The 124,272-nt window shown below is 45.2% G+C and overlaps 3 protein-coding genes across 4 annotated transcripts; all 3 read left to right on the top strand.

The window, feature by feature from the left end:
* Nucleotides 1-4,607: 4,607 nt before the first annotated feature.
* Nucleotides 4,608-61,453, top strand: Anxa4 (annexin A4). 2 transcript variants are annotated; one of them, XM_036181469.1, is made up of 13 exons: nucleotides 4,608-4,663; nucleotides 30,041-30,087; nucleotides 36,474-36,561; nucleotides 39,919-40,013; nucleotides 42,287-42,400; nucleotides 43,335-43,425; nucleotides 45,607-45,686; nucleotides 46,626-46,682; nucleotides 48,901-48,994; nucleotides 52,385-52,480; nucleotides 53,974-54,032; nucleotides 55,328-55,450; nucleotides 60,482-61,453. In XM_036181469.1, exons 2-13 carry the CDS (start codon nucleotides 30,085-30,087, stop codon nucleotides 60,539-60,541), a joined length of 960 nt encoding a protein of 319 aa, XP_036037362.1. In that variant the 5' UTR covers nucleotides 4,608-4,663; nucleotides 30,041-30,084; the 3' UTR covers nucleotides 60,542-61,453. The 2 variants fall into 2 exon arrangements, with proteins under 2 accessions (XP_036037362.1, XP_036037363.1); XM_036181470.1 differs by lacking the exon at nucleotides 4,608-4,663 and adding an exon at nucleotides 26,362-26,385.
* A 3,330-nt stretch (nucleotides 61,454-64,783) lies between these two features.
* Gmcl1 (germ cell-less 1, spermatogenesis associated) lies at nucleotides 64,784-103,554 on the top strand. Its single transcript, XM_036182115.1, has 14 exons — nucleotides 64,784-65,258; nucleotides 73,556-73,679; nucleotides 77,082-77,178; nucleotides 78,337-78,434; nucleotides 80,935-81,047; nucleotides 81,568-81,633; nucleotides 83,586-83,670; nucleotides 85,907-85,997; nucleotides 86,988-87,125; nucleotides 89,903-89,972; nucleotides 92,254-92,329; nucleotides 95,499-95,644; nucleotides 96,746-96,833; nucleotides 102,248-103,554. Exons 1-14 carry the CDS (start codon nucleotides 65,005-65,007, stop codon nucleotides 102,374-102,376), a joined length of 1,575 nt encoding a protein of 524 aa, XP_036038008.1. The 5' UTR covers nucleotides 64,784-65,004; the 3' UTR covers nucleotides 102,377-103,554.
* A 7,478-nt stretch (nucleotides 103,555-111,032) lies between these two features.
* On the top strand, nucleotides 111,033-121,027 carry Snrnp27 (small nuclear ribonucleoprotein U4/U6.U5 subunit 27). The gene is made up of 6 exons (XM_036182640.1): nucleotides 111,033-111,109; nucleotides 112,652-112,772; nucleotides 114,171-114,283; nucleotides 114,998-115,077; nucleotides 119,810-119,874; nucleotides 120,652-121,027. Exons 1-6 carry the CDS (start codon nucleotides 111,076-111,078, stop codon nucleotides 120,704-120,706), a joined length of 468 nt encoding a protein of 155 aa, XP_036038533.1. The 5' UTR covers nucleotides 111,033-111,075; the 3' UTR covers nucleotides 120,707-121,027.
* The last annotated feature ends 3,245 nt before the right edge of the window (nucleotides 121,028-124,272 follow it).

Raw genomic sequence — 124,272 nt, 5'->3', positions numbered from 1 at the left:
GAAACCCTGTCTTGAAAAACAAAAAAAATTAAATTAAATTAAAAAAAAAAAGAAAGAAAGAGAAAACCAACTCCTGCAATCGTCCTCTGACCTCCACATGTATGTCATGGCTCCCGTGTGCACACATGCAAACACACACACACACACACACACACACACAAATACACAAATACATAAATACATAAATGTGATAAAATAAGGAGGCTGAGTGTGGTGGCACATGTCTTTAGTTCCAGCACTCAGGAGGGCAGAGGCAAGCCAATCTCTGAGAGTTCAAGGCCTTCTTGGCTTATATAGTGAGTTTCAGGACAGTCAGAGATACAAAGTGAAACCTTATCTCAAAAACAATAAATAAATAAATAAATAAATAAATAAATAAATAAATAAATAGGTAAAATAAAGGACTGAGAAATCCAGAGATGTTAGTGTTGACCTAGGTTCTGGGGGAAATCCTCTGAGGACACTAGGGGATGGCTACATTTCTCTTTTTTTTTTTTTTTTGAGCAGAGGATCGAACCCAGGGCCTTGTGCTTGCTAGGCAAGCACTCTACCACTGAGCTAAATCCCCAACCCCCTGAGGGTATTTCTTAATGCTCCCTTCTCCCACTCCTACTGAGTTTTTCCTTTAAATTTTAATTATTTATTTATTTAAATCAGGCATTTATCTATGTGTGTGTGCTCACACCATGGCATGCATTGCACATGGAGGTCAGAGGACAACTCCCAGGGGTCATTTCTCTTCACCGGAGTCAAACTCAGGTCATCAGGCTTGGTGGCAGGTGCCTTCAGCCGAGTCCCTCACTGGCCTCAGTTTTTCCTGTTGTTTCCATATTTTTAATTTAAAAGCTCTTGGACTTTAAAACATTAAAGATCCAGCTTAGTTCCCTGACTATCTTCTTAAAGGATGTCTATTCTACTTTTATTCAACTTTATTTCCCAGGGATTAATAATTTAATTAATTTCCTCTCTTCCCAGCTCCTTCCTTTCCTGTTTGTATGTTTGGGGGTGTCTCTTTCGTGTTAGACCCTTTCATTAAATTCTGATGGCCTTAATCTGCTCCTAAGGGTGCCAAATTTAGCAGAACAAAACAGGATACCTACTTAAGTTGGGATTTTTGATGAACAGCCAACAATGTTTAACATAAGGTGCCCTATGCAGTGTTTAAGACATTTTTATGATATACAGCTGTGTTATACTTTGTAAAATAATGTTTGTCATTCATCTGAAATCCATTTTTTTCTTTTTTGAAATAAAATTTCATGTAGCCCAGGCTGGCCTTGAACTTCTGATCCTCCTGCCTCTGCCTCACAAGTGCTGGGATTACTGGCAAGTACCACCATGTCTAGCTGAAATTACAGTTTCACTAAGGGTCCTGAATTTTGTCCAGCATCCCACAAACAAGATTGGCAGGCTGCCTGCACTTGTGAGTGGATGGGGCTTGACAGTGTGCCTTTATTAACCTTAGCATTGCTCCCTGTTGCCCTGAGCAACTGATGACAGTCTCTATGTTTTTGTTCTTAGATACCCAAGAGTCTCCAGTTTCCCAACTCAGTGGGTATAATCCCTGCACCAGCATTCTAGGCACTGAACAGGAGTAGCTCCATATTTACCACCTCAATGTCAATGGAGTAGCCCTAGGCTTGTGTAAGTCTCCTACCCTAGATTAAATGTGGCCGTGGATCCCCCTTACATACGCTCACACCAGGAAGACACACTCAGCAATAGAGCCTCAATCAGAGTCCTGAAGTCAGGTGGGCCTTAGTGACTCTGAATGGATGGAGCCCAACAGGCGTGTTTGATCTCTTTGAAGCCTAGACTGTGAGTTGCTGGATCTCATACAGTGTTCTTTCTGGAGACCCTGAACTTCCACAGGAAATCTGACTTCAAGTGGAGATGGTATATGCAGGTTCTCTGGAGGATGGTGTCACTGGAGAGCAGTCTTCCATACTTTGTTACAGTTCCACATTGCCCAGCACTTGAATAACTCTCCACGTTGGTGAATCCACCTAGCCTGCTATCCCAATCAGCCTTCATTGATGCCACAATGATAGAAAGTGTTGGGCATGCTAAGCCCAGCACTGTCCAGATTCAGACCCATGAAATCATGAATTATAATAAGACAGAAATAAAGTGGTCATTGTTTTAAGTCACCAAATAGCACCAACCAGACACCTCTACTCCCAAAATACCCTTCTTGGCCCCTTTTGGAGGAGGCCCGTCCTATCTTCCAGCCTTCTACCTGGGTGAAAGAGGAGACAGAGAACACCAGCTGCTGCCTGAAAAGATTTCCTAGGAGCCGCTTGACTTCAGTCCTACCTGAAGATCTGTTTTCAGAGGCACCTGGTACGGCCGAGCCCTCCAGATCTTGAAAAATGAGCTCACATTTCACGCTGCTTCTTGGCTTTCTCCTGGCGCCGGGCTCTGCTTTCTCAGGCCGGCCACATTTGTCACCTGGCTTTCTGCTTCTCAGTGGCCAGAGGAGTTATGTTGTTGTTTTCCTTCTCTGGTTCCCTTGACCTTGAGAGATGTTCGTGTTTATGTAGTGCTGGGGGATTGAATCCAGGGCCTTGTGCATGCTAGCATATGTTTTACCACTGGGTACATCCATAGAACTATTATTGTTGTTTTCTCCTTCTTCTTTGAGACAGGGCTTCATGTGTCCCAGGCTGGCCTTGAATTTGTGAAGTAGCTGAGGATGGCCTTGAACTCCTGATCCTTCTGCTCTACCTCCTAAGTGCTGGGTTTACAGGCGTGTACAAGGAAGTCCAGATGTGTTGTAAAATGAAAAAATCCACTCTTGTTTTCATTCAACTTCAGAAGAAACCTGAAGTAAATATATGTATCTATTTGGTGTTTTAAAAAAGTATGTGTGGGAATTTTGTCTATAGGCATGTCTGTGCACCACTAGCATGCCTGGTGCCTTTGGAGGCCAGAGGAGATTACAGAATCACTTAGAACTGGAGCTACAGACAGTTGTGAGCCACCAAGTGGGTGCTGGGAATCGAACCTGGGGTCCTTTGGAAGAGCAGTCAGTGCTTTTATATATGACGCTTTACTATTTTAATTCCTGCATATGGGTGTTTTGTCTGCAAGTATGTATGTGCGTCACGTGTGCCTGGTGCCTGTGGAGGTCAGAAGAGGGCATTTTATAGAAGGTTGTAAACCACCTTGTGGGTTCTGGGAACTGAACCCAGGTCCTGTATAAGAGCAGCCAGTGCTCTTAACCACTGAGCCATCTCTCCAGTCCCTCATTCTGAGAAGGTGCAGCAGGGACTGTGGTGCACTTGCTGTAAAGGTCAGCTTAGCTGGATGCTAACAGCAGTTGCTATGTACTAAGAGTCTAACTGTTCCCCTTCCCTGCACCTAATTTTGTTTTGTTTTGCTGTTGTTGGTTTTTGGGGTTTTTGTTTGTTTTGTTTTGTTTTGTTCTGTTTTGTTTTTTGAGACAAGGTTACTCTGTGTAGCTTTGGTACCTGTCCTGGATCTCTCTGTGTAGACCAGGCTGGTCTCGAACTCACAAAGATCCGCCTGCCTCTGCCTCCCGAGTGCTGGGATGAATTAAAAATTAGTGCCTGGCCCTAATTATTTTTAAAAGGATGCAACAGCCTCGAATCTTCCAGAAGTGAAGTATCTTTATTTTGTTTTTCCTATTATAACCTTGGTTAATTTCGTCTCCTTCCCCTGTGGAAGCTTAGAAACATTTAGGCCTTCAAACATGAAAGGACAGGCCCAAGTCTAGATCAGTCGTCTCCTCCTGAACCCGCCAGCTGTTAACCACACAATAAGCCATCTCCTCTAGCCACACGTTGCTGATATGATTTAATGTAATGACCCCTTGGGTTTTGGTTGGCTGGATAGCAAACGTTGCCCAAAGCAACCCATTCTTTTTCAAGTGAAATTGGAGGTTGCCTGTAGAGTCACAGGCTTGGTTCTTCAAGCATGTGCCCCGACTGGGTACACAAGCAAGGAGCAAGAACCAGACTGGCGTCCAAGCCACGCAGCAGTAGGGGCTTTAGCGGGAAACCAGTAGCTGCTCCGAACCACAAGTCCCCAAAGGTGCCCTGTACCCGCCTTCCTGCACCCTTCTCCTGACTCTTGAGACTGCAACTATCTTCTTAAGGAAGGCGTGAAACTGCTAGAAATTTTCTGGAACATAAGTTCTAGTGTGGAAGACGGGCAGGAATTGTGCCCTCGGATGTCATTTTCTACTTTTCCAGCCCATTGGGAAAGGTCTGGGCGTAGGAACCCTGGGCGCGCCCGGCTGGAGAGCTGAGACCCAGGTGTGATGTGTGACCCCCTCCAGGACCCGAGGCTGAGATCCTGGGATTGAGGACGTGGGTGGGGTCAGGCTGTGCAGGGTAGGGGTTCCGAGTGGGTTTTGGCGGTGCAGGCTCAGGGTCCTTTGTTGGGTGAGGGTCCTGAGTGGGGTAGGGAAGCGGTGTGCGGGATCCGTGGCGGGAGCAGCCTCTGGCGCCTCCTGGTGCAAGGGGCGCGACTGGTGCGGCTCTAGCTGTGCTCCGCCTGGGAGGGACTTCTCATCCCGTGGGCAAAGGGACAACCAGGAACTCGTGCTCAGTCTCCACCCCAAGACTGGGCGGGTCCTGTCCGTCGGGACGAGGGTGTGGCAGCCGCAGTAGACTCACAGCCGGTCTCCGTACGGGAGGTAAGGGGCTTGGGCCGGGGTCCCGACCTCGGCTGCGGGCTCTGGGTTCTGGGTGTGGGTCCTAGGCTCCGGGCCGGTGTCCTAGGTTCGGACCTGGAGATCTAGACTTGATTTGGGGGACTCTGGTTCGGCCGCAGGTCCTAGACTGGGCCCTGGAGACCTGAACTTAGTCCCGGGATCCTGGGCTCGGTCGCAGGTCTTGGGCTTGGGCATGGGGGTCTTGAGCTCCAGCCGGCTGTCCTAGGCTGTGTCTGGGGGTCCTGAGCTCAGGGACGGGGTGTTGCGACCAAGCACGGTTCTTTGGGCCACCTGGCACCGCGCCCAGGACGCGTGCGTGCGGTTCCTAGCCGGAGCAGCCACCTGGGAAGCGGTAGAAAGGAGCAGGCGGCGCTGTACACAGCACTACCCAGCCCAGCCCACCACTCCCAGACCCCTGTAGTCCTTTGCTGAGTTGAAGTTCACGCCAGCACCACCTGCGTTACCTTTTCTTTTTTACAAGTAAGTTTACTTTCTCTTATTCTTATGGAGCACCTCGTCCACCTTGCCCAACGGCCTCTGCACAGTGCCTGGCACCCAGCAGTCATCTTATTCTGAGCCGCGTGTCCCGGTGTCCTCCTGTGGCTACAGTCCCCCTAGTCTCCCTGGTCCTCCGAGCCTTGACCAGCCGGGGTCTTTGGTATCTAAGAGGATGGCGGCTTAATACTCTGCTTGCTTGATGTGTGAAAGTGTGTGAAAGCCTCTGGTTACTGGAGGAGCAGTGTGGGAGCTGAGTAAGCGTGTCTTTCATTAAAACGGCTCCTGGCTCTCCAGCTGATGGTGAAAGGGTGGATGGGATGGCCTGCTAGTTATCCGTCCCGCTGCCCATCATTTCCAGACGCCCACTTTCTTAGATGGGAAGCAACTCTACGGATGCCAGTGAATCCGTACAGAACCGAGAGTAGAGCGAGGAGGAGGACCAGAGACAGACTTGACAGAGTGCCTGCCTAGCATACCAGAAGCCCTAAGTTTCATCCTTGGCTCTGAGTAAACCAGGTGTACTCTTGCCTGAAATCCCAGCGCCTCAGGACAGTCGGTAGTTCAGAGTAATGGAAGCTAACCTGGACTGCATGAGAGAAAAATCCAAATAACCAAAACCAAAACACAAACACAAGAGCAGGTAGGGGCTGGAGAGATGGCTCAGTGGTTAGGAGCACTTGCTGCTCTTCCAGAGGACTACAGTTGGATTCCCAGCATCTGCTTCAGATGACTTGGGAGTCCAGCTCCAGGGGATCTGGCACCTTGTGGTCTTGGAGAACACACGCGCGCGCGCGTGCGCGCGCACACACACACACACACACACACACACTCACACACACACACACACACACAATGTTTTTGCAAAAAAGCAGGAGAAGTCGGGAGTTAGATTGGGAAGCGGTAACCACAGCCACCACGAACCACAGCCACGAACACCTGAGAGCCCACAGACTTCTGTGATGGCCATCTTGCCAAAGTCAGAACAGGCTCCTGATTTTGGGGCGCACACAGGGACACTCACTCACGGGTACTAGAGACAACTATTAGGCCAAGGGCAATGATTTCCTCCTAGCCAGAGTCCTTGCTTGTGTTAGGGATGATGTTTTCTCTGCACGCAGCCTGGAGATGAACATTCAGGATCAGGCTGCACCTGCCAGCCATCAGTACCCACAGGGTGAGCCTCTTGGCCCTGCAGCCCCATGTCCCAGGGCACATCGCTTTGCGACCAGCCATTTGTTTCTTTTCCTGGTCTTCCTTACCCACTAGTAGGCTACCCTGCTCCTCACGGAGGGAGATCAAGGTGAGGGTCTTCATTGGGGATGGTGAGTCCCGTGCCAGGGAAAGAGGGAAGCTTACAGGGTGAAGGAACAGAGATTTTTCCTTAAGTGCCAATTTCACCTGATTATTTGATTAAAATCACGTTTTATATTTAAACAGTCATAATAAATTTTAGAGGCGAACCCTCAGAGGTTATATTCTGTATTTATCTTTTATTTTGAGACTGCCTCTACTGTAGCCCAGGCTGGCCTCAAGCTTTCTGTGTAGCTGAGGATGTACTTAAACTTCTGGTCCTATTGCCTCTAGACCTGAATGCTGGGATGACAGATGTCACCATGCCTAGTTTTTGGTGCTGGGGTCCAACCCAGGGCTTTGTGCATGCCAGGCAAACACTACCAAGTGAGCCACATCTCCAGCCACTGAAAGTATACGCCTTTAAAGGCTAAAACAGGAAGCTTTCAAAAAGGAGCTGCTTGAGTTTGAGGGTGTCACCCCCAAACCAAGCCCTTCACATGCAGTTAGAGTATGGAGGGAGTTTAACAGGCACCATGATGGCCTTCTCAGAGTGTTTGAGTAATGGTCAGCCTACGCGCTTTAGTTCTCTCCAGCCGGAGATGGGCTCTTAACCCGGTTTCACAGGTGAAGTAACAGGGCCTCAAGTCCTGGTCCTGATCCTCCCCAAACCTCAGGGGCATCGGAATCCCCTAGGAAGTCTAAACGATATTCAGATTCCTGCGCAATTCTTGTTTGTTTGTTTGTTCCCAAGGCAGGATCCCACTGTGTAGCTCTGGCTGTCCTGGAACTCACTCTGTAGCCCAGGCTGGCCTCCAACTCAGAGATCCACCTGTCTCTGCCTCTCAAGTGCTGGGATTAAAGGTGTGTACCACAACACCTGGCTCTTGCCCCATCCTTAAAAAAATTTTTTTTTTGAAATGTTCTTACGGTGTAACTCAGGCCAGCCTAGACTTTGCCATCCTTTTGTCTCAGCCTTCTGAATTCTGGTTTTACTTACAAGTGTGCACCATCACACCTTGGCGGGTCACTGCTCCAGATTCTGATCCAGTGTGATGAACTAGGATCCCAGGAGCTGTATGTTTAGATGTTCCCAGGAGCTCACTGTGAGAAGTAGGCCTTACAAACTCACGAATGAGTATGCTTGCTAAGCTGAGTGAGGTGTGAGAGTGTGACCTTCCATCGGACTGATCTGTCATTACACTGCGTGCTCTAGGTGATATGACGGCTGATGTTCCATGTGAGGAGGAACATTCTAAACTTCCCCACTCCAAAGGACAGTCCTCTGCTATACAGTCAGTATAGTAGAGTTCTGATTAACAACAGGCGTTTCTCCCTCCAAACTCAATTCTATGTGTGTGCTTGCGGGGGTGGGGTACATACATACGAACTCATGTGCTTGTGGAAGCCGGGGGACAACTTCAGCTGTTGTTTTTCATCTTTTATTGCCTTGGAGCTCTCCACCTAAGCCAGGCTGACTGGCCAGTGAGCCTCAAGGATCTGTTTCTGCCTTCCCAGCAGTGGGATCATAAGCACACCTAGCAACATACCACACCTCACAGTTTAAAAATACAGTTTCTGGGGGTCCAGCTGTCCTGCTTACCCGGCAGCAGTTTACCAACTGCATGGTGACCCTCGTCCCTCAATGCAGTCTTACAGTGCTCAGCACTTCTCGGCTTAGCTCCAGCTGGAAGTTTTCTGTTTGTTGTTGTTTAACCTGATTGAAACTGAGTTGGATGAACACACTCCACTAACCACCTTAAAAACCACGGGTCTCGCCGGGTGGTGGTGGCGGCGCATACCTTTAATCCCAGCACTTGAGAGGCAGTGGCAGGAGGATCTGTGTGAGTTAGAGGCCAGCCTGGGCTACAGAGTGAGTTCCAGGAAAGGCTCCAAAGCTACACAGAAATCCTGTCTCGAAAAAACAAAAAACAAAAAACAAAAACAAACAAACAAACAAAACCCCCACAGGTCTCTGAGGCCCACTGTGGGTTATGTGGGGTATAATTCCTTGGTGTCTGGTTGTGTTTGGATTGAGCTGTGATTTTCCTGGGGGACTCTGAAACACCATTTCTGAAGAACATTTTCTAAACTTAAAGGTTCCCGTTGCTTGAGGTCAGTAAATTATCATAGCACCTCCATCACCATCAGCACAGGCATAAATGGTGACTAAAAGCCAGGAATGAAGGAATCCATTCATGTAGGAGTCCCGTGGGTTCCTCTCCATCCCTCCCCTAACCCGCTGGCCTAGATGCCACACGGAGTCTGAACAATGAGATGCCAGAGAGCAGACACTTTCTGGCCCACATGGATGTGATCCTCCATGTGAAGGGACCTTCCCCCTGGAAAGGGACCATGTGGCATTGCTATCAGAGGCCAATATGAGTCCTCAGTCTCCTAATTCACTTGTGCCTGAGCTCTCTCCCCTAGAAAAGGGTGCAGGGGGGGGGGGAGCTTTACAGAAATTGGGCCCCAACATCTACCTGTCAGGGAGCAAAGGAACAAACACTTTTTTTTTTTTTTTTTTTTTTTTTTGGCATTTTTAATGCCATTGTCTGCAGGTGCGTCTTCCTGATGCTCATGAGGATCTTTTGACTCAGTAGTTCTCATCCTTCGTAGAGATACCTGCCCCATAAGATGTAATTGAAGCCACCGGTTCCTTGAGAAAAATGAACACATACTTAACATTCTTCACAGAGTTTCAAGAGGTTTCCAAACACCCTTCTGAACCAAGGCAAGGGTGTGTGGAAAGTACCTGAGGCTCATGTGAAGAACTGCTTGGAAATTCGGTAGCATTTGTTGCATTTTTGTAAGAAGACGTTCTAGCAACTTCAATTCTAGAAGTTTCCCCTAGATTTACCCTTGGGATGTGTGTGGAGCTGTGTGCAAGGGTGCAAGTGATGCAGGCTTGCTTCAGGAACAGAAAACTGGAGCTGCTACTGTGCCTGTCTGTAAAGTGAGTCACAGAGCGTCTGCAGCACACACAGCCCTGAGCTACATGACAGACAGTGTGATGGAAGAGCGTAAATTCTGGAAAATGATGGATTTTGTGATTGCATGAATATGGGAAATCAAGGGACTGGAGAGGCACTCAGCAGAAAAGAGAGGGTGCTGCTCTTACAGAGGACCAGCACGCACACCAGGAGGCTTCCAACAGCTTGTAACGCCAGCTCCAGATCTGCCACTTTCTGTCCCCACACAGCTTGCTCTCTCTCTCTCTCTCTCTCTCTCTCTCTCTCTCTCTCTCTCTCTCTCTCACACACACACACACACACACACACACAATTAAAAATAAAATCTAGCCGGTCAGTGGTGGCACATGCCTGTAATCCCAGCACTCAGGAGGCAGAGGCAGGTAGATCTCTGTGAATTCGAGGCCAGCCTGGTCTACAAGAGCTAGTCCAGGACAGACTCCAAAGCTACAGAGAAACCCTGTCTCGAAAAACCAACCAAACAAACAAACAGACAAATAAATAAATAAAATCTAAAAACAATAAAAGAGAAAAGAATAGGACACAAAATTAGTATTAGTATTATTCAATCTGACCAAGGAAAGAAAAAAAGAAAAAACAAAACCTCTAAATCCCCAAACTGGAATGAACAGTGGTAGGTTTGCATTGTTTTAACATGCCCTCTTCAGTGTTTACAGCTAATTTGATAAGTTATGAAATCAGGTAAAAGGAAAATAGATTGTAATGTCTCCGAGCTCTACAATTCTCTGCGAGTTAATCTTTCTGTTTGAAGGGGTGGACAGATCCACTCTTCAGCACTGCGGTGGAACATTCTTCCCAGGCCCACAAGTGCGGGTATGGGAAACAACTTTATCAGTTCTCACAGGCATCTGAAGTAATGACGGATGACGGGAACCACAGGTGAGAGGGGCGCAGTGACAACAGAGCCCTGCTTGCCAGGATCCGTCCTGCTGCGAAGTCCCGAGGTGGGCTAGACAGGAGTAAAGTGAAACAATGCTATTTCTGCCAATAGACATATATTATCTTTAAAATAAAAAATAAACCAAGGGCCTGAAGCTGAGCCTGTTGCTCAGTTGGAGTCTTGCCTAGTATGTGTGAAACCCCGGGTCTCCAGCGCAGCATAGAGCAGGTAAAGGCATAAGGATCAGAAGTTCAAGGTCATGCAAGTTCAAAGGCTACATGAGACTCTGCCTCAAAATAAGTAAATAGTAAATAAATGTTATCTGTTTATTAGTATTTGTGTTCTCTTTCCTGTGATTCCTTGATATGTTAGTGTCAAAATATTCTATGACCCCTAAAAAGAATCGTAATGTCTTCTAGAAAAATTCCAGGTTTTTTCCTCCTCCTCCTCCTCCTCCTCCTCCTCCTCCTCCTCCTCCTACTACTACTACTACTACTACTACTTGAGACAGAGTCTCACTCTGTAGCCATGGCTGGTTTGGAACTCACTACATAAACCAATCTGGCTTGAACTCACAGATACCCACATGCCTCACTCTCCTGAGTGCTGGGATTAAAAGTCTATACTGCCATGCCTGGGGAATTTCCCCATCTATGAAAAAATATTTTAGTTGATACCAAACTAGATGAAAGGATACATTTTGGGAAGCCCTTTGGAATTCCATGTTTTTGAAAATCTAAAGAGTCTTTATCACTTGGCTAACTCAAGGGGTTAGAAAAAAATGACCACAGAAAATCAATCCATCGATCCTGGCTATGTCGAATATAGGAAATTCAAGCAGGCAGTTAGTCTCAGAGGATTTTATTGATAATATTCAAGTCACCTTCCAGCACCCTTTTCAAATGTTGAGTTGTACCAAGGCCTTAGTTCTCCTGGGCAAAGAGGAAATTTTAAAGTATGTATGTGAAGATTTTTATGCTCTGGGTGACTCTTCCACTCAGTCTTGAATTTTTCTTTTGAGCGGGGTCTCACGTAGACCAGGCGGGCTTGAACTACATAGCCAAGGATGGCCTGGGACTACTGATCTTCCTGCGTCCCTCCCTAGTGTTGGGTTAGGTCAGGTGCTACCACATCTGGTTTTATTAGCAAGCAGTGCTGGGCATCGAACCCAGGACTGTGTGCATGCCCAGCAAGCACTCTACCAACCGAGCTGCACACCTACTGTCTCTAGCTTTAGGAAATGTTCCATGTATTATGAATATCTGTGGTCACCCTGTTGCACAATCCACACCAGATCTCCTTGTTCTAACCACAACCCAGCACCCACTGATCAATCTCTCCACACCCCCTCTCCCTTGCCCCCGGTAATCACCTTTCTACTCTGGACTTCTATGGCTGCACGTGATTCATATTCCACATGAGTGAGGTAGTGTGGTGCTTGTCTTTCTGTGTTTGTCTTAGTTCATTGACCTCCAGTTCCATCCAAGTAGCTGTGAATGGAGGGTTTTCATTCTCTTTGTGACTCAGCACACACACACTGTTATGTGTTCATTGGGTTTTTGCTTTGTTTGTTTTGCCCATTCATCGGTTGATATATGTTTAAGTTGGTCCCATTTTTTTGACTGTTGTGAATCAGGCTGCCATGGACATGGGAGAGTCGGTGTCTCTTCTACACACCGATTTCACTTCCTCTGAGTTATACGCAGTAGTGGGAGTGTTGGGTCATATGAAGGAGTTCTGTTTGCATTTCCTGAGGAACTTCCATACGCCTTTCCATAGCGGTAGTAACAATTTGCATTCCCATCAACACTGTGCAAGGATCCTGATGCCACACTTGTTTGCACTGGCTGTCCTTAGTCATTTGGACGGCAGCAACCTGTTCTGGGGACATCTCCGTGGTTTTTGCCTGGTCTTCTCTGGTGAGGGGTGTTGCTGGGCCTTTCCCCCATTAGGGCTGGCCATTCGAATGTCTTGTTTTCAGAGGCAGCTATTTCAATTGATCGCCTATGTTTATTTAAGGTTTTTTGTTATTTTGTTTAGTTTCTATGGTACTGGAGCTTGGACCAGGGCCTCTTAAATGTACTCCACCGTGGAGTCTCAGCTCTGGAGTCCTAAGATGTCCAGTCAAATGTTCTAATGTCGTCTGAACTCAGTGTATCTAAGGACGAATGGGCAGGAAGCCACATTCAGCTATCCAGACAAGAAATGTTCCATGCCTGACTCCCTTTACCCTCTCTGCCACACCAGGATGGCATGCTGTCTGGCCTGTCTCTTTGCTGTTTCTCAGAACTGCTCCCCACTGTTATGGCCTCCCTTTAGGCCCTTATTACCTCTCACCAAAGCCACCTCTGCTCTTTCCTGACCTGGCCAGAGTGGAGTGGCCGTGATCCGGAAGCTGTTTGGTTTGTCCTGCTGCTCTCAGCCTACCGAGAACTTCCTGCAGATACCCCACTGCCCTGAGATAAACCGCAGCTTCTCAGCAGGAACCAGCTTCTGCCTTCCCCTCCCTCCTCCTCCTAACACTCACAAGTCGGCAGTGGCTCAGGGAGCCTCTCTGCCTCTGCCCACCTAGCAGACAGACAGACCCCTGATTTTCAAACTCATCTCCTCCAAGGAGGGCAACCAACCTGCTCCAAAGGCAGATTCAGATCAGCATCTTTTTAGTATCCTGCACTTAAGGGCTCAATGCGAGTTTAAATGAGTAAGCCAACTGGTGTAAGACAAGAAAGTGTAAAGGGGTGTGCTCTGCCGCATCCTGAGGGTGTCCAAGTACCCAAGTGTTTCTTTGAAGCAGATTGTTTCCAAGGACAATCTGTCCTACTGTTCCAGTATATTGTCTTCCCTCGTCCTCCCCTCCCCCCCCTTTCCCGTCTGTCTGATCTGAGCGGCAGAATGCAGGTACTAGGAACACACACGTCTTTTGGTGAGGATTGAAAGGACAGTAACCATGCATATGCAGCCTGGAGAACAAGGTCTGACTGTGATGACCATTTTGTCAGCATTAGTCATGTCACAGTTACAGAAAACAGTGAGCCATGTCTAGAGCTGAGCCATGCAGTGGCCTAGCATGAGCTACATTTGGAAGCTCGAGTTTCTCGTAGCGAAGTATGGAACTGTAAAGAGGGGCCGGAGATGCGGCTCAGTGGGTAAAAGGCTGGCTGTGTAAACGTAAGGACCTGAGTTTGGATCCAGGGCACCCATGTAAGAGGCAGGCCTGGGCATGTGTACTTAGAACACTGGCTCTAAGGAGCCGAGCCGGGTGGGTCCTGGGGTCTTGCTGGCCAGCCAAGTCGAAACAGCAAGTTCTAGGGGCAGTGAGAGATGCTGGCTCAAAAAATAAGGTGGAGAAGTGATTGAGGATGGCATGCTGGTGTCATCCCATGGCCTGTGCATGTGCTAACACACACACACTACACACACCCCCACACACACCACTACACACCACACACCACTACACACCACACACACACACCACTACACACCACACACCACTACACACCACACACACACACACACACACACACACACACCACTACACACCACACACATACCACTATACATACCATACACATACCTCCCCCCCACAGACACCACACACACACACACACACCACTACACACCACACACATACCACTATACATACCATACACATACCTCCCCCCCACAGACACCACACACACACACACACACACACACACACACACACACACACACCACTATACACCACACACATACCACTATACATACCATACACATACCTCCCCCCCACAGACACCACACACACACCATACTACACACACACACACACACACACACACACATACCACACTACACACCACACAAACACACACACACCACTACATCACATATACACACACACACACCACTACACATACCATACACATACCTCCCCCCAGACACCACACACACACACACACACACACACACACACACACACACCATACTACACACATACCTCACACATACCTCCCCCCAGACACCACACACACACACACACACACACCATACTACACACATATCCCCCCACACAGACACCACACACACACCATTCTACATACACACACACATACACACCACACACACACACCATACTACACTACATACCACACATACACACACAACCACTACACATACCATACACATACCTCCCCCCACAGACACCACACATACACACACACACACACACACACACACACACACACACACAGAAAAGAGGACAGAGTACAGTCACTACTCTGGTTACTTACTACTCAGATGCTGCCCTGACTTTCGGCCACTCCAGAAATATTAAACAAGATGTAAGTAAAAGGAGATGAAAACAAATGATCGCCAGTAATAAAGATGGAAGCTGGGAGGTACCACAGTTGTTGAGTGTGGGCATAGGCTTTGCAAAGGCCTGGATTCAATCCCCAGCATTGTGTGGAAAACAAAATAAAAAACAAAACTGGGTTATTTTACCAGCATATCCAAAGTGTGATCATATGTAATCAATATAAAATTGTTAATGACTGCCTTTCAGTTTATGCTATTTTACAGTGATGGCATATTTGAATTTCAATGTTTACTTGTCACCAGAAAAATTTGGTTCATATTTGGATTTCATAGTATTTATAATTTTACCATCAATTCAAATTCTTAGAATATTTTAAACATACTTAAGGTTTTTGTAGTAGCTAAATTAAGTATAAAAAATTATTTCATGAGCTTGGCATGTGGCTCAGTTGATAGAGTCTGGCACTCACTAAGCCTGGGCTCCATCCCTAAACCACACAAAATGTCTGTAGTCAGGTGTACCTATGGCACAGCAGGGCAGGGGAGGGGGGTAGAGGTGGAGGGTCAGGGTCATCCCAGGCTATGTAGTGAGTTAGGTACCAGCCTGGGAGCACAATACTCTGGCCCAAATGTTTTACAATTTCCATTAAATATTTAAAACCTCATTTTAAAAACTGGTTCGTCTCCAGAAGAATTTGATTTGAACCAAAAGGCCTATGGCTTTTAGAACTGCGTGTGTCCAGGTGAACTGGTGAGCTCCCGGGTCGACTCCTCCACTTCCTCTCCCCAGTGAGAGCACTGAAGCTCCTGACATCTGACATGTCCACTTGGGGAGCAAGTTTCCGTTTAAAATTCGTAAATATCAGTGGGCATTGTAGTGTATGCCTCTAATCCCAGCACTTGGGAGGTAAAAGCAGGTGGATCTCTGTGAGTTCGAGGCCAGCCCGGTTAATATAGAAAGCTCCAGACCAGTCAGAGTTACAGAATTATACCCTGTCTCAAAAATAAATAAATAAATAAATATATATATATATATATATATATATATATATATATATATATATATCTCCACGTTTACCTTTTTAAGCTAGAAAACAATGTAATTAAGATAATTAGCAAATTCAAATTGCAAATGAGTACATTGTACTGTCTGTGAACCATATTCAAATGAGCACATTAAAATATTGCTTAGTGCCTGGAAAAATATTCAAAGTGAACAAAGCTGCTGGTACCAGTTAGTAGTTACGTGTAACCCTAGACAGGACACACACTGCCTGCAGGTGCGTTGTGCACAGTGGTCGGAGTAAACTTCAGTCCTGCAGGAAGTTAATGCATTTTAAAACGTAAAGTTAATGCATGCGGGGGAATCAATACCTCCCGAAGAGTGAGTGTAATCGAATGATACAGACTTTAAAACAGAGTTAGGCTGCAGCTGTGGCTGCAGCATCAGCTGGTCGGCAGTCACATGGTTCATGGCTTCGAGTAGCCCAGTGCGCAGGTCAGCAGCTCGCCCAGTGTCTCCCTGTGTGCTGACACCCACTCTCCAGCATGGGAGAGCTGTTTTCAAGGAATTTGCTCTAATTCTCAGTTTCTATCAGTTTTTTTTTTTTTTTTAAAACAAAACAAAACAAAACAAAACAAAAACAAACGACTTAATTATTGACAAGCTCATGCAAAATAGTCCAAGCAATGATCCTCAAACTTACAAACCCCTGTGCTGGGAATGATTTGATATTCTCTCTCTCTCTCTCTCTCTCTCTCTCTCTCTCTCTCTCTCTCTCTCTCTCGTGTGTGTGTGTGTGTGTGTGTGTGTGTGTGTGTGTGTGTGCGCGCGTGTGTTACATTTTTCTTTAGGGTATGTGAGCATCTTATGGCATGCATGTAGACCTCAGAGGACAACCTGCTGGAGTCAGTTCTCTCCTTCCACCATGTGGGTCCTGGGAATGAGCTTAGGTCTTGGAGAAAAGGGCTTTGATCCACTGAGCCAGCCCTCCTCTGTTTCTTTTTTCTATTTCAATGGCTGGTTCTCTGAGCAAAGAAACATATTCTCATCTATATACGTCTCCCGAGTCTGTTATGACTTCATGGCTTCCTTCCCAACATCTCCTGTCAGGTTTGGGAGAGAGCAGGGCCAGACGCTGATGTCACCCTCCTCCCCCACTTTTTCCAATCCCATCCTGGTAAGCTACTTTCAGTTCCTCTCAGCCTGATGCCGCCACCTCAGGTCAGCCCTGCTCTCTCCAATTTTGTCAGGAAGTCTCTCTTCTCTTACTCCCGCCTTGAAGAGGATTCACCTACAAAACTGGGGGAGGCTTCCCCATAAATAGCAACGCTCCTTCCGTGATTCAGAAAGCCACAGAGGAAGCTTGAACACTTCTGCTTTGTGTCTTTTTGCCAGACTCAGCTTGAATTCTGGAAAGGTTTGGGAGCAGAACCCCATCCTGGCCCAGGGAGGGTGTGGCTGACGGAGATGGGGCCCACACAGCTGGCTGCCTCAGAGGGCACTGGCAGAGCTGAGGCCTCAGGGCCAGTCTGCTCTGGGTTTGATTTCTGACTCACTCTGTGGAGGAAAAACATGCCACTTTCCCTGTTCATCTGGAAAAAGTGCGCTCTTCCCTCCTGGATGAATGGGGTGGCCAGGTGGCCGACTCTACAGCAGGACAGGGTCACATAAAACCTATATCCCACTCTGGGGCAAAAGGAACCCAGCAGGACATCTGGAAGCCTGGCCACATGCTAGCCTACTGCAGCCCCTTTCCTCCTGCGCTGTGTGCGTGAGTGTGCGGGGACCAGAGATGAAAGCTAGCTGTCTTGTCTTTGCCCCGTACCTTGTTTTTATTAACAGTGTGTCTCACTGAACCTGGACCTCACTGATTTATCTAGGCAGACTGGCCAGTGAGCCCCAGGGATCCTCCTGTCTCCATCCGCCAAGAGCTGGGGTTACAGGCTTCCTGCCACACGCCCTTTTCTTCTTCTTCTTCTTCTTCTTCTTCTTCTTCTTATTATTATTCTTATTCTTATTCTTATTCTTCTTATTATTATTAACTATTGGTGCTTGGGGATCTGATCACAGGTCCTCATGCTTGGGCAGCAAATACTTTGCCCACTGATCCATCTCTCCAGGCACCACTCCTGTACTTTTTAAGACTTTTTTTTTAATTTGGGACAGGGCCTCATGCAGCTCAGGTTGGCATCATTAGGCAGCTAAGGATGACCGTGAGCTTCTGATCCTCCTGCCTCTACCTCTGTACTGGAATTATAGGCTTGAGCCACCATGCCTGGCTTCAAAAAGCAACTTTAAAAATTGTATATGGATAAATGGTGACTGTGTGTATCTGGGTCACAAAGTGACACTGTGGTTTATGGATATGTAGCAAATAATTAAATCAAGCCACTTGGCATATCCATCACCCCATTACTTACTTTTCTTTGTGTTGAGAATATTTAAAATTAATTCTCCAGGTGGATCTTTGTGAGCTCGAGTCCAGCCTGGTCTACAGAGCGAGTTCCAGGAAAGGCGCAAAGCTACACAGAGAAACCCTGTCTCAAAAAAACAAACAACAACAACAAAAAAGATTAATTCTCAGTGAATTTGAAGTATGTGGTGTTATTTGTCACAGTCACCGTACTGTACAGTGACTCCAATAAAGAAAAATCCCATCCTGCCTTCACTGATGTATTGGAGCCTTTGGGGACCATCCTCTCTCCATTCCCAGACTTCCAGCCCTAGTGATTATTGTCGTCTACCCTCAAACTCTCCAACCTCCTGCTGTCACTTCCTGAATGCTGGGATGACAGCAGGTGCAAGCCACCACCAGACCCTGCACTCTCCCTGTGATTAGAGTTCTGCTGGTTTGGAGTCCCTATGCTCTGTCTGTCAGTCTGTCTGTCTGTGCCTGGCTTATTTCACTTAGCACGATGTTCTTTTCTTTGATAAAGGTAAAAAGCATCCCAGATATGTGTTTACCGCCTTTTCTTTGTCCATTCACCTGCTGATGGACACTTAGGTTGGTTCTGTCATCCGCTGAGGTGAGTGGTCTGCTGGTAACTCAGGCGCAGACTTCTGTTCAACATACTCATTTCCAATCTTTCGGGTCAATACCCAGAAAGATATAATTCTGCTTTTTTGTTGTTACTGTTTTGACTTTTCGAGACAGGGTGTCTCTGTGTAGCCCTGGCTGTCCTGGAACTGACTCTGTAGACCAGGCTGGTCTTGAATTTACATTTCCTTTGGGGTGTATTTGGGTGGGGGGTACATGCCACACTGCATATGAAGGTCAGAGGACAACCTTTGCATGCCAGTTCTCTCCGTCCACTCTGTGGATTCTAAGGCTTGAGCTCGGTCATAGGGCTTTGGAGCAAGTGCATTTACCAGCCCTAGTTTTAGCAGTTTTAAGGACCTTCCATGCCACTTCCCATGACTGCTGAACCAACCGACATCTGTACCCCCATTGCACAGGGTTCCCTTTTCTTCAAACCCCTGCATCCCACTCTCTTATCTGGATTCAAACCGTTCTATTATCCTATGTCTCCAGGATTTTGTAAAGAATGGTGGAATGATTTTAATCTCCTAGGTAAAGAGCACTTAAGAGTCAGGTATCTGAGTTGGGCATGGTGATACATGCCTTTAGTCTTAGTACTCAGGAAGCAAAGACAGGTGGATTTCTGTGAGCCTGAGGCTAGCCTGGTCTACATAGTGAATTCTAGGATAGCCAGGGTATATAGAGAGACTCTGTCAAAAAAAAAAAAAAATTTTTTTTTTTAAAGAAGACCCACCTTTCTCTGTTGAGGTGCCCTTGTGTTGAGCCTAAGACTGCAGATCTCTAGAATGAAAGGAGACACCCACCAAGCAGCTTTGGAATCTTGGTCTTGGCATATGATGGCTTGTGGTCTCTGATCCACCAGGAACGCCCAGGGTGGTGCACGTGTAGATAGTATCTGAGAGTCTCTGGTGACAGTCTCTGGTGGGTTCCAACCAGCCAGCTGAGGTTCCTGCATGAGATTCCCATATGCCCAGAATAGTTTGCCTACAGTGTTCCTGAAGGAGGGACATGGAACCAACGGACCGTCCACATTTCCTTAAGGGCTTTTGATTACAAATTCATCCTGGATTGGTCAAGAAACATGGAACCCTATGGAAGAGCCTAGTTGTGGACAGTCTTTCTTTAAGTGGTTGCTACCCTGAGGAGACACGATTTTACCCATGATGCTGTGGGAAGACCATATGGGCTTTTGGATTTCATTTGTGTTAGAGTGGGTGTTGGTAAGTGAAAGGAAGAACGTGTTCCCCAGAGGCGATTGCCGTGTCTTGGGCTGTAAAATTATATGTTACTTTATTGAGGCATAATATTCCTGATTTTAAGTGACTAGAGATTTTTTTATAAAGGATTTTTAAAGAGGATCTTTAAAAGGATACATTCTTAAGGGAATGGAGAGATGGCTCAGTTGGCACCCAAGCAAGAGAACCCGAGTTTGAGCCTTTGAATCCAGGCAAATCAGCTGGGCGTAGTGGTGTGTACTTGGTAGTAACACAACAGCCTACTTGGCAAGCTCCAGGCCAGTGAGAGACCCTGTCTCAGAAGATAAGGTGCTTAAGGGAAAATGACACCTAAAGTTGACCTTTGACCTCCACACTCACATGCACATACATGCACACATGCCTACATACGTGGATGCACCCAAAAAGATATGTATGTGCACATACACATACACAAAGATATTGAGGTAAAATACACATAAGATAAATTAGTTACCACACTGAAGTGCATACTCACATTGTTTTTGCAGCCTTCTTCACTACTATTCATTCACAGAACTCATTTCATCTTGTAAGACTACACTCTCTGTGCCTGGTAAGCCTGAGTGGATAATGCTAGACTTTAGAGATGTGGTGGGGAAAGGTTATTCCGAGAGAATCACCTGCAGATTTACCTTGGCCTGTCAGCAGCCATCTTGCATCAAATCACCATGATTGCCCCTGCTCTGGTTGGTCTCTCACCCCTCCTTCCCACATGGCTTCCAAGCTCACTCCAAACAAACAAAAACACTAAAGAGATGGTGGGGCCCACTGCGAGACTCTGGTGCTGGGACAATCCTGTCTCTTGGAGTTTCACTGGAGGTGATGATGTAGGTGCCTTCTGGCTTGGATGAAGTCACTTTTATCCTAATGTCTTTCTGACACAAGATCAACCTGGCCTTGCTACTGGGGGGCGGGGGCCGGGCAGTCGGGGACGGGAGGACATCTCTTCTATCGCTAAGTCCCCAGTAAGTTTCACTCTGAACAATCTTCGGCTATTTTCATTTGGTCTCATTGTAATGTAGAGCTGGCTCTCATGTGTGGAACCTGATTGTTCTGGGACAAATAGTAATAAAAGGAATAGATAAATGTTATCAGGTTCATCATGTGTTTACCATTCTAAGAATTGGGAGTAATAACTTGATTATTCTTTGTATCACTAGATCTTGCTATTGATTCTGTGTTGCCCACAAGGAAATTGAGAGCCGAGAAATTGTACCTTGGCCCAAACTTCATAGCTAGGAAGTATGTGTATAAAGATTATTAGAATGAATGGTCCACAGGACTCCACCCACTTCATTTTAGAGCGAGGATAGCATGAGATTTTAAGAGACATCTCTGTTCTGAGTGGCTATGATGGGAAATTTTCAACTAAGCTGGGAAGCTGGCTTCACTGCCCTTGGATCTGGACTTCCCCCGGCTACTTCTCATCAAAAGGATGACACAGATTCTCTTGTTGAAGGGTATACCCAGCCGCCCACGATGAGACAGCCCAGAGAACCTTTAAGCGGCTACCAGGTTGTCAGCAGTTACTGTGGATGAGACTGTTGACTATCCACAACTCAGGGTGTGCCGGATGCTCCCTAAAGAGCATCAATAATCCACCCTGGCAGGAATACATTTTCTCTGGAACCCTCCCCCCACACCCCCCATTTCGATTCCTGTTTCCTTTTTTAAAAGATTTACTGGCTGGATATGGTAGTATATGCCTTTGATCTCAGCACTCAGGAAGTAGAGGCAGGAGGATTTCTGTGAGTTGGAGGCCAGCCTGGTCTACACACAGAGTTCCAGGATAGCCAGAGTTACACAGTGAGATTACGTCTTAAAAAAGATGAACAAACAAAAGATTTGTTTGTTTTTATTTTATCTGTGTAGATGTTTTTATTGACATGTACATATGTGCACCACATTCATGCAGTGCCCACAGAGAAAAGAAGAGGGTGCTGGATCCCCTAGAGCTAGAGTTACAAGTGGTTGTAGCCACCATGTGTGTGCTGGGAACAGAACCCAGGTCCTCTGCAAAAGGAAGTGCTCTTAAAGTGCTGAGCATCCCTCCAGCCCTGATTCCTGTCTCCTTTGTGTACTCTCATCATTTTCTCAGCTGTGGTGTGCTTGATCTGAAATAAAAAATAACCAGTTCTAACCCAGCAACAAAAGAGTCATGTTGTAAGCCTGGAGGGCACTGCCATGATAACATAAAGCGACCGCTATCTGGGCTGGAAAAATTGTATCATTACTTTGTCTGCCTCGTCAGAGGCTTTGCATGAATGCCCCTAGTACTTTCCGTTCATAGCAAAACCCAGAAGAGCTATTTCTGGTGCTTCTCACTCTCCTGCTGGTGCCTGCTGGGCGCTCTGCAAACTGCAGGGTAAACAAACGGTGAGCTCGCTATGTCTAACCCCCCAGACTCTGGATTCAGACTAATCAATCGTATCATTCCCCAGTGAGTTGCTGGAGCCAACAGCACTGTGTGTGTGTGTGACATACTAAGGTCGTGTTATGTAACTCAGCTGCCTCAAACTTTCCCTTCTCCTGCATCAGCCTCCTGAGTACTATGGGCATTCCTGTGACTGCGGATGTGGCTATGTGTCCAGCATTTTCGTATTATGGTTGGCCCAGCCATGGCCTCTCCACTTGCATTCACAGGATGCCAGGCCCTGTTCTGTTCTAAGGTGGCCACAGACTGTGCCTGTTGGAATCCTGTGGCCTCATCTGGAGAGGGCATGCTGCTGACCACGTGTCAGCTCCAAGGGACGTTGTCCCAAAGGCTGGATGGCTGAGCCTAGACAGGGCTGCAACAGCTAGAACTGTGTTTCTGGATTTGCACGGCACCAAGTTTTGCTTTTGGCTAGCAGCCAGCCCTCTGCCAGTTAAAGTATGCTCCTGTCTCAGCCAGCTCATCTGGGAAGAGTATTCTCTACTTATTTCAGCTTTTGTATCCAGTCTGTTAAAGAGGAAAACCAAGAAAGCAGCTGATTGAGCAAGAAACACGTCAATTTAAAATTTTAGGTGTTTTTAGGATTTAAAAAAAAAATTTTAATTATGTGTATGTATTTTGCTGGGTGGGTGTGGGGTGTGTGTGCATATGATTGCAGATGCCTGTGGAGGCCAGGGGTGTTACATTCCCTGGAGCTGGAGTTACAGGCAGTTGTAAACTTTCTAACATGGGCGCTGGGAACCAAATTTGGGTCCTCTGTAAGAGCAATACAAGCTCCTAGCTGCTGAGCCATCTCTCTAGCCCTAACAACTTAAAAGTTTGCATTTCATTATTGTTTTGAAAGCTTCTGGAATTGTCATCTGCCTTTAGACTTAATTTACATGTGTGCGCACTCATGTATTGACATGGTGTGACACGGAGAGCATGAGATCTGAACGAACAACCCATCACTCTCACGCAAGTGACCTGGGACCCCACGCTTAATTTCTCTACAGTGTACAGGATAACACCCACTTCTCTAGATGAGAGGGACAAATGAGATAGTCTTGATAAAATATCTGTTATTTAATGCAACTCAAGGGTCGATATTTATTTAAAATTTAACTCCCTCTTGCTGCAGAGAGCAGGGTATGGACTGTAAATCCAGCTTTCCTTTCCTCATGCTTTGAGCCTCTCAGCAGTAAGGAAGCTGCTATGGAGGAGCAAGCCTGCTATCTGGGATTGGTGGCAGCTAGAAGCTGGTGGTGACCCTGGGGATGGCTGCCGAGGCCTCACCAGCAAGTGTAGTGAGGTAGCTCTCAATGACCTTCAGGATTTTTCATGATAGATTATTCTTGAACAGATAGGCATGGGTGAAAATCCTCCATTCTGAAGGGTGTAGTAGTAGAATGAAAGTATGCACAGAGCAGGTGTTCATCTAGCTACTGTTGACAGAGTGACCCGGTGCTCAGGACACCTCATTGAGACTCTGGTCAGTCTCGGAAAGTCCACTCCATGTTCCTCTTGCCCCCGGCTGGAGAGGGAGTGAATCAGCTTTCTCTGCAAGTAAAAAGGTAGAACAATTTCTGTGTGTTTGTTTTTTAAGACAGGGTTTCTCTGTGTAGCCAGGCCTGTCCTGGAACTCCCTCTCTAGACCAGGCTGACACTGAACTGTACCAGGCCTTTTCGTTTGGGCCACTAACCAGCTCCCAAATCATGAAATGGAGACTTTTTATTAATTATGAATGCTCAGTCTAACTTAGGCTCATTTCTGGCTAGCTTTTTAACTTAACCTGTTTCTCTTCATCGACATTCGCCTCAGGACTTTTTACCTTTCTTTCTTTTATATATCTGACTTTCACCGCTTCCCCTGTGTGTCTAGTGGCTGCCTGGCTTCTGGCCCCGGGCGTGTCCCTCTCTTTCTCTCTCTTTCTCTCCTCTATTCTTCGTTCTTCTCAAGCCTAGATTTCTCCTCCTGTTTATTCTCTCTGCCTGCAATCCCTGCCTATCCCTCTCCTGCCTAGCTACTGGCTGTTCAGCTTTTTATTAGACCAATCAGGTGCCTTAGGCAGGCCAGGTGAAACATAATTAAACATACATCCTTATATCATTAAACAAATGCAACATAAAAGAGAAACATCCCTTTACACAGTTAAAGTAATATTCTGTAGCATACTATAACACATCTTTACATAGTTAAATGTTTCACAACACCAAACTCACGTAGATCCGCCTGCCTCTGCCTCCCGAGTGCTGGGATTAAAGGCACGTGCCACCACACCCAACTAGAACATTTTTCTTTTTTTTATTTCACAATCATCAACAGCAAAACGATGCAGCCAGTCAGAACCCCAAAGGTCTCCAGTCCTTAAGCACTGTTGAGGGCTGTTGAGAAAGGGGTGGGGAGAGAGGGAGAAGACTCCACAGTGCTGGTGACCGCCGGCCTAAGAGTCGGTGTCACCAGCTATGTTTATAAAGCTTGAAGCTTATGCTGGGGAAACTGAGGCAAGACATTTAACAAGGTAAGGATTGAACTAAACAAGCAAGCCCAACCAGTTTCCCTGCCAACCACCTAGGCCATGTTGGCTCTTTTATTTTAGTAAAATGTAGATTTTTAAACTTTGCTTCTTAATACAACACAGAACTTACCTCAGTCAGTTTTTGCTCTTGTGGCATTCCAATCAATTTGAAATATTTCAAACAGGACAGAGGAAGCTGGGCTCGACTGCTCATGCCTGAGACCCCAGAACTTAGAAGGTTGAAGCAGGATTGTGGCGAGTTTTAGATCAGTCTGGATTACATAGTGAATTCTGTGTTAGCTTAAGCTATAAAATGAGGAACCCCCTCCCACTCCTTACAAACAAATAAAAACACCAAGGAAACTAAGAACTCAAACCAAACAGGACGAAGTGAGGCTTTTATCGTAGACTGGTCATGAGCTGACTTTTGACTTAAAGCCTCAGTTTTGTCTGAGAAGATGAAGGTGATGACGAAGACTCCCCAGGCAACCAGGAACATTAGTTCAGGGACTGTAGAGGCCTGTGTGATCAGTGTCCCCAACTCCTCCCTCTGCTGTTTAGATTAAGGAACCATTGGAATAGAGTCAAAACTTTGATAAAAAACGAGAGGAGGGTGGAGAAAGGGTGGGGATGGGTTAAGTCATATATGAAATAATTGCTTCTCAATCTGTTAGCTAAGGTAGTGTAAACTGTATGTGAAATATGTGCCCTGGAGGTTATGGATTGATACTGTCATTTCCCATGCTGTACAAATATTAGACAGAGCATGTGCAGAGATGTGAAGCATTTACTCAGTTGCTCTCCACTTTATTTATTAAGGATCTCTCTCTGTCTCTAAATCCGTCCCTCCCTCCAGAGAGCTAGGATTACAGACAGACTGCCATGATTACAGGACTTTTGTCTGGGTTCTGGGTCTAAACTCCAGTCTTCAGGTTTGCATGGCAAACCCTTTGTCCATGGAGCCGTCTCCTCATCCCCCAGTTTTCCTGTTTGTTAAAGTTTCAATCCGCTTGAGTGACATTAGCACCGGGTGGGGACTCTGTCTGAGCCTGTGGGCACCCAATACTGGAACTCTCAGTCTGGAACAGTGATCTCCTGTAGATTTTACTCAATGCAGGTTTGTTTCTAAATTCACTTCCACATAACTTATATATCCTGTCTTTGAGTAAAGGTTTGGAAATGCCTGCATCCCCATCTCCAAACCCATCACTCTAGGGAAACTTGTCTCATGAAGGAAGTAAGTTCCAAGAAAGAGTAGACAGTCTCTGTTGCCACGTCGTTGGCAGTTTTGAGAGCCTTCCTATTTGGGTGGTGCCTGCTCACACCCTTCACTAACCCTGAAGACTGGAAGTTAAATCTGTCCTTGTGGGATGTAAAATGAAACTGTGTTCCAACGGAGTGAGTGGGTGAGTCACTCACATGTGACTTCCCCAGGGAAGCGAGAATGTGCTGGAGTTAGAACACAGTGCAGACAAGTCCATTCCGGAAGAAGGCTCAGGTCACCTGTCCCGGGGTGTGGGTCAGTGTCGGGTCCACCTTTCCTCGGGACAGGTCATAGTGAATCTCTTCGGACTGTGAGAGAGCTTGTGTGTTGACAGGCAGTGTCTCCTCAGATTTGCCTGTCTTCCAGCTGGCCTGCTCAGACTGGCTATTCTTGCTGGAATGACTTTGCATATCTGTGTTTTGACGTTTGCTGATTTTACTGTCTAATTCTCCGGAGGCGGGGGGGGGGGGGGGGGGGGCATCTAGTTTGCCTGTTTTCCAGGAGGAGGGAGTTTTGTTATGGGGGGGGGGCAGGTCCTCCCTGTGTAGACCAGGCTGGCTTTGAACTCGCCAAAATAGTTTTCCAGTAGCAGGCCTTGTTTCACATATGTGCAGAACGGACATGAGAAGTGTGGTGCCTGAGTCAGCATTCAGCTCAGGGCGGTGACACTGTCTGTTGACGGGACACAGGATAGCCGCTAGTGGAGCTGTGCACATGAACCCTTCCGGATGTGAGTCTGGGAAATAAGAGAGATGTGCTCTTGACAACCCAGTGTTTCCTTATGACTCTGCTGTGAATTAGTTCTGTGAGTGTATGTAATCTTCAACGAAGCAGGTGACTCACTGGCAGCTGAGTTTCCCTTCTGTGATTGCTATTGTTGTAGGTCTCATGTTCGATTCCCAGTTTCCCCTCAGTTGCTTTAAAGCAGTTTATTTTCTTTTTAAGACATGGTCTCAATATGTAGTCCAGTCTAGCTTCAGAGATCCTCTTGAGTGCTGGGATCACGGGTGTGCACTACCACATCTGGCTTAAACTATACCTTCAAAGCTCCCCTATCCCGAACCCTTTCTGCACGTGACATTTGGACATGGTTAGGGAGTGGCAGTCACTCCACGCACTGCTCTGTATGTCCCTGAGGGGTTTCAGACAATTCTAAAAAGATGTGTCACTTCCAGCTGTCACTCTGCATCTGGACCAGTCCTGATGCCTTTGGGGTCATTTGACTGTCCCAGAAGTGTGTTTGCATTTTTCCAGAGTAAAAGCTGAGGCCTGGCTGCTCATTACTTTACCTTCTTTGTGAGAGCAAAGTTATTAAAACCCCAACATGATTCCGAGTCATTGAAAAGATGAACCTATAGTTCAGTTTAGGGAATTCTAGGCAGGCCCTCGGAAAGAAAGGTCCAAGATGTCCCGGAAGCTGAGAAAGCAAGAGTCTACGCCACACACAGGGAGTCACCAGGCAAGGACATGTAGTGAAGCTTCAGGAGGCAGGACCCTCTGGGAGGAGGAGATAACATTATCTTGTGTAGCTAGGAAGAAATACAATAATTCTGGCTCAGAACTTGAGAGGAATCCCTCATGGATCGGAAGGCAGCTGGAGTGTGGGGCAGCGGGTCACTCAGAATCCATAGTCAGGAAGCAGAGAGATAATTGATGTTCAGTTCGCTTTCTCCTTTATATTCAATCCAGGACCCCAGCCCACGGCATGGTGCTGCCCACAGATAGAATGAGTCCTCCCCTCTCATTTAATCAAACAGTCTGGAAACTCCCTGACAGACATGTCCAGAGGTTTGTGCCCTAGGTGATTCCACATCCCTTAAATTGACAGTCAATATTAAGCCCCAGACTCTACTTTCTGCTGTTCTTCCCCCTTGCCACGAGTCTGTGGCCTTGCTAGGAGCCTGACACCACTCAAGCGCACTTTATCCACAGCCCGGCAAGAGTCAAAGGCACCACTTTCCACACGCTGTCATCTGCGTAGACACACACTTGGCACTGGTAAGGAGGCCCAAGAATCACAAATGCTTTACAAAAGATGAATCTCAGAAGCAGGCACAGAGGGCAGGTGTAGCAGAAGGGACAGGGAGTTCCCATGCTCCCCTCCATTTTATGGGCATCTTATCCTGATCCATAGAATCGCTGGCTACACTAGCTCGTTTCTGCCTCAGGATCTTTGCATAACTGTTCCCTCCACCTGGAAGAGACCTCCTGGAACCTGGTGAGGCTGCCTCTGCCCTTCAGTAGAGCCTCATTCAGTTGAGCTGGGGCTGTAGTTCAGTGGGCAGGATGCCTGCCCAGCATGCACTAAGCCCTAGGTTCAATCCTCAGTACCAGATGAATGGGGACATGGTGTTGTAGGCCTGTAATCCCAGCACTCAGGAAGTGGGGTCAGGAGGGTATATTCAATCCTACAGCTTAGACGGCATTTCCTGAGGTGTTTCTGGGCCACACTATCAGGCCCGCTCCTTCCTGGTACCCTGATTGGAATAGCTTCCATGTTAAAGACAAAATAGCAATGCACTTAACTCTGCAGATCTTTTTTTTTTTTTTGCCAGAGCTGGGAACCGAACCCAGGGCCTTGTGCTTGCTAGGCAAGTGCTCTACCACTGAGCTAAATCCTCAACTCTGCAGATCTTAATGGGCTTTGTTTATGATCCTGGAACCAGGCCAGAGCCCAGATCAAAGATGGTCAGAATGTCCATTCTGTGGCACCAGGTATTAATTAAAACCAGAAGAGGAAAGGAAGTGATGTTCAGAAAAGGGAAGTGAGGTGTAAGAGACAACCTGATTGGTTACAGTTCTCATCTGTGTTTTCAGAAGCCAGGTAGATTGGCTTGTGATTGGCTGAGACTCAGCTGCTTGTTATAAGAGTAGGTTCCATGCTGGAGCTCTGGCCCAGAGGTTCCTGCATGCTAGATGAGCATTCTACCAACTGAACTACATTTTCAGACATGCTGTGTGGTTTTTAGACAGTTTTACTGTGTAGACCAGGCTGGCCTTCAGCTCACAATTCTCCTGCCTCAGCCTCCCAAGTTCTGTGATTACAAGCTTGTTCCACCCGGCTGATTTTGCATTTTTCACAAGCTCTCAGATGTCCTAATCATTGGTTCCAGGATGACCATTTGAGTGTTGAGGTACCAGGTCCACATGACTTAGAAGTGGGAACTGGAGGTAGTAGGCCTTCTCACAAGGGAACCCCACAAAAGAGTGGGAGCACACAGGGAAATTTTTGCACACAAGCTTTCCTGATGAAGGAGGGAGCACTGGAAACTGAGAACAAATGGAGATATGTGAGGTATCAACGAGGGAAAATCCTTCTGATCCTGACATGGTGCCGTAGAAATAGCATCTGGGAAGTGAACAGAGTCTGATGCTGGGAGCGCTGCCAAGACACACACAGACGTTTACACATATGTATGCAGACACACGCATGTACACAGATGCAGGTACACACATGCATGAGCACACACACAGGACAGGGTACACACACACATTCATACACACACAGGCACATGTGCACACATACTGGGCAGTCTTGAGTCCTGTAGTTTCCTGATTCAGATAGCTTGTCCCTTCTCGCCCCTGAGCTGACCTGCAGTGGTATACAAGTCAGAATCTCTGTCCTGAGGGTCAGTTACAGCACTTCCCCCCAACAAAACAGTAGCACAGGTGTAGTGTGCACCTCCAAACCAAAGAGCAATTAGGAAGCTGCTGTTGGCATAATAAACTCAACTGCTCAAATCTTCTCTGTAATGATTAGCCTGGTCCGGGAGCTCTGGCTCCACCACAGGTGACCTTTTGATGAATTCATGTATCATTTCCTCTTGGCCCAACTTCATGCAAACATGGTACCCTGACGATTAATGCCACATCCCTGGTTGCAGTAATTTCTCTTCTGCTTTCTTCACAGGAGCTTCTGCTGGGGTGACTGAACTCTCAACGTGACCTACAGCCATGGTAAGTGCCTCGCCCCACCTGGTGCCAGCCACAGGCAGGCACAGGATGTGTACTTAGGGACCTGTGGCTTAAACAAAGCTGTTTGTTCAGCAGAGGACAGGGAAGATATGAGGCAGGCAGTCTCTCTCTCTCTCTTCGTCTCTCTCTCTCTCTGTCTCTCTCTCTCTGTCTCTCTGTCTCTCTCTCTGTCTCTCTCTCTTTCTCTCTCTGTCTCTCTGTCTCTGTCTCTCTCTCTCTCTCTCTCTCTCTCTCTCTCTCTCTCTCTCTCTCTGTGTGTGTGTGTGTGTGTGTGTGTGTGTGTGTCTGTCTGTCTGTCTGTCTGTCTGGCTCTCTCTCTGACAGGGTCTCGATACATACTCCTGGCTGTCCTAGAACTCATTATGTAGACTAGGCTGACCTCAAACTCACAGAGTCCTGCCTGCCTCTGCCTCCCAGGTGCTAGGATTAAAGGCTTGCACTGCCTAGTCTGGCTTTCTTTCTTTCTTTCTCTCTCTCTCTCTCTCTCTCTCTCTCTCTCTCTTTCTCTCTTTCTTTCTCTCTTTCTTTCTTCTTTCTTTCTTTCTTTCTTTCTTTCTTTCTTTCTTTCTTTCTTATCATTTAAATTTATTTCAAAGTGGTAACTTGACCCTGAAAATCAATTCGCAGACACCCTCACATGTTTAACAGCCTGAGAATATAGAAACAAGTGATGTTTTTCTCTGCAAAACAGAACTGTCTATTTTAGAACAACTAGGCCAACTCAGAGGAAAGTCATTTTCTACCCCCAGCAGGGGATCACTCGGAACAGCTCCATCATTTTAGCCTCACCGAGAAGGATGTTTCCTTTGTATTTGGGGGCAGGGAGCACATGCCATTTGTGTGGAGGTTAGAAGACAATTTTGTGGAGTTAGTTCTCTCTTGTCTTTACATGGGTCTCAGGGCTTGAACTCTGGTCAACATGTAGATGTCAAGAGCCCCATACTTGCTGAGCATCTTGAGTCAGCCCTAGAGGGGTGCTTCTTAGCAATTCCCGCTTGCCATCTGCCCCTGCTGACAGCTGTGGTCGGATTTCTTGGGACATAGTGATCTGGTCTTTGGCACAGGCCTGGGCTTGGATCCCTTTGGGAGTTCTGTGAAGTTCAGCATGGAGGTAGAAGTTGAGCCTCTGGGCTACCTCAGGCTGGCCCATCTGCTCTCCCAACTCAGAGAGGTTTCTGAGTCTGGCTGAGTCAGAATGTGGACCCTGTGTCCAACCTCTCTCTCTTCTGTGCACCTATTTGGCTATACCCGCCATCATTTTCAGTGCTCAGCAGTATTCATGTCTTACCCCACCGATCCTTCTGGTCTTCACGACTCCCCTGCTGCAACAGCAACAATGTTTCCTCGGTTGTGGCATGACTCCATTTCTAGTGTTCACTTGTCTCTCTTCCCTGTGATTGAGTTGGGGTTACTATTGCTGTGATGGAACACTATGACCAAAGCAACTTGATGAGGAAAAGGTTGATTTCACTCCACATAACAACAGTTCATTATCAAAATCAGTGAGGGCAGGAACTCAAGCTGGGCAGAAACCTGAAGGCAGGAGCTGATGCAGAGGTCACGGAAGGATGCTGCTTACTGGCTTGCTCCTCATGGCTCCTCGTGTTTTCTTATAGAACCCAGAACCACCAGCTCAGGTTGGCACTACCCGTGATGGGCTGGGCCCTACCCCATCAATCACTAATTAAGAAAATGCCTTAAAGCCAGATCTTACGGAGGCCTTTTCTCAATTGAGGTTCCTCATTTCTGATGACTCTAGCTTGTGTCAACTTGACGAAAACTAGCCAGGACAGTGATGTTTCCTTTTGCTACTACAACAAGCTTTCCGGGCACGGATGGACATCACTCCTCCTCCTCTTCCTTGAAGAGATAATTGTGCATTGTGACCTGGAATTTAATCAATACAGGCGCTCATAAGACTGACAAGGGGGAAAAGCTCCTGATCTTTCCCCTAGAATAAGAAAGAGTTGCTCATGATGTTAATAGGTAAATGGAATCACCCTTGCAAACTGCTCTATCGATTTCTCTTGTTAGACATTAAGTTTCATTTATAACAATGTCGTCAGCAATGCAGTTTAAACTTGAACTTGGTGTTTGAGAACCATCCAAAAATTTCAATACTAGAATTCCAAAGAACCTCAGGAAACATTAACCCAGGAAGTTGAGGGTATGAGTCGACATATGTGAGGCCCTGGGTTGCATCTTCAGCACCAGTACACACATGTACACACACACACACACACACACACACACACACACACACACTCACACAGTCTTGTGATGAGCTCACAAGCTAAGTTAGACCAACCTAGAATTTTCACAGCAAATTACTAATAAAAGGTAAAAATAAAAGAAGTTGGGTGCGTGTATCATGTTTCCATGTCTGCTGTAGCAAGTGCCACAACCCTGGTGACTTAAAAAAGAAAAGATAGCAGAAGTGTTTTGCTTCCTAGGTCTGGAGGCCCCAATTCTAAACCCCGGGTGTCAACCTGGCCCATCATCTCTGAACATGAAAGTGTGAAGACTCCTCTTGTCCCTCCCAATTCAGCATGGCCAAAGGAGGGCTTAGAGTTCCTGAAGTCTCCATAAGCCCAGTTCTGCCTTCATTGCCACTTGCCCTGTGGTCTGTCTTCCTGTGAGGACAGCAGCCCATCGGGTCTGGGGCACACCCTGCACCGTCCCCTCTTCCTAACATCCCATATTTGCAGTGGTCCTCTTCCAGCTAAGGTCATGCTCTGAGGTCCTGAGGGTTACAGAGCCAGAAGCTGATGTCCTGGTTCTCTGCCGTCCTCCGTTGAGCAGGCAACAGTCAATGACTACGTGCTCACATTGACTGACCCCCAAGCAGAGGAGGCCCCTGCCTTGTGGCAGTTGAGGACTTTCGTGGGATCTTGATCATCATCCCATTGGCTTGTATCAATAAATAGTATAAGAGAGAGAGCAAAGACTCTCACTATAATATTTAATTTGGCAATGTGCCTGATTTGTGTTTCTATTATGGTGACAATGATGGCACTCATAGTGATGATGATGATGGTGGTGGTGGTGGTGGTGGTGGTGGCCATCTAATCTAAGGTTTTATTTTAACTTTCTCCCGGATTCCATGCTGAGTGCTTTCCCATTTTCATCCTGTTTCTTTATTCCAGCAACACCATGAGTTGATTTAATTCTTTTCAATAAATCCATGAGAAACGTGAAACCTCTCGAGGGCATACAGTTGCCAAGGGTTGGAGACAAGCCTCTGGCAAGGCCTATCAGGCTCCTGTGCCTGTGCTTCTGCTGTTAACCTAATAAATGACGAGATACCCAACAAAGGCAAAGCAATGGAGGAAGGTTTATTTAGTTTTTTTATTTAGTTATCGAAGTCTGAGGATACAGTCTGGGAGAGACAGTGGTGGGGGCTCATACTGCATCTGCAGTCAGGAGGCAGAGAGGAGAGGGCCAGGCACATGTGCTCAGCTTTCTTCTTAGTATTATACAGTCCAGGCAGCCATGGAATGGTGCCACCCATGTTTGGGTGGGTCTTCCTCATAGGCATGTCTGGAGTTTTTCTCTCTGACATGATTTAGGTTGACAATATGACACTATTAACTATTATATTCTGCTGTAACACTGCTGGCCACCTCCTCCGTCCCCCCTTGTGGGGTTTCCTACCTCTCCAGGGCGACCCCTCTCAGCAGCATGCTTGATGGCCTGTCAGTCTCTGCTGGGCTGGACGTATCCAGTCTGAGGGACCCAGGCTGGTCCCAACGCTGCTGCCCTCACACTTCCCTTCTCCTTAAGGCATCTCAACAAACCCCCATCCAGTGCTGTTGTGCCCTAAATGTGTATTTGAGGTTAACCTCTAGACTTGTCCTGGACCACTGCTCATGGGTGCTTGGCATGGATACCTAATAGAAAACATTTTGAGAATAGAACTTCTAAAGCCCACACCCATCGTGTCAGATGTGACCATGCTCTCTCGGTGTCCCCTCTGGATAAATGACATCACTCCCACAGTACTGCTCGAAATTGAAGCCATCCTTGATTTTTTTTTTTTCTGTCTTCACCTCCATGTTGATCCGTCAGCAAGTTCCATGTCTTCGCTTGAAGTCATGTGTGAAGTCTGACTGTGTGCTCCCGTACTTGGTATCTCATCCTGTCCAGCACCGTGTCCCACTCACAGCCTCAGTCCTTATGGTCCGCTGGGCTAGCCTCAAACTCTCGGAGTCATCAAGGATGACCTTGAACTCCTGGTCCTCCTGATTCCCAGAACCACATAAACCAGGCATATTGTCTCACACCTGGTATCCCAGCACACAGGAGCTGGAGGCAGGAAGGTTGGAAGTTCAAGGTCATCTTCATTTCAAGGGCCAGGCAGCCTGGACTAGAGACTGTCTGTCTCAAAAAAGAAAAAGAAAAGAAAAATAAAAAAGGAAGGAAGGAAGATGTGTATGTGTAATTACAGACACACACACACACACACACACACACACATATATACACACACACACCTTGGGGTGGAGAGATAGCTCAGTTGGTTAAGTGCTTGCCACACAAGCTTAAGGAGCTGAGTTCAATCCCCAGAACCCATGTAAGAAGCAGGTGCCACAGTATGCACTGGTAACCCAAGTAGAGGCAGAGACAGGCAGATCCCTGGGGCTAGCTGGCCAGACAGTCCAGCCAATCAGTGAGCTCAGTGAGAGACCCTGCCCTATCTCCTGCACAGATGGCTCAGCAGTTAACAGCTCTTGCCACTCCTGAAGGGTCCCGAGTTCAGTTCCTAACACCCACATCTGGTGGCTCATAGCCACTTCTACCTCCAGCCTCAGAGGACCTGATGCCATCTTTGGGACTTCCCCGGCACCCGTACACAATGCACACAAATAAAATTTAAATTAAAAAACAAGATGGAGTAGCTGCAGAAACACCTCATGTCACTGTCTGGCCTCCCCATGCACACACACATACACATGTACATTCAAAAATAGCTGTCTTTACCGGGAGGAAATAACAGTTGTTTGCCCTGCTGCCTTCCCCTCTCTGGTTCATCCATCTGTAACTGTCCCTTCATTGATGTTTTAAATCTTTTTTTTTTTTTTTTTTTTCTGGAGCTGAGGACTGAACCCAGGGCCTTAGGTAAGCGTTCTACCACTGAGCTAAATCCCCAACCCCTGATGCTTTAAATCTTATAGATGAGCCCTTTGATGTTTCCCCATCCCTTAAAATCTGTGTGTTATCAGAGACCCCAGAGGTGGGGCCAGAGCTGACAGGAGAGGAATCTGTCTCCCTTCAGTGACCTCCAAGCCTGCGGGTGCCTAACTAACTTCCTTCCCATCCTTCTGGTTAATTACTAACTCACACTCAATTTTCTGTTCTGTTTATCTCTACTTCTCCCACCTGAAGCCGATTCCAGATATCCTATCTTCTACCTCTGAGTCAGCTGTATAAAGGTAAACCTCTTAAAACATAAGCGGCAGCCATGGCACCATTATCAGCCCGGAGAATCTTAGGACTGACTCCCTGGGTCATAAAATATCAAATGTCCAGCTGTCTTATAGCTGCCCTGTTCCCTTACTCAGATCTTCCATCCAAATAAGGCTTGACTCTAGGGCTGATTTGTTTGTTTGTTTGTTTTGTTGGTTGGTTTGGGGTCTAGGGTTTGGGTTTTTGAGATAGGGTCTCTTTAGCCTAGGCTAGCCTTGAACCAGGAATGTAACTGAGGCTAGCCATGAACTCTTGATCTCCTACTTCCATCTCCCAAGTGCTGGGATGACAGGCATGCAGCAGGGTGCCAGCTACTGCTGGCTGGTGTGTCTTTTGAACCTCTTGAACTGGCACTTCCCTTTACCCCTCTCTCCCAGTCTCCCTTGCAGCCTGTCAGACTGAAGAAGCTGTACTGTTGGTTTGGCAATTCCTCGTGAGTTATATTTACAGCTAATGCTTTGGGCTCTGCGGACTTGAACTTGATTGAATTCATGCTTTCCTTTTCCTTTTTGGGAGATTGTATCATCCCAGATGGTGTGATTTCTCCCACCAGCTTCTGGCACCTTCAAAGCTACCGACAGCCCCAGGGCCCCTGGGTTAGCATTTACTCTGTCTTCCTTGTGGTGTGGCCAAAGGCCTCACATGAACCATCTCTCGGCCTAAATGTCAGCCGTTCCTGCCGCCCACCAGGACTCTCCTTCCTCTGTGGCACCTCTCTGTCTACCGTGCTGTCTATGGGGTGTGTATTTGAGGGGTGCCCACTGTCTGCCTTCCTCAGAGAGGGTGGCAGCTCGACCAGGGTGAGCGCCTTACCCTTCGCAGCTGCTGTCGTCCTGGCCCCTGGAGCTGAGCCTGGGGTTTGGAAGGAGAGGTCACTGACATGCCGTTGTCTGTGTTTTCAGGCAACCAAAGGAGGAACCGTGAAAGCTGCTTCGGGATTCAATGCAGTTGAAGATGCCCAGGCCCTGAGGAAGGCCATGAAAGGGCTTGGTAAGTATCTTTCTGAGTGTGAACTGTCCTGAGTATGGTATGTCACAGTTGTGAGGAGGGCACCGTGGGCACTGATACTCATGACTAGGTCACCTTTAGGAAAGTATACTGGGGACAGAGCTGAGGTAGCTCGGTTGGTAGAGTGCTTGCCTCGCAGGCACAAGGCCCTTGGGTTCAATCCCCTGTACTTCAAAACAACAGCAAACAAAGTGATGGTAAGGGATTGTCTACAATTTGGGTGGGACAGTGGGTTAGTAGTGAATTTTCTGTTACTATAACAGAATACCCAAGACAGTCATCTTTAAAAGGGGAAAGGTTTGTTTTGGATCACAGCTTTAGAGATATCAAGTCCATGGCTGACTGGCTCATTCTTTTGGGGCTCGTGATTAGATAGTACATCAACAAGAAAGTTAATTCATATTATAGCTAGAGAGGAGAGAGAGAGAGAGAGAGAGAGAGAGAGAGAGAGAGAGAGGAGGGGCCAGGAGTAAATGATTTATGAACACACCTCCCAAAGACCTAACTTCCTCCCATTAAGTTCCGCCTTTTTAAATGTTCCATCGCCCCCCATTCCTGCCTCGGGCTGCTATGTGACTGTGCAGCTGAGTCAGTACTGGCACGCGGAAGGTGGTTGTATGTGAGCAGGCAGGGGATATCTCCAAGGGCCTGGTCCTGCAGTTGTCTTCCTGAGGGCAGATGCAGCTGTACAGGATGTGCTGCCAGCTACCCTGGACACATTTCTGCCTCAAGGCTTTGCCTGTTGGACATGTGGAAAGAGTAATGTCCCCAGTTCCTAGTTATCATTGAGAATCTCTGAGATTTGGGTAAAGACACTTGGCAACGAGACCTTGTTTCTCAGTCTTTCCATCTCAGATTCGTTTTCCTTAGCTTGTCTAACAACAGTGACCAGAGTGGCAGGTTTGTCAGTCTCCACCTTGTTAGCCTAAAAGCAGAGGCTTCACAAGGACTGTTGTCTTTTAACCCCTAAGGGCCTGCTCATGAAAATAGGGGTGTGGGGAGGTGAAGGGATACAGGGAGTTGAGCTGACTTCCACAAGCTGTCAGAAGCAGTGAGAGGCAGGATGCTGGGAAATGGCAGGTAGGTAGCCTCTGGCAATCAGACTTCACCCCATGCCAGGCCTAAGCACAGTGACCCTGCCACCTATCTCTGAAAGAATGTCGTCCTGAACTTAGACACCCTCCTCCTTTTCCTCTGGTTGTAGATAAAATAGAAAATATGTAGGCCCCACTGTCACCTTCCATTCTGATTTTAATACTGTTGACTGCAACAACAGTATAGTCCAGAGGGTGTAGCAAAGTGTTCAGAATTCCCAAGCAAGAAGCAGGAGGCGTTTGGCACAAGCAGGCCTTTTTCGGGGCCTGCTGATGTGGACTGATGAGGTGGGTGATTGGAGGAGACAAGGACCATAAAGCCTATGTCTGGTGGTCAGGAATCCATGGGTGCTTGCCAGCACAGCTGACGGGATTCAGCAGGGCTGAAGAGCTGGCTCGGCAGTTAGGGGCACGTTCTGTTCTTTCAGGGTATCCAAGCTCCATTCTAGTCACCCACATTGGGCAGCTCACAACCGTCTGTAACTCCAGCTCCAGGGGATGGAGTGACTCTTGCCTCTGCAGGCATCTGCACACACCTTCAGTGTGCCCATGCGTGTGCACACAATTTAAGATAAAATTAAAGAACATCAGATGGGCAAGAACTCTGTGGGGCCAGGGTTGTGGCTCAGTCAGTAGAGTGCCCTAACCTGCACAAAGCCCTGGGTTTGATCTCCAGTAAAGGTGGAGTTCAAGGCCATGATAAGTTTGAACAGGCTTGGATGCATGAATCTGTGTTTAAAAAAAAAGTCGTTCAAGGAGAGATCACCCTTCACATGGAGTCATCAGGCAAACCTTGGAGGCATGGAACTTGAGATGCCCTTGGGAGGTAGGTGGAATTTTAATAAATAATGAAGAGAGGATGTGTTTCTGGAAGCAAAGTTGAGCTCAGAGGAGTCACAGGGAATCCATGAAAAGTTGCAAAGCAGGCCAGGCCAGGGGGAGCCTCCCCCGCCCCCAGATAGCGAGTCCTAAGGGGGGGGGGGGCGTCCTAGGGCTACTGAGAAAGCCACCAATTGAGTCACAGCCCTGGAGAGGTGGCCAGGAAACCACAGGTATCAGGATTAAGATGAGCTCATGGACAGCTACCTGACCCCTGACCTCTGGAAAGAGAGTGTGTTCACCAAATCTCCTTATCAGGAATTCACTGACCATCTTGTGAAAACCCACACCAGAGTGCCTGTTCAGAGGACCCAGGCTCCAGCTGTGGCCACCACATAAGGGTTTTTGTGCAAGAAAAATAAAGTGAATTAAATCTGTTAAAAAAAAAAAAAAAAGATGGGCTCATGGAGACTGGTAATGAAGGGTTCGAGGGAGGGGCAGCGTACAAGTGGGGAAAGCAGAGTAATTCAAAAGCAGCTTCTGAGCCGGTGGGGTACATGCCTGGAATCTCCACCCTGGGAAGGCAGAGGCAGGAGGATTGAGAGTCAGGTTCCGCCTGCGCTGCACAGGAAAGCCCCAAACAAACAAGAGAGAGCTAAGCTTATGAATCTGGCTGCCTCCTCTCCTTGTCCATGGGTGTATATCTCAGAGAGCAGGAGACGGCAGAACCCCCAAGAAGGCGGCCCTGTGTGAACCCAGCTGGCCACAGGGAGCCACTGTGAGCAGGTGAGGGATGAGTTTTTCTTATTGTTTAGTTAGAAGGCCTCACAGGCCCATGGGAAAGTCTTGGATTCACATGGTAATGTATGGGTTAAAAGCAGAATGTGGGTACAGGGAAGGTTGTGGGGCCACACGTTGCGTGGCTTAGAAGGAAATTTGAATCTGGAGGAAGGGGGGCCGTTTTTTAAAAAAACTCAAAGCTAATTTTAGGGTTCAAAGCAGGAAGGGCTCTGCCTTCCAGAGCTCTGAAGGCTGGTTTGAGTTCCGCAGCTCTCTTCTCTCCACCTCTCCTCCTGGATATCTAATCTTGTGAAGAATGACTCCGCAGCGCACCATTTAAAACTTTCTCCCTGGGGTATTGTATAGAGCAGTTTCTATCCCCCACCCCCACCCCCGCTGTTTCTTCTAACAAATAAACAGAAAATTCTTCAAACGCAATAATGTCCAGCTGTGAGAAAGATGAACTCCTCCTGCCTCGAACCCCCTCCCGACTGCTGGGTTAGAGGCTGATGTCAGTCTTGCTTCCAGGTTCTATTTTCTTAGCAAACACTCAGCCTTCCTGAGGTAACTCCAGTGGCCACAGGGGAGACCGTTTTTTCTCATGCCAGCAAATCATGGCCCCTCCCTGTCTCCATCTCGTCCCCAGGTACCGATGAAGATGCCATCATCGGAGTCCTGGCCTACCGCAACACTGCCCAGCGCCAGGAAATCAGGAGTGCCTACAAGAGCAACATTGGCAGGGTAGGCCCGGTTTCTCCTGCTCTTGATGATGACCAGGGATTTGTCAGGCAGTGGGGAAGCAGAGTCCCCCATCCTCCACCCTCTAACTCTCACCCCATACCATCACCCCCACCCCGAACTAGACTCCTGAAGTGCTTTAAGACTATCTGTGGAGCCAGGGGTTACCAGAGCCTAGGAAGCTGTGGGAGGAGAGAGGTAGCAGGTACAGGGAGCAGCTAGAGGAGAGGCTAACCCCTGAGGCTCTGGAGCATGGTGGGGTGACTGTGGGTGGGTAGCAGCTAATCAAATACCTCAGAATAGTGAGCAGAGAGGATTTGCAATGTTCCTAGCAAAGAAATGACAAGCATCTGAAAGACGGATATGACAGTCACTTTACTTGATTATCACACATCGTGTACAAGTACTGATATGTCACACCGAGACCTATTAGCACAACAGTTGTGTGTCAATTAAAAATAACAGGAGAAAATGATGGCTCAGTAGGTAAGAGCACTTGCCCCAGAGCTCGATGACCTGACTTCAATGCTTGAGACTCACCTGGTGGTAGGGAAAACCAACTCCATAGAATGGTCCACTGACCTCCACATGTGAGGTGTCATACACACACACACACACACACACACACATAAAAAGAAAAATATCTGAAAAGAAAATTGAAGGGATATTTTTGCAAAACTTAAAACACAACAAGGTTTCTCCACTTTTAGGGAGCTGTTGACTCACAGCCTCAAGGCCAGGCAGGGTCTCTTTCCACCCAAGTCCTCACAGGACTGTGGGTTGTGTGCTCAATCAGAAGTGCTGTGGAGTACCAGGCACCTGCAGAGCCATTGGGCCTAGTGTTCAAGACCCCTGACTAAAATACTTAGTCCAGTTTGTCTTCACCGCAATTTCCTGGAGTTTAGTGCCATGACTCATGTATATATAAATACACATTTAGATAGTCATTCCTTTGATGAACTGCAGTGGAGAGACCTTCACACGCCAGAGCGGGGCTTTCTGTGGAATTGCATGAGCATGCATGGCAGCTTATAAACTGTTTACTCTGCACGCTTTAGATTGTCCCTGACTTCCACACCCCTGAAGACACTCGACTCCATTCACAATAACTCCTTCACTTGAATTACCCAGCCAGTCTTTCCACATCACCTTGAAAAGCACCCCAACTCTTATGCTTATGGAGAACCTTAGTCTGAAGAAACAGCCAATGAGCATCTCTGTACATCGGCACCCAGTGACTTCATGCCCCGAGCATCTGTCTTGGGAGATGTCACAGCCAGGAAGACTGAGGCTACTCCTCACAGATGGCTCCACACTACTGGGCAAGCTGGGGAGGAATGGGCAGGGCAGAGCTGATTAGCTGCTCTCCAGAGCATCTACGGGCGAACCCTGGGCCCTTCTGTACAGAATGGGACCCTATAACTGTTCTGCATCCTCCAGCAACTGAATGCCCAGTGGCAGACTGGACAGTCAAGTGAGGTGTGAGCTATACATCTAACTGGTGTTGCAATACACACTTGGGGTTAACTTCAGAACTCAGCTAACCTGTGGTAGTCTGAGGTGACCACTATGAATGGATTGTCTGACTTCTAATTCATTCCTTCACTCATTCATTCATTCAATCCACATTTGTGAATTTATCATAAAAAATGCATGATAGAAAGGTATATATAGTATATTTTTACCATATACACACACACACACACACACACACACACACACACACACACACACACACACATATATATATATCATCCCAGCGATGGGGGGGGGGGGATTTGTTGGCCAACCAGCCTAGCCTACCCAAAAAGAAGGTAGAGAGCAGTCAAGAAAGACACCAGACAGACATTGACAACTGGCCTTTTCACACACACTCATGCTTATGTATGCATGTACACACACGTACACATACCTACACACAGGTACAGACACATGAACATGTACATACATATGTGGTATGTCTGTATACACACACATAAACACAAACTAACAAAAATGTGAGTCCAGTGAGATGGCTTAGTGTGTAAAGGTGCTTGCTGCCCAGCTGAGCAACCTGAGTTCGATCCCACAGGATAGAGAGAACCTTTTACCTCAGGCTGTGCTCTGACCTCCACTTGTGCAGATGTGTCAGTGGCCTAGGGAAACACTTCTGCCTGCTTCCAGGAGGACGACAGCACAGGCAGTCTTAGGGCCCAAGATGTCCTTGCACCATGAGGAGAGAATGGCTGGCGTGAGAGACAGTAGCAGCTAACAGCAGACACTCCTTCTCCTCTCAGGACCTGATTGATGACTTGAAGTCGGAGCTGAGCAGCAACTTTGAGCAGGTGATTGTGGGGATGATGACGCCCACCGTGCTGTATGACGTGCAGGAGCTGCGGAGGGCTATGAAGGTCAGTGCCCCTCTGCACCCTGATGTCCTCAGTGCACGTGGTAATGTGCTTAAGAGCCCTTATGGCTCTACCAGAGGACTGGAGTTGCCTTCCCAACACACAGGTCAGGCAGGTCACGAGGACCTGTAACGCCAGCCCCAGGGATCTGACACCTGCTTCTGGCCCCCTTGGGTACTGGACTCACAGGCACAGACCCACAAGCACATAAAGTAAAACCTTAAAGTTAAGAAACAATGAGACAAAAAAACTATAGCCAAGCCCTTTTGAGAGGGGAGAGAATAGAGGATGAGAGACGGGTTTTTCCCTCTTGACAACTTGAGGTGTACATGGCAGTTGTAATTAAAAAATTGTTTCCCCGCAATTTGCTGAGTCATTTGCTCCTTCCTGGGGCTGAATGAGGAGGGACTGGTCTGTGGTGCTGGTAGAACCCAGGTACCAGGCATGCACATGCACATCCATCCCCTATAGCGGACCTGGTTGGTAGCAAGTGAGTTTGAGATGCCGGTACAATTTCTTATCAATAAATACACTTTGTGGAAGGTTCTGGGCTAGGCTCTGGGAAAACAAGTCTTTGCCAGGAAGTCTGACCTTCAGAGAAAGAGAACAGAGGTCAAGGAAAGCCAGACCACAGCAGGCAGAAACCAGCAACAGATGGCGACCGACTGTACAAGTGTGTGTTATTATGAAAAATGATTCTGGTGGACACATTGGACTTGGGCAGGCCAGTTAAAAGTTAGCAGGCCCTGCTTCTGGACCCCAGTGGGCCGGCAATACACCCTGCAGCTTCATACCTGCATTCCTTCTGAGTGTGGAGTCAAGTTTTTAATTTGTAAATTTAATGGTTATCATTTTATTTGTTCAACTGTGCATAACAATTGCACATTAACTTGACCCACTGGTTCATACCATCCTCACCTTCCGGCCTCACATTTAGGGAGCTGGCACAGATGAGGGCTGTCTGATTGAGATCCTGGCTTCTCGTACCCCCGAGGAGATCCGTCGCATCAACCAGATGTACCAGCAGCGTAAGTAGCATCCTCCATGCCCTGGCAAGGTTGCCTATGACTTGAAAACAAGACCAGTAACTATTATTTCTCAGCTATTAGATTATAGTGGAGTTTCCTTCCCTTTATTTTACTGACTCTCCCTTAGGTTTCTGCCATATCTACCACCCACCAGGGGCTAGGGATGGAGCCCCGGGGTCCCTCACAAGCTAGGCCATTGCCCTAGGCTCTAGCACAGAGCTATACCCCAGCACCAGGGTTCCCCATGTTTCATATACAGTCGGTAGCACTTCTATGGGGAAACCAGTCACATAGTAGGACTCTTGTTCAGGGTTCAGAGGCTGAACCCTAGGAGTCTAGAGATAGCCCCCTGACCCTGACCCTGACCTCTTCCCTACCCAGGTTTTGGATTAACCCCCCTAGCCCTGACCTCAGCCCTGGAGGGGAGGGGGTGTCTCTGTGATCACCACAGTCAGCAGAGTGAGGGAAGGCAAGAAGGCAATTTGGTTCAACACGCCTAAGTAGCCAGTGTTCGTTCAATCTTTGACCCTGCGTAGTTTATTTTAGGCATATTTAAACACAGCATAATTTGGTGAAAATTTTCCTGGTGATAACTAGCCCAACCCTGTGTGCACAATAAAACTTAAGATATGACTACATCGAAACTCTTTGTAAAGTGCATGTGACATCTTCCATAAAGATGTGTTCTATAGATTGGTTACATGTGACACCTCCCATAAAGATAAATTCTATAGATTGACAAGCTCTCGATAAGGGTCGGGGGAGGATCGAGTGCAGTCTTGTCCACACAGATAGTGCGAAGGTCACCAGGCTATTAACCACATCTGCTCCCAGCCTTCTGGGTGGATAACAGGTTGTACTCCCCTTCCTTTGAAGGACCAATCCTGTGTGTTTAACACTTTGTTCACCCTGGTGTGATCTGTGAGTACAAGGACCTCCATGCCTCCCACACAGTCCCACCTACAGTTTGGAGTTAGCCCCTATCCCTGGCATCTGCCCCACAGTGGCCTTTGGTGGCTATAGAGTGACATTCTTCAAAGAGATCTGTTGGAACCTCTCTGGAGACCTCTGTCCCTTGACACTGGTAACCTTAGCTTCTGTACCAGGCTTTTTCTTTTAGGCCACCAATCAGCTCTCAAGTCATAACAGAGATTTCTTATTAGTTATGAATGTTCGACCTAGCTTAGGCTCATTTCTGGCTACCTTGTTTTCTTTAAGTTAACCTGTTTCTCTTCATCTATGTTTTGCCTCGGGACTTTTTACCTTTCTTTCTGTATGCGCTACTCTATGTCTGCTGGCTGGCGGCTGCCTGCCCGGCTCTAGGTAGCTCCCTCTCTTTCTCCCTCATTTTCTCTTCTCTCTTTCTAGGTTTCTTCTCCTATTTATTCTCTCTGCCCATCAGCCCTGCCTATTCCTCTACTGCCTGACTATTGGCCAGTCAGCCTTTCATTAGACCAATCAGATGCCTTAGGCAGGGAAGGTAAAACAAATGCAACCCATCTTTCCATAATTAAACAATGCAGCATAAACAAATGTAACACATCTTTTCATCATTAAGAAAGGCAGCAGAAACAAATGTAACACACCTTTACACAGTTAAAGTAATATTCCACAACAAGCTTCCATTCAGACACATACAGAGCAGAGTCTCAGACAGAAGGAAACCATGCAGGACTCTAGCCCTACCTTCTTGGCCCCCATCATCTTAAAGAGACAGTCATAGCTCCTTCTGGGTCTATTTACGAGGTCATATTTATTGTTTGTTTTGTTGTTGCCATTTTTTTTTTTCCAGAGCTGAGAACCGAACCCAGGGCCTTGTGCTTGCTAGACAAGCGCTCTACCACTGAGCTAAATGCCCAGCCCGAGTTGTTGCCATTTTTATGAGTTAATGAGCTTCATTAGAGTTGCTTACAGGAGCATGGGTGAAGGGTTACCTACAGGAGCATGGGTACCTTACTGACGGTTACTTATGGTTCCATTAAAGGAATTGTCTCCTCTCCCTCCCCAGCAATCATTACTTGCTTATAGACCCCCAGGGAGGGCTGGGGCCACACAGAGTTCAGATTTTGAAAACCTCACCTGGGGTAGCACCTTGCCCTGAGCGAGGGACAGAGCTTACAGGAGGATGACAGCACTGGACAGGTCTGTGTTCTGATGTACCCATTTTCAATTTCTTGGTAGACTATGGAAGGAGCCTTGAAGAGGACATCTGCTCCGATACATCCTTCATGTTCCAGCGAGTACTGGTGTCCCTGACAGCGGTGTGTGGCTTCCTCAGTCCCAGCCTCTGATAGGGGATGCTGGGTTGATTGATTTACCTGCCCTTCATCCTTTCAACCTCCTAAACATGGGTCTTCCCCAGGTGTCATTCTCTGTTCCTTTATGTTTCTTCTGAGACCCTGGCTAGTCATGCATGCTCGAACATTTCTTTTGCTTTAATTCACTGTTCCCATCCCATGTTCATGCCAGCTACCTCTGTTACAAAGTATACAGGATTACAAGGATATTGAGAGCTAACTTCCATGTGTTTAAGACATTCATATGGTGGCAGGGCTGGAGAGATTGAGAGTACTCCTTGATCTTGCCGAGGACCTGAGTTAAACCCCACACTCACATTGGATGGCTCACAATCACCTGAAACTCCAGATGCAGGAGATCTGATGCCCTCTTCTGGCCTCTGTAGGCACCTGAACACACATACACAACACACACAACACATAACACACTTTTTAAAAAGAACAGCCTTCCAAACTGGAGGGCAGTGCCTATCCCTCCTTAGTGTTCCTTCAGGGGTTCCCATGATTCCCCATGCTGGAGCTGGCGTATTCGGTGCTGGCATTCCACCAGCTCCCCAAGTTCCAGTGTTCTCTTGATCAATGGGGACTGGCTAGTTAGGAAGGCTGAGTCAGCTGGGTCAGTAGAGTGGTGGGAATCGGGGGAGGAGAGGAGGAAGCCGAGAGATGGTATGGCCCTTCTACTGGAAGAGCCGATTTTGTAACATCAGGAGCCACAGTGGGGCTCACACTCTGCCAGGAACATCTCCAGGGCACAGGTCCAAGCCCTGGTGACATAAGACAGCAGTCCTAACTCTCTAACCTGAAGACCCAGCTTTTATTACATCTTGTCCCCAGGCCTTCTGTCTTAAGAGCACTCTGGCATCTCCGTGGGTACTTGCTTAATCTTGTCTGTTTCATCCTCAGGGAGGCAGGGATGAAGGGAATTACCTGGATGATGCACTTATGAAGCAGGATGCCCAGGTTAGTAGACTGCAAATTCCTTCTTGTAGTTTCTTCTTTAAGACAGACCTCACTTGGTTGATGGGCAGCTTCTTGTACTTCAGGGTGTATTAGTCAGGCTGGGGTGCATTATGGAAAAGACTCCCACAGACCATCTTTTATTAACAGGTTTCTTTCATGGGTACCTGGGACTTGGGGTGGTTCTGGGCCGGGTCTACACTCCAGGATCCTAGGTCTTCTCACACTGGGGCCACATGAGGATCCCAGAGAATCTCAATCTCCCTCTCTCTGTCTCTCTGTCTCTGTCTCTCTCTCTCTCTGTCTCTATCTGTGTGTGTGTGTGTGTGTGTGTGTGTGTGTGTGTGTGTGTGTGTGTGTGCGTGTTGCCAGGGAATGGAACCCAGAGGGCTTGGCCCATGCTATGCAAGCGCTCAGTGCTTGAGCTGAGTCCTCAGCCATTTCAGGCATCTTCTGAATGATGCAGAGGGGAAGGAGCTACCTCTGCTTTTCACACTTCCCTAAAGAGAACATGAGGTGGGACCCGTAAATATCATGTGACTCTCAAAAGAAGGCTACTGTCCCAGACCCAGCACACTTTCTGTCCTGACACACCAATGTCTGTCCTGACACCCTGATGTCTGTTCTGACATTCTGATGTCTGTCCTTACACACCAATGTCTGTCCTGACACCCTGATGTTTGTTCTGACACCCTGATGTATGTCTTGACACCCTGATGTCTGTACTGACACCCTACTGTTCTTTCCTGACACCCTGATGTCTGTCCTGACACCCTGATGTCTGTTCTGACACCCTGATGTCTGTCCTGATACTCTGATGTCTGTCCTGACACCCTGATGCCTGTCCTGACACCCTGATGCCTGTCCTGACACCCTGATGTCTGTTCTGACACCCTGATGTCTGTCCTGACACTCTGATATCTGTCCTTACACACCAATGTCTGTCCTGACATCCTGATGTTTGTTCTGACACCCTGATGTCTGTCTTGACACCCTGATGTCTGTACTGACACCCTGATGTCTGTCTTGACACCCTGATGTCTGTCCTGACATCCTGATGTGGCCAGGTAACATAGTGACTGTAGCTTATAAACAGTGGACCCTCAGTAAGAACCAAGCACACACATGCACACACACACACACACACACACACACACACACACACACACACACACACCGCCCTTCTCTGCACGGCTTTTCTTAGTCAAACCATTGAATCCTTACAACAACCTTAGGACTTTTACCCCATTTTACAGGTAAGGAGATTGAGGCTCTGGAGAAAGCTCTTTGCTTGAGTTCAGACCAAATAATGGAATATCATAGTTACGTTTCTCTCTTAGTTAGGGTTACAGGTAATCCAAGGGAGGCATTTTCTCATTTGAGCCTAGCTGGTTTCACATTGACAAAAACAAAAATCAAACAACAGCAACCAGGACATGGAAGAACTGGGATTTATCTTAGTCCTTTCATTGTTAACTAACAACCAACTACAGCAGGGGAGTGATTCCACTCAGTGTGCAGGATGTGAGCCACTATGGGTCATGCAGAAAAGAACCTGTCGCTTGCATTAAAAAGAAGGGAGTGTATGTATCGCTCAGCCCGGACTTCTCAGAGTCTCCAGGGCTGTATGACTGCTTACGCTCTAGTGTCAGAAATCAGGATCGTATCTGCCTTCCTTTATTAACACAGTACAATATTTGTCAGGGCCTTCTATAAGACAGAATCAACACACACACACACACACACACACACACACACACACACATCACAGAGAGACACAGAAACAGAGACTTGCAATGGTGTTATGTCCCAACCTAGTATAAGCTGAAAAAGCATTCACAGTGGGGAGCAGCAAAGGCCACTATGGTGTGTTGGTTGTCTGCCTCTATAGCTACCTGGGAACATGGCTCACTGCTCGCTTGATACTCCCATTGTGATGAAGTCCCAAACTATATAAACTGGCTTGAGGAGAGATCAAAAATGGAAACTTTGAAGCCTGATTCCTGCTGAATGTATGTTGTTTCATGCCATTATGAGGTGAAAGTAATTGAAGGACAGTGTGTGTGTGTGTGTGTGTGTGTGTGTGTGTGTGTGTGTACACAGCATGTTTGCCTTTCCAATTAACAAAATAAAACCAAGCCAGCTTGAGTTTTTAGAACTATTTGTCCAGGCGTTGGCACATCCTTCCTGGTGTTTAAACTCATGCTTTGTTTGGCACCAGGACCTGTATGAGGCTGGAGAGAAGAGATGGGGGACAGATGAGGTGAAATTCCTGAGCATCCTCTGCTCTCGGAATCGGAACCATCTGCTGCACGGTGGGTACCTACCTCACTACCTCGTTCAATTCTGCTGGAATGATAGATAACCTTAAAGGTTTAAAGTAATTTATTTTATTTCATCGTATGTATGTTTCAACTGAATATGTGTCTATAAACTAAAGTGTATGTCTCATGTCCTTAGAGATCAGAAGAGGGTGCCAGATCCCCTGGAACTGGAGTTACAGGCAATTGTGAGCCACCAAGTAGGTGCTGGGAAGGGACCTGAACCCAGGTCCTTTGTAAGAGCAGCAAGTGCTCTTAACCACTGAGCAATCTTTCCAACCCCTGATAACCTCCTTAAAAAAGAATATCTTTTATTTATCTTTTGATAATTCCAAACATGTATATAATGTGTCTGATCATAGTGCTCCCCCAGTTCCTGATGACCTTTCCCCCACCACGACACAGAAAATAAACTAAACTGTTAGATTTTTACCTTGCAAATGTGGGGATCAAATTATATGAATGAAGGCCAATTTTGAATGATTAATTTGAGTAATTGACAGATTTACAACATGTTCATTATTCCTTATCCCAGAAAACCAGCCTTCCCAGTTGGTCTCTTCTCTAGTGCAGCCCCAAGACATTCATTTCCCATTACTTACATAAGAAAGGAACCTTCACTGCCGGAAGAACAATTTAAGCAAATGTCAGTTGATATTTTTTCCTATCAACATCACTGATAGATTGATTTCTTCAGGGGTTATATTGAGTAAGATGAGTCGTGGGTAATTTCACGTTTTATTTCCTTTGTGTGATGCTCCTAATTTGCTTCTGGTAATTTCTAAACTTTGCAATGTGCTTTTAACTTCTTTGTGGGGAAAGAACACTGAACCATTACAGAATATTTGTTGTCAGGCTAAGTCTCCTTGTAAACAGCAGTAAGGACTCAATAGGGCAGTTTGTCTTGTAGATGAGCTCATTAGACCTTCTTGGGCATCATAATTTTATAAACCACCATCTCCCTGTCATCGGCATGAAGTTTCAAAGCTTGTGGGGAATTTGAAGAGAATGGGATTGCTAAATTGAAAATACAACGTAACTGCCAAGTTTGACACATTTACAAGTTGTAATTATTCTAGATATTCCTCAGTGGCTATAATAATAATAATAATAAGCAATTATCCCTGTCCATAAATCATACACCACCATGAAGCTTGGGGCTTTATGCCTTCCTTTATTGGCTCTCCTTGCCCGGTTACAGATGTGAGCTCCCTCTTGTGGCAATTTCCCACAACTGCAGGTCCTGGGACGCATTTACCAAGAATTTGTAATTCCAAGTTTGTCTGTAGCTGGGCAGTTAAAAATTACTTGTTCTCTTGTACCAAGAGACAATATTTTAAGCACCACTTAGGTAGTGTAAACTGAATAATCTTGTTACCAACAAACAGTAATGTCCAGAAGCAAGGGTTTGTTAATAATTTTCCATCTGGAATCGTTCACTCCAGTTTACAGTGGGGGTCTAATTAGCACCTTTGATTCTGGACAAATATACACCCATGAAAAGGAAAATGGAAAGTACCAGTGGCTCCCCAGATTGGAGGGAGATCTGAACCCCTTCATGAGAACAGAAATCAAGGTGCTTCTGGGGAGCTTCCTGGGAACAAACAAAAAGCTGGCTCCAGCATGCACCAGTGATCCTAGGCAGGAAAGATGGCAATGGGATGATCTCTGAGGCTTGCTGGCCAGTGAGTCCAGCTAATCGGTGAGCTCCAGATGCAGTGAGGTGGTGGGCTGGGGGGATGGCTCAGTGGGAGGTGCTTGTTAGGCAAGCATGAGGGCCTGAGCTAAAATCTCACACTCCCACATGAAAAGTCCAGGTACCACCGCATGTGCCTGTAAGCCCAGTATCGGAAGGCAGAGACAGGTGGATCCCAGGAGTTCACTGGCCAGCCAGCCAGCCTAGCTGAAATGGTGAGCTTCCAGTTCAGTGAGTGTCCCTGTCTTAAAGCAGTAATTATTCGGGTGAGAGAGGAAGTTGCCCAGCATCCTTCTGTGGCTTTTGTATGCATGAATACAGGCATAAGCAGCGGTAAGCACATTAAAATTAATTAAAATAAATTAAAAATAAGAAGACAGCTGACACCAGCTTCTGGCTTCCACATGCTTGCACACATACACACACCCGTTAGAGCATAGCATACCACATTCCACACAATTTGTTTTGAGGTGGGATCTCACTGTGGAGCCCTGGCTGGCCTGAAACTCACTCTATGGTCCAGGCTGGCCTCAAATTCACAGAGCTCCTCCTGCCTCTGCCTCCCAAGTGCTAGGATCAAAGGTGTGCACCACCATGCCTGATCACACAAAATAAGAAAAAGAAAGAAAACTTGGAGGGCAGGTCACTCAGAGGGACCCTGCTGGGCCAAGGTTATGATTGCGAATTGCTGAACATGGGTATCCCTGTGAGAATCACAGGGATAGAGGGACAAAACAGTATGCCAGCGAAGGCCACCAAGGAGATAAACAAAACAGATATATCTGTTCTAAGAAGTCTCTGGAAGAAGAGAGGAAAACATTCATCACGTTCAAAGCTCCTTGACAAAAAAAACAAGAAAAAAATTAATTATGTGAAAAATCTATTAAAAGAAGGAACTGGCTGTTACCAGATGTGACTCAGTTTTGAGGAGGCTGAATTGTTCTTGTCTTAATGAGCCAAAATGGAAGAGGAGGACATAGGTGACATCCAAGGCTGACATTTCAAAATGATAGGGTCTCATGTAATCCTGGCTGGCCTTGAATGCAAGGTGTGACTGAGGAACTAACTGCCCATCCTCCCTCCACCTGCCATGTACTGGGATTACAGGTGTGAGCTACCAGACCCTGTCTGCTGAAGCAGGAAGAAGGCAGGTGTGTACCCAAAGACTCTCCACTTGATCTGGGGAAGAGTACCCGGCATTCTCCAGGGATCTCAGCATTCTTCCTCCTGGATGGGCCTAGTTCACCAGGCCACATCCTGCCTGGGTCCTCATTCACAGTACTAATTGGTTTCCTCTTGAAATATGCCAAAAAATTAACTAGCATAAGCTTTTTAAATGTGTTCATTCTCTCTATAAATTTTAGTTTCTTGTATTTAAATTTTTATTACATTTATTTATGTGTTTATTTATTTAGAAAGAGTGTATGTGTGTGTGTGTACATGTGTGTGTGTGTGTGTGTGTGTGTATGTGTGTGTGTGATATGTGTGTCCACCTGCATGCAAGAGTACATGTATACGGGTGTGCAGATGCCACAGATCACATGTGGAGATCAGGGGACATTTCTCTTCTCCCACCATGTGGGTTCCAGGGAATTCAGGTCACCAGGCTTGGCTGCAAGTGCCTTTAGCAGACGACTCATCACACCAGCCCAGTTTTCTAAATCACACTATCTTGTTATTGATTGTAGTGTTTGATGAATACAAAAGGATCTCACAGAAGGACATTGAACAGAGCATAAAATCTGAAACATCTGGTAGCTTTGAAGATGCCCTGTTGGCTATAGGTAAGCTGGTGTGCCACCGAGCTTATTCTGGTCATGTTCCTCCTTAGTATCCAGATGTTGTCATGGAGATGGAGAACTGTGTTTTTCTGAAATTAAAGTTGTTTTAGTCACTCAGGGTACATTCTAGAATTTCAAAAAATGGATTGGCCAGGCTGGTCTGGAACTCCTGGATTAATGTGATCTTCACACCTCAGTCCCCAAATACCTGACCATGTACCACCATATCCAGATGATTTTCCAGAACTGTTATTTTTTTTATTTTGTTTTGTTTTAAAATAATTTTTCTGTGCATGAGTATTTTGCTTGCAGATATGTCTGTGTACCACATGTATGCAATGCCTATGGAGCCCAGAAGAAGGTACTGGATCCCCTGAAAAAGAAGTTACAGAGTGTTGTGAGCCACCACATGTGGGTGCTGAGAACCAAACTTGGGACCTCTGCAAGAGCAGCCAGTGCTCTTAACTACTGAGACATCTCTCCAGCCCCAGATTTTTCTTTTTCTAGATAGTCTCATTCAATAGCCAAGGCTGGCCTTGAACATGTAGCAATCCTCCTATCCTGGCTAGGAGTGCTGGGATAATAGACATGAGCAGCCCCAACTGGCTGTTCTACAACTTTAAACAAGAAATATTTGCAAAGCTAGACATGATGCAAACCTGTAATTACAGTACTTGGGAGGTCGAGGCAGCCAAGAGGATCAGGAGTTCAAAAGCATCCTCAGCTGCATAGTGAGTTCAAGACCAGCCTGGGATATGTCAGAACCTGTCTGAAAAAAGCAAAGCAAAAAAAGAACTATTTTGTGTGACTTGACTGCTCTTGTGCCAGGGGACTTGTGGTTTTTGTTTTGGTCTTTGGCACTCTTCTCTCTCATTATAGGAGAAAGATGATGCCATGTTAGTGCATCTGGCGAGCCAATGGGTGGTTATATCATGTGCATGTCTTGAACCTTCAGAGGTCAAAAGAGGGTGTCAGATCCTTTGAAACTGGACTTACAGGCAGTTGTAAGCAATCATGTCAGTGCTGGGAACTGAACTCTAGTCCTCAGCAAGAACAAATACTCTTAACCCCTGAGCCAGCCCCCTCACAACTATTTTATACGGCAGATGGAATAATCATTTTGAAACTACAAGCCACCCTCGCTTTGATGGCCATCATTAATGACTTCCCCAGGACCTTGAGAAGCCGAGGATCCTGACCGTATAAGGGGCCTGGAGAGCAGACTGTGTTCAGGAAGTGGTGCTTGGCTTAAATGGGTCTCGCAAAGCCAGCAGGAAATATTTATTGAGACTTTGTAGAAACAGAATAACTGTCAGTTTTCCTTGTTCTTGGATTTTTTCTGTAGTCTTTTCATTTTTCTTTTTATGGAAATAGAGATAATTTATTAAGAGAAGGGAAGCACTCCTGAGAGTGGGCGTGGCCTGGTGGGCAGGGGCGTGGCCTGGTGGGCAGGGGCGTGGCCTGTGCTCACTTCGTGTTGTTCATTTTCTCCACAGTGAAATGCATGAGGAACAAACCGGCATATTTTGCTGAACGGCTTTATAAATCCATGAAGGTAAATGGCTTCGCTTTTATCATTTGAAGGGCGGTGGGACTTTTTTTTGGCTGCCTTCTTGGGTTTGCCACCCGAATTCCACCCTGGAACAGCCAACTCGACTCCATGTTGTATCCCTCCCTAAATACTGCTGCTGATCATGCTGAGTACTGTTCTCTGTGTACTTGTGATGTACGGAGCCCTGTTCCCGCGGCCTTACATGTATGGATTAATTTATCCCCCAAAGAGAAGCAGGGGCACCAACTGTTTCACAAGTGGAGAAACTGAGGCATACAGAGTATACAAGCTTGTTTACACTGTTCATGGAGGAGGAAGTGCCCCAAGGAGGCAAACTGGAGCTTCAGAGCCAGGTTCCCAGATCTGTGTTGGGTCCTGTGTAGCCAGCCCTGCCGAGAACCCCAAGAGGGACAGGAAACCAGGAAGCCGAGTGCTTGGGTTTTCTTGTTGTTCTTCAGAGACAAGTTCTCATGTAGCCCAAGCTGGCCTAGCATTCTCTGTGTAGCTGAGGATGGCCTTGGACTCCTGATCATCTTGCCTTAGCCTTCCAAGTGCTGGTGTCACAGGCCTGTGCCATCTTACCCGGTTGGGAGTCTTTGCTTTTAAAGAATATCTGTCCTCAGAGGAAATAAAACATGCAGAAAACATGGTAAGACACAATGGAAGACAGCAGTTCAATACCCACTGTACAGAGTACAGAGGACAGAGTATAGTTTCTCAATGTTCTTGAGGGAGGATTTGAAAAGAACATTCAAGGAAATTGGAGCCAGGCATGCTGACGCACACCTGAAAGTCTAGCTCTTGGGAGGCTGAAAAAGGAGGATTGCTTAGTTTGAGGCCAGCCTGGGCTCTATGGCAAGGCCTTGTCTTAGTAATAAATGGAAGAGGGGGGAGGAAGGAAGGGAGGGAGGGAGGAAGGAAGGAAGGGAGGGAGGAAGGAAGGGAGGGAGGAAGGAAGGAAGGAAAAAGAAAACAAAACCAGCTTGTTCTGTTTAAGCAGAACCTTGAGGGAAGCTTTCCACAGGGCGGGGGGTGGGGGGATAGTAGATGACACAGGGCTGCTGAACAGCACAGAGTCTGTCTTTGGAAAGGCGCAACAATGTCTTCAGGTCAAAGCAGAGAGTGTTGGAAAGATAAGCCGTGTCAAGCCCTGCATCCCAAATTAAGGCCTGAGGATGCTCCTTGGACATCCCATGTCATAGAGCAAAGGATGCTGTAGTGGAGTCTCTATCACCTTGTCTTGCCTTGCGGGACCACGAAGAGTCTCACCTGATGCAAGATCTTGCTCCCTTCCTCAGGGCTTAGGTACTGATGACAGCACCCTCATCAGAGTGATGGTTTCTCGGGCAGAGATTGACATGCTGGACATCCGGGCAAACTTCAAGAGGCTCTATGGAAAGTCTTTGTACTCTTTCATTAAGGTAGGACACCACAGTGAGCACAGGGCTGGCCTTGGCGGACAGCAGCACTGGTTTCCTCCTCCTCAGCCTGCCATTCCCAACGAAGACAGCCCTCTGCCTAGGGGATTCCAGGGTCCTTCCTTTCTCACGGTGTACAAGCTTGAAATGTTTACCTTCTAGAGACAATAATAAGTTCATGTTGGCCTCAAACAAGGATGAAAATTCCGGAGCAGTGACTCAGTACTGCTTCTATTCAAAGCATGTGTAGTATAAGAAGCCCTAACACTTGAAGTAACTGACCTGTTCAAGTGAACAGACTAGAGAGAGGAAGCATCACCCCGACCTCAGTCTCAAACATCTTTCAACTGAAAGGTTAGAATACCAGGGCCTGGAGTGCTAAGCAGTTAAGAGAATTGACTGCTCTTTCTAGGGACTTCATTTCCATTCCCAGCACCCACATGACAGCTCACAACCACCTGTGACTCCAGGTCTAGAAATCTAACAGCCTCTTCTGGCCTCCATGGGTGCTGCATACATGTAGTACACAGACATGTGTGTGTGTGTGTGTGTGTGTGTGTGTGTGTGTGTGTGTGCAAAATGCCCAAACACAGAAAATAAAAAATAGGGGTTGGGGATTTAGCTCAGTGGTAGAGCGCTTGCCTAGCAAGCGCAAGGCCCTGGGTTCAATCCTCAACTCAAGAAAAAGAAGAAGAAAAGAAAAGAAAAAATAAAGGAAAAAGGTGTGTTAGCAATAACCTCACAAAATTCATTCCAGTATTTGGTATTGCAAACTTTAGGGTCTTTGAGATATGTAAGAGCTGTGTCTGTAACTGGTATACACCCCATTATTTGAGCTCTCAATGGCTCTTATTATTTCTCTGTTTCTTCCCTCCAAGATCTGTCACGTGCCTGCCATCAAGGCGCCCAATGAATGGGGAAACAAATTGGGCAGAAGTTGTGTGCTGTCATTTACTTTCTCTGGGTAAATGCCATGCCAGAAGCAACTTAAGGAAGACATAGTTTACGTTGGTTTATAGTTCCAGAGGAGGGAAGGCATGGCGGTGGGCCAAAGGAGCAGGAAGCTGGCTGGCCCCATTTGATGTGAATACAGGAAACAGTACAGAGCAAATGGAGCGAGGCTAGAAAACCTCCAGGCCTGCCCTTAGTGACACACTTCCTCCAGCAAGGCTGCACCTCCTAGAGGTTCCATAACTTCTTAAACAGTGCCACCAAAAACTTGGGGACCAAGCTTTTAAACACATGAGCCTATGGGAGATATTTCTCATTAAATAATCCATCACAAATTCCTATAATCGCTGGGCAGTAGTGGCACACACCTTTAATCCCAGCACTCGGGAGGCAGAGGCAGGTGGATCTCTGTGAGTTTGAGGCCAGCCTGGGCTACCAAGTGAGCTCCAGGAAAAGGCAGGCGCAAAGCTACACAGAGAAACCCTGTCTCGAAAAAAAAAAAAAAAAAAACAACTCCTATAATCTACATGCTTCTTCCACATGATGCTTTTCCTAAGAGGCTCCCTGTAAGGAATGGGCAGGTCCTCACAGCTGGTCACCTGTTCTCATGTGAATACCTTCTCCACAGCACTGAGTTCTTTGACCTGTGAGGCCAACAGTAGCTGTTCTCTAGGGTGAATACTTCTTTCTCCTTAGATCCTTGCATACAGTAATTGCAGTCACTCATGGTTCCTCATTCTTTCCCCAAAGGTCAAAATTTAATGAGTGTGTGTGTGTGTGTGTGTGTGTGTGTGTGTGTGTATGTGTATACACACACACACTGAGGATTGAACTCAAGGCTCCAGGTTCTGTACCACCGAATTACATTCTCAACCCTTAATGAATACTTTTAAAAGCACAACTTCCTCATCTGCCTGGTAATGGTGGCAGAGGAAGCTGAGCCTAGAATCCTTTGCAGGGCCAGCAGGGTCTGCTGGAAATGTGAGAAAGCATTCCCCCTCTGGCCCCTACCCGCTGACTGTTCTTTACTGGGTACCAGACAGTCAGGAGTTCTAAGATGGCGTGGGTGTGGTGAAAACTGACTCACCCCTCCTAACCCCTCATTAATTCCTTTGCTTCTTTAAGAAGCCTGGAGAGTCTCATCAATATGAAGCTGAGACTAATTTCCAAGAAGCTTGGGTTGCTTATACAGCAAACTCCTCATCAAGATTTGACCTGTGAATTAAATATCCTGAAAACAGGGAAGACACTGACCATTTGAGAGCTGCCATTAAGAAGAAAGAGTGTCAGGCAAGGGGACAAGGGGACTCAGTGGGCAAAATGCTTGCCATACAAGCATGAGGACTTGAGTTTGGTTCCCCGGTACCACATAAAAGGAGTAACAGCAAGCAGGCAAAGGCAGAGACCCCAGGATCCATGAGACTCACTGGTCAGCGAGTCTTTCCCAGTGGGTGAGCTCCTGGTTCAGTGAGATAGATACCTTTTCTCAATAATGTGTAGAGTGATAAGAGAAGACACCCAGTGTCCGCCTCTAGCTTATCTCACACATACACACACACATACACATACACACACATACACACACATATACACACACATACACACACATATACACACACATACACACACATGCACACACACACATACACACACACATACACACACACAACATACACACCACACACACACAACACACACACATGCCACCCAACACATGTACACACAACATACACACACATACACCACACACATAACACGACACATATACACAACATACACACACATGTACAACAACATACACACATATACACACACACATACACACACATATAACACACACACATACACACATGTACACACACATACACACACATGCACACACACATACGCACACATGTACACACACACACATACACACACATTACCCACATACACCACACATACACACACATACACACACATATACACACACATACACACACATGTACACACACATACACACACATGTACACACACATACACACACATACACACACACATACACACACATACACACATACACACACATACACACACACATACATGCACATACACACACACATACACACACATACACACACACGTACACACACACGTACACACACATGTACACACATACACACACACATGCACACACACACATGCACACACACACATGTACACACACACATACACACACATACACACACACATGCACACACACACACATACACACACACATACACACACACACATGCACACACACACATACACACACATATACACACACATACACACACATGCACACACACACATACACACACATACACACACACATACACATACACACACATACACACACACACACATACACACACACACGCACACAGCAGGCAGTGGGGACTGAGAGAATGAATTGTCACAAAGCTTTGGAATGCCTGCCTGTGCTGTCACCTTGACATGAGCTGGAGTCATCTGAGGATAGGAAACCTTAGCTGAGAAAATCCCCTACCAGCTTGACCTGTAGGCAAGCAAGCCTGTGGGGCATTTTCTTCAACAATGATTGATGGGGGAGGCCCAGTCCACTGTGAGCAGTGCCACCCCTGGGCAGGTGGTTCTGGGTCCTGGGATGTATAAGAAAGCAAGGTTTAGCCAGCCATGGGGAGCAAGCCAGTAAGCAGCACTCCTCCATGGCCTCTGCTTCGGTTCCTGCCTCCAGGTTCCTGCCTCCAGGTTCCTGCCCTGAATTCTGCCTTGGCTTCCCTTATTGGACTGTGACCTGGGGTAGAGAAGCCAAATGGACCCTGTCGTCCCCAAGTTGCTTTATCATAGCAACAGAAACCTAACTGGGACAGTGCCATAAGAAGACAATGGCAACAATGCTATGCCAGTCACTAACTTTAATACATACTTATTGTTTCACAGATCAATGAAACAAATTAATAATATATTGCTATTCATTTTGACAAATATTAAAATTTGAACTCTTAGAGTTCCATCTGTCTCAGTACCCATTAAGAAGTAACCCAAACTGATTTATTGGGCTTAGGGTATTGCTGCTTAGTGTATACACAAGGCCCTGGATTCAGTCCTCAGTGCCAAAAATATAAATAAATAAATGATAAGGAAAAACTACAATGTATTTATTAGGCCATAAACATTTCCATATAGAAATTATAGGACCTCTCTGGAAGGCTATTTTGCAACTCATATGAAAAGTATTAGAAAAATTCACAATATTAATTTAGTATCTTTCATTTTATGAAAATGTATTCAAAGCAAATTATGAGGAAAAATCATAAAAACTCATCTGCAAGGTGCTTTATTCAACAAACTTTGCTATATTGAAACATCAAAGACCACATAAACATCTGACAATGGGGAGGGAAATGTTCTGTAATCATTAAATAATACTGTAATGAAAAAGCAGGATACAGAGGTTGGGTGTACATGGTTCATTGGTAGAGCACTTGCCTACACTTGCCTAGCATGGGTTCAGTCCCTGGTACCACCAAAAATAAAAAGAGCAAAATAAGGGCATAGATGGTTACTGTACTACAGTCTCATCACATAGGGATCTGCAGGCAAAGAGAAAAGACTAAGGGACAGGAACATGTCAGAATGTTAACAACAGTGACCCATAGGTCATGGGATTATGGGTCTTTCTATGCTCTTTTTAAGTATTTTTTAAATATAGAACAAGTATTACTTTTATTTTAAAAAGATTATTATTTTTGTATATCTATGTATATGTGTGTGTGTATATATATATGCCTCGTGTGTGCAGTACCCAAGGAGACTAAAAGAAGGTGCCAGATCGCCCAGGACCTGTAGTTATAGGCAACTGGGAGCACCAAAATCAGGTTCTCTGTGAGAGCAAGGAATGCTCTTAGTGTCCCAGCCATCTCTCAGGCCAAACCATTACTTTTGTAATTAAAAAAAAAAAAAATTTGAGAACCTGAGAAAAATCTCGCCATGCTTGCAAAATGAACTTAGGTGATTTTGAACTGTGTAACTGTCTAAGAATCTCTTAACTGTGGGTAACCATGATCTCCTTTCTCCCAGGGTGACACTTCCGGAGACTACAGGAAGGTTCTCCTCATTCTCTGTGGAGGAGATGATTAAAACAAGACCCAAGACACAACAATTCTTAACACTGATTTTTTTTTTTAACTTCATTTTTCTGCTCTGCTATTAACATTATCTCAAATGCTTATTTCCAATTAAAACGCCTCCAGTTGCCTCCTATGATCCAGACTGTGTTATTATCATCTATAATTAGTCATTTTGATGCCTTAAACCTGTACTTTCAAAGCTTTTAAGAGCTAAATGGAGATTTAGAATTAGAATTAGAATGTCTCCACATCTTTGCTGATTCTTTCTCCATTTGTGTTTTTGCAGAGATTGAATGCACTAAATCCTTTTGGATTTTCTTTTCAGTAAGAATTTTACAGGACAGAAGCAGTTCCCTTTCCTGGGCAGCCAGGCATCGTCATGTGGGACCCAGGGCATGTGCTACTGAGAACTTCCATCCGGTTTCCCATTTTACACAGCTGTGGATTGAAGTTCTCATGAGCGTCCTTTCTTTGGCTTTGTCTATCATGTTAGCTGATAGTGTGTTTGGTGTGGCAGGATCCATCTCCTCCTGCACTGAGACCACTTTCTCCCCCATGAAGTGCAGCACAGTTACCAACTCATTAAAGAAGTTCAATTTCAAGTGTGGTCAAACAGAGCCCATGTGTCTGGTTATCAGTCATGTTGAGCATTCCAAAGTCAGAACCTAAGTCTGTCCTAATCTTGCCCAAAAGTGATGGGAAAGAGCAAGGTTTGTCTGAAGTTCTTCTGGTGTGTGATGCTCTGGGTTGTGGACAACCTAAGGGAAATTTTTTTTCTGCTAAAATAATCTCTTTAGATTGTTGATTTGATTCCCACTATGCCCTTTTGATTTTACAGTCATTCAGAAATGGTGCTTTGCATGTAATCATGGAGTTTGGTTTGTATACAATGTGAGAAAAATTTTAATTAAAAATGGTGACTTTAAAGGGATGTGTATTCTTTGTTTGGTTTTTCCATGTCAGAGATTTTTTTTTCACCCTGAACCATGGAAGGAACTATTCTGAAGGAATTGTGATACTAAGCTTCAACATAAAAAAAAATGTCACATTAATCATATGTTCTCCTGCTTTTATAAGACCAATGTTTACATTAGTGAGGTGGAGGCAGGAGGATCAGAACTTCAGGCTCTGCAGGCTCCATAGCCAGTGTGAGCCCAGCCTGAGCACATAAGTCCCTGTCTCAAATAAGCAAAACAAGGGCTGGGGAGAGGGCTCAGTGAGTAAGATGCTTGCTGCTCAAGCATGAGGAGCAGTGTTTGGGTCCCTGACACCAGTGGAAATCCAAGCATAGCCAGTGAGTGTATGCTTGTAACCCCAAAGCTGGGATGTGGAGATGCACAGATCCCAGGGTTCAGTGGCCAGCCCTTATAGCTGAATCAATGAACTTCAGGTTCAGTGGAAGACCCTGTCTCTGATGATGATGATGATGATGATTAGGAGGAGGAGGAGGAGGAGGAGGAGGAGGATACAGAGAGTAAGACACTGGTAGCAACTTCTGGTTTCTACATTGGCACACTCAGATGCTCTCAAGTAAGTACACACACACCCAAATAAATAACATGACATTGAGATGGCTTAGTGGGTAAAGGCCCTTGCTGCCAAGCCTGACAACCTGAGTTCAATCCCCAGAACCCACAGGGTGGAGAGAACAAGGGATGACATCCCTCTCTCACACCAAAATAAAGTAGCAAACAAAAAACAAAATCATTAATATTTGTGTATGCCAAACACTACTCCGTGACATTAAATAACATGGCAGCTTGCTCTCTGAAAATGAGTGACATTCTGCTCTACTCAGTGGAGTGTTTATAGTAAATGTCACCTATAAAGCCAAAAATATAGCTTGGTGGGATAGAGTCGTACCTTGCTTTTCTTAGCACCACACAGGACAAAAGTTACAGGTGTACAAAGAACACACACATCCCTTTGTTCCTGCTGCAATGGGACTGCACTTTGGTGTGGGGATCATCAACAACATGCCTACGTGACCAGTCATTCCAATTAACACAGATTCAGGAATTGACGCTGCCACTTCAGGGCTGTGGAATCTCTACTCCAGCTTCATTGTGTTTTTGGAAGCATTATGAGGTTCTTTGTTTTGGTTTTAGTAGATGTTTTACCTTTAAATGACGCCTTAGCCAGAATTTTAAAAACAAATTTCAGTGTTTTGTGACTGAGTGCAGGTGTAAATTCAGAGGGAGGGTGGAAAGTTACAATTTTTGTGTTTATGATTTATGACTTTGCAGAAGTCCTACTGTGTAGCCCCTTAAGGTCCCAAAACAATGTCATTTCAGTCACCAACATGAGTCAAAATTCCAAGTGTGATTTGAGATTTTCCCCTGGGTCAGTTCTGGCCTGTTGCCAGTGGGAATCTGGCTGCAGGAAGGGAGATGGTAGGCCCCTCTTCTCTCTCCATCCTTCCTGCTTGGGTCATAGCAGCATGGAGAAGAGCAGAGGGAATTAAGTACGTTCTTGCCTGACTGCTGTTGCTCTGCGCGGGTGTAGGGTAAGTCCTGTGTAACTGTAGCAGATTCTTATGGACATTCCCATGGGTTCCCTCAGTAATACTATCTATCACCAGGGAACCATTTACCTAAGGTTCCTTAAGCAAGACCAATATGGTTGTTTTTCCTTTTAAGAATTTAGTGAGACTTGAGGTCACCATGTTGTAGTCTACTTGCCCACACACCAAGGCCTCTTGCACAGTATTTAAGATGGCTCCGGGCACACGTTTTGCATTTTGTGCATGCAGTGTATTCCCTTGCAATCGCTATTCTCCCAGGTCCTCAGTGGCCTGCCCAAAGGGAGTGGAAATGGCACATTGACGCAGGCAGTTCTGGGGAAAACTTGGCAAGAGCTCACAAAGTTGAAAATTTCCGAGAAAATCTATTTTCGGTGATCTGCTTGATAAAGCTTTTTTTTTTTTTTTAATTTTTTTTTTTTTTTCAGAGCTGAGGACCGAACCCAGGGTCTTGCGCTTGCTAGGCAAGCGCTCTACCACTGAGCTAAATCCCCAACCCCTTGATGAAGCTTTTGTGCATAATGTTTGTATCTGTTCTGAAGAAGCATTAACGTAGAAGTAACTGAAGCCCCTCAGGGAAGAAGTAGGTAAATCACCGGTCTTACAATGAGTAGTGACAATAAAGATTTAGTCCAAAGTATAGCTTTAAGAGAGGAGAAAGGTTCTGAATCATAGGTTTGGGAGGGTCTGGTTCCATTTAAATTATATGTCTGAATGTGCAGCAGAAAAGGGTGTCTATGGGTGTGCGTGTAGAAACATGCACAGAAATGGCATGGAGAGGGCGAGGATGTAAGCAGAGAGTGGGTACACAAGGGGTTTTTCTCATACTTTTATCATTCTCCGTTATATCTCAATAAAGCTGAAGAGGTAAGGAGAGCAAATCAAAATAAATGGGATAAAATTCCAATCCCCTAGTGGGTCCGCAGGTATTTGTTTTGCTCTATTGAAACATTTCATTATAAACATTTTACTTGGAAAAGTATAGAAGGCCGGCATGGTAGCTCACGCCTCAACTCCCAGCACTCAGCGGCTCAGGAAGGAGGAGTACTGACCAGCCTGGGCTTCAGAATGAGACCATTCCTTTAAAGAAAACAGAACAAAACAAAACAAAACAAAACAAACAAATCGAGGGCTGGTATGTAGCTGAATTGGTAGTGCTTGCTTAGCATTCACGAAGCTCTGGGTCAGATCCCCAGCAGTTAAATGGGCAGGCGATATGACACGTGCCTGTAATCCCAGCAGTCAAGAGGTGGACACAGGACATCAGAAGTTCAAGATCATTCTATATAGAGTCGAAGGTCAGCATGTAATACAAGACTCTGACCCAATAAAATAATCAAATCAAAACAAGGCAGAAGAAAGGAGCCAGGCACTGGAGGCTGACTGTGGCTCCAGACTGACGCCTGTCAACAATGCTAGCCGTGACAGCACGGCCCTGAGCCTGGGAGGGAAGCAAAGGCCTTAATGACATGTCCATCCACAAAATGACTGCACAGGGCTGGAGAAGACCCCGGACTCGAGGAGCCTCGCGGGAAGAATCAACGACAGGGGTCCCCTGATCCGTCGATGACAAGGCACACAGCACCTACGCCCCTCGGTTAAAGCCGGAAGCACTGAAAGTTCGCCCTACCCCGGCTGAGCTTCCGCGGAGGCGTGCCCGACTCCCGCGCTTGCGCAACCATGCCGACCAGGCTCCGCCCCCGAGGCCAGATGCCCCCGCCCCTTCCGGGGGCTCGCCGCACGCATGCGCCCTGCGGCGCGCGCTTTGTTGCGAGAACGAGGGGGTGAGGTCTTGAGGAGCCGGCCGGCTCAAGCGCGGCGGGCGGGGCGGAGGATGGAGACGACTGCGTTCTCGGCGGCGGTTGGGGCTGAGCGCGAGGCGGAGGCCGAGTAGGCGGTGGGGCGTCAGGCATGGCGGGGCGGCCCCTCGGCGCTCCCTAGGCGCCGGAGTCATGGGCGCGCTGAGCAGCCGGGTGCTGCGGCCCGCGGGGCGCGCAGATCAGCCCGAGCCCACGCCCGGTTCTGGGGGCGCGGCCCGCAGGTCAGACGCGGGCGAGGATGCGGCCCACGGCTTCTGTTACTGTCCGGGCGGCCGCAAGCGCAAGCGCAGCAGCGGCACATTCTGCTACTGCCACCCGGACTCGGAGACAGACGAAGACGAGGACGAGGGCGACGAGCAGCAGCGGCTGCTGAACACGCCGCGCAGGTACCGAGCGCCCGGCCGCCGGTGCCCTTGACGGGAGAGTGCGGGGCGGCCGCGCGGGGAGGGTCGGTGTGGGAGCTGAGCGCGTGCGGGGCAGACCTGAGATCAGTGCTGGAGCTGAGCGCGTGCGGGCCAGACCTGGGGTCAGTGCGGGAGCTGGGCGTTTGCAGACAAACCTGGGGTCAGAGCGGGAGCTGGACGTTTGCAGACAGACCTGGGGTCAGAGCGGGAGCTGGGCGTTTGCAGACAGACCTGGGGTCAGAGCGGGAGCTGGACGCGTGCGGAGCAAACCTGGGGTCAGAGCGGGAGCTGGACGTTTGCAGACAGACCTGGGGTCAGTGCGGGAGCTGAAGAGCCTAGGGTTTTGCACATTGCCCAGAAGCTTCCTGAATATCAGAGCCTCGACCTGAGACTGGAAGGACTAGCCGGACCGTCCGCGGACCTTCCCTAGTGGGCCTTTGCTTCCTGAGTGAGTAGCCACAGGAAAACTTACTGTGCATCCACTAGCCTTCAGTCAGTATAGAGAGGAACATAGTAGTGCCTGATATGGACACTTCTCTGTGTTGTCCACTTGATGGACCAGTGATCGCACATAAGAAGATTGGCAGTACTGTGCATTTACCTGAATAAAAAACAAAGTCTTGTCAGAGTTCTGCTTGTTGAGGTGAGCTGTGATCTGTGTAGGAATCTGCTTGCTCTTTTTTTCTCTTTTAAGGTCATCGTTAGAATCACACAGATGTAATTTTTCAATAAAAGTTTAAAAAGACTATCTGCTCAGTATTTTGCTACATACACATTGCCTTTTAGTTGACAAAAAAGTATGGGTGTTGGAGATGTGGCTCAGTTGTAGCGCTAACATGTAAGTATCATAGGTAAAAACTAGATCACTATAAATATGAACCCTTTCGTTAGAGTTTTATGTGTGAATGTATTTACGAGATAGATGCACAGAAAATGGAAGTATTACTTCCACCTCATAGAGTTCACAGATTTAGCCCAGCAAAGTGATACAAGCCTGTAATATGTACACTCTGGTGCCCAAGACAGGAAGATCTTAAGTTGGAAGTCAGCCTGGGTCAAATAGTGAGTTCAAGTCCTTCCTGGGTTATGTATAGAGACCCTGGAGAGAAGGAAGAGGAAGGAGGAGCTGGGGAATGTTGAGAGAGAGAGAGAGAGAGCGAGAATGAATGAGAGAATGAGTTTCAAGACCTAAGAATGAGCACAAGTGTAGCACCTGGCTTTTTTTTTTTAAGATGTATTTTTACTTATGTGTGTGTCTGTATGTGTATGTGGGTTTGTGCACATTTCTACAGAGTCTAGAGAGGGTGTTGGATTCCCTGGAGTTACAGGGGTGTTGTGAGCTCCCTAATATGGGTGCTGGGAGTTGTGCTTGGATCCTGTGTAAGAGCAGTATGTGTTCGTCACCACTGAGTCACCTCTCTAGCCCCACAGTGCCTGTCTTTTGTGTACTCAGTAAGTATTAAAACTCTTTGATGAGCATGAGCTGACTCTTATGTCGTAAGATGTGCATCCTCTTTATTTAGCCTCAGCGACTTCGTCACCCCCACCTCCTTTTGGTAATTGTTTGATTACCTGCTCCATCCTTTCCAACCTTCATCCCACATCCCATCAACCAACCACCCCATCACTTCCCTGGCATAAGCCAGGGCCTCATCTATTCTAGGTAAGCACTCTACTGACAAGCTATAGACCCAGCACCATGCTTTCACTTTTTATATAGGCATACCTGTGCAGATGTGCTTGCATGTATAGGCCAGAGGCCAACATTGGATCTTTCAGCATTGCTCTCCACCTTACCTTTTTGAAACAGGGTCTCTTTACTAAACTGGAAGATTACTGATTGGCTAATCTAGCCAGTCAGCAAGGTCCAAGGATCTGCCTGTTTCTGCCCTTCCACCTGCCCCATTAGGATTACAGATGTTGGCAATTCCACCTGAATTTTTGGCATCCTGGTCCCCATCCCTGCTCACCCCCCCCCCCCCCCCCCCATTCAACTCAGGTCTTTGTACTTGAAAAGCACTTTATTGTCTGAGTGATCTGCCTGTATTTGTGTATTTATATTTGTGTATTTATATTTAAGATAGGTAAGTATACAGCATATAGTTAAGTCTTGCTTTTTTTTAATCCAATAAGACAGTCTATGCCCTTTGATCAGTATGTAGACCATGTATGTTTAATGTAATTGTTGAAATAGATGACAGAGCCCATTTTTAAAAGGAGAAACAGTAATCTGAACAAGGGAACATAAACCATACTAATAAAGAACAGGAAAGAACTGTCGTGGACAGAGTATTTAAAAAGATGCAGGAATAGGCCCAGTGTTGTGTCACATGCCTATATTCCCAGCACCTAGGAGGCTGGGACAGGAGACTCACAGGTTCCAGGACAGCCTAGGTTATGGTTTGAGACCCTGATTCAAAAAAGAAAGGAAATGCATGTCAGACTTTAGAGTGTGTGTATAGTGGGAGATGTCTGACTGAGTAGCTGAAGGTGTAAGAACATGCTTGGATCTGTCATTTTGTTTGCTGGTTCTTTTCCCTTGTCAGCTTCTCTTGTGCTTTTCCACCTCAACAAAGCTGCTTGTGAAAAAGTCTCAGCTTCTATGCCCACCCCTCAGCTAAACCTTTTGCTAACTGCCATCTTTTTCATGAAAAAAGCTGTTAAAATTCACACTGTTCTGCAGCAGATTCTCTGCATCTTGTCCACAGGTTGTCTGTAAAAATTGGAAATCTAGTGAACAATGTGTACTTATAACTGTGTAAAGGTCAGTCGGTGATGTTGGGCTATGGACAAGGCTTACAGATGACACTTCACAGGCCTAATGCCAGAGGAAAGCTTTTGCTAACCTCATGGATAGACTGAATTTTGCAAAGTGTCACTTATCCTAGGCTAGCCCAGAGGCTAGCCTCAAACTCAATATAGTCGTGCTTGAATTAAACCCAGGGCTTCGTAGATGCTAGGCAAGCACTCTATCAGATGAGCTACATCCGTAGTCCCTGGATCCTTTTCTTACCTCCTGTCAAGTGCTGTTGGACTGTTTTTGTCTGTTATTTATGTTTGAGGAAGACATGTGCTCCAGTACGGGTGCAGAGATCAGAAGACAACTTGAGGGAGTCAGTTTTATCCTTGCACCATGTGGGTTTTAGGGTTTGAACCCGGGTCTTCAGATGTGGTGGGCAAGGCCTTTACCTGCTGAGCCATCTCACCCCACCCCCCCCCCCTTCAGTGTCTCACTGTGTAGCTCTGGCTGGCCTGGAAGTCACAGAGATCTTTCTGCCTCTGATCCACCACCTCCCTGGTACTGGGGTTGAAGTCAGTGCCACCATGCATGACCTGGCCGCCTTTTAAGAGGGGTTTGTTGTCCTAGAGTTTCTAGCTGCCTTTTTTACCTCCAATGATAAAATAATACTCTTCCATCATATCTTGAGATTTTCTCCATCTTTTGAGGTAGCCTTGCATAGAACTCATCTTTGAGCCCTAGACTTCCCACAGGGCCCCACTCTTTTCCTCCAGTGTGGCCTGCCTGCTTCTCATTATTATTATTATTAACTGGGACTTAGACCCCAGGCTCTATGAATGGATGGGTTTTCAGTAGCTTCTCCCCTTTTCTTCTTCATTTCAGTGAACTACATCTTCAAGAATTTTCTCATGAAAGAGTGGAGAAAGGTGATCATTTTTGCTTATATAATATAAATTTAGTCTTGGCTTATTTTTCCTTTGACTGATTATGGTACTTTATATGACTTCCCATATCTTTAAACATCTCCTTTTTATAGTTTTTATTTTTGAAATTAAAATTTAATTGCATCGTTTTCCTCGTTCCCTTTAACCTTCTCCCTGTATCCAGCCCGCCCCTCTCTCTCAGATACATGGCCTCTATTCCCTCTAACTATACAACACAACCTGTTTACTCTGTATAATGTTGCTTGTACGAATGTGATTTGGGGCTGACCACTTGGTACTGGATAATGAGGTCAAGGGCCGGCCTTTCTTGGGTCAGGCTATTCTCCAGCTCTCAGCATTCCCTAGTTGCCTGTAGTTCTTCATCCAGAGCGGAGGCCCAGTGATATTTCCTCTCCCAGGTTAGCGTGTCTGTTGATACATCTTTTTCAGGTCTTGTTTAGGCAGCTATGTTGGTGAGGCAAACTTCCTGTTCCTCTGGTTCTTACAGTCTTTCTTCCCCCTCTTCCTTTATATTTCCTGAACCTTAGGTGCAGAAGTTGTGTTGTAGATAAACATCTACTTTTTAAAAAATTATTGTATTTTTACTTGGTGTGCATGTACATATGTGTTCACATCCATGTAGAAGTCAGAGGACGGAACTTGATTGTCCCATTTCACCGTGAAGGTTCCAGGTGTCGATCACACTTGAGCCCTTAGACTTGGCAACAGGTACCTTTATCCAGTCAGCCACCTTTATCCATTGATGATGAGCTGGTTTTCTAGCCTAAGCATGGATGGAGATTATGACCCTGGTCCAATTCTGTTTTTTTAGGTGACCAGATTTTTTTGTCCTCTGAACTTTTGAAAGTTTTTCTTTGGTATTTTAGATTGTAATGAATGCCTCTTATTGTGAGTCTTTTGATAGCTTGGTAGTTGGTGAATCCTGACAATCCAGAGACTCAAATGCGAGTCTTTAAATATCTCTTTCTTGTTCTGAGTAATCCTTTTCTACAGCACCCCATTATCATTTTATGAGCATAGTCGTTTGAGAATTCCAGGCATGTGAATATGCATTTTTGAAAATTCCTACTTTGTTGTTGGTTATGCTCACAGCGCTCCTTGGCTGGCCGCCACCCACAGCGGCCATGTCAACGGAGGAGAGTGCTGGACAGAAGAGTCAGTGCGCCATAGTTACCTTTCTAGAGCTTTATTGGGAGAGAGAGAGAGAGAGAGAGAGAGAGAGAGAGAGAGAGCGCAGAGAGGGGAGTACAGGAGGGGAGAGAGCAGAAAGGAGAGAGGACAGATGGAAGGAGAGAGAAAGGAAAAGGGAAAAGGAAGGCTATTTCGGCTGGGACGCCTTTGCAAGCTGGTGACGTAATTAAGGACAGAATCCTTACACTTGTGCTGTGAGTTTCCCTTGGGACTCTGGCTCTCTTTTCCTTCACTTTTGTTTAGTGATAATTCTAGTTAGTTTTTCTAGATAATTCTAGTTAGTTTCAGCTATTGACTTGACAGCCCAGTGGTATGTGAGGGAGTCTGAAATGGAACACGTCTTGAAGCATGTGGACATTTTCTTGATTGCTAATTGATATCGAAAGGCTATTCTTAGTTGTCAACTCGACTCCATCTGAAATTAACCAAAACTCAAGGGGCTGGGTACACCTGTGAGGGATTTTTTTCATAATTAAATCATTTGAAGTGGGAACACCACTTTTAATCTTGATTTTAAATCTTGATCTTTTGAGTCTAGAAGATACACTTTTAATCCAGATCTTTTGAGGTAGGAAGATACACCTTTAATCTAGGCCACACTTTCTGGGCAGCCTCATGAACTGAACTACTGGGTTTTTGGACTTTGTGTTGGTAGAGTAGCTGTAACTATTCTAATAAATCCCCCTTATAAGTGTGGTGTGTGTGTGTGTGTGTGTGTGTGTGTGTGTGTGTGTGTGTGTGTTTTCTAGAGAACCTTGACTAATGCAATGCTTGATTCCAGACACTGGGTAAGACAGTAACTTCCTCTTGCTTTGTTTCATGATGATCTCTTTCAGACTTGCTTTTTAGCCAAGACTGACCTTGAACTCTTGATCTTCCTGTCTTAGGAGCTCTGAGGTTATGGGTGTGCACTACCACGCCCAGTTTCTTCTCCTGTAGCTGAGATAAAACGCCCTGAGGAAACTGTTTGGGAAAGAAGTGGTTTATTTTGCTCACAATTCCAGTTTGCATCCATCATTGCAGAGAAATCAAGGCAGGAACTGGAAGCAGCTGGTACATTGTATGCAATCAAGAGCAGAGAACAATGAATTAACACATGCGTACTCTGCTTCCTTCATACACACAGTTTAGGAACCTTTTTAGAGAAAGGTATCACCCACAATGGGTGGGTCTTCTCACCTTAATTAGCATAATCAAGTTAACCCAGAGATAAACCCACAGTCCTACCCAATTCAGACAATAAATCTCTGCTTGAGATTTTATTCTTAGGTGAATGTAGATTGTGTCAAGTTAACAATTAAAACTATCACACCCAGCAATTATTTTTGTTTCTAGGAAGAGATTTTAAAAGGGTTTATTGTTGTTGTTTTTATTTTTATGTGTGTGCACACACAAATCATGTGCATGTAGTATACCTTCAGAGGCCAGAAGAGGTAACCAGATCCCCTGGGACTGGAGTTACAGACTATTATGAACAGCCATGTAGATGCTGGAAATCAAACCAAGGTCCTCTGGAAGGGAATCCAATGCTCTTAGCCACCAAGCCATCTGTCCATCCCCGGAGATTTTAAAAAGTTTCACTACTAGAAAAGCTACCAGAAGTCATCAGAAACTTTAAGATAGGCTAGCTTGGGCTGCAGATGGCTGAGCTAAAGGTTAAGAGCACTTGCTTCACTCTCATGAGAACTGCAGTTCATATATGAACCCAGCACCCATGGACCAACCCAGGTGTCCTGTGCACGCCTGTAACTTCATCTCTGGGGGAAGACAGGGAGGGAGACAGGGACTGGAGGATCGAGGGGATTTCTGTTTTCCAGCTTACCAGAATACATAAGCAACAGGTTCAGGGAGAGACCCTGCCTTATAAAGGAGCCGGGCAATGTCAGCCCGTGCCTTTAATCCCAGCACTTGGGAGGCAGAGGCAGCTGGATCTCCGAGTATGAGGCCAGCCTGCTCTACAGAGTGAGTTCCAGGACAGCAGGGCTACACAGGGAAACCCTGTCTCTAAAAACAAACAACAGAAAAGCATGATAGAGGAGGACTTCCACTGCCTTCTTGTGACCTCTTCATGCATAAGCATGTGCACCTACATGTGTGAATGCATGTATACAGATGTATAGACACATAAATAAATAAATAACATCTCTAAAATTATTTATTTTAAAATTAGATCATCCTCTGCTGGCCACCATTCTCTTTCGTACATCTAGAGGAGAGATTGCAAACTTTCCTTTTTTTTTTTAAAGTCAGGGTTTCCATGAAGTCTGGGCTGGCCTCAAACTTGCTATTAGCAAAATAGGGCCTTGAACTCCTGGTTGTCCTCCAATACCTCCTCAGTGCTGGGCACACAGACTTGCCCCATTATACCCGGTCTGTACAGTGGTGAGGATTTAACCCAAGGGCCTTGTGCATGCTATGCAAGCACTCTACCATCCGAGCCGTGTCCTCAACCCTGTGGTTGCCAAGCTTTCACAATTCAGATATTTTACTAAAATAAGTCTCATGCAGAAGTCTAATATGTTTGCAGATATAATAGATAATAGGTGGTGCTCTGGGGGGTGATGTTACAGAGTGTCCATGTCTCTTAGCTCTACCCTTAATAGTGGCTTGTAATATGCTTATCCTTGGAGCAGAGTTTTGAAAAGCTTTGATCTAGGGTTGCAAATCATTCGTCTAGTGGGGAAAAACAATGAGTTTAAAATTTTAACTAGTTTAGTTTGAAATAAGCTTGAATGTAATTTTTTTTCCCTTTTTTTGTGTTGCTGAGGATTGAGCTAGGGCCTTAGGTATTCAAGGCAAGCACTCTGCCAGCTGGATTATAGTTGAGTAACAGTTTGCTGCAGCAATATTGAATCTTCCATAGCACTGGTTTCTTTGTTTTGTTTTGTTTTCAAGACAAGGTTTTTCTGTGTAGCCCTTGCTATCCTGGAACTCACTCTGTAGACCAGGCTGGCCTCGAACTCACAGAGATCCACTTGCCTCTCCCTCCCGAGTGCTGGGATTAAAGGTGTGTTCCACCACCTTCCGTCTCGTAGCGCTGGTTTCCAAACAAGGAAATAAGTAAAGTGTGATTGCTGTGACATGCCTTTGTTTATTGAGCAAATAACTTAAATTGATTTAGAACCAACAACTTGTAAAGGGTGACTAGAGATATCGCCCTCCTGCCTTACCCATCTATTGTTAGTAAGAGCACCCAGTGTAGCCTCTGTTGACCTGCCTCTTCCTCCTCATTCACACAGTGGTTAAGTTGGATCTTACAGAAACAGGACAAAAGGAGACTTAACTGTATGTGAAGATCAGTGAAATGTTGCATGTTTTAATGTGTTGGCATTGGACAGGGCCTAGTGATGCTAGTGCTCTCCCACTAAGCTGTTTGCTTATATAATTTTATGTTTCCTTAACAGGAAAAAATTAAAGAGCACATCTAAGTACATCTATCAAACGTTGTTTTTGAATGGTGAGAACAGTGACATTAAGATCTGTGCTCTAGGTGAAGAGTGGAGCTTACACAAAATCTACTTATGTCAAGTGAGTATTTCACTGATGTTTTAGGCACTGGGGAGCTGCTTAGAGAAGTTTGGGGTCTCTGGAGTATGTTCTGCTGTTTGGCTGGATTTTGTAGTACGCTCTCACCTAGTAAAGTATCTGCTAGAAAGAAAGATGGTGGGCCCTGCAAGTGAAAGCTGGCTTCAGCCTGCAAACCAGGTTTTGAAATTCTTGGTCATACTACCCACTGTTATGTAGGCTGGAGTTTCTGTCCCGCAAGCGCTCCCATTATAAATGATCAGCCAATAGCTAAGGCTTGTTACTAGCTAACTCTTACATTTTAAATTAACTCATTTCTGTTAATGTATGCTGCCACATGGCTCATGGCTTTATCTGTCCAGTATGTCTTGCTTACTCTCTGTCTGGAGAGTGACTCCTCTTTCTCTGCCCTTCTTCATCCTAGCACACTTAGTTTGGTTGTCCCACCTATACTTCCTTCCTGACTACCAGCCAGTCAGCCTTTTATTAAACCAATTTGAATGACAAATCTTTACAGTATTCAAAAGAATTATTCCACAGCATTTCCCCCCTTTTGTCTAATTAAAAAAAGAAGGTTTTGGGTTGGGGATTTAGCTCAGTGGTAGAGCGCTTGCCTAGCAAGTGCAAGGCCCTGGGTTCGATCCCCGACTCATAAAAAAAAAACGTTTTGAGCACCATTTGTAGGCAGACTTTTATTTCCAGCCTGCCAGTTCCCAAATAACAAACACAGAGACTTATTATTAATTGTAAATACTCGGCCAATAGCTCCGGCTTGTTACTAGGTAATTCTTACAGTTTAAATTAACCCATTTCTATTAATTACATGCTGCTAAATGGCTCATGGCTTTACCTGCCCTCCAGCATGTCTTGCTCCCTCTGCATCTCCTGGCCACTCTTCTGACTCCGCACTTCTTCCCAAAATTCTCCTAGTCTGGCTCTTCCACCCATTCTCTCCTGCCCAGTTATAGGCCAGTCAGTTCTTTATTAACCAATGAGAACAATACATATTTACAGTGTACAAAAGGATTATTCCACACACTGTTGCCTCTTAGTTGTCAAGAAGTTTGTTTTAGTGCCTTTTGCTGAAAAATGGAAGAATTGAGGAGAAAATCTGTAATGTTCAGGTTAAGGTTATTAAATTTCTTTTATAATGATTTGAATATGTTTATCTGAAGTATTGCTCTTTGTAGAAAGTGAATGGGAAGTTAATGTTTACTCCCTTTCCTAGAAAACCCAATGGAGTTAAAGACAAGACCTGTGAGTGGTAATGTCACTAGGCTGATGTGCCTGTTTGCCTTTTGTGCTAGAAGTTTTTCTGTCTCTATTTTCCCCTTCAAAATGGCCCAGAATTTTCAAAATAGAACACAACGTGGTGCTAAGAGCTCAGGCAGTTTTTCTCTTTAAAACATGTATTCTTAGTTTGTGTGTGTGCACATGCTTGCCATGGTGGGTGTATGTGTCAGCGGACAGCTTGTGGGAGTTGATCCTCTCCTTCCACCAGTCCTGGGAATTGAACTCAAGTTGTTAGTCTTGGCATCAAGTGCTTTTAACCTCTGAGCCATCTCTCCAGGCCCCTTAGACATTTTATTTCACTTACCTTTCATCCAATCAGTGTACTAGACCTCATGGGCTCTGATCCATGGATTTAGTGTTCCCTTCATTGTCAGAGAATAATGGACTCAGAGGCAATAGAGCTAGGATTTTCCAGCGAAGATGTTGGAAAGTATTTTTCCTTCCACATTTAATTAGATTTCTTTTGAAAACTTGCTTTATCTCTGTCATTTGAAATTTATGTATTTATATATGGGTCTGGGTGTGGGTTTGTGCAGTTGAGTACAGTGCCCATAGAGCCCAGTAGAGGTTGTCAGATCCCCAATAGTGAATTGCCTTATGTGGGTGCAGGGAACTGAACTCAGCTCCTGAAAAAGGGCAGGAAGTTCTCATAACTGCTTAGCTGTCTCTCTAGTCCCTCCTCCCACATTTAAATCACAACTTTGTTTTTCTTTTTGAGACAGGGTTTCTCTGTGTAGCCCTGGCTGTCCTGGAACTCGATCTAGAGACCAGGCTGGCCTCACTCACGGAGACTCACCTACCTCTGCCTCCTGAGTGCTGGGAATACAGCCGTGTGCTGCCACTACCACCCGACTTTAATCAAAACCTTTAAAAATTCTTTTTGAACAAGTTTACTTTGATTTGAAGACTATAGTCCAGAAACTTTTAAGGAAGGAAGGAAAGATGAAACGCTTTATATCCCAAAGTCTATAATCAGGGTGTATCAGAATACCAATCTTTACTGTATCGATCTTTTGAATCCCTAAAAGAAAAGGCAGTCTCTTACTGACTTACAGGTGAGGTGGCCTCTGTGAAACCGGATTAGTTACCATCTCAGTCTCATGACATGCCAGCATCTTCAGACAGAAACAGTTGTCTGTATCCTTGTTATGGGCCACTGTGAACACTGGTCTTGTGTATCTGCAGGTTCCACAACCTCAGATGTAATGCATTACAAATATTTGGAAAAAAGACAGTTGTGTCTGTACTGAACATAGAAAGCTTTTGTCACCCCTAAAAAACAGTGTAATTATCACATAACATTTACATTGTATTAGGCACAGTGGCCTGCAGGGGACTAGAGTGTGAAAACCTATGCACTTTAGCATCTCATTTGGTGTTGACTGTGTCCTGGGGCCACAACTGCAAACAGATGATCCTAAATGCTGAGAAATGTTATATTTTCTTCTATTTTAATTATTTGTATATATTTGATGTGCAGTGGAACTTTTAATCAGTTAATAATTGATATGTTCTAAAGTACTACAGTGCTAATTATGAGGAATGGATATGGTAGGTAATGATAGACTTTACCTATGTTGGAATTCAGAAGCCATGTGGTCACATAAAACTAAATTGTGGGTCTTGGATTTCTTTGGGGTGCATCCGGTCTGGTCTGGTCTGGGAGTACTCTGGACCCTTAAATGCTGAGGGACCACAGGAAGAAGGAAGTAGTCTGAGGAAGACTTGTTTCTTGAGCTCTCCTGAGTACAGGATCACACCAGTGTGCATGCTGCTGCTTGTGAGAAATGCTGCAGTGTGCTCCCAGGAGCTGCTGGGACTGGTGAGAAGCTGACCAGGTTCCAGAGTGATGCGGTCGGTTGGGTCGGGACTCTGATAGTAGATAGAATCTGGTTTAGGTTTGCAACAGTATCAAATTGAACGTGTAGTTCACTCTACCCTGTAATGACCGTATTTTAATTTGTTTCCTCCTGTAGATGTTTTGATGCTCTTTTTCTCCTGAAATGGTATGTTAGATTAGTTTTGATTAGGTAGTTGCTTGGAATTAGAAATGAGAAAAATATTTTGAAGACAAAGTTCTAGCTAATCATTGACCTTTTTTTTTTTTTTCAGTCTGGCTACTTTTCTAGTATGTTCAGTGGTTCTTGGAAAGAATCCAGCATGAATATTATTGAACTGGAGATTCCTGACCAGAACATTGATATAGAAGGTATGACCTCCATAATTATTAGTGTATAAAAATCTTAAAAACATAACCTTACTATTCTTTTGATGAAAAATACCCTAGCCTTATAGGCTAGGGAAAAGTTGTGTTATATACTGGAAGGTGAAGATTTCCTGTTAATTTGCTCCATAGCTTCTCTCTTCTGTTCTTCCTGTCTCTATTTGTCATAGGAGTCCAGTCAATCTGCTCATGTGTCTTTGTGGATGTGATGGATGAGGGAAGAGGGAATAGAAAATATGACTACTTTTTTAAAGAATGTATTAAGGGTTGGGAATATAGTTGAGTGTTAAGAGTACTTTCCTACCCTGTACTAGGTTTGATCTCTAACAGCAAGAAATAAACATAAATGATGTGTGGAGATCTTTGGTGGAGCAGTAAGCATGTGCGGCATGTAGCAGGCTGTGTCAGAAGGACCTGTGGCTGAGGAAACAGGGTTCGGGAGAGGTTGCAGGCTTGTGAAAACAGCTCCATGAGCCTCCATAGACCGCCCTCTCCTATTCCTAGCCTGCTTCTCCTTCTGCTCATCTCATTTGATAGGCTGAGTGGAGAAACTCAGGGCCTGCTCCATATATGCAAAGAAACTTGGGGTGTTCACACAGCAAACTGAGAGCATCCGTGACAGTGGCATTGGAGGAGTAGCGGTCTTGGATAGCTGTGAGGAGCTGGGCATTAGGGGCTGGGCCTGAGGGGGCACAGTGAAGGCCAGGAGTTTAAACTCACACCTTAGTGGCCGGGTGCCACTATAAGCCTGGCACTGAGGAGGCTGAGGCAGGAGGATTGCTGTGAATTGGAGACCAGCCTGAGCTACATAGTGAGTGAGCTCCTTACCTACTCACCTAAAGAGAATACTATCATAGAGTGAAGGGCTGTGTACCTACACTTAGTGATTAATCTGCTCATCAGTTCTGACACAACTGTCTTCCAGGAGGCCTTGATTCTAACTACTGACTGTGTTAAGATTAGACAGAGAAGAATGTGGCAGGAGTGGGCAGAATCCTCTGCAGCAAGCACCTTATGTATTAATACCATCAATAGCGATGGCTGCCACGTCTCTAGGTTCAAGCTGATGTCCTTGCTGCTTCTGCAGGGCGTGCCGCACACCTGCAGGCAGCATTTCATTATGTGTGTGTACTTTCCTTTCAGCACTGCAGGTTGCGTTTGGATCACTGTATCGAGATGACGTCTTAATAAAACCCAGCCGTGTCGTCGCCATTTTGGCTGCAGCTTGCATGCTGCAGTTGGTGAGTATGCCACCACTCAGCAGTGTCACAGTGCCTGGTAGATCTCCGTGCATACCTCTTAAACAGAAGTGAAATTCTGCTTCTGCAGTTTTTAAAACAAAATGTATAAACATACCATTGTTAGATATTGTTGAAAATACTTGACTAAAAGCCGTTAGTTAAATTGAGGGGCTTTGATCCCTGTGTGAAGTGGATGGGAGCTATTTCTGAGTAGCTTCCTTGGTGTGTTGCCATTTGGGAACATTCGATTGCCACGTTCCTCTGCAGATTTCTGTCCATCAGTGACGTGACCGCTGAGCAGATGGTTCATGATCAGTAATTTAGTTCAGTGGGTCAAAGAAACACTGAGTCTGTTATTTAAGGTTCCTGATTGTGATATCATCCTACATAAATGATGTGTGTCATTCAGTGACTGTATATTGAGTATACTGCACAGAGTGGGACTTGGTGAAGGGGGCCAAAGAGGATGTAGTCCCTAAACATAGACAGTCTGTGTGTCCCTTCAAGGAGCTCACAGTGCCAAAAGGTCCAGACAGTTACCGTGGTAAGAGTAGAGCATAAGCACCTTGTGGGGACCAATGAACTTGTAAAGATAGGAAGGGCCAGTTCAGCCTAGATCCTCCAGGACACTGTGTTTCTGGATTGAGTTTGGAGTGTGCTTACCTTGCATGTGTGAAAAGGGGGCAGAACAGCATTGTGGACCAGGAACAGAGAGACCGAAGTGGGAGAAAATGGAGGATTAGAGAGCTAGGGAGACTGAGTTCCCAGCATCAGTCAAATAGAGTTGGAGGACTGCCAAGACAGCTATGTGCCTATAAAGGTGCCTCCACCCAGGCTGACGATTGGAATTCATCCCCAGGACACACATGGTGGAAGGAGAGAGCCGAGTCCCCAGCTATCCTTGACCAGTACATGCACACTGTGAAGTGTGCCCCACCGTTCATACAGCATAAGTAATAAACATCTCAAATACCCAGGGATGCTAGTGCACATCTTTAATCCAGCACTCAGGAGACAGAAGCAGGCAGATCTCTGAGGTCAAGGTTAGCCTGGTCTATAGAGTGACTTGCAGACCAGCCGAAGTTACATGATAAGATCCTATCTCAAGAAACAAAACAAAAAATAAATAAAAATTTAAAAAAAGATTAAAGAGAAAGGCCAAACCCAGCACATGCGGGTTCCTTTTGTATGTTACAAAGTTTAACTTGACCTGTGAGCACCTTTGGAAGATTTTAATCGGGGAAAGACTTGTTCTACCTCAGGTTGGTACAGCTCTGTGGTGGAGCACTCGCCTGGCTTGTGCAGGGCCTTGGGTTTGATTCCCAGCCCCACACTGGAATGACAGAGGACTATTTCAGGTACAGTGTATGAAGGAAAGCGTGCACTTTAGAGACACAAATGTACTGCGGTTGTTCAAATGCCATCTAGATGAAGGTAATGGTAATAACCACAGGGAGGAAAAGGCTCCAGAAGAGGAAGTTGGGTGGTCGGGGGTCTACTGGGACAGTGAAGTGGAGGTGTTAGGAAAAGAAAGATGTAGAATTAAGTTCAAAAACCAATGTGTCAATGTTATGCTTTAATTTAAGCTTCTGTGGTTTGACCTGCTGGTCTGTTTAAAGTGCTAGTTATTAGGGTAAGCGGTGGTGGTGCACACCTTTAATCCCAGCACTCTGAAGTTAGAGCCAGGAGGATCTATGTGAGTTTGAGGCCTGCCTGGGCTACAGAATGAGATGCAGGACAGCCAGGGCTGTACACAGAGAAACCTTGTCTGGAAAAAAAACAAAAAAAATAAAAATGAAAAAGTGCTAGTTATTAGCTTGTTTATTGTCCTGGTTGATAATATTTTTTCAAATATTTTTCTTTCCAATACTTACTTGGAATATATTTTCTAACTTTGGTCGTTTTGGATTTGTTCTAAATCTGCTTTCTGCCTTATTTTTATAACTTACTAATTCTAACTTAATAATATAGTTGCATGATGAATATATTTCAGAAATCTGAATGAAAAATGACAATATTCTCTGTGTACGTGGGAGGTGGTGTATTTGAAACCTGTGTGGCTCTTTTAGATTAAAATTTTAGTCTACCCTGTCTCTCGATTAGCTGACTGTGTAAAGAGTTCTTAGATTAATAAGAGCAGGAAAAACGCACGGAAGGTGCTGTTGAAGAAGTTTGCAAAGGTCCAGAGTGGGAAATAGAAAGGAGACACGCAGCATTTCCCTGTCCCTGTGCCTCCCCTGCCCATTTGGTTCCCCATCCCAGGTGTAGAGCGGGGCACTTGCTGGACCCTATTGGTGAAATTATTGGCTACCCACTACAGGACCCTTTCTTCAGTGTTTGTATTGACTTAGAAGAAACTTAGGCTTGCTGCACTTAATGAGTTGTCTTGCTCCCTTCCTTGCTATCTTGATTTGTTTTTCCTTTTTGATATTTAAAAGCACATGTGGGAGCTGATTTTCCCAGGTGAAATGGCCTCTCCAGTGCTTGTCTATATTTGCAGGACGGTCTGATACAGCAGTGTGGTGAGACAATGAAGGAAACAATCAGTGTGAAAACCGTGTGTGGCTATCATGCATCAGCAGGCACCTATGGGTTAGACTCGGTAAAGAAAAAGTGAGTCGCTTTCCTATTTCCCCATCCCACTTCTGGGAACTTGGTTGTTTTGTAGTTTGATGAGAATTAAATAAAGAATTAGTGGGGGAAAGAATAGAGTGATAGAATTTGTTACTTTGACAGCCCGCTTTTCTTCTGGACTAAGCGTTAGTTGCTCAGAGTTGCGCTGACCACGGTGGGGCTGAACTGTGCTCGTACAGCTGTGGCCACCACTGAAGGAGTAGGCACCGTAGACTCCATATACTAGTGTGGATCTGGGTAGTTTGACTCTTGAGAATTGCAGTTTTCAGATGGTACGGAAGGTAACGTCTAAAAGATATTTAACTTCTTAATGAGAAATGATACTAATATAAAGGGAATATCCCATAATAACTACTGACAAAAGCTATACTAAATTTCAGATCACTGAGGTGAAAACTTTGAGCATGGCCTAGCATGATTAATATCTTTTCTCTAAACTCGAAGATGTCAGTGAGTTACCAGTTTCAGATAAAATAGCAAACCACACTTTTCCTTTCAGGTGCCTCGAGTGGCTTCTGAACAACCTGATGACTCACCAGAGTGTGGAGCTTTTCAAAGAACTCAGGTATTTGGATCCCAAGCACCTTCACATCAAATCATCCTAAAGTGACACTGTGCATTTGCTCAGGTACTCCAGGTGTCTTTGTAAGACACAAAGACTATCATGAGAACCAGGCCTGGTGCGCACACCTTTAATCTGAGCACTTGGGAGGCAAAGGCAGGCAGATCTCTGAGTTAGAGGGCAGCCTGGTCTCCATACCAAGTCAGGACAGCCAGGGCTGCATAGTAAGCCCCTGTCTCAAGAAGAAGAGGATGAGGAGGAGGAAGAGGAGGAAAAGAAGAAGAGCAAACAATTTAGTGAAAGCACCCTGACTGTATACACAGACTGAATAAATACCACACCTCCCTCTCTCCCTCTCTCTCTCTCTCTCTCTCTCTCTCTCTCTCTCTCTCCACACACACACACACACACACACACACACACACACACACACACACACAGAATAAAATTTAAAAGTAATGTTTACTGAACCTGATAAAATTATACTCATAGTTAGCTTGGCCCTTTGAACTGCATTTACATACCATTCACTCCTACTTTCTTCTTGATGTCCCTGGAGTATTAAAGCTGTACCGTTGAGGGCTGTGAATGATGCAGTTTGGTTGTTCTGTGTTTTCCATGGTCAGAGCTTTCCTGTGTCAGACAGCCTGGAAAATTCTGGATGGGAATGATTTTTTGAAGGCTTTAAGGTATAACTGTCTGTCACAAGTGTGAAGTGTTTTTTGTTTTGTTGTTGTTGTTACTTTTTGTTTTGTTTTGTTTTTGGGGTTTTCTGGTTTTGAGACAGGCTCTCTCTATACAGCCCTGGTTGCCCTGTAGCTCACTATGTAGATCAGGCAGGCCTTGAACTCACAGATTCACTTAGCTCTGCCTCTGGAATGCTGGGATTAGAAGCATTTTGATGAAAATGAATACAACAAAGGGTTTAGTATGTCATGGCTTCTCAGGTGGGAGAGATGTTAGAGATCTCACTGAACTTTCAAAAAGAAGGTGTCATAGAGGAGTCATCTTCAAAACCTGGAAGCTTTTCTGGTTAAAGGAAAAGGAGAGAAAAAAATAGAGCGAGCAGCCAGTAACCATATTTCCTTTCTAACTTTAAACTGCTGTACCTCCTCATCTTATTCTGAGACAAGTTCTCCCTGTGTAACCTTGACTGTCCTGGAATTCACTGTGTTGATCAGGCTAGCCTTGAACTCACAGAGATAGATCCTCTTGCTGGAATTACAGGCACAAGCTACCATGACTGACTTAAATGGACTTTCTGACTAAGTGTTTTTTTAACTGTAGATGTTAAAGGTTATTTTGAACAGTATGTGGTGGCACGCTGATAATCTTAGTACTGAGAAGGCTAAGACAGGAGAATGGCAAGTTTGAGAACAGCCTGGTCTGTAGCAATTTCCTGCTTCAGGAAAAGAAAGGTTACTTTGAAGATGCAGCTATTTTAGTGAATTTTCGATTTGTTTTGTTTTTTATTTTTGCATAGAAATAGAGGGAGGAAGATGAGGGTGCTGCTGTTTAGTCAGATTCTGTAATACTTTTCAGCATCTGAATAAATGCAGGTTCTGCAGATCCTTCACAACCCAGGGTCACAATTAAGAGACTCGTGTGAGATGGGGTGCTAGTGAAGGAGCTCTGTCTTGTGCAGATAATATTGTTGCCATCTTCAATTCCATATTTCACTTGACAGAGAAAAGTTTTTAGGGCCAGCGAGATGGCTTAGCAGATAACAGCAATTGCTACACAGGCCTCATGACCTGATCTCAGGCCCCTGAACCTGTGGTAGAAAGAGAACCAAGTCCTGAAAGTTGTCCTCTGATCTACACTTGCACACCAGGGCACATATGGGCCTGCACTCACACATACTACATACATACAAGTAAAAATTAAAGTTCACCAGAGTCCTTCAGCTGTGTGTGTGTGAAGACAAGCTTACTTCTGTGTTTTGTCTTTTCCAGTATAAACGTCATGAAGCAGCTCATTGGTTCATCTAACTTATTTGTGATGCAAGTGGAGATGGATGTATACACAGCTCTTAAAAAGGTACTGATGTGTGTATTCGGGAATATTACTTCAGTTGCTCCCGCAGTGAACAGCTGGAAACAGTGCTTATGAGTGCTCAGTTAGGCAGGACTGCACGCGCTGCTTGGTTTACAGTGGGTTATGTCTGGGAAAGCCATCATCACAAGCTGAAAATGACTGACCTGAACACCACAGCTCAGCCTCACCCTCCTGAATGTGCTCACAATGCTTATTTAGCCTATAGTGGCCACATCACCTAACCTAAGACACTTACATCATTAAGTGTCATGTGACTCCTCTAATTTGTTCAGTTCTCTCCTGAAGTGAAAGTATGTGATCCTTAGCGCGTTTCTCTATCACCACAGTTGAAAACCTAAGTCAGTTCACCAAGCCATCTCAAGCAGGTGGCTATGTGCCAGATCCTAAGCCTTTCTTTAGATTTGGAGGTTCATGACTGTCTTAGTTATTGTTCTGTTGGTGTGAAGAGACCCCATGGCTAAGACAACTTATAAAAGAAAGCATTGAGCTGGGGGCATGCTTATAATTTCAGAGGGTTAGTCCATGATTATCATGGCAGGGAGCATGGCAGCAGGCAAGCAGGCATGATGCTGGAGAAGTAGCTGAGAGTTTATATCATTATCAGCAAGATGAAGGCAGACAGAAAGATTGGACCTCTGGTGGGCTTTTAAAACCTCAGAGCCCACCTCCATTGACACACTTTCAAAATGCCACACCTTCTAATCCTTCTCAAACAGTTCTACCAACTGAGGACCAAGTATTCAGATAATGCTGTTCCCTTTCAAATCACCACAATACTTGGTTTTGCTTTCTTTTCCCAGAGGCAGGGCCTCATTCTGCATCCCATACTTGTACCAATCCTTCTGCCTCGGCCTCTTATGTGCTGTGATTACACATAGGAGCACCAAGCCCAGCTTTTTCCACTCTTTTGACAGATTTAGGTCTCATTTAGTTTCACAATTGAAAAAAAATGAGCGATTACTCTGACCATTGGTGAGGGTTGGCATCTGTACTCAGAGGCCACTGCTCTTGCCCCACTGTATCACCTGTAATCCGCTGTCCCTGTGCAAAATGTAGTGTGCATTTCATGTAGCTGTGAAACCTTCAGTGAGAACCTTCCAAGTCACAGCGCATCTGTGGTCAAGATGAGACTGCAGATGTTAGTTTTCTTTAAGGAAACTTAACATATGTGCTGTTGAAAATGTGGGGGGATCCCACTTTTACCTGTGAGCTCCACTGGCAATCACTCTGTCCGTGTAGCTGATTTGATGCCAGCACCATGCTTATAAACACTCAGTACACAGCCCTTTAGTGACTGGGGGGAGACACTCCACGACACTCTGGTTGTGAATGAAGAAATTTAAACCCAGAGAAATTAGGTGATGTGTTCAGCCTCTACGTGACAATTGTAGATTGAACATCCACACTCATTACTGCTTCCATACCGTCTCAATATCACAGAGTCAGAAATTCCTTCTCCTGTGTTCACTTTCTTTTGCAGTCTTGTGGGCTTGCAACATATTTAGTGTTATTTTTGTTAGTGATTAGAATAAATTAGTACAGAATTACCAATGTGTTATGTATGTTAAAGCTGTAGATATTTGATTCAGTGAGGTGTGCTTGCGACTGTTATTATTATATGCACTGAGTTTCTACCATCAGAGCTCCATTTCCTGCCATGATCACGTGAAAACTTTAATAGTTAGACTTTCTTGCAGTTGCTTGTAAAATGAAAATATTAGCCATTATCTTAGGCTAGAGATGTAGCTCAATTGGTAGTGTTTGCCTGGCATGTACAAAGCCTTGGGTTTAGTACTCAGCACCTCTTAAACCAGTGGTTTTCAACCTTCTCAATGCTGCAACCCTTTAATACAGTTCCTCATGTTGTGGTGACCTCCCAACCATAAAATTATTTTCATTGAGACTTCATAACTGTAATTTTGCTACTGTTATGAGTCTAATGTAAATATTTTTGGAGATAGAGGTTTGCCAAGGGGGTTGTGACCCATGGGTTGAGAACTGCTGACTTAAACTGAGTATAATGGCCCAGTCCTATAACCCCCGCACTCCACAGATTGTTTAAGATTATCCTCAGCTACATATTAATTTCAAGGCCAGCCTGGGCTACATGAGACCCCATCTCTAAAAAAGTTTTTTTTTAATAGGACTATTTGAAACTATGATCATAAAGTGATAAAGTCTTACAATTCTCTCTCTCTCTCTCTCTTTTTTTAACTAGTGGATGTTCCTTCAGCTAGTACCTTCCTGGAATGGGTCTTTAAAGCAGCTTTTGACAGAAACAGATGTCTGGTTTTCAAAGTGGAAAAAAGGTATACTGAAACTTATATTGAGAATCTCCCCTACCACCCCAGCACCTTTTTTTTCTTTTAATGATACTTCTTAAAATCAGGCCTTGGCTTTCGCTTACAGACTTGGTTTTAGAGCTGGAAAAGAGCTGAGCAGTTTCCTGCTTCAGCCTCCTATTCACAGCAGGAAAGTCAGTGCTGAATAAGGAAAGGCTCCTGACCTGTGGCTGCATTCTGACCCCAGAACTACTTACTGTTCCCTTGTTTGTCTCCAGTTCATCCTGGGAATTATACTTGCTTGTTTGGCAGATTAGAGTTCCCCTGGTAAGCTAGGCCCCGTCTCTCAGGCAGTGACTCCTGATAGGGCCTCTGGACTGCTTCTGAGCATGACTGACTGGAAAGTAGATGCAGAGGTGGTGTGTGACACGCACCACAGAGTGTGTAAGCAGCCCTTCCTGGGGCTGGAGACATAGCTCAGTAGTTGTTAAGAGTGAGTACTACCCTTGCAGAAGACGTAAGTTCAGTTCCCAGCACCCCACATCAGGCAGCTCAGAACTGCATGTGGTGTCCATTATTGATATAAGTTAGAAGGATAGATAGCTGTTCTTGTCCTGGTCATTTGGAGACCCTCATATGTCCTGGGTTCCTCGGGAAGGGATTAGAAAGAGAAAGTCTCACATGAGCCACTTCCTCAAGCACACCTCTCCCACCATACTGTTCTGGTAAGATCAACCACAAAAATAAAAGGACAGCTGAAGTCTCAGCCAAAGACCTGATTAGTACCAAAATTAATTTGAGAGATTTTTCATAGTTCCTCTAAGGTTTTTCACATCTTAGATATATAAGACTGTTGAAATCCTTGGAAGTAGTTTACTTGCATTGTAGCAGACTGTGTGTGTGTGTGTGTGTGTGTGTGTGTGTGTGTGTGTGTGTGTGTGTATGTGTGTCCATAGAAACATTTAGTAAAACAGCACGTTTGACAAGAATGCTGTTTAATTAAAACTTTCTTAATAGACTTTGAAGGGACGACTTTCCTTGAAACTGAGCAGGGAAAACCATTTGCGTCCGTGTTCAGACATTTAAGGCTACAGTACATTATCAGTGATCTGGCTTCTGCAAGAATCATTGAGCAGGATTCTCTGGTACCTTCAGGTAAGAAAACCTGATGTGTTTGTGACTTAAAGTCATGTTTTTCTGATTATAGCATTTCATACTTGCATAGGAAAGAACAGTTAAAGAAATGAGGAAGTCATCTTTGATCCCGTAAGGTATGTATCTTTATGCCCACGGAGATGAGCATGTGAAAATATCTAGTGCTCACATTTCATACTGCTTTCCCATGTCATATTTCATTGTTAAAGTACCTGCCACAATATTTAAGTGACTAAGAAGCATTTTGCAATAGAGTATTTTGTTTTGTTGCTGTACTGAGGGTCAAACTCAGGGCTTTGTGCTGCATGCCAGGCCCTACCAGTAAGGGGTAGCTTCGTAAGGGGTAGCTTCAGCCCCAGCTTGAAGCGTTCGATCTCTGACTTCCACTTCCCAAGTGCTGCTGTTAGAAGCCTACAACCACACACTTGGCTCTGGGTATTCCTCAGGTTCCTTGACCAGTGCACTGTTTTAGATAGTAGCCTGAAAAAATTACTTTTGGTATGTTTAAAAAGTACAGCTGCTCTTTTTATTAGTTCCCCTTAAATTTGCTTAGTTTCTGGTTTTTCTCATTCTGAATTCCTAAACATGTCGAGTCAAGTATGTCTACTCATTATAATTCAAATTTCTTGAAACAAGAATATATTTTTATAAATCTGTTGTGTTTGTAACAAGCTGCATTTAGTAGTGTATAAATACATTAGGGCATTTGCCTAGCATGTTCAAGACCCTGGTTTTGAAGCACAATACATCAAAAAGAGAGAAAGAAAGCAGGGTGCCAAGCCTATAGTAGTTTTAGTGTGTCCTAAACCCCAAGCAGAGATGGAAATTAGATGCCAAAGCCTATGACATGTTCTTCCAATCAAACTTTCCTCAGGGTACTCAAAAGATTGATTCTAATTGTGTGTCAGTACATGTCTTGTGTGTGTGCATTTGAGTACAGGTGCAGGCATTGGATTCTCTAGAGCTGAAGTTACACATGGTTGGTTGTGGACTGTCTGATTGTGGGCAGGGAACCTAACTTGGGTCCTCTGAAAGAGCAGCGACTGAGCTGTCTCTCCAGCCCCATCTTTAAGGATGGTTGAGTTTGGAAAACAGTCTGATATAATTTACATTTGGTATGTCTGGTACAAGGGGACAAGTTTTATGTCTGAAAGACAAATTGTATATATAAACACCTGAGTCTGAAGCATTTTATTTGATATAAATTTTCTTTTAAATAGACTTATGGCCAGATGTCATGGTTTTTTTTTTCTTTCTGATGTGAAATGATTTGAGAAGACAAAATAAACTTCATTCCATATTATAAATATAAGCAAAATTTTCTGTGTGTTCAAAACTTCAATTTAAAAAGAAAATGTAAGTTAAAATTCAATGTCATGCTTTTGTAAGGAGGCGGAAAGTGTCGTGTGGCTCATTGGTATATGTGCTCAGAAGGAAACGGGCTAGAGATGTAGGCCAGGGGCAGAGCTCTTGAGTGCCATGTACAGAGCCCTGGGTTCCATCCTCAGCAGGAGAGGGGGTGTCTTAATGTTAGGCTCAATTGAGGTTCGTTATGTCATGAAATTAGATTTGTCATAGGTCATCTCATCAGATGTCTTATTCTGTATCCTCTGTTAGGTCTCCTCCGCTCTCATCCATCTTATCTCCACACCTCCAAAACCTTGTTTGTTTGTTTGTTTGTTTGTTTGTTTGTTTGTTTTCTAGAGTGGGGATCAACAAAATAACAAAATCTCAAAATCATCTGTCTCCTCTTTATTTATTTATTTATTTAGCTGTACTAAAGAGAACCTTATCTCTCAACCTGGTGACCAAGGACCAGGAGGTTAAGACAGGCACAGTCAGTCCTAGCCCCCAGTGTCCTTTCTAGTACTGCTTGTGACTTAACCCCTACTCCTTCCTCCACATCACTCCTTGATTTACCCTCTTTCTTCCCAACCGGTCAGGTTATTTATATGATTCCTACCTTCTCGTTGTTTGACCTCAGCTCTGGGAACATGTATCTTTGCAGAATAATGCCATGACTTGTTCATCAGAATTGCTCGGCATCTGTTTTCAGGCGATACCTCACCTTCCATTCATAGCCCCATTCCCTTTCACAGTCCCCTGTCTCTTCAGCCCTCTCTTCTCTGCTGGTCTGTGGAACCTCCCCTGTCTTTTCTCAGCTCCTGTGGTCTTAGATTTTGTGTGGATGGTGGCAGGTTACACACCATTGCTCTTCTACTAGGTAAAGTTAAAAGCCAGCAAGACCTTTGTTCCACACCACTTCCCTGTGCACACACACTGCAGAGCACTCTAGAACTTGACAGATGGCTTTTCCCCTAATGAGGTGTTATTACAGATAACTCAATAGATGAAGAACCCATTATTAAATTCTCCCAATACAGAACTTTATTAAAAATTGAAAATAGCCAGGCAGTGGTGGTGTATGCCTTTAATCCCAGCACTTAGGAGGCAGAGGTAGGCAGATCTCTGTAAGTTCAAGGCTGGCCTGGTCCAAAAATACCCGAAAACACTCTTAGGAACAATGTTCACAAATGGAACCGATGTGCAGTGAGGAGCAAACGGAAGTGCCAGCATAGCCTGTTTTCTCTCTTTGGAAAGGAGGTCCTTCTTGAGTCTAGGAGAAGGCTTAACGCCCTTTATCACGGTAGAGCTAAGAGTCTCATTGTTGCTGTGTATTTATAAAACAACCTGCCTGCTTTGTAAATTGCTGTTTTAAATATAAGTTTAGAAATAAGTTTTACCAACTACTTGTTAAATTGATGTTTATACTTTAGAATGGCTGTCCTCAGTGTATAAACAGCAGTGGCTGGCTATGCTCCGCGCTGAACAAGACAGTGAAGTGGGGTAAGTATATTACATCGTGTTACTGGTTATCCAGTGTGAGAGACTGAACCTAGGGCCTGGCATATGCTAGACTGAGTGCTCTACCAGAGTCCCCAATCCAACATAAATAGTAAGTAATAAGTAAGCCTTGCTCTGAATTTCCACTATATTTTTAGTGGCGCTCCTTAGGAAGGGCTCTCTTAAAAAACGGGCAGAAAAGAGGGCTGGAGGGAAAGCTGCCCAGTGCTCGGCAACTTTGAGAAAGCCTGTGAGCATGGCCATGGGACTCAAGACTTCTTCAAGCAGAGCCCTGCAAACAGAAAGTGAGGAGGCGCTTGCTCCCCTCAGAATTCAGTCTGATGGTGTCACCCTGCAGCTGCAGTCGGTGCTGCCTGAGGTACTGCTGCTGTCAGGCATGCAGCAGACGTGGTTCACATGCACAAGACTGTTTGCACCTCACATGGTTGCCATGACTTCTTAAAGGCATCCACTCACTTACTGCCATGCTGTTTAAACTGACACTTTTATAAATTTATGTGCAGATAAAGCTCATCTTCATATTGTGGGATGATGTCAAATTATGATTAGTAAATAGGTTTTGAAGATATCTGCATTGAGTGAATGAAAGCCATCGGGTTATAGTGCACAAAGGAGGCCTAGGACAACTTTCCCCCCACTCTCTTTTAACCCATTTTTATGCACCAAAGAATTTCCAAAAAACAATAGCTTAGTTGTAAGTTTCTGTCCAAACAGCAAATATATGAAAATGTTCTATAAAATTCACAAGAAGCTGGGCGGTGGTGGCGCACGCCTGTAATCCCAGCACTCGGGAGGCAGAGGCAGGCGGATCTCTGTGAGTTGGAGGCCAGTCTGGTCTACAGAGCTAGTCCAGGACAGTCAGAGGTACACAGAGAAAACTTGTCTCAAACTCCCACCCACCCCTCAAAAGACAGACAGACAGACAGAGTCTCTTTATGTAGCCCTGGCTGTCCTGGAACTGGACCAGACTGGTTTCAAATTCACAGAGATCTGTCTGCATCTCCCTCTCCAGTGCTGACATTAAAGGCATGCACCACCATGCCTGAGCTACAAGATTCTTATTGTCTGGGTTTATAAAATTTCTATTTTATATATAGTCTCATCTTTTTTCAAGTTTGTCTGTAGCATACTTATCAACACAAAGACGATGAAATTACTGAAGTAGGAGAAATTAAGAACTAGAAAATGAGCCATGTATTAGTGGAAAGCGTATCTGAAGTGTTGGTATCAAGCAGTTCCCAGTGACACTGTAGCACTGTAGGTTGGGCTTTAAGTTCAGGATGTTTCTGAGGTTTTTTTTCTGCTTTATCCTTTCTCTCTTAGCAGGGACACAGCTTCTGTAAGTGTTTGCTTGACCCCTGGAATGTGTGTGCCACCTGGGGCATAGCTCGGGTCAAATGCCGACCTGTCAGGCAGGATGTCCTAGGCCTTAGCACTACAGGCAACAGGGGAGGGCATACAAGTATACTGTATGACTGCACAGCCTTGTTCGTGCTGCTGAGTGCCTGGTCCAGCTTCACAGCTTCCAAAGTGTGCAGACTTTGTCTTATGATCTAGTAAAGCTGCCTTCCAGGATCTTCTCCCAGACTGAAGAGGATTATCTTTCTGAAACAGAAATGTAGTGTGTCACTTCTGCCTGAAGGCAAATACAGAAATCTGATGATGTTGAGTTGCTTCTTTGGGTTACTGAGGCTTGATGATGAAAATATTTGACTTATTATGCTGTTTTCCTTCCTATGCCTGCAAAGTATCATACTAAAAAGTTGAATAGTCACAGAACATATCTGGGAACTCAGGAAGACTTGAGGAGAAACTCATGAGCATGGCCTATGGTAGCCTTCAGCAAGCAGCCTATCCCAGAAACCTCTGTCATCTCACGCTTAGCCTACACTCCGCTGACCAAATCCTATGTCCATTTGACACTCTTAAGCATAGGGAAAAATAGACTGCTTGTATTCTCCTCTGCAAAGAATACACATTCTACCAAACCCCAGCAAGCACCCCCTCAGGTGCAAGTAATACTTATCCTGTGCTGCCCCCCTCCCCTCAAGTTTTATGTAGCCTTGGCTGTCCTGGAACTATCTCTGTAGACCAGGCTGGCCTCGAACTCACAGAGATCCACCTGCCTCTGCCTCCTGAGCGCTGGAATTGGAGGTGTCCACTACTACTGCCCAGCAATTTTCTGTTCTTTTAAACTCAGTTCTTTTTTTTCAATTGCTAGTTGCCTATTATCTATGAAAGTTCATGACTTATATCATTTTAGGCCTCAAGAAATCAATAAAGAAGAACTTGAGGGAAATAGCATGAGGTGTGGTAGAAAGCTTGCCAAAGATGGAGAAGTAAGTACGTCTGTGGTCTCTGTTCTCAGCAAGCTGAGAACATTCTCTTACACTCTTCGCTCTACTTTCATGTGTTTACAGTTTTCCTAATGTGATATGTAAAAGTGGGATATCCGTGGCATATACTACCTCAAAAATACATAAGTACGTGTTCTTTTAAAGTATTGTAAGTGTAAGAAAGCAGATGTCAGGGATTCCTGACTGCTAGCATGTCATGGCTTGAGAAGACCTTATTTCATCTTTTCTACAGCTTGCTGTCCTGAACAAGGGTTACAGCCACCATACTCAGTAGTTACTCAGTCTTGCTTGAAACCATTGAACTTGGGTTTAGAGTCCAGACAAGAAGCTTGAGAAGGTCCCTCTGCAGAACAGAAGTTGAGATTGATTGTGCGGGAGGTGTTGCATAGTCTTAGTGAGGTTCTGTTTCACAGTTACCCTAACTCAAAGTTGTCTGTCCCTTCAGAATGCTCTCCACACCAAGAGCTGCCTTTGCTCTTTACATAGAGCTTGCAGATGTGGGAGTGCAAGAAGGAATGTTTACCCACTGTCTCTGGAGAACCTGCTCTCTGTTGTTTTAAAAGCTGGCTGTGGTCCATTAAGTTGATCATCAGCCCACCTGCCATCATTTCCACCCTCAGATCCCAGTCTAGTTTCACCTGGTTCTTTTCCCAACTCTGTCTCCTCATCCACCTTTCAAAGGTTCTTTCAGGCCTGTCTTCAGGGCTGTGGTGTGACAGAGAAGGCGTTGTCTCCTTCAGTCCTCATCTTGTTGCTTCATCCCTCAGTGAACTGCAGCTCCTTCCTTCCAAGCAGATAGATGGGGTGCGTGATCACCTGCTAGCTCTCCTGCCCCTGTCACCCACGGGCCTCAGTCTGTCCTCAACACTGCTCTTGGTCACAGGCTTGACAGTGTCAGCATCTGTATCCCGACGTTTTTCCTAGTGGCCTTGTGTTCTACCCTGCCAAGACACTCATTCCTACTGATGACATCACCTTTGAAATCTCCATTTCAAGTGTCCATTCCAACATCCACTCTTTTCTCTTTCTAGCTCTGTGGTCTAGGACTTGAACATTGTTTCTCCACTGAAATGGACAGTCTTCCCTGTCACCTTTTTGTCACCTCCCTGCTTTTTTACTTGACTTTTGTCCCACCTTAAAACCGTTCTCTTGTTTATATTCATCTACTTTTCCATTTCCCCATTTGATGCTGTGGGACTCATCTCAGCAAGTCCCAATTCCTATAGACTATGAAGGAGTACCTAAGGTAGGCTGAAATTTGTTTAGAGGTTTGTCTTAGTTAAGGTTTCTATTGTAGGGATAAACACCATGACTAGAAGCAACTTGGGGAGGAGAGGGTTGATTATTGTTGTTGTAGATTTTAATCTACATCAGTGAAAGAAGTTAGGGCAGGAACCTGGAGGCAGGAGCTGATGCAGACCGTGGAGGAGTGCTGTTTACCGGCTTGTTCATCTTGGGTTGCTCAGACTGCTGTCTTTTACCATCCAGGATCGCCAGCCCAGGGGTGGTACTACCCTCAAAGGTACCTCCCACATCAATCATTAATCAAGAAAATGCCCTGCAGGACAGTTTTGTGTGGACATTTTCTCAATCAAGTTTCCTTCTCAAGTGAATCTAGCTTGTGTCAAGTAGATGTAAAATTAGCCAGAACAAGGCCAGAGACAAGCACCGTTCCTGGTGGGTTTTCCGTAGTGTTGTAACCATGAATATCACCCAGGTCTGTGGTGCTGCATGGTAGGCTGCCTACCTTTCTCCAGTGGACATGTCCTCCCTGTCTGAAGTGACTCTGCCTTCTCACTTTATGAGGGCCATGCTGCTCGTCTGATGCTCACACGGTGCCTTTGCCTTTCACTGTGGTAGGAGTCTGTATACCTTCCTTTCAGCAGTTTGCCAGCCTTGGCGATCTGCTGCTGTCCTGCGCTGTCTGTCCTGTCCTGTCCACCATCTTGGTTCCATCTTTTTGTTTTCGTTTTTTGTCTTTCAAGACAGGGTTTCAATGTGAACTCAAAGATCCACCTGCCTCTGCCTCCCAACTGCTGGGATTAAGGGTGTGAGCCTTTAACACTGAGAAGCCTGCAGTGCCCACCTCACTCTGCTGCACCTACTCATTCAGGTCCTAACTGGTCCCTGAGGACTGACTCCTCCTGCTCTTGCTCATATTTCTTTGACTCCCTGCAGTTATTCTCATCACTCCACTGGAACCACACAACAGTGTCAGTGATGATCCATGTTCCAGTGTTGTTCTGTTCTTGTTGCTCTTGGCAGCAGTGACCTTTTTCACTTATCCCTGCTGGCAGGTCTCTTTCCATTTGACTTCCAGGACACATGCTCAGACAGTTCTCTTCCTACGTTATTGGCTGCTCCTTCTAAAGTCTACTGGATTCTTCTCTTCCTTAGCGATACTACTGACTAAGGTTCAGGTCTTTGTCCCTGTCTATGCTCAGTCCCATGTGCTCTCATTTATTCCCTTGACATTACAGCCTGTCTGCAGAAACGGCTCTTGACTCCCACTGAGCATCTTTCTCAGATACCTAGAGCATCTCAGATGGAGCATCTGTCAGTTTTCCCCAGGATTCCCTACCCAGAGAAGCACCTTTGTTCATCTGTCATATATGCTCCAAACTGCATTTATGTGGATGCCTAATTCTTTCCTTCCACTCTTTGTGTCCATGAGAAATCCCTCAAGGATCAATCCTTAAAATGCGTCTCATCATGTCTATATTATCACTCTACCCTTTCCCACACTGCCTTGCTTCCCTCTCTGATGAACTGGTAGCTGTGGCGATGGTATCTAGAGTGGCCTTAATATGTCTGGTTGTTGGTTGAAGCGTTTTAGAGAGCTTCTAAGCCTAGTCACTTTCACTACAGATGCCGGTACCCCAGCTGTCTGTACTCAGAACTGTAGTGGGAGGCGTGATTGCCTGGGATGGGACTGCAATGTGAAAGGAAATAGGAAAAAGCGTGGGGAGCCTGGCCACAGATGGTGTCTCAAGTCCAGGGCAGATGTTTTGAGCAGAGTCACTTGGGAGAGGCATAGACAGAAAGTGCTTTCTTTTGCACATACTTGAAGTGAAAGGGGGAAACAAACTTGAACTTTTAATTTATGATTTGCTAATGTGATGAACTGAAATGAATCTTTTGTATTTCTTAGTACTGCTGGCGGTGGACAGGTTTTAATTTCGGCTTTGACCTCCTTGTGACTTACACCAATCGGTACATCATTTTCAAACGCAATACACTGAATCAGCCATGTAGTGGATCTGTCAGCTTACAGCCTCGAAGGAGCATAGCATTTAGGTAGGATGGCACCCCACTTCCTACACCAGTGGAATGAGATGAAACCTTGATCACCAATGTGGGCCTTGGGTAAGACACAGTATATGGGGAAGTACCAGGAGCTGAGAAAACTCCATTTTTTTTAACGTATCTCAGGATAAGAGCTAGAGTAGGAATGATGGACACCTTGATTCTAGGCTTGAAACTGTCACCATGTTACATTCCTAGCAAATAAAATGTGCAAACTAGAGTAAGACAGGTGTTCTTAGAAAGCACCTGCCGGACATGCTGTGTCCAGCCCTGCCTGAAAGCTAAGCTGGTATTCACCTCCTGGAGAGGGTGCTGTGGACTGACAGGGAAAAGTAGCTGAGTGATGCTGTTTGCAAAAATCAACTCAATCAGGATTGCTGGCCCTTTGTTGAACTTTCCGTTTTAGGAAAAGTTGTGCTGGGTGTACATTACCACCCATGTTTATCTAGTTATCTTTCAAGCCTCACACAGGTTGCTTCTACCCTCCAGCAATCCTGATTCCACTCATGCCTAGAATAGAAAAGTTTATGGGACAGAAAGTAAGCTGGGGGAGAGATTTGAAGAGTTACTGCTTAGTGGGGATGGTGTCAACTGGGGAAGGTGTAAATGCTCTGAGGACGCATGCGGTGATGCCATTGCAAAGAAACTAAATGGTAAGCTTCGTGTGTGTGTGTGTGTGTGTGTGTGTGTGTGTGTGTGTGTCCGTCCCCGTCCATGGTGATGACAGGTCACTTCAGAGTTATTTTTGTACAATAGTTAGAATAACACAAATTAGAAGTCTGAATAGAGTTAACTTTAAAATCCTTTATAAAGAACTCACTCCTGTAATCCCATCACCTAGGAGGTAGAGGCAGGAAGATCATGGTTCAAGGCCAGTCTGAGCTTCATAATGAGACCTGTTCCTAAAAACCAAGGGTTGGAGCTGGAGCTATGGTAACATTTGCCTAGCATATCCAGGGCACTGGGCTGGGCTCAGTCCACAGCACTGCCAGAAATAAGGCTTCCAGGGATACCAAAGGGCAAAGTAGAATGGGGGGGCCTTGTTTACATTAGTCTCCACGTTAAAATTGTATTTTTTTTTTTTAATTTTAGATTGCGATTGGCTTCTTTTGACAGTAGTGGAAAACTCATATGCAGTAGAGCAACTGGCTACCAAATACTGACACTTGAAAAAGACCAGGTATGTGTGTGTGTGCGCGTGTGTGCATCTGTGTGTGTGTGTCTATGTGTACTTGTGTGCATGTGTGTGCGCGCGCGCGCGCGCGCACGTGTGCATGTGAACTTGTATGCTTGTGTGCATGTGTGTGTGTATGTGTGCCTGTGTGTGTATGTGTACTTGTGTGTATGTGTACTTGTGTGCATGTGTGCGTGTGTGTATGCATGTGAACTTATGTGCTTGTGTGCATGTGTGTGTATACATGTACTTGTGTGTATATGTGTACTTGTGTGCGTGTGTGTGTGTGTATGTGTACTTGTGTGCATGTGTGTGTGTGCGTGTGCACATGAACTTGTATGCTTGTGTGTATGTGTACTTGTGTGTGTGTGTGTGTGTGTGTGTATGCTTGCCACTTGGCTGCATTGTATGTATGTTTGGAGTCTTTGAAGCTCTTAAGTAAAACTAACATTAAAATGACAATATTTTGATGTGAAAATTAGTTGAATTTTTTTTCAAAGTAAAGGTGAAAATATCCTGGTCACTTCTGCAGAGCTCAATTGATTCTAGCACTATAGACCTGGTGTGCTGGATCCAAAACATGAAACCCAAAATGCTGTATTAAAATCTAAAGTGTTTTGAGCACCACAGGGAGTGGTCCATCATGAAACAATATTTTCAATAAATGATGCATACAGTTACCTTGAGTCTGTTTGTGTGAATGTGTGTATGAAGCACAAATGAATCTGTGTGTAAACTTAAGATGTTCTGAAATCTGGAAAAATACAAAGGCTGACACTCTTGTCTCAAGACTTTCAGATGAGGGCTACCCTATCCTTTAAAACAAAAAGATCCTCTTGCCAGGTGGTGGTAGCGCACACCTTTAGTCCCAGCACTCAGGAGACAGAGGCAGGTGGATCACTGTGAGTTCAAGGCCAGTCTAGTCTATAGATCGAATACCAGGATAGCCAGAGCTGTTACACAGAGAAACCCTGTCTCCAAAAACAAAAACAAAACCAAACAGAAGATCATATGAGGGGAAGGAAGGAGTTGGTGGTAGGAAATAATTCCTGTGAATGTCATCTTCACAAAGCTGCGCAGTGTTTGTTCTGTCCTGTCCCTGGAGCACTTATTCACATCTCACAGCAGATGTCCTGAAGATGCCTGACAGCCCTCGATTGCTCCTGAGTGGGAAGAGGATAGGCATCCATAACATTCTCCCTATCATCTCTGAAGTCATTGCTTGTGTCGTCCATCCACAAGCATGCATAAACTTTGACATGTTGGGATGAGAAAGTTAACCGTTTTCAGAAACGAAAGTGAGAGTGCTAAATGGCGAGGAAGTGTGTCTCTTTGAAAAGCCTACCACATCAGTAGGAAGTCCTTTGCTGAGCTCTTATTTCTTCAGATGGAAGAGCCAGCACTGAGGAGACTCAGTAGCTGTGCCCTCACGGGCCTCCCTGGTGTGCCCTTCCACTGTAGCTGCCATGCGAAAGGGCCGGGCACAGCTCATGGCAGAGTGCTTGGCTTCTGTGAGAGAGGCCTGGGCACTATCGCAGATCCACAGAAGAGGCAGACACAGGCATGGCAAGTAGTATGTGGGAATGTCCTTTTCTTTATTCTTTTTTTTTTTTTTTTTGGTTTTTCGAGACAGGGTTTCTCTGTGTAGCTTTGGAGCCTTTCCTGGAACTCACTTGGTAGCCCAGGCTGGTCTTGAACTCACAGAGATCCGCCTGCCTGCCTCTGCCTCCCAAGTGCTGGGATTAAAGGTGTGCACCACCACCACCCGGCCGGGAATGTTCTTTTCAACAGATATGGAATGAGGTCCTTCAAATTCCTGTCTTCCTGCACTGAAATTCCCTGTTGGCCCTGGGACTAAATGATCAATGTCTGCCCTTACCTTCTAACTGAAACTTCATAACAAATAGCCACACCTCAAAGCATCCAGAAAGCTAAAAGGCTCCAGGCCAAGTTAATCATACATACCCACTTTATTGCCTAGTGCTTTTGTGCCTGCTGCATGCTGAGTGATGTTGAGAGAGAAGCCCCAACCCCTGTCACATTGATGACAGGAGATGTGATGGCTGACAGTTGAGAAGGAGGTGAGTGTGATGACAGCGCAGGGAACCTTGGGCTGAAAAAGTGAGCATAAGAAGCCTCAGGTGGGTGAGATAGGGGCAAGAGCGCTGCTGGTCACTTCAGAGCTGAAGGAGGTGGAGCGAGGTCAGTACAGATAGAGCTGGTGTGATGGACTGCAGGTGACGGCTGAAGGCTTTTGGTTGGTCACTTATGTGTATGCGTTTTCCACGTGTTACAGGTATTATGCTGAAAAAAACAGAAAATACCATAATTTAGATTGTTCATCTTTGCTGGGTAAAAGTTGTCTCAATGTTTTTATTATAAGAAACACACATACCCACATATATATATTTTTTTTTTTTTTTTTTGGTGTGTATTTATTTACCTATTTTCCCCTATTTTTCAGATGTGGGGTTGGTGAAGGTCTTTTCCCATTCTGTAAGCTGTCTTTTTGTCTTATTGACTGTGTCTTTTGCCCTACAAGCTTTTCAGTTTCAAGAGGTCCCATTGATTGATTGTTGTGCTCAGTGTCTGTGCTGCTGGTGTTATTTATTTATTTGTGTGTTTCTATGTTTTAGCCTAGACTGGCTCTAACTGGTTATTCTGCCTCCACTATCTGATTACTGGTATTGCGAGTGTGTACCACTACTCCTGGCAGCACATGCCTTTTCTAATGGCCAGATAGCAGCCCTCTGAGCAGCAGAGGAGAGTACATCCAGTAGGGTATTGCATTCCTTCTAATCTTTTACTTGATGTGGAAAGGGAATTCGGGGGCTGGAGAGGTGACTTGGTAGTTAAGAGCACCTGCTGCTCTAGCAGAGGACATGGGTCTGATTCCCAGCACCCACATTTGGCAGCTCGCAACTGTCTGTAACTCCAGTTCCAGAGATCAGATGTCCTATTCTGACTCCTGAGGGCACTGCATACATATGCATATACTCAGGCACACATAAACATGGGAAATAAATAAATCTTTACCAAAAAGGAAGGGAGGGAGGGAGGGAGAGGGGGAGAGAGAGAGAGATAAGAAAGAATAAATTGTGTTAGCTTTAAATTTCACTTATTTGATTACTGGTATAATTGGGGTTTTGTTTCTACTTGACTCCCTGTGTAAACTGAAGACTTACATTGTTTAAGCATCATTTGTCACATGTTGCCAGTCTCCAGATCTTCAAGGTGATGGATCGGCTTCCTTTTCCCTTAGTGATTTCTTCTTTTGGAGTGATTCTTACTCTTATTAGGACTGTGTAATTGTCATCAGTACTTTTTTCTGTTCCTTTATGACTTTTTACATTAGATGATGTTTCTTATCAGAGGGCATGTACTTGGTTTCATTTTAAAACTGTTTGTATCAGTGTCTCTCTAAGCCCTGACCATCCAGGAATTCGCGGTATGGGACATAATGGAAGACTGGTATGTCAGATAGGTGCTAAATAAATGAACAAATAACCTGGGGAGACATTCAGGAGCAAGGATGGGAAGTGAAAGCATACAGGATGGGTGCTCAGAAAGGAGGAATTAAAGCTGCTTCCCTCCTGAAGTATCGGGTAGATGGGCTCTAGGTCTAACACTGGTGGGGTGGTGGAGACACTGCGCACAGCAGTGTGGGTTCTCGTCTGGAAGCAGGCCTGGTGTGCAAAGAAGCTGCTGCCATGCAAGGCCTCCACAGCCTCACAGCCAGAGTGGACCCAGCAGAGAGCACTTCACCATGCAGGTGTTTCAGTGGAGGCATACAGAGTGGAGTTTAAAGGCTTGAGGATGCTGGAAGCCATCCAGTGTGTTAGGGATTGGAGACAAGGATTAATGTAGCTTACTCCAAGAGTGATGTGTCCATTTGGCCTGAGACAGTGTCCACATCGGCTTCCTCTTTTCCCTGGAGTTAGCCCTTCGACCTACCTGAGGCCAGTTTTAACTGCACTCAGACCCCTGACATTGGTTGGTTGGTTGGTTGGTTTTCATCAGTGCACAGTTGTGTTTTTTTCTCTTTATCATCAGTGTGCATGGCTTCAAAGATTATCATCAAGTTTAGTAAATGTAATGTAAAGGTTAGTAAAGCTATACTCAGTTGAAGAGGCAGGGCAAGTTTTGCCCAAGGCAGAGTGACCCGGATGTGTGCTGACATCACTTTGGCAGCACCGTTTGCCCATCTGCCACTATGACAGTGTCCTGATTTTACTCTTATTGGGGTGATTTCAGAGAAATTGTGGGCTATATTTGAATAAAATTTCTATACATTTACCTAAATTTATATTCTTAAATTCTCCCCCCCCATACAAAAGTTGTACTATTATCAGTGGTGGTGCACACCTTTAATCCCAGCACTCAGGAAGCAGAGACAGGCAGATCTCTGTGAGTTTGAGGCCAGCCTGGTCTACAGAATGAGTTCCAGGACAGCCTGAGCTATACAGAGAAACCCTGTCTCAATCAACAACATCAGCAAAAAGAGCTCTTTACGCCTACTTTGGTCTCTCACATAGTTGATCTTCATAGGAATTGGGCTTCAGACTATAAATTTAAACAGTGATTATAGTCATCCCTGAAATGTATAGAGTAACAGCCTATGGGACTTTGCTAGGGGTTAGATGTGGGACCATCATTTCAGTTCTACTTCTTTAAGGGTTTACTCTGCTCTCTGGTTCTGGGACAGATCTGTGAGGTCCAGAGAGATCCAAGGCATCAGTGGTTCCTTGTGGCTCTTGACACCTGTCTTTGGGAGGTTTCCTGTGCATAGATGTAGCTGAACTCAAAATGCTTTTACATGATAATGCTATGTGCTGTATTCTAGGCCTGGTGGGGAATTTAGATAAGGGCAGGGCTGTGCATGGTGACAACAGCAGCAGCTCCCTGCCTTAGTCTGTGGTCTGTACTGGTGTCTTAAAACCTGAAACCACGTGAGCAGTTCACTGTGCACAGGGGCTTGTGTGTTGCTTGTTTCAGGTGTTGGGGATTGAAACTAGAGCCTGTGCATGTTGGACAAAAGTAGTGACGAGCTCAGATAGCACTATGCATGTGCTCTGCCTCTGAGCTGTGAGCCCAGCCTCTGTTTACTACATGCTCATAAAATATGCAGGAATTTGATAGAGAATCTTATAAAAATGAAAATAGCTGTCCTGTTGAGTAGCTGGCTCTGTCTGTCAGCTTTAGTCCTCAGTACCATCTTATGAGCCCAGAGGCAAACAGTGAGGGAAATGCAGGGAACAAGCTCACACACACATCTAACGGGCCGGAGTCTACAGTTAAAGCTGTGGTGAGTGCTTCATCCCACCCTGCTGCTTGAGTTCACTTTATTCAACAGCTTGACTTAGAAGTGTTATAAAATGTTGCTGTCTACCTGTCATTAAACCTACCAATCTGTCTTGTAGGAACAAGTGGTGATGAACTTGGACAGCAGGCTTCTGGTCTTCCCTTTGTATATCTGCTGTAACTTCTTGTACATATCACCAGAAAAAAGAACTGAAAGTAATCGTCACCCAGAAAACCCAGGAAACTGAGGCGCTCGTCGTGGGAAGAGGAGCACTTTGAAAACTGTGGGCAGCTTTAACTTATTGGCCTGCTGCATTCACATCTAAGGTGACTAACAGAGATGGGCCTTATGACCTTAATGGATGCTGCAGGAGATGTCCTCATCCTCATTACGTTTCTATGCACCTATGAAAAACTATTTTAAAACTAAGAAAGTATCTGTCAAACCATGTATGTTAAAGGATATCAACTCTCGCTTTAGTTTAGTAGCAGTAGAAAATTACTGTAGGTGAACTTCTCATTTCTTTGCAGCAAAATACAGATTTAATTTTGAGCTTGAATGTTGACCCTACCTAGTGTTAGTGAACTTGACTTTTTCATGTGTAAATGTGTCCCTGTTTTGTTAAGAGAACGCTAAGGGCATAGTTTGGATGACCAATTCTAACTGCTCTTGGAGCAGGTGCCTTGACCGCTGTCCTTTAGTTCTCGGTCGTCCGCTGAGCCTTCCCTTCTCCAGGCTCCGCTGTGTTTCCCAGCAGAGCCTTTTCATGGGTTGGGAGACTAGGCTTAGGAACTATTTCTGTTTCGCTTTGATTTGCTTTTGTTTTTGTTTTTTAATCTAGATTTAAACATTTTTCATATTTTTAAAACTTTAACTTTCCTACAATTTTAAATGACAACAACAGCAATCAGCTTTAGGACTTGAAATAAACTTGAATAAGGGAAACCGGTTTGATTCTGAGGATATTCCTTCGCCTTATGTGCGTGGTCTTGTCTGGCATTCTGTGTTCTTGTTATGAATTATTTATATACAATACTACATTTTTCAAACATTTCGTGTTCTGCTGGAATTTATGTTCAACTTTTAGTTGGGAATCTTGTTTCCTATTTGAGCTCAGGACTTTATAACCTCTGAACTGAGTGCCTTTGAGTCATATACGCAAACAGATTTCACGGGGAATGTACCGGAGGAGCTGGAACAAAGCATTCGTGTTAGAACAACTTATTTTTGTCAAGAATGAGGTGTACGCATGTCATGTTGGTGTATGTTGGCTCCTTGTGTTTGTGGCTATTTTGAAAATAACCACTTCCATTTTCCTCCAGTCAGAGGAAGTGCTTTTGTGGTTGATGTATGTTTTTAGTATTTTTTAAAATTGGAATCATTTTTATGTATCTGTTCAAATAAAATGCTCATTTGGAAAAGGAATATGCTCCTGTTTAAAGTGGACTCAAAAACCTCACCTGAAACTAGGATTTTCTTTTTTTCTTGAAGTTCATTTTTTTCCAAGTACTTGGTTCTTTGTGTTTGTTTTGTTTTAAAGCAGAATTCTCTTAGAGATTAAGAGAAAAAAAAACAACTGGAGTGGAAGACTAAATCTCAGAGGCTTCTGGGAAAAGGAGCTAGAGAATCCTTGTTCTGAGGCAGAGAGTGCAAGGCAGGCTCAGCTGTGGGGTCTGTGGGGAGGACATTTGGGTCAGTGGAGCTAGCAGCTTCAGATTTGGCTGCTTGGTTTTTATTTACTTATTTTTATTTGTTTTTGTTTTGTTTTGTTTTTCAAGACAGGGTTTCTCTGTATAGCCCTGGCTGTCCTGAAACTCGCTCTGTAGACCAAGCTGGCCCCGAACTCACAGAGGTCTATCTGCCTGCCTCTGCCTTCCCAGTGCTGGGATTAAAGGTATGCACCGCCACTGCCATGCCTTGACTATTTTTAAAAAACAACCAACCAAACAAAAACCGTAGAAAACAAAAAGGCTGAGTTCTCACACAGACAGCAGACAGACTGAGCCCAAAGATCCTAAGTGCTTGCTCCCTCCTGCTTCTAGCTTTGGATTACTGGTGGGTTTTCTTTGCTGGTAATAGGTTGATAGGGTCACAAATTATCCTTGGTTTGTTTGGGATTTATTGTTGTTGTTGTTGTTGTTGTTTTCAAAATGTAACTACTTTGAATGCCTTCTTCTCCCTCCTAGAATAGTAATGTGAAATTTCTGAAGCAATGGTTGGAACAGTAACAGGCTCCTTTCTGAACTGTACACCTGGCTGTAATTTTCTCTCCCACTGCTAATTGTTTCCTTTCAGCAGCATAAGAAATCCTTTACTCTTTATATATTAAAAAATAGTCGGGCTTGGGCATTTAGTTCAGTGGTAGAATGCTTGCCTAGCAAGCGCAAGGCCCTGGGTTTGATCCTCAGCTACACACACACACACAAATAGTCAGGCAGTGGTGCCACGTGCCTTTAATCCCAGCGCTCTGGAGGCAAAGGCAGGCTGAGCTCTGTGAGTTCCAGGCCAGCCTGGTCTACAGAGTGAGTTCCTGGGCTACACAGAGAAACCCTGTCTCATAAAACAAAACCAACAGAGCGTGCACCTGTAATCCCAGCACACATGAGGCTGAGGCAGGAGAATCACAAGATTGTGGACAGCCTGGGCTGCATTGCAAGACCCTGCTTTACAACAAAAACACAATTATACCCAAATATGTCCTTATAAATCTTGGAAAGTAAAGTGGGAATATATCAACAGGGGAGATTACCTACTTCCTTTCGCTGGCCAGTTGTCAGCTCACCATGTATTAGCAGTTTGGGGTGACGATTGGAGACCATGTGGGGGGGCTTTGTACTTGCCAGCTCTTGCCTCTGCCAAGTTCTGTGTGTGAGTTTTGTTTTCTGTTGGCTGTTAGGACTAGAAAACTAGTCACCTATTAATAATTTCTTTGGTTATCCAGTCAGTAAGAAGAGAATTATTGTAGTTTCTGAATTATTCCTGTCTTTTCTGTGGATCTGGGTAAACGTACATGAAAACTGCTGTAGTCATCAACTTTGGGGGTTAGAATATGACAGGCTCTGTGTAGTCCAGGCTGGCCTCAAACTCAAGAGCTTTCTCTTCCTTCCTTGGCTTCTTCAGTGTCCCTACCTCCCAAGTGCTGAGGTTACAGCCTCACCCTACACTGCTCAGTACTCACTGGAAATTTATTTCCCTATGCAATAATGCTGAGAAGTGTAATGTGTAAAAGCAACTAGCCCTTCGTGAGCCAGTGTGGTTGTGTCTAGAATGGTGTCCTACCTCCTCCTTTGTTGCTGTCATACCACACGATGCATTCTAGCACCAGAGTCTAGAATCCACTGCCTAATTTACCCCGTCTCTGGTATTATATTCGGCAGACTAAGACACCCACCTAGATAAATGTCCTTACCTCCAATGCAGTTTTCTTTTTCAATCAGTCCCTGTAGTGCCCCAAAGTATTCTCTGAAGAAACCCAAATGTGCTACTCTCCCATCCCTAAAACTCTGCCCTCAGGTAATCCTAGTCCCGCCTCCCTCACCTCTTGCCCTTATTCTGCAGAGTGCAGACGCCTCTCCCCCAGCACACAATTCCCCGTGTCTTCTGGATGATTTCCCTTACAGCATTTCCTTCCGGAAGCTCTTCTACAGGCCCTTTCCCCTCAACACTAGGCAGGTGCTCGCCATTTGTACCTTCCCGCTGTCATGTTCCACATGACTAAACTTCTGTAGCACTTCCTTATCTGTATCCCTCATACCTACAGGCCCCTCAAACTCATGTGCCTTTTTGATATATAAGTATGCAATAAATGTGAATAGTATGGCTGGTAATCGTGACATTTTATTTTCTGGTGTTTCCACAACTAGTGCATTGCTGAGGCCAGACTCCTTATAATTGAGTCCTAGAGCATCAATGGACTCCCTTTCACATGTACATTTACACACAGACCAGCCAGTCCCAAATCCACTTCCCCAACACATTTTTTTAAATTTTTTAAAGGTTGATTTATGTGTATGAATGTTTTCCCTGTATGTGGACCATGTGTGTGCCTGATGTTAGGCATCGATCTCCTGGAACTGGAGTCACAGATGATCAATTGTGAACTACCCATATGGGTGACTGGGAACTGAACCAGGTCCTCTAAAAGAGCACCAAGTGTTCTTAACCACTGAGCCATCACTCCAGCCCTTTAAACTGTCAAGATAGGCCAATGTCCCCTGCTTTAATCATCCCTGAGCCAGGTACCAAATCATCTCTTGTAAGACCTTCTGGGATGGTTCAAAAACTAGCTGTCTATTGCATGACTTTGGGGCAACATAATGGTTAGTGTTGATTGTTACCTTCATGGGGTTTAGAATCACCACGGAGACAAATCTGAACATATCTCTTTGCGAGGGATTATAGCTATATGGGGTTGAGGTGTGTGGGATGACCTGTCCTAAATCTAGGCAGTACTGTTCTATGAGTTAGGGTCTCGGAATACACAAAAAAGGAGAAAAGCTGAACACAAGCATCCATCAGGCTCTACTTCCTGACTACAGATGTGGCCTATAACCAGCCACCTCAGGATCCTGTTGCTGTTTGTTATCTGCCACAATGAATTCTTCTGTGAGCCAGGACAAACCCTTCTTTAAGTTGTTTTCGCTAGGCATTTTGTCACAGCAGCAGCAACAACAACAAATAACTAGTAGAGACATGAGCTGAGCAAACATCAGTTCAGCCCAGATAGGACTCTGACAACAGACCAAAGATTCTCCTGGAGTCTGACTTGGTGGAGCCCTGTTGTGGGATATTTGTACACTATGATTGATGTAATAAAAAGCTGAACGGCCAATAGCCAGGCAGGAAGTATAGGTGGGATTTCCCGGGAGAGAAAGGAGTGGGGGAGGAGGCAGAGAAGGGGAGGAGGAGGAGGAAATATCTAGACACACAGGAGACCCAGGGAGGAAACTTGAGGTGCAAGATGGAGAAGGTAACACCACATGATAGAACATAGATTAATATAAATGGGTTAGCTTACATGTTATAAGAGCTAGTTAGGAACAAGCCTAAGCTATAGGCCAAGCTTTCATAATTAATCAGAAGTCTCCATGTCATTTTTTAGGAGCTGGCTAGCAGGACAGAAAAAGACTCACTGCAAACCCCAGTGGATTTACTGGGGATAATTTCAGGAACACGACAGCTCATGAAAGCTCTACATCCCTGGAGTTCCCCGCATAACTCACAGCCAGCACTCAGGAGACTAAGGAGGATTGCCTCTAGTTCAAAGACAACCTGAGCTGCGTACTATGTTCCAAGTCAGCCCAGACTGCAGAGTGAGGACAGAAAATGCCCAGTTAGAAAAATCATAACACTGAAATTCAACATCATAGCTGATAGCTGATGATGAGATTGGGTCTGCTTTCCTGGCAGAGCCAAAACTGCAACCCAACAGGGAGCCAGACCACACGAACAGCAAGCAGTGTATCATGGGGCAGCAGCCAGGACTCAAGAGTCCTCACTAGATACGCAGCCTTAGAGCCTTACCTTGGACTTCCCATCCTACAAAGTTGTGAGGAACAAATTTCTGTTATAAGCTACCTTTTCTACAGCTGGACAGACTAAGAAAATTCCAAAGATGGCCTCCGTTACCACCTAAAAGGTGCTATAGCTTTTGCATTCTGTGTTTAAATCTATGCTAATCTGAATGTGCAGTGGGCAAATCTTTTGGTGAATTTTGTCAAATGCTTTTTCTACATCTAAAATATGGTTGTGGTGTTTCCATTCAGGTTTTGTTGGTTTTGATGGGAAAAGATAAATGCAGGCAGCCCAAGAGTGTTCTGCCCTGCTCAGTTATTTTACAGGGTTCCCTGCTGTGCTAATGGATTTGGTCTCCTGACCCTTTTGTAGTAAATCACCGTGGACACATTGGCCTAGAACAGCGGAAATGTGTTCTTTCCACAGTTGGAGGCCAGAAGTCGAGAACCTGGTTCAGTGCCTGAGACCAGGTGTCAGCAGAGCTGTGCCCCTCTGCAGCTTCCCACCAAGGGCCCATCACCTGCCTCGTGCAGCTTCTGTTCCTGTCGTTCTGATGTCACCCCTGCCTCTGGAGTCTCAGGACCTGCTCCCCGTATCACCCTTCCTCTGCCTTTCTGTAGATCTTCAAGACTTAGGGCCCTCCTGGGTCATGGAGAGCAGCCTCCTCATCTGCACATCCTTACATATAAGGCAACATCCATGGGCTCTGAAGATGAGGACCAGGCTTCTTTGCTGGTCTGTGTACTGACTAAGCCATTCTCTTTCCTTCTCAGAACTCTATCCTGTGGATTCTGATACACTGGTATTTTCAAACTTGACAACCATAATTTGGCTCTCTTGCTGACTGTTCCTCTTCTGTGTAAGTCCACAGGCCCCTTGGAGCTGGCCTTGGTCTCAGGCACTCTCCTGGGCTCCTGTGATTCATAAATCCCTCACCTCTGTCTTTTAAAGTATATCAGGTTCTCAGACTGGAGCACACAGAGCTCCACTGAATTGATAAAGTGGCACTTAAGGGCAGGAGAGTATCCCCCATGTTACTCCTTGGCACAAGAGCCATCAAATAATAAAGGAAGTACTCTTTCATTGCCTTCTCTGTATCTTCCATATGGACATCATCATGTTATGAATGTTGCAAACAGACCAAGCCTTACTTTCTCAATAAGTATTGTCAAAAGGCAACTGGTGAGGTGGCTAAGCAGGTAAGGGTGCTTGGCACCATGCCTCTATGCACATATGTTTGTGTATATGTGTGAAAAAAACTTGTATTCATTATGCCTAGCACATAGCACAGTGGGTAATCCTAACTCTCAGGAATATTATTTCCAGAAACTCTCCTGGAATATCAAATTAAGCTGAATGGCCTTTTTCCTTGCATAACACACTAGACAGTATCTTCTCCACCACATTAAGAAAGCATCCCGTCATCTACTTCCGTAATTAAGACTGCAAGCCTCTTGAGGCAGAGACCATGCCATTCATCTTTTCACACTCATGCTGAAGTAGTAGTGTCCAACATTCAGCAGGCATTCAAAAAATGTTTATTAAATCAATTTCCACCACACTTCCCAACTGATTTTGAAAGTCTGAAGAGATTCCTTGAAGTGTTTTGAAGGGCTCTAGCAGAACCAAACATGGTAAACATGGTGCCAACAAGTTTTGCCTTTTACCCTCCTCTCCCTTGCTAAAAAACAGTAGATTGCATTCCTAAAGCTAGCCCCTGAGGTCCATTCCCTTATTTGGCCACTGACTCATTCCTGAGACAAAACTCCAAGATCCAACAATCAAAATTCATTATTTGGCTAATAGGTCCAGTCAGGATTGATCAACTCACCCTAGCAGAGAGTCTTCTTTTTCTCCTTGAAAACCCACCCCTGCAGAAATACCTGCTACAGTTTCCTTGCTGCAGCGGCCTTTGCAGCTCCCTCTGCCCCTACAAGGTAATAAATCTCCTTTGTACTAATAATTTGATGTCCTGTATGGACTGGGATTGGGGGGTGGGGGGTTATGTCTGATCACCTGAAACCACCATGTTGCTTTTCTCTTAAACCTCTAATGCATAGTCTTTGGCTTCCTCTAATTCCCCTATCTTCCTTATGGACAGTGACTTCAACTCTTTTTCCTTTGAACCCTCTCTTCCATACCTTGACACACATTATGCCATAATCTCAAAGCTATGGGAATCAGGCCTCATGGTGAGAATTCTAGTTTAGTTGGGAACAAGTATTAAAGAGGCTACATCAAAATGTATGTATTAATTATTTTTTACATGATGACTAGTGGGCCAAGTGTTTGCAAACTCCATCTAGCCTGTCCCCAGCTTTTTGTTCTAAAAGCTGGGCCTCAGCCTTTGACCCTCATAAGACTAGCAAAAAGCACTGGTTCTGGCAGCAGAGGCTCCAGCCTTTTCCATTTGGGGCATTCATGGTTTACTGCAGAAAGCTTCATCTTTTGAGAGCAAGGGAGCCTTTTTCCTTATTTTTATGCATTATAAAGCCTTCCGTTTTGAAGGTTATGGCAGTTTCTGGAGGGTTCTTTGAGGGAACAGAACGGGATTTAGAGTCTTTTATTTACAACAGACTGTAGCTGGGGCTGAAAAGGTGGTGGAGTGCTGGGCAGTAAGAGCATTTGCTGCTCATTTTCTCAGCACCTACTGTCAGGAGGCTCTCAAGGCCAGCTCCAAAGGATACAAGCCCTCTTCTAGCCTCTGCGGACACCCTCGTATGTATAAAAAAATAAAACAATAAAACTTCCTAAAACCGAAATAGTAGTTTAGGGCACAGTATCAGTGTTGTCATCTGAGAAAACATAAAGCTGACTGCATCCTTTGGTTATTCCTTTCTTACGACATTTACGAGCAAAAGTGAAAGGAAGGAAGGGAGGAAGGGAGGGAAGGAAAGAAGAGAGGGAGGGAGGAAGGAAGGAAAGAAGAAAGAGGAAGGAAGGAAGGAAGGAAGGAAGGAAGGAAGGAAGGAAGGAAGGAAACGTTGCGTACGCCTTTAATCCCAAGACAGATTTGGTATTCATAGCAAGTTCAGGACAAAGAGGGCGACATAGTGAAACTTGTCTCAAAAAACCACAACAAAAAAGAACTAGTGAACTAGTGTGATGTATGTTATACGTATGGAGAAACGGGAGAGAATGGCGCGCGGGGGGGGGGGGATACAGAGCTAGATGAGTTCTCCAGGAGGACAAAAGGAGAAATAGGGAACAACAACAAACGAACTTGAAGAAACGGAAGCGACCGTCGGTTCCTCGTGGAACTTCAGGCCATGGAGTTGCATCCGGGGCAGGACTTGCGCCATCCGCTGGTTGGAACACCCGGAACCCTCGCAGCGCGTCCTTGAAGGTTTCCAGTCGGTGAGCAGAAGCAACTTCCGGCTGCTCCGGAAGTTGTGGGATCGTTTCCGGGGCGGCCAGAAGAGTGGGGCTCCGATGGGTCGTAGCCGTAGCCGCTCCCCGCGGAGGGGTGAGTTCAGAAGGTCGTGCGGCTCGGGACGCTGACAGGCGCTACCTGAGTCCTCAGCCCGAAGGGACGGAGAGGGTGCGGGACGGGGCGAGGCCGGGGCCTGCGCTGCTCAGCCCGGCCTCAATTGAGTTCCAATTCCTTCGCTTAGCTTCTGGGTGACCGTGCATAAATCAGCCCACCTTTCTTTCAGTTCAGTTCCCGTAATCATCGTGGGTAACTTTACCTCGAAGAGTTGATGTGGGAATTAACCCCACACCCGGTAACATTCAGCATGTGATTGTCCTGGCCCACAAATGTTTACCAAATGTTAGTGCCTTGCCCAGGTCATTAGTCTGAAGTGTTTAGAATTTGATACCGGGTAGCCTAATGTCTTCTGTGCCCAAGCCCCCGAGGGTACAGTACTGAGGCAGGGGTAAAGAGGGACTGTGGAAAACTCAGAGAGTCTTTGTGCCCTTAGGGATTAGAGTTAGAGTCTCCAGCTGTTTAGAACAAGGTCTTCAGCTGGTGAACACTCGGTTTTCTTACTAGACAACCAGGACCTCAAGCAAATTGAGCCCTTGAAGTGCTGTAAATTTACAATAGTCAGTGGATTTCCTTTGGGGGAAAATACTTATTTTGTAGCATTATCCTTTACTTTGACCAGTTTACTAATTAGTACAAGAAATGATAGATTGAACAAGTGGGGGAGGAGGGAACCATACCCTCATACACAGCCATACTTTCAAAAAGCACAAAACTTGTGTTAAAAATATAATTTATCAGGTAATACAATTGAATACTAAGCTATTGTATAAACAATAGAAATATGGGGTGATTTTTAAATATACCACATTGCTTGACTTTAAGTGAAGTTATGTGTTGAAGTGTTAAGTTTGGATATATTGAGTCAAAAAATGTTAATATGATTTTTGAGCTGCTTTTACTGTGTGTGGGGTGAAGAGAGCAGAACCCAGTGCCTCTTACATGCAAGGCAAGTGTTCTGAGCAACACCCTACCTTTCTTTTTCCACACAGGGCCTTATGTAGCAGAGGGTAGTCTTGAACAATGATCTTTCTGCCTCCACTTCCCCAGTCCTGGTGTTACAGGTGTGTGTTACTATGCCCAGGAATTACTTTTTTGTTTGTCTGTTTACTTTTCATGACAGGGGTTCTCTGTTATATACCTGTGGCTATTCTGAAACTCACATGAACTCACAGAGATCTGACACTTGCCTCTTTCTCCAAAACACTGGGCCACCATGCCCAGCTGACTTTTTCGTTTGTTTGTTTTGTTTTTTAAGGCTAGATTTGTCTTTGTAGTTTTGGTGTCTGTCCTGGATCTCACTCTGTAGACCAGGCTGGCTTCGAACTCACTCACAGAGATACACCTGGCTCTGCCTCCCGAGTGCTGGGATTAAAGGTGTGTGCTACCACCACCTGGCTTGCTTTTTTTTTTAAGTATCTTTCATTGTGACTACCAGAAGCAGCTTGCATTATACTTCAGTAGGACAGCTCTAGGTGTTTGAGATAACTTTCTTCTCTGCTATTTTTGTTTATGTATTAGAGCGTAGGCGGTCCCGGTCCACATCACGGGATCGGGAACGAAGGCGCCGAGAAAGGTCCAGGTCTCGGGAGAGGGATCGCAGAAGGAGCCGCTCAAGATCCCCACACCGAAGACGCTCCAGGTGAGGGTAGAGGAAAAACCAGAAGCTTGACTACAAAGCTGCAGGAAAAAAAAGGAGCCTGGGAAATGCCCTTAACTTTGCTTTTATCATTTAGAAGGGGATTTCCAATTTCATGAAATGGCAGAGTTTAATCACACATTATTCTAAAGCCAGCAGTACTCCTGGCAAATGGTTTAATTATAGCATAAGAAAGTAGTCTTTAAAAGATGCTTGGCTGGGCTGGAGAGATGGCTCAGGTCTTCCAGAGGTCCTGAGTTCAATTCCCAGCAACCACATGGTGGCTCACAACCATCTGTAATGAGATCTGGTGCCCTCTTCTGGCCTGCAGGGACACATGCAGGCAGAACACTGTATACATAATAAATAAAAAAAATAATTTCTTAAAAAAAAAAAGATGCTTAGCTTACTTTTATTTCCTATGTATGGGTGTTTTGCCTTCATTGTATGTCTATGTGTGATACATCAGATTCCCTGAAACAAGTTCCAGACAGTTGTGAGCTGTGGGGTAGGAGCTAGAAGCCAACCTCCTCTGGAAGAACAGCCGGGGTTCTTAACCACAGAGCCTCTCTCCAGCCCAAGAGAGTTGTCTTTGAAGAACAATGAGGAATAATGAGTGGAAACCACTTAGCATGGTGTTTGCTAAAGTAAGAAATTTAAGTGTGTAATCAAGAACAGGTGACCTTAGCAGGGTGGTAAAAATGGACTCTTCCAAAACATCAGCAGTTGTTTAGGAGGACTTGTGTAATAGTTAGAAACTTAAATTTTGTTATTACATTTGCAGGGGGGTGGGGTGGGCATGTGGACATCAGGACAATTGGAAGTCACTTTCTGCCTTCCGCTACACGGGTCCTTGGAATGAACTCAGGTTGGCAAGCACCCTCATCTCCAGAACCATCTCACCAGTCCTATTACAAACTTTCTTAAAGATGCTTTCTGTACGTGTGTGTGTGTGTGTATGTGTGTGTGTGTGTGTGTGTGTGTGTGTGTGTGTGTGTGTTTCGGGAGAGAGTAAGGGAGCATATACACACACCTGCATGCGTTTCACATGTGCCACATGCATGCCTGTAGGTGCCCGTGGAGGCCAGAGGGTGCTGGATCCTAGGAACTGCAGGTGACTGGAACCGAACCTGGGTCCCCTGCAAAGCCAGTATTTGCTCTTAACCATTGATCCATCTCTAGCTTCCTCTTAGAATTTTGAGGGTAGATTTTTCTGTCTCTCAAAACGTTTTTAACCTTAGTTGTACTGGTAACTGGTGAATAAAGTTTTTCTTTAAGCCATCAGAGCCTAATGATCTCTGGCCTGGCTTTGTCCAGCCTTCATTTGTCAGGGCCTCATGGGTGCAGATCAACAGAATTGCCTAGTACATGTTTCTAACAGCTTTACTTGATAAATATTAGGTCTCCAAGGCGACATAGATCCACGTCTCCTTCACCTTCTCGACTGAAGGAACGAAGAGATGAAGAAAAGAAAGAACCTAAAGAAGGAAAGAGCAAAGAGCGTCAGATCACTGGTAATGTTACTGGATGAGCAGACTTGCTGAGAGAGTTTCAGTCATAGTCAGTGTAAATTTGGCACGCCTCTAATCCCAGTACTCAGGAGGCAGAGGCAGGCGGATCTCTGAGTTTGAGGCCAGCCTGGTCTACAGAGTGAGATCCAGGACAGGCAAGGCTACACAGAGAGACCCTGTCTCAAAAAAAAACAAAACAAAACAAAAAAAAAAAAGTAATTTTGAGCATGTAAATATTAACCTTTTATAGGGTTCATTGTGTGTGATTTGGGGGTTTAATTTTAATTATATATTAGAGTATTTCCAGTATGTGCTGGTTTTGATTTAGGAAAGGTATTTTTTAAAACATTAAAAAAATTCTATCTGGGGAATATCTTCCAAACTTGATGGTATTGTATCTGATGTTAAAGGCTCTGTGGAGAGCACATGGTGGATATTCTGGCATGTCAAAGTTAATAGGAATTTTTCTTGATAGGCTCACCTTTTATTTGGTCTCTGCTGCTGAGGTGAAATGTCTGCACATCTGTTGCTACTTTTTCATTTGTGCAGATGAACATCTCTGTGCATCCACACATATAATGATAGGACTTCAAAACTTATTTGTTTGTTTGTTTGTTTTTTCTGGAGCTGAGGACCGAACCCAGGGCCTTGCGCTTGCTAAGCAAGCACTCTACCACTGAGCTAAATCCCCAACTCCAAACTTGTTTATTTTTACAGAGGAAGATCTGGAGGGTAAGACAGAGGAAGAAATAGAAATGATGAAATTAATGGGATTTGCCTCTTTTGACTCCACAAAAGTAAGTAAAAGATGAGCCAGTTATATGTTCTGGGTTATTTGTCCCTTACACCGCCCTGGTTTTCCATATTCTTTGCTGTCACTAATAACTTCTTCCACAGGCACAACTTATCTTGTTGTAGACAGATTTTGAGGGCTTTAAACATACACAGAGAAAGTGCTAAGCTACTTTTTATTCTGGACTCTCCAGTCCAGAGGATGTCGATTTTCAAAGGTAGGTAGTGGTGAGGCAGACAAGGAGCAAATCTGAAGCAGAGTGCTGTTCAGTAAGTGTGAAGATATGGGGTGCATGGTGGAGACTCCAGTGTGCGCAGTGCAGTGTAGTGACCAGTAACTGCTAGTGACTGCCTGGGGCTATGGTGGAGCTCAGAGCGTTTCTGTGCCCTTCGCCATGTGAAGGGATTGGAACCTGTAGATGTTTTAGAGCAAGGAAGACTTTTGCTCTTTTTCAGAAGGGTTTTACTATGTAGCACAGGCTGGCCTTAAAATTGAAATCCTCCTGCCTTAGTCACATGAGTGCAAGGATTAAGAAGCAAGGATTTGGGGCTGGAAAGGTGGCTCAGAGGTTAAGAGCACTGACTGTTCTCCTAGAGTCCTGAGTTCAATTCCCAGCACCCACATGGTGGCTCACAACCATCCATAATGAGATCTGGCGCCCTCTTCTGGCCTGCAGGCATGCATGTAGGCACAACACTGTATACATAGTAAACAAATAAATCTTTAAAAAGAAGCAAGGATTTTAGTCCACATTCTTTTTTTCTTTTTCTTTTTTCCTTGAGAAAAGGTATCACTTAGCCCAGGCTGGCTTCAAACTTGTTATGTAGTTGAAGAAGATCTTGAACGTCTGGTTCTCTACATCCCAAGTGATGAGATTTATAGACAGGCACCACCATGCCCAGTTTATGTGTCTTTATTCATTCATCTGTTTTTTATAATCCCACTAGTAGTGAGGAAGGGTTCCTTTTGCCCATATTCTTGGCAGTATGGGTTGTTATTTGTTTTATTTTTTAATCTGTTTTTTTCTTTGAATGTTTATGAGTGTCTTGACTGTGGTGTGTACTTGCACTACATGCGTGCCTGGTGCCTGAAGATGCTAAAAGTGCATGCCAGATCCCCTGGAACTGGAGCACAGGCTGTTGGAATTTGTCATGTGGGTGCTGGGAACCAAACCTGGGTCCTCTGGAAGAGCAGTAAGTGCTCTTAACGGCTGAACCACCTCTCCAGCCTCTGTCGTTTGGTTTTTGACAATAGTTATTCTGACAAGGGTAAGATGAAGTAGTTTTAATTAACATTTCCCTGATCATTAAAGATAAATGTTTTTTCGTCATTTGTGTTTTTTTCTTTTGGGAATTGTCTTCAGTTCATTAACTCATTTATTGATTGACAAGGTTTGTTTTCTTTCCTGTTTGGTGTTTAATTGTTGCAGTCCTGTGTAAACTGTCAGTGGGAATCCTCTGCTTCATGTGTAGCTGCCAAAGATTTGTGTTTCTCTGCTCTGTTGGCTGTCTCTTCAGCCTGCTGATAGGCTCCTCCACCACAGAGCTTTCTAACAGGTGTCCCCATCTGCCAGTGTCTTGGAATTGTGTCCTGTACTGCTAGAGTCCTTTTGGGACTGCTCTCGTGTAACTGGATCCTGAAGCATTTTCGCTCTACACTTTTGTTCTTGCAGCGGTTATGTGAACCCCATTTTGGAATTCAACACTACTAACATCTCAGCTTTTTGTCTTTGAATATAGCAAATCATCTTATTGTGTTGGTTGGCATTATTGATTGAGACAGTCAGAACCTCCTGCTCCAGTCTCCCAATCACTAGAATTCCAGGTGTGTAGTACCACACCCAGCTCAACTCCTCTTTCGTTATTTGGAGTATTTTATAATATGTATTATTAATCACTATTAATATGAACCTAATAAGTAACAGTACTTATCGAGCAAAGTAATTATGGTTTTGTGTTCTTAGAATAGTAGTGAAGGAGCTTGGTTTCTAGTCTTGTTATTGCCTGGTTGATATTTGTAATTCCTAAGGGTTTTAAAGGTCTCAAGACTCTGCCTTACTATAGTCAGAAGAGGTTTGCTTATAAAGGAGACATTAAGTAAGCATTCTTAGACGCTACGAAAAGCAGTGTAGCATAATATGAGAGCAGCTGGGGTCAGGGCTCTTCTTTGGTCTAGTTTGGCTCAGTACATGATATGTCATTTATGCACTACTAAGCCACAACCCAGCCAAACATGGTTATTTTCTAACTACCCCACATAGGTGTTAATTTAGTTTATGTGCAGTTGGCTTCATGTGGCTCTCAGCTCATTCATTTTCCTTTCTATTAGACATTCATAGTTTCCTTATTTTTACTAATGGATAAATGTCTCTCCTAACATGTAATGTATGAGAATAGAGTTAGTAATGTGCAGCTCTCCAGAAGCTTCCAAAAAATTGAGTAAGCCTCTGGAGATTGAACTCATTGAAAAGGTTAGCATAACGTTCCTTTTCAAGGCTAGTCTTTATGGGTTTTGTCTACTGCCTGTTTTTAGGAGCTCAGTAGTTTGTTTGGTACCACTGCTCCCCCTGGAAATTTAAATAAAAATAGGAATAAGAAATTAAGTTCAAATTGGGGCTTAGGAGATGGCTCAGTTGATAAAGTGCTACTGTGCAAGTGTGAGGACCTAAGTTTGGATTCCCAGCACCTACAAAAAAGCCAGGTTCAGTAGTGTGCATCTGTAATCCCCCAAACACAAATGGGAAGGTAGATGCCTGGAGCTTGTTGGCTAGCCACTCTCTCTGAATTCATGAGTTCCTGTAAGAGATCCTGTCTCCAGTAAGGTAGAGGACTGGTGAGGTGGCTCGGTAGTGTGTGTGCTTGTGAACAGCATGCACACTAAAGATAAGTGTCAAAACTGTAAGGGCTGGGGCTGCTGTGGCACACGCCTTTAATCCCAGCACTCAGGAGGCAGAGCCAGGTGGATCTCTGTGAGTTCGAGGCCAGCCTGGGCTACAGAGTGAGTTCCAGGAAAGGTGCAAAGCTACACAGAAAAAACCTGTCTCAAAAAAACAAAAACAAACAAAAAAAAAAATAGATAGATAGATAACAAGTTCTAGGACAGCCAACACTGTTACACAGAGAAGCCTTGTCTCAAAAAAAAAAAAAAAGGGTAGGGGATTTAGCTCAGTGGTAGAGCGCTTGCCTAGCAAGCACAAGGCCCTGGGTTCAATTCTCAGCTCAAAAAAAAATTTTTTTTAAAGGAGAGCACTTCAGGAAGACACCCAACATAGACCTCTGGCCTTTACATGAATGCACGGACATGTTCATGTACACCTGCATGAACATGCACACACACAATAACACATACAAAAAGGAAAAAAGAAAATTAATCAAACCCATTTGTCTTAGCTCCATTTTAAATGTGTGGGCTCACTTCTACACACCACCAGTGCTAGAATCCTTGGTTCACCTAACGCAGATGTCCAGTGATGTTCCACACCGATAAGCCACCTTCCTACTGGAAGAGGGTTGGAAGTATGCCAGTGTGTTTTGTTACAGTGTAGTGACTTTCACTGAGCTGTCCTTTTTCTACATTTCTGAAAGTCCATAGCCTGGGCCCTGAGAGGACACCCTCCATCAAGAAGCTGCAGTCTCAAGCCAGCTACAGTAACCATGCCTATAATTCTAGCACTTGGGTAGAAGAGCCAAGAAGTTCAGGTCATCCTCAGTTACATACTGAGGCTAACCTGGCCTGCTAGAGCCCATCTCAAAACTTAACAGACAGACAGAAAGCAGCATCGTGCGTTTCAGGAGAAAGAGCACAGTTTCGAAGGGTAACGCATATGGTGCTTCAAGGAAGGCACAGTTGACATTGTTACTATTCAGGAACTAAAAACAGTGGTGCTGTCAGCAGCTGGATCAGTTAAGTTAGGCATGGCCAGTGGACAGCACCCAGCTAGCTGAAGGCTGGATAAGGGCAGGGAAGGCTCTTCAGACCTGAAGAACAGCATGGGAACGAGTGGGAATGGGGAGTGAAGTGGCTGCGTAGGGTCTGGACCACAGGGAGAGGGGAGATGCCCATGTGGAAAAGCCAACAGCACCAGCGCAGCTTGTACCATTTCCAACTTCCAATTCCTGACTTAAATGTCAAAGAGTCAATCTTCTGTGCAAGAGATGAGAATTAAATATGTAGAAACTGTCCCAGCTTGATTCGAGAATATTATGAACCAAGTGTGTCTGAGAACTTTTCAAAGGAGTCTTTTTTTTTTTTTTTTTCCAATTTTAATTTCTATGTGCATAGTTCCCCTGGAACTAGAGTTACAGACAGTCGTGAACTGCCATGTGGGTGCTGAGAATTGAATCCCTGTCCTTTGGAAGGCAGCCAGTGTTCTTAACTGCTGCATCATCTCCAGCCCATCAAAAGATCTTTGAAGGAAGTTAAAAATCTGCCTCTGGTTTTCAGCATGCCTTGTACATCACATGAACACTGTGAATGCTTACTGTTTTTGTTTTGTGGGGCTGAGGATTGTGCATGCTAGTCAGGCGCCTACCACTAAGTACATCCCCAGCCCCAAATGTTTGCTTTTTTAATACTGTATTGATACTTAGGTATGACCAGAGTTGTAACACCTGAGCATTCATGGAGTGTTATCTCAGGCCATCTGCCCTTCATGGGGCTCTTGCTACTCAAAATACACCCACAGGATCCCCCTCTGTGACCCAGGTATTTAGTATGGCCTTCCTGTTTCTTTCCAGGGGAAGAAGGTAGATGGCTCTGTAAATGCCTATGCCATAAACGTGTCTCAGAAGAGGAAATACAGGTATGTATGGCCCCTGTGCTTAACCTCAAATTAGTTTCACATTTGGAAGAGAATTTTGTTACAGGATAATTGTGTATGTTTTGGAAATGTTGAAGTTTTCCATACTGTTTGCACACATGTGCTAGCTTGCTCACTTCGTGTGTGTGTGTGTGTGTGTGTGTGTGTGTGTGTGTGTGTGTGTGTGCGCGTGCCCTGGTTTTTTTGAAACATAGCTAAAGATAACTATGATCCAATCCTTGGGCCTCCACCACCCAAAGGTTGGGATTACAAACCTGTGCTGCCAAGACTGGTGCTTGTGAACTATACTGTCTTTGTTGTTTGGATTCTGATGTATTAAAATTTCCTTCCAGTATTCATGTGAACAAATAGCTCTGCCTGTTGCTGCCTTGAGGCAGGGTCTCTGAACCAGAAGCTCATAGCTGGCTGGACTGCTCAGTGAGCTCTCTGCCCTCCCACTGCTGGGGTTATAGGCACACACAGCCATGCCTAGCTTTTTTCATTTTTCATGCTTGGAAGTCAAACACTCTTACCTCTTACCTTATACTGTCCCTAAGCCCTGCTTTTGAAAACAGGGTCTCTGTGTATCCCAAGCTGGGCTTGAACTTGCAATCATTGTATCTCCACCCTTGCAGTAGTGATGATTACAGGCACATACCATCATACCCAGGTGAAGCATTTTGAAAGGTGTTTTTAGTTTGAATTTTGAAGTATGGTTTTATTATACTTTTAAAGTAAGAGTCCAAATTTTTAAAAACTACTTTTCTGTTTTTATCATAGGCAGTACATGAATCGAAAAGGCGGATTCAACAGACCTCTGGATTTTATTGCATGAGACTTGAGGTGTTGGAGGATTCTCCCTCATCTGGGTCAGAGAGTATTTTATATTTTGTATTTAATCCACCTCCAAACAGGATCTCAGTTCTTCCTTCCTATAAAGTAAGAACGTCTTATTTATGACCCCCAGTGTACTTCCTTTTCTCAGGAGGGAGGTGACACTTTTTAAGGTGGTGACCCTGTGGTGGCTACAGCCCGTTTGTCTTGTTCCTTTGAACCTGTGTGTGCTTTCTTTTTGGATGCTTGTTAGGAGTTCTTAAAAACTGAAAGTAACTTAGATATGAGTTTCTCCAATAAAACTGTATTTCTACCCATTTTATATTTATTTGACAAATATCTTATTATTAAAGAGTCTCCCTAGACATTTTCTTTTTCCACACATAGATTTCTTTTGTTTTGAGGTAAGGTCTTGTTATGTAATCCAGGCTAGCCTTGAAATTGGGACGGTCCTGCCTCCATCCCCTTGTTGCTGGGATTATAAATATGTCACCATGCCAGCTTAGATTTAGCCATTTTGATTCTTGGTAGTTTAAAAACCAGAAGAAGGAAAAAGTATAGCTTTGGATTTTTGTGTATTCTTCATTTCTCCTCAAAACATCATTTACTATGTTCCCTCAGAAACAAAAGTGATACATGTTTATTTTTAAAATACTTAGGAGAACCAGACAGCAGAAGAAAAGCCAAACCCCCCCCTACATTCTACTCCAGAAACATTTTGTTGTGCATCCTTTCAGGCTCCTATGGAAGTGCATCTCTTATCCCCACCCTTGGAATAATATGTCAAAGGAACATGTAGCCCTCCTGTAACCCTTGCCTCATTACTATGAATATTTTACACTTGTTTAGTTAGAGACAATGGCATCCTGTGGCTTTTTAGTTGTACCATAATTGATCAACCTTTTTTGATACCTTGAGAAGAGTACCTAGTAGCAGGTTTCATGTCCACTTTGAGACATCCCATAACTGCGTAAACATATTTCTGTATGTGTCTACTTCAAATGGAAGTTGGCTGTGTCTCTGCTCTTAGCAAAGCCTTCATTGGGCAGTGCATGTAAAGTCCTTCTATTTTATTGCAGATAGACTGTGGTTATTTCAGCCCCCATTGATGTTAGCATTCAGATTATTTCAAAGTTTTTGCAATTTTGAACAGTTCTGTAATTACACCTATGTCTCATGATTTTGTATTTCTTTGGCCATATCTTTATCCTTGTTAGTTTTTGTCAGCATATAGAGTGATGAGTCTTGTTGGGCATTTTCATGGTATACATCATTTTGCTTTTTTTATTCACTCTCCCCGTGCCTGCCTCCTCTTGCTGGCTCCTTTCCTCCCTCTGCTTTCATGTGATGCATATTCCAGTACCTTCTCTTCTTCCCTCTACCTTCTCAAGAGCTCTTCCTCCCCTTTATGATGGTCCCATGTATACCTTCATGACCCCAGTCACAGGTATGTAAACATGTACTTAAATTTAAATCTAGATTTCATGTATCAGAAAACAATATTTGTGTTAGTCTAGCTTTTTCATTTAGCATAATGATCTCCATTTCCGTTTGGTTAGATTTTTAAATCTGGGAAGAGATGAGGCATATGGTTAGGACCTTTTCCTCTAATAGGCTGCTGTCATCCAGGGCCACACTTTGTGTAAGATTTTCTATTTCCAAATACCTGTGTCATGGCATGCCCAGGGCTTTGTCCTTCGACCCTCTCCCTGCACTCCATGCGGCTTTAACTGTATGCCGCTTGGCCTCGGTACGTATACCAGGCTGGACCTCCACTAAGCCGCAGCCTTGCTTGCGCCTGCAGGTCAGGCACCTCAAATGTGAGGCTGAACTGAGCCCTCACTTTCCTGCTGCCCTCTTCCCTGAGACTCCCCCACTTTAGCTGATAGCTCTTTACTAAATGGCCTTTCATTTACTCCTTCATTCAGTCAAATTCTGGGCCCATCCTTGTGTCCTGGATCTGATTGACTGGAAAATCCCTTTGGAATTTCTTTGGCCACTGCTTACCACCAACACCAGTCCAGGCTCACACCCTTACCTGGACTACTGCAGAAGCTCCAGATGTGTCCTCTCTTCCTGCTCTTGGTGCCTCTTTACTCCACCGCAGCAAAGACCGCACATTCCTGGTCTCAGTGTTACTGTTAGAAGAAAGTCTGTTTTGCTGCAGTCTCAGGCTTCTGTGTGATCATGTACTCACACCATAGCTCACTGCACTTGGACACATCTGCTGTGCTAATGTGCTTTGAAGCCAGGTATGTGCCTGCTTAGTCTTCCCACTTTCTTTTTCTTCCTCTGGAATGGTCCCTCTCCTAGATGTGTTCATGTCCCTTCTCTATTGGGTTAAGATTCATAGACCATAAAACATACTCTGTTAAAGTTGACAGTAGTTTTAGTGTATTCATTTAGGCAGGCATCCATCTTCACATCTAGTCTTTCATCATCCCTCGAAGAAACCTTGAACTCTGTCAACTCTTAATGCTCCCCCAACTCGTCAGCATGTGCTATGTCTCTAGATGTGTGCCTGTTGTGGGTGTTTTGTAAATGGAATCACATACAGTTTTGTCTGGCTGCTTTCACTATGGCATCATCCACGTCGTGGCATGTACTGGTGTCCCTTACCTTTTTTCAGCTGATGAATACTTCATTCTGGGGGTTGGGGATTTAGCTCAGTGGTAGAGCGCTTGCCCAGCAAGCACAAGGCCTGGGGTTCGATCCTCAGCTCCAAAAGGAAAAAAACAAACAACTCCATTCTGAGGTTGTACCATATTTTTGCTTATAGTTCAACAACAGCAGATGGGCATTTAGGTTGCTTTTGCTTTTGTGAATAATGTTCCATGGACACTAGTATACTTTCGTAAGAACACATTTATGTTTTATTTATTTTTTGAGACAAGGTCTTTCTCTATGTATCCCTGGCAGTTCTAGAACTCAATGAGATCTGCCTGCCTCTGTCTCCCCTGTGCTGGAATTAAAGGCATGTACCACTGCACCCAGCTACAATGAATACATTTTTATTCTCAATTCTCTGGTCTGTCTATATAGAAGTAAAATTACTGGGTTATATAATGACTTGTTTAAGCTTTTCCATTCCCCTGTAGTATAGGAGGGTGCTATACCTGCTCTCCAAGCCCACCTCTACTTAACTTCACAGCACTTAGCACAAGCTTCTGTCCTCTGTGCTTTTACTGACTGGCCCTTCCCTTCCTAGAAATGGGCCTTGCCTTGTTGCTGACACAGCCCCAGTCCCATGGAGTGCCTGGGACCTTTTGAATTAGAATGTGATGCTGTCGGCTTCCTCACTGAGCCACTTGTGATTTTTGTTGAAATTTTGTTTTGGGGAAGTGTTTACGACATTAACTTAAATGGGACTGATTCCCTTTTTTAAAGTTACTGATTTTTAAATTGTATTTATGTATATGTGCCTGCTTGTCTGTATGTGCATCACGTGCATGGGGAGACCAGAGAAGGACATCAGATCGACTGGCGCAGAGGTACAGGTGGTTGTGAGCCATGTGATGTTGGTGCTGAGGACCAAACCCAGATCCTGTGCAAGAGCAGCAGGTGCTC

This window comes from Onychomys torridus, chromosome 3 (genome assembly GCF_903995425.1).
Source record: "Onychomys torridus chromosome 3, mOncTor1.1, whole genome shotgun sequence".
Taxonomy (NCBI): Eukaryota; Metazoa; Chordata; class Mammalia; order Rodentia; family Cricetidae; genus Onychomys; species Onychomys torridus.
This window is presented reverse-complemented; position numbering and strand designations above follow the sequence as displayed.

Excerpts from the sequence above, each read along its gene's own strand:
- Snrnp27 (XM_036182640.1), top strand. The coding sequence starts at position 111,076 with ATGGGTCGTAGCCGTAGCCGCTCCCCGCGGAGGG. Across the intron at positions 114,284-114,997 it reads CAAAGAGCGTCAGATCACTG|AGGAAGATCTGGAGGGTAAG; the intron begins GTAATGTTACTG and ends TTATTTTTACAG. Across the intron at positions 119,875-120,651 it reads TCTCAGAAGAGGAAATACAG|GCAGTACATGAATCGAAAAG; the intron begins GTATGTATGGCC and ends TTTTTATCATAG.
- Anxa4 (XM_036181469.1), top strand. Across the intron at positions 46,683-48,900 it reads TTATGAAGCAGGATGCCCAG|GACCTGTATGAGGCTGGAGA; the intron begins GTTAGTAGACTG and ends GTTTGGCACCAG. Across the intron at positions 48,995-52,384 it reads TCGGAACCATCTGCTGCACG|TGTTTGATGAATACAAAAGG; the intron begins GTGGGTACCTAC and ends TATTGATTGTAG.
- Gmcl1 (XM_036182115.1), top strand. The coding sequence starts at position 65,005 with ATGGGCGCGCTGAGCAGCCGGGTGCTGCGGCCCGCGGGGCGCGCAGAT. Across the intron at positions 65,259-73,555 it reads CTGCTGAACACGCCGCGCAG|GAAAAAATTAAAGAGCACAT; the intron begins GTACCGAGCGCC and ends TTTCCTTAACAG. Across the intron at positions 73,680-77,081 it reads ACAAAATCTACTTATGTCAA|TCTGGCTACTTTTCTAGTAT; the intron begins GTGAGTATTTCA and ends TTTTTTTTTCAG.